We start from the raw sequence: 122901 nt of genomic DNA, 5'->3' as shown, positions 1-122901 counted from the left end.
AAGTGGCTGGGCATGGACGGGGCGGAAGTGGGCTGGGTGGAGGGCAGCCTGCGGTCACGTGAGGGGGGCGGGCAAGTGACGCGCTGCCTGCCGGGGGCGCGGTGGAGAGGCGGGAGAGCGTGTGGCGCGAGGGTGGTGAGTAACGCGGCCGCTGCCTCAGGTGAGGCGAGGCACGACACGGCACGGCACGGCACGGCACGGCACGGCACGCTGCTCCCCGCCTCGCCGGGCGGCTCTGGGGCGGAGAGTGCAGGGCAGAGGGGGAGGCGCCCTTCTTTTTCCGTCCTCGAGCTCTGGCAATGTCGCCGGTCCTGGGGGGGTTTGGCTTGCGAGGGCGGCAGCTGCTGCTGCTGCTGCTGCTGCTGCTGCTGCTGCTGCTGCTGCTGCTGCTGCTGCTGCTGCTGCTGCTGCTGCTGCTGCTGCTGCTGCTGCTGCTGCTGCTGCTGCTGCTGCTGCTGCTCCACTGCCGTAGGCCAACGTTGCTGGGCCGCCCCACCAGGAACTCTGCGGAGGCCGCGGAGGCGGGAGCGCGCGTCTCTCGGGTGTGGGTGCTAGGCGGGAGCGGCGCCGCCCGCTGGGCATGCACGAGCAGCTCGGCCCGGGCGCGGGGAGGTTTCGGTGGGATGCGGCGGCTCGGTATCTGGGTAAAAGACGGAAAGGAGTATGCTCCTCGACCGGTAGCCTTGTTTCTGTTGCAGTCCGATTCATCTAAGTGGTTCAGTTCAGTCTCTGCTTTGTGATTTCGTGCCCTGCGCTCCTTCGTGTCTGATTCCGCAGTAAGGACTTCATTTGTGTGGGTTTTTTAGCAGCTGGTCTTGTCCTTTTGAGGCATAGCTTCCGCGCTAGGGGCGGAACGGTGCTGGCTTTACAACAGAAGGAGCAAAACTGAGAGAAGCGGCTGTGCTAAAATAAGCATAAATTGTTGTGGAGAAAGTCTTGGAAGCTTTCTCTTAGCACGGAGAAGGACGATTGGCTTCTGCTTATCTTTTTTAGGGAGATACTAGTTATTATAAGCTGCACCAGTTTAAGCATGGGTAGCCGATTGGTAATGTCAAAACTTAAATGTTGTGACCTAACACGTTACCATGTGCCTGTGGCTTGTTCCAGCTACAGAAGCATACAGTTTTGAACTACCTGAAACACATTTAAAACATATGAATTACGTTTGGTGGTTGGTCGGATGATGTACAAATGTACTAGGAGAGTAATCGATGTGGCGGTTCACAGTGATGTGCCTAAAGCGTAAATGCTGCAAATGCCACTCCCGCTTCTGTGATAGATCAGTTTGCGTGTGCCACCGTAGTGAACCTTGGCATGCCTGCTGAGAATAATCATCGCCATTAGGAACTTGATGGCAGACCTTGACTTCTGGCCTGTCAGTTACCTTAGGCACTGTTTGTGTTGCACTGAAAAGCATCCTAAAGCAGATGCTTTCAGAAGTTGCACGAAAACATGGATTTAGTATAAGCAGAAGTGAATTAAAAAACCTTTAAATGTTTTGGGTCTTTTTCACTGGTAAGGTGAATTTACCACATCTTTATCAGTTAAGAAAACATGTTTATTGCAACATTAAGTTCTTTGAAACTAGGAACTAACTAGGTTTTGTTGGTTATACTAAATTTGGTTTACTAACATTGAAATACAACTTCTGATTAACATTATTTAGAAAGACGTATTCTTTAGTATAACCTTTATGTTCTTTTTCTTATTTAAAGATCAGGCCTTCTGCAATGAGTAAGCGTAAGGCAAAGGAGAGTGGTGGAGCAAATGGAGAATGCATTTCACAGGTTAGTAACATCTTATTGGTTGACTTTAAGTTCTGAAACTTTTCCATCCTCTGCCATCCATGTCATTCTGTAACTTTTTACTAGAGCAGTTAAAGAGACATATACAGATGCACAATATAATTTCTAGGGCTCTAAATGTTTTTTTGTATTTACGTTCTGTATTTCAGCTTCTCACCTGATGTTTGCTTCAAGTGCTACATAAATGATTTAACAGTAAAGGATGGTCTTGAGCTTTTGCTGTGATTTGTAGCAGCAGATTTGCATAAATCTATTTTTACCTAATCAGATTCTGTATCTCCCAGTTTGCAGGGTGAATCAGGATCTAGGTGGCTTGTTTTTAACAGCTTATGTGAGGCAGGACAGCAGCTGCCAAATTAGTTTTCAGTTCATTTGTTGTTTTTTTTTTTTAACCTTTATTCTTCTGTTTCCTCAAAGTGACTGCTTAAAAACCGTGATGAATTTTGTAGTGAATTACTTCTGGTTTAGTGATTTCTGATATTTTAATCTTTTCTTCATTTACTTATAAAATCCCTTTACAGGTGGAAAACTTTTTCACTTGTGAACGGGCAATGCTGACTGCTTGTATTATTCACTAAACAGAATAAATTTGGAAATTAAATCAGTAAAGCTTTAGTAGAAGAAGAAGTAACTGAAAAATCAGACAAGTACAGCTCATACTAAAAATTCATTCCATAAAGTGGAATTATTAGTGAAACAGATTTCCATCTTCTGTCCATTATTTAGACTTGCTGAGGAGTACTTCACGGAGGTGCATCGACGTGTATTTATTTTTAAACCAAAACTGCTGAAAGCTGATGGTAATAGTTCCATTGTAAATTACAAATTAGCCAAGTGTTAGAAGGTAGCTGAACTGAATCTTCAAAGTAACTGTAAATTTGATACCAATATTTTACTCTGATAGGCTGCGGTGGTGTTGTGAGCGATGCAAAAAACGTATTCATTGAGGATTTTGGGGAATAATGAAGTGGGTTATGTGTTCTTTCAGTCAGCTGGTAAATGTTTGTTTGCCCATATTACACAGGAAGTTAGAACTACAAATTAGACGAACTACTGGCATCATTCCGGTGGCAAGTGTAACATCCCTTTGGGTGGTGAAGGAAAGGAACTGTAGCAGAAGAGACAAAGGCACACACTGCTATCATTTAGCTGAATTTTCTGTGCTATAGGAGTCCGTAAAATATTGCTGCCTGCTGCAGTGTTATTCTTGCTTTCAAGACCCCTGTGTCAGTGATGACAATTAAAATTTCCATGCTCTTCCTATGGGTTTATTGCTGTAGTTACATTATTGGTACATCCCAAGCACTCTTTCTTGTGTTGTATCTGTAGGCGCAGAAAATCTTACGTGAAAGATTCTGTCACCATTGTGCTGCTGGAAAACTGTTCGGGATTGAACATCAGTACCGGTGAGTGAGCAGACTAAGTAATTTTGACTTTAACAACAGTAGAAAAATAATGAGATGAAGTTAGAATTTTCTGCTGCCTCTGTTTTTCTAAATTACATAGGCTTAAATGGCTTACAGCACAGTGCTTCTAAAAATTGCCTCGGATTTTGAGTTAATACAACTATTGCTCTGATTTTTGTATTTCTTGTCCTTGTTTCAAATCTGTAATTCCTGAAATGTTATTTTTGAGCCTGGAAAATACTTCTAGTGCATATTCTAAGGCTATATTTAATGACCTGAACAAGCAAAAATTTTAATTCTCGTTGTGAATCTTTATTTTTACTTTAGATTTCTGCCTGTTTATTGGTAAGCTGTGTTAAAAGTTAATCTTAAACATTAGAGGCAAACATCGTGTTTCTTGAAGTAGGGATCCATGTTCAAAACTTCTTGGGGTCATCCAGATGTGGAGGTTAAAGTTAGGAAAAAGGGACCTATTGTGACATTAATGCTATCTTAATACTAAACCTTTTACAGGTGCAGGTCAAATTTTGAAAAAATGTATTTCTAAAGAACTTGCATCAATTTTTCCAAGAGTAACTTTATGCAAGTTGAATCACCTGATGGGAGCATTAGTTTCCTTTCTGTTAGAAAAAGGAAAATAACATTTCTGCTGTTAGTGTATTAAGTGTGGTGTCATATGTAGGCAGAGCTCACGTAGGCATGTTGTGAGAAAATGTATTTCTGTGATGTTAGTATTCTACACAGTGAGCCTCCCCTCTTCATATTGGAATTCGGAACAACAGTTTAGAGACTGTCCTCTGCTTAATACACCACCGTTGGTGAATTGAACTGGAGAAAAACCATAATGAACTTCCCAACTCTTATTTTCTTTCTCAAGATGTATCTGGGCTCTTTGCTATAGGTAGCTCCCAAACAGTGAGCAAACCCACACACATTTTCTACAACTGTTACATGATGGCTTTATCACTCCTTTAGAAGCAATTGCATAATGTCAATATTGTAAGTAAAAAAACTAACCAAACAAACAAAAAAACACCAAAAAACCCCCCCACAAAAAGCCCCAGCATTTGTAAGCATTTGGCAATTGGGAGTGTCAGTAGTTTTTATAAGTACTTTAAATGTGGTACTGTGCAATAAGTCTATCTGAAGATAACTTAGAGTTGTTTTTTGTTCTTTTAGATGGGAATAGAATATGAATTTGAAGCTCAGTATTGCTGTTACCATTCACAAGCTTTGAATACCTGAATTTAGCGTATAATCAGTTTTGTGAAGATTGTCAAAATGAATATATTCCACTAGAATATTAATTTTTGCTGGTGTCAAGGCTTTCCTTCAATCTGTCTGCCAATCTTGTTTTTTTTTTTTTTGTGAACTGTAGTAGTATCACAGAAAGCAATCTTCCATTTTTAATTTTTTTTTTAAGGAAGAAATAGTTATTGAAATCTGCCCTTTCATGGGGAAGAATGACAGAATTTTAGTGATGCTCCCGACTTCTGCATGTTTTAATATTTTAAACTGTTTTAAGAGATGTGGTCGCTCAGCCTTTTGTACTTTATTGTCTTCCGTTTTGCATGCCCTGAGTGTTAGCTCTGAGAGCAAGTTGAAAAGCATCAAGTTTTCTCATGTTCTAAGGAGTCTTTGAATTTTCCATAGTTTCAGTAAATGTTGTTTGCTTTGAAGTTTTTAACCTATTGCTGTTGTCAACACAGACATCTGCTGGATCTGCTGAAACGGACTACAGTTCATGGAGAAAGTAATTCTGCCCTCATTATTGGACCCCGAGGATCAGGAAAGACTGCGGTATAAACATGTATTAAAAGTTTACATGAGGTCAAATTAAGCACAAGTTAGATGGCCCCAATGAAGTCTTGGGAGGTTTTGGAGCTAGATTTTCATCTCTACCTGTTTGTAAAGAGAGAATTGCTAATTTTTTACATGCAATTTCAGATTAATCTAGGACTTCTTGTGAGCTAATTCTGTTGAATAACAAATGGAGAAATTGGTTTCTTAACAATCTTCTGAAATTTTTCAAATGCTGAGTTTCTACTGATTCTGTAAAATAGAACAGCTTCATGTGCTGCTGACAAAAACACGTACTGGTCCATCCTCGCAGTGACTTGCAGAAGTATGCCTGGGTTTGGAATTCTTTTTGTGTCTTCACCAGCTTTTGTGACACACCACAGGTACCCAAAACATGTAAAATGGGAATAATTTTATCAGAACAAGTTGCATTTGTCTTTCTGTGATCTGACAACATCATGGATTCTGCCTCCTTTCAGCATTTCTCCTATTGCAATCTCTGTAGTTCTTGGCACGAAGGAGTTGCCTTCATCTTTGCAATTAAAGCCATGTTTTGCATACTCTTTACAAGTTAAACTGCTATTGCTGTTGGGCCTCTGCTGTAAAAATGACTGAAAAGGCATCCAAAAACCGAAAGGAGTAGATTGAGGACGGGTACAACTATAGCTGTTTGTATCTAGAGAATGGTGAAGTATCTTAATCCTGGTTTAAACATGTTGAAGAACATTGTTACCTTAATTGCTTGGAGGTAGAATAATGTATAGCAGTTCTAGTTTACAAGTGTAGGTTTTGTATTTTAAAGAAACTCTTTTTAGTTGAGGTGTGTGAAGGGTTGACATCTAAGGGTTATATACTTTAATATTGTGCAAACAGTAAAGTCTTTTATGAGCATATAATTTGATGAATAGGTTGGCTGTTACTGCAAAAAGTATTGAAGATTGAAAAATTACAAAAATTACTTCAGAGATCTCCCCAGGTGCGAAAGCAAGTGGCCTTCAATCTTTTAAATATAGTTGAGTAGTAATGAATTAATAGGTGGTAAACATATCCATGCAGAGCTGACCCCAGTCATTCTGCCAATTTATTGGTAGCTTTTTTATTTTACATTTTGGAAGGATTCAGTATTGTTACCTTCTGTTACACATGGCACTTCAGAAGTATAATTGCCAAAATACTATGGTGTGGTGGTGTGGAAGGAGTTGATAAACTCATGGCAAATAAGGATTCCTCCACCTATGTACTTCCTGCTCTTGAACTGGGGTTTAGTTTTTCTTTATTAGACTTACAGATTTGTAAGTAAGCAACACATCCTTTTACAGTGCAGAAAATAGTTTTTAGATTGTTATTATTTACAGTGTAGACATTCAAGGTACTATTGAGATTGTTGCCCAAGGGGCTAACCTGAATGAATGGCATCCTCTTATTGGGCATAAACTTGAGAAATCAAGTGCATATGCTTTTTTGTTTAACATTTCCGTATAGTAAATATTGGCATCTGTAGTAGGAGTCTAACTATATCTGCTTTTAAATACAGTATCAGTAGAAAAGTAGGGATGAGCTCTATACTGCAAGCAAATTGGAGTACATGATAAAGATTTTTAAAAACCCACAACAGAATGATCCATCTAACACCACATGCCCCCTGATCACTAGAACTATTACTTAAAATAATACTTTAATGATTTTTATTATTTAAACTATTTTTGTTACTTAAAGTGTTTTTTTTTTCCCCCAAACCTTTTACATAAGACTGGTGAAGATCAAAATTTGTGATCCTTCCTTCCTGAATATAAATAAACAAATCACACATGCAAAATGAATTATTTTCTTATTTTATATCAAGTGAAAATCTTAGTTTTCAAAAAAGACTGCTAGAGACAAGCAAATTGTATGTGTGTATATAACTAAATATGTATGTATGTATACATACATGTACATGGGAGCTGTAAATTCTTAGCTGAGGAAGCAAAAGCAAAGCGTAGCAAGTGCATAAGAAGTTAACATTTCATCTCTCTATATGTATTTTAATACAAGTTTCTGAAAAGTTTTGCCAAGAACAAGTTCTTGATAGACTGTATATTTGGGACCCCTAACTTTTATAAGCAATAGTTGATGTAATTATGTGCTGTTTCGTGCTTCCTTACTTAAAGAGGAAAGGCAAAAGCATAGTGTCTTTAAAGATTTAAACAAAGGTTTTTGTTCTGCAGCATCTAATGGAGCAGTGAAACTGAATACTATACTAACTCGAGACAAATTCTCTCACATCTCAAACTCATAAAGATTCTTTGGATTAAGGCAAAAGCCCTAGATACTAGTCCCCAGAATGAGTGACTAAAATACTGTAGTAATTTTTACATTTCTTTCTTTACTAATTCAGCAGAATGAATAAATGTAATTGCTACAGTCATGACAGTGAATGTGAAATTTTCATTTTAGTATTTTAGTCTTGAAAGTACTCAAAAACATTATTACTTAATGAAACTGCATGTACTGTTTCTTATCTGCTAATAATCAATTTGTACACTTGTTACAACATAAATCTCCTTCTAAAGAAATAATGGTGGCGTTTTTTTGTTTTGTTTCTTTTTTGTTTCCCTAGTTATTAAATCGTGTCTTAAAAGAGCTTAAGGAAATGAAACAAGTTAGAGGGAACCTCTTGGAAGTTCGTCTGAATGGTCAGTAATACAACATTATTCAGATGTCACGTTGCATTCGGTTGCTTCTATTGTATGTACTAAACAAAAATTATTACTGTTTAGTCTTAATTTATAAAAAGACATAGCTTTGTAAGGCTGGAAATTGAGAGAAACATCTGGATAAGGTTCCAGTGGCAGTAGATGTGGTCTCTTGGAGTGAAGAACTGCCAGTTCTTCATGAAAAAATGTATTCTTTCAGGGCTTCTGCAGACTAATGATAAAGTGGCCCTGAAGGAAATCACCAGACAGTTGAACCTGGAAAATGTAGTTGGGGATAAAGTTTTTGTAAGTATCAACTTTATTATACTCTTTGCTTATATATCTCAAAAATCTTTGCCTAGAAAACTGGCTTTATAGTCTGCAGCTGTTGAGACTGAATGGGCCTTGACTCATTTACGTCAGTACTGAAGTCAGTAGTAAAGAGAATAGCGGAAGTGCTTCAGATTGTATTTAATGAGTATTTTTGAGAGGCCATCTTCTGATGTGACAGAAGGTCCTTTTAAGCTCCTTGATAGGGCCTGTGAGGTTGACGGAGTTTATGTATTTGAGAGTCGTGTATAATACCAATCCAGGTGGCTAAAGCAGAATTAGGAGGGGAGTGAAAGGTGAAATTGCAATAGATTAGGTTTATTTTCATCACTTGTGTTTGGAAAGCTACAGAGAGATGTTACTGCTTCAGTTAATAAAAACCAGAGAACTAGGTTGGAAGCAGTGCAGAATACAAGATTGTAGTTACTAGGCTTTATTATCTTTTGGAAATACTTGTTTCTTGGGCTGTGCTTTGGTTTCTTACTTATCCCAAATGATTTTAGATACAGAGAATGGAGAACCCTTTCTAATCATAAGCTAAAATTTTCCCAAATACAGCAGCAGTAGTAAAAGGAGACGGCAAGTATTTAATTTCAGCATAGTCATTTGAATGGGTTGTCCTTTCAACAGAGAACTAGAGCAACCTTTCAAAGTCCACAGTTCCACCTCCAAAAATGCTGGATGCAAAACTGGACTTAAATATGCTTAATTCTCCTGTAATTTTCTCCATTGCGTTACTGTGGAGTACTCCTTTAAACTCTTAACTTTTGGTTGCACATGGGCAGAGAAACATACTGATTTGTAGGAATGTCTGTCCCCTCGTCAACTTCCTATCTTAGCTTATGCAATTTACAATTGGACAGTTAATTGGCTTTTCTACCTTCTTTGATTGGGCTTGTGGTCTTCAGATGTAGTTACTTCCCATCTTGCACCCTGTGTACTTCAGAGGGTGTAAATGTGTGTAACTGAAGCAGGGTGGTCATAGCAATCCATTGTCGTCTGTCATGAATGTTTGATGCTTTGACCTGTCTAACAAGGTTGCAGATTAAAAAGCTGCATACTGATGTTTCTCAGTGGAACACTCAGTTTTTGTGTGCGTGTAGAGGGAAAATGCATGTGCATTAGCTATTTAAGGAAAAATAATGGTACTTACAAATTTAGCTTATTGTAGACATTCTTCTGCTTGCTAATTTTGGCCTGTCTGAGGCAATTAGTTTGGGGTTTTCAGACTGGAAAGAGGTGGATCAGTGTAGGGTTAACTCCCCGTTTTCTTGTCCTGTAGAGGTGGTGATTATACAACATGAAGTAACATTTTAAGTTTTTGAGAGCAGGGGTTTAGAAGGAGATGGCCTTTGTTATATGCCTGAACTGGGCATTGCTAGACAGTTCTGAGAATGACATTGAAAATCTCTTGTGAAACATTTTTCTTCTCTGTATAGGGCAGTTTTGCTGAAAATCTTGCGTTCCTTCTTGAAGCTTTAAGGAAGGGTAGGTACTAGTAGCCCCTGTTCTGAAATAGTGTGTATGCATGTTTGTCATTTAAATGAAAAGTTAGCATATATGTGTGTGTTCATCTACGTGTATAAGTGTTATGAAGAAACCTAGCCCAAGAACGTGTTATGGTTACAAAATAATGTAAAACATACAGAACCCCAAGCAAACACATATTTAACATAACTGAGGCTGTAAAGGCTTGCATGTGATGATCACAGATTCTTTTATCCAGATTGAAGCTATTGAAAATAGTGCTTTAAAAAAAAAAAAGAACATAGAAGTCTGCCTTCCCTTGCAACCAGAAATAATGCTTGGCAGAATAATACAAAACCTTATCAATTTTTCCATGTGTTTTTGTTTCTACTGCCGTAGCAGTACTTAAATGAAAGGAGGGCTTAATGACAAGCTGAAAGAAAATAATGTAAGTTGTTAAACTGGGAGTTTGTGAGAGCTGCAGAGATGGAAGCCCAACGATGAAGTTACCAGACTAACTTTTCAAATTGCTGTCTCAGGAGATCGAGCTAGCAGTTGTCCAGTCTTGTTTATACTGGATGAATTTGACTTGTTTGTTCATCACAAGAATCAGACGCTGCTCTATAACCTCTTTGATATATCACAGTCAGCCCAGACTCCAGTAACAGTTATTGGACTTACATGTAGGCAGGTAAGAAACAGCACTTTATCATTCATTGTTTTCAGCTGTTTTAAAGAGACTGTTGCCTTAGTTGGGATGTTTTCTGCTCTCCTGGAGCCTTGCTTAGTTTACTAAGAGACTGTTATTATGCATTTTTCTGACTTTAGAATTGGGGAGTAAGGGTGATTAAAAAAAAAAATACAGTAATTAGTGCTGAGAGCAAACTTGGATAACCAAAACACTGCAAAGCCTTCCTTTGCACTGCTAGGTGGGCAGGTTTACACGTCTAAGGAGACACAAGGCTGTGGTCCGGTATTACCACAGGAGAGCTGTATTTTTATCCATGTGGCTTGTTCATATTAGCAGGGACTGTTGTTCCCTCTTTGGAGAGGCTCCTGGGCATTGCAGTTTCTTGGTCAGCAGTTGGTAAGAAGAGAATGATATTAATCTACCGTGTTTAAAACATTGTTCTGGGGACAAGGAATTTTTTTAAGCAAACACTTCACTAGGGCACTATTGCTATAAAATGACCATGTTCAAAATGGGTTTAGGATCCATCTTAAACTTGCTATGATATTTACAGTAACATTGCAGGGAGCTGTGGACAGATTTTGCATATACTGTGAAATGACATTTTTGACACTATGAAAGTTGATGTTTTATAAAAAAAATATACTGTTTTTCTCAGTAAACTGGATTAGTGATAAAGATAGCTAGGTTATGACAAGAAGAATGATTAGAATCTTCCATTGCAGCCTAAATCTTGGGTTGGTTGGGCTTCGGTGATGTTTAGCTGGGCACATTGCTGAAAGTTAATAGAGTAGTTAATAATTGATTTAGTAAATTCCGATTTTTCTTTTGTGATAGGGCTTTGAGCAACTTCGTCTATTAGGTGCCCTTGCCTGTGGCAGAGGGCTTGGAACTATATGAGCTTTAAGGTCCCTTCCAACCCAAATGCTTCTGTGATTCTGTGATTACTGTCCTGAGCCTGGTATCCTCATCACGCATTGTTTAGATCCCTGTATTGCTCTGCTTTGGAATGTAGTCAGGGTGGTGTCTTCAGAGGCCATACCATGGTGATAGCTGTTGCTTCTCGTCTCTGTTGCTTGTGATTTCTAAATCCAAAGGTGTCTTTGTATTTTGCATTGTTGGTTGTCTATTTACACTTACTGCTCTGTATTGGTGAGGAGCTTCAGTATTCTTAAAGATTTTTTTTTTTTTTTTAGTGGAAATAAAACCACTGAAACCAATGCACATTAAACCCTTAAAAAACAAAAGGGACCACCCAAAATTCCTAGTAACTAGGAGTGCAATCCTTCTGTGCCAATATCAGGTAGGGTAATAGTACTGGGTTTCTCAGAATGAACCCCACAGCTTGTTTTTGATGCCATCTATTACCATATGTTCTGAGAAAAGTAAGCTGTTCTCCCTTACACTGACAACCTGATGGCAGACCTGCTTAGTTCTGTGTGGCAATCCTGGAAGATAAATACTAGCTCTTAAGTGTTTTGGGGTACTTTTAAGCTGGATTCTTTTGGTCTGATAAAAGGCATGTGAACTGACAGCTGCCAACCTCCCTATCTACTAACTAGACAACTGATCTAGAGCCACAGTGGCTAAAATATCTTCAATGCAGACTTAAGTAACTGAAATATTTACATAATCAATGGAGAAATTTTGCTGGGTATCCTAGCAACTAATTAGCCCGTGTGATGTAGTGCAACACGTGATTCGGGTGAATGGCCAATCATTGGGCATTTTGGGGCACATGGATTATAATAATTAGCAAAGGTCTTGCTGGAACATTTCAAGCCTGAGAATTTAATAATTCCTTTTTTTTTTCAACAGGATTTACTTTGGTGTTTTGTAGTTTTCATTCTAGCAAAGAATGCATTAAATGCAGCTACTCTTTTTAATTATTATTTGTACTTTTTTTTTTTACCAAGGATATTCTGGAGCTCTTGGAGAAGAGAGTAAAGTCAAGGTTCTCTCACCGACAGATATATTTGATGAATTCTTTTGATTTTAAACAATACATTAAGATATTCAAGGAACAGCTTGCTCTTCCTGCTGAATTTCCTGATGAGTCTTTTGCACAGAAATGGAATACTAATGTTCAGGTATTTAAAGCTCTTTATACTTGGTTTTAGTAAAACTTCTAAAGTAAAGCCAGTTAATAAGTGCAAAGCCTTTACCTCAGATTAGTATTGCCTTTCACTATTTGAGTTTGATACAGAGTGGTAAATTGTGATAGGGAATCTTTGCTTATTCAAGTCCAGAGGTAAAATTAGAAGACCAGAAAGTTAAGGTTAGACACAAAGAACTGCGTTGTCGCATGTAATCTGAGCTCTTCCTGAAAGTCAGCTGACTGTATTTTTTTCAGGTGAATAGGAAGTATTTGCTGAGACAATTAAAGTAGTGCTTTTTTTTTACTTTTTTTTTTTTAATTATTAATTAGCATCTCTCAGAGGATAAAACTGTGCAGGACGTGCTGCAGAACCTTTTTCGCTACAGTAAAGACCTGCGCTCACTTCACTTGCTCTTGGTATGTATTTTGATGTGTGTATAGTATTGTCCTGCTTTTCAGTAACTCGCAAACAGCACTTGTGTCTTTCAAGCCAGTCTACTGGCATTGAAAATAATTTTTTCCAGGCCTTTCCATGTATAAAACAAAATTGTGGGTGAAATACTTTCAAATTATTTTTTCCTTTCTGAGATTCTTTTTGGTTGCTGGTGAATCCTGAGAACTGCTTGTACTGAAACCTGCTTTTGCTATGTTGAAGTCTGTTGTTGCACCTAAATATTCCTCCTTTCCCTAAATCTGTCCCTGTACTGAACCTGCTGCTGTTCATCAATGTGTTCTCTTCAAAGATCAATAAATTTTGGTGCTTTTTTTTTTATTACTGTGGCTTAACTGTGTTTTTGCATCACCTTCTGCTCTCCGCTTTGTCATCCTGCTGGCGCTGTTAGGGTGTGTCGGTGTTCCTTGCCTGTTCCTTGAGCTGCTCTAGCATAATTCTGTGTGGGTATCTGCACTTCCAACATAAAAGCACACAGTGCTTTTATGGAACTGCTTTTAGTTGAATAACTCTCACTTAAAGCCAAAATACTTGTTGTTGTCATCCCTTTTTTTCACTCCTCCTTCTTCCTAAGCCATCGCCCCTGCTGCGATACCAGGTTCCTTGCCTTTATGGACTGGTTGCTCCTGGGTACCTCTTCAGTAAGAGTGTTCTCATATGCCTAAAGTCTTGTTCTTCACACATCAGAAATGCTTTTGTTTTCTTTTATCACTTCCAATTTCTTCTTGTGCAGAGTATCAGATAAAATCACTTTGTGAACTGTTTGATTAGGTGCCACTTTGTTTTCCAGAGCTGGTTTGATACGTGGAGCAATTTAGGTAGCCTAGATGCTGTCCTGAATTTGTCCGTTACCGTGACGCTACTCTGGGAAATGTGATCTTAATCTTTTAAATCTTGAGATGCTGGAAGCTTGAGGCTACTAATCCCTAGAAAATACTGAGACAGAAGTTAATGCTTGTCTTCCAAGTGATCACATTATCTGGCATCAAGGGCCTGAGGAAGCTTTCAAAACTGCACTTGGTAGCTCCAACCTTTCCCAGTTATGTTAGGGGTAGAAGGAAAGCCACCTCCACTGTGTGGGGAAAAATTAGACTGCTCCTCCCCTATTAGAGAGAATAATTCTGTGTTCAGTAAGTAGGAGGCAATTCTGATGGTCAACTTCGTGATGTCAGGACAAATGAGCTGAAGCTTAACACATGGTCAGGCTCTCTCAGATGGTTATTTCTCTCAAAACTTGCCTTCCCTCACTTACGTTTTTTAGTACAATTAATATAAATGCACTAACATTGATTACCAAAGAGATTTTTTTTCTTTTTTAACCATCTTAAAATCTGTGTTTTTGTCAGGTGTGAAAACCCCACTGAATGTACCTGTGTATCCTATGTGGTGCAAGGATTCAGATTTTAACCTTCTGCTCGGCGGTGGGCTCTTCTTGGAGTCTTCAGTGCTGACAGCTTTACCCAGTGCTGGGCTTACAGTCACTCCAAAAACTAGATCATAGACTTTCTGCTTTAGTTTTGAAACAGAGAGCATGATCCAAGCCCTCTTTTTGATAGTCTTCTCTTTACTGGAGTTTGTTACAAGATTGCAGATTATTCTGAAGTTAAGGGCACCCAGTTCTGTCTCTTTGGCTTGAGTGAATGCCAGAAAAAAGCCAATGGCTGCCTGTCTGAACAGCCTCTTCTTGAGCCCTGTGTGTAAGGAGAGAAAGAGGATGGAGAAGGACTGGTGGTAGATAGCATTGGATGTTCATGGTAAAAGACCTCAGTGAAAATAAGCTTTTCATCACACAGACCTGCAAAAGTAGGAAATAGTCACTAAAAACATCTGTTTTTCATTTTGTCCACAAAGTATTTACAAGGCAGATAGTTAAGGTCCTGAAGAGCAAGTGAAGGTCACTGCAGTGTGCCTGCTGCTGCAGAAAGCCTTGGGGCTAATCCAGAGCTTTGGAGGGTGGTGGTAGAAGAGGTCAGTTACCTATCTATTAACTTACACTTGTTCAAAACTCACTTCCTGTGGCAGGTAACTGAATGTTGTTAAGGATTCATATTGCAAGAAGGTGAGACTTTAGCAAATGCTCTGAAGGGGTCACTCCCATTCTGTAAACTGAGTGGTGCCTTCAGGCACTTCCTTGGCTCCCTGTCACAAAGGTGTGTTTAAACCAGTTGTGAGTCAGCAATCACTAAAGTATGCTAATGCACTGAAATTAATATAAACAAGGTAATGAGTGTTTATGTCCTCCAGTGAGAAGGCTTTAAAGTTCTAAGCCTGGAAAACCTTCCTGGCAAAATGTAGTTGTAGCTACCAGCTATTTACAAGGTTTTCAGTATGAGCTTACTGTGTATGGGGGTTTATTCATTAATGTTTCCAGTAGGTGACTCCAGGGGAAATGTATTCTTTTGCATCTCACCCCCAAGCAGAAAGTATGTCCGGTAATTAGTAATTAAGTGAAGTGAAAAATGTCTGCTGCTTTATTTTTAGATGCTCGCTGTAAGTAATGTTACTGTGCATCACCCACTTGTCACTGCATCAGATCTCCATGAAGCAAGCAAGCAGTATCGAACGGACTCAAGAGCAAATATTGTACATGGTAAAGCTCAGCTTCCCCTCTCTCCCCCCCCCCCCCCCCCCCCAAATGTTTCTTGGGAGTATGAAACTCAAGTCCCTCCCTGAACTTCTGATGTAAGAGATACTGTCTAGGGCAGTGTGCCTGTTGGTATGAGCTGCACAGGGAATACTGCTCCCACAGAATGCTCCTGGGCATTCGTATGCGTGTGTGGGTGTAACGGTGCTGAATAAACTAGAGATGGAGTTACAGATTAGTAAAGAGCTTGGCCAGTGCACCACTATGATGTGGGCTTACAGCTGGCAGTGCCAGATGGCTAGTTTGCTGCTTCAGTGCTAGCCAGAAAAAGCACTGGTAGCCTGGGCAAAGGAACTAGCCTTGACTGTGTGTCAGTCCTGCTGACATGGTGGAGGAAGGGAAGATGCTGACCCCTTCCTGCATCACCAGCAGGTTCAGGAAGGTGATTCTGCTCTGCTCTCACGAGGCTCTACCTGGAGTGCTGCATTCAGCTCTGGGGTCTTCTGAGACCAGGGCTTGTTCAGCCTGCAGAAAAGAAGGCTCCAGGGAGACCTTAGAGCAGCTCCTAGTGCCTAAAGGAGCTGACATGAAAGCTGTAGAGAGGCTTTTTACAATGGCAGTAATGACAGGACACGGGGGAATGGCTTTAAACTGACAGAGGGAAGATTTAGATTATATATCGGGAAGAAGCTCTTCCCTGTGAGGGTGGTGAGGCCCTGGCACAGGTTGCCCAGAGAAGCTGTGGTTGCCCCATTCCTGGCAGTGTTCAAGGGCAGGTTGGCCGGGGCTTGGAGCAATCTGGGCTAGTGGAAGGTGTCCCGCCTGTGGCGGCAGGCTTGGAACTAGGTGAGTTTTAAGGTCCCTTCCAACCCAAACCAGTCTGTGATTCTTGCGGTGCTGGTAGCTGGGGGTACAGGAGGTACTTTAGCTGTTGCAGTAAACCCTCTTGTGGCTTGCAACAGTCTGTGCTTGGGTAGATACAGAACTGAAGCTTGAACTTGAATTCTGTACTCTGGGAGCTCAGCTGTATGCGCTTACCTGCCATTAGTTGAGCTGCTGTACAGGCCCTTCTGGCATGTTTCTGTGAGCTGCTGCCACCTTCGCACCACCTGGGGGTTCTCCCTTTCTAAACCATGTCAGAGGGGATGTACCGAGCACTACACTAGAAAACTAAGCTTTTCTCTGAAAAGCATTCTGGAACCTGCACAAACGTGAGAGAGATACAGATCTCCTGATGATGTGATACTAAGTCTAAGTAAAGAGGGAATTGCTTCCCTGATCAGGAAAGGTTAACTCAGCCCATGGCTTCCTCATGGCTCCCAGGTTTTACAGGGTTTGATTTGTCTTGGTCCTGTGCTTCCCAGAGTCTCCTCAGGACCATGGAGCTGATTTGCTGTGTCACTTCTTCAGCTTCAGGTAACAAATAACCTTTTCAGAGTCTCACTTCATGACATGCTGTCCAGTACCAGTGAGATCGTCTTGGTGTTCCTGAACATCTGTGTCACTGAACAGTTGCAATATTGGCTTTTCTTTGTATTTATATTTACATTACTTGCTTTTTGACAGAAACAGCCCATTTCTTTGAATACCTGGGGAAAAAAGTGTTCTTTTACCTAGCCTCTCAGATTTTGGATTTTTAATTTTTTTTTACATTAAGAACATGTATTACACAAATAGGTGAGGCCTACAGCATATAAAAATAGTATGAGAACTGCTTGCATTTCTGAGATGAAGTATTTAGAGCTCTTGTCTTTCCCTCTAGGTTTGTCTGTCCTGGAAATCTGCCTAATTATAGCTATGAAACACTTGAATGATGTTTATGAAGGAGAACCCTTTAACTTCCAGATGGTTTACAATGGTGAGAGAAATGCCTGAACCTTACCAACCCTACATCAGTTACTTCCCCTAAGTAACTCACTTTTTTTTTCCTGTTACTGCTACAGAATTCCAGAAGTTCATACAGAGGAAGGCACACTGTATGTACAACTTTGAAAAGCCTGTTGTCATGAAGGTAAGCCTGAAATGTCTTTTTTATTTTTTTGAATTGTAAAGTATTGAGATGCCTTTTATTTCTTAGGGCAGAGAGGCTGAGTAGTCAAATGGAGCTCTTGATGCAAGACAGGGCCCTTCAAGGGGGTAGAGCTTAAACCAAGCACCTCAGGTGGGAACTCAAGGTGGTGCCCAGCTGGGAAATAGCCACTTGGAAGAGTTTAGTACCAGTGTGAAGCCTTTCTTAAGGAAGCTTAACTTACTTGGGATAAGGGTTCAGTGAGACTATCAGAGATGGCTTCCTAAGGAGAGCTTTGTGTATGTGCATAGGTGTCTTCAGTGAGCAAGTTCACTTCTGCTCTCCAAAACTTCAGTTAACTTTACCCCATCAAAAATGGGCTTTTCTTAATCCAGTAGGTCTGACTGGTGTATGGAATCAGTCTGCAGTCTGATATGGCTGGCTTGCTCAGACAACTACAGTCTGAGGTGCAAGTTGGGAACTGTGTTTTAGTCACAAACCATCAGGTGCTGCCTTTTCTGTTGATGAATTAATCCAGTTGTGTGGTCAAAGCTGCCTTCCCCTCTTCCAACTGAGCACACTTGGTTTCCAATAGTGTCATTCAGCTGGAAATTATGTAATGCTGTGTGTGTGCTTGGCACAGACCTTCCCATTGGTTTCCCTAAATAACAGCATCATTCCCAGTTACCTGTACACTGGATTTCAAATATGGTTTCTCTAAGAGGGAAAGTGAATTCTACATCAGCCAGCATAGCTGACATGCTTTGCTATATGTGCAAAGGATATGAAGCAGACCGGAGCTGTTGTCAAACAGCTGATTGGCTAGCACATCACAGGCTTCCAGCAGGAGTGTCTCTGGTCATCCAAAATGAGCAATGTCATCTTCCCTCTGTTATTTTTTGTTTTTAGGCATTTGAACACTTATTACAGCTGGAATTAGTAAGGCCAATAGAAAGACCAAATATACGTGCTCAGCGCGAGTACCTCCTGATGAAGCTGCTGTTGGACAGTACTCAGATCATGGATGCCCTGCAGGCGTACCCCAACTGCCCTGTGGATGTGAAGCAGTGGGCAGCCTCATCACTCAGCTGGCTCTGAACTTTCTGGAACTTGCAGCATCACTTTCTGCATCCAAGCTTTTTGAGTTGAGTATGAGCTGCAGCAGAGGGCACATCTTTCCACAGGAGGTAACTTTTTGGAAGAAGCTTTACTGATTGATGGGGGAGAACTGCTCCAATGTTATGTTCTGATGGCCGTAACAGTGATGAAGGGGAATGCTCTGGCTGTTTACCTCAGCTCGGTGCCAGCTTTTCCTCTGGTGCAGAGTTTCCACTTCATATAAATCTTGACTTCCTTGGTCTGGGATTGACTGTGTCAGGTGCTGCCTTGGGGCGCACCACCCCGAATGCCTGTGGGTCTGGCTTAAACCCCAAGGCACAGTTATCTCTCAAATGCTGTTTGAAGCTCATACTTGGTGTACTTTTTCTTCTCAAATTTGACTTGATGCAGAAAACTTATTAATTATCCTTTAATGACAACAAATGGTGTTCTGGGGTGAAGTACAACCTGCCTTATCCAGGTTACTCAGCTGTTTCTGCAGGGTACAGCCTGCAGGGCCTGTGTCCCCCTGTGGTGGGGCAGCTCTGAAACACCAGCAGATCCCCCCAGAGAGCTCCTGCAGGCTCTGTGGCTCATTGCTGGGGAGAGAAATCTGTCTGGCAGCAGGGGGAGGGAAGGCTTTGCCTGGAAGGTACGTGCTACTGCATATGTACTTGAGTGATACCTGTCAGAAGTACACTTCCTCCCCGGTAAGAGCTACCATTGGTTTGGTACCACAACATGTCATGAAAAGCCTTGCTGCAAGGATAGCACAAACTGTAAATAAAAAAGTTGCCACAAGATGTTGTTCAGAAGTACTTACCCAGGCAGGAAAGTGGGTGTTGAGCCAACATGTACCTCCTCACAGCGTGGTTTGGCTCATGCATTTCAAGGTGCACCTCTGAAATGGGGATGAAGGGGGAATATGGCTGCTTGTAGAGTAGAGAGCAGAGGTGGGAAAAGGTGATGCCAGTGTTAAAGAGTTATTTTTATGGAAACACTTGGCTGTGGGGCTGGAGACAAACCAACAGGTGCCTTACGTACAACTGCAGAGGGGGCAGAGCTGCTGACATTGGTTGGCCCTGCCTCTGCTCACACCCGGGGTCCTGCTGCTGTGTTTGTTTACGGATGGGACACTGCTGAGGGTTTTCCCCACCCTGTGGTGCGAAACAGACACCTGCAGGTGTGGTATGGGAATATCACATCCCCTGGCAGAGCAACTCACTCAACAGCCTGAGTCCCTTGTACCCACAGGTACATTGATTGGTGAAATTGAACATGCTCAGAAGGGATAATGGGGACTGGCTTTAATTCAGGATAAAGGCTTGGGAGGAAGCCCCACCCTTTTAGGGGCAGGAGGCTACAGGGGCAGTTCTGCAGCAGGTGGCTGCCCTGCTGTCCAGGGAGAAGGGAAGGGTGGTGGCAAGGCCTTGGGACAGGAATGGTAGAAGGGACCGTGGAATTACAGGAGCATCGCTGGAGCCTTCCCATGGCTGCCTCCTGCAGGAGGGAGCCCACCCTGGAGCTCATCTCAGAGACTGTGTCCTGCCCTGTGTGCTGCACTGCTGGTTAAAACTCCTGAGCTGGAAAGTGCCCCTCCTGAGAGGGCAGGGTGGGTTCTCCCATCTCCAAGGCCAGGCATGATGTGGATTGTGCCTTCACTTCCCTGCCAACATTTTAACTGCAGGATTTTTCCATTCTCTTTGGGTGTTACTTTTGGCCAAGTATGCTCTGTCCTCCCTGTGTCACAATATGAGAAAAGGCATATGCAAGTCATAGTAGTCACATTTTTTATTTTAACTTTTTGGGGGAGTGGGGGAGAAAGAGTATACATTTCTATTTGTACAATATTTAACAATCACTTTATTGAGGGGCAAGGGGGGGTTGGTTTGTTTTTAGTACTTGCAGAAAAACAGCAAGTACCTTTTGACAGTAGTACAACAACCTGTGCCCAAAACACTGACAAATACAAAGAGTAAAGTTAAAATAATTGCTTACCAAAATCTCGAGAGGTAACGAATAGTATATGGACTGAAACGGCATTAAAAAAATAAAAACAAACAAAAACCCCAAAAAGAAGTACTGCTGGTTGAGTATCTGAGGTAAATGATGTTCCATCAAGGATGCTACGTCAATCATTTTGCCCAGGAACATATATTGCAGCTTTCTGCACTTTGTACCAAATGTTCCTAATGAAAGGAAATCCATTAAGAAAAGATTAAAGAGAAGCTGGAGAAAGAGCAAACTAGCAACCCTGGCTGTCCTGTTAAACGCCAGTCAGACCAGGAGAAGGCTGGTGACTGGCCACAATTTAGTGTTAGCGCACCCAACATTGGCGTTTAAAAACCACACTAACCTTCTAAAATCTCAACTGGCAGGAGCACAGTGGTGGATTCCAGTCCTCAAGGTGTAGTTTGGAATATCGTCACCAACAACAGCTCTACTTCAACAGCAACTGGGGCATGGGCTCTGCTCTGAAACGCTATAGTACAAATTCATGCAGGGTGCAGTACAGAAGCATCTTGCCCTGTAATGTTACGCGTGGAGTTGTGTACGGTTGAAGCTTCTGGGTAGGCCCGGATGGCAGCAGGTCTGGGTCGGGGTTTCAGGAGATGTGGCTTAATGCTATGCACAAGGCACAAGCTGCTCCTCACCAGCCACAGGACCTGGTGACCCTCAGGAGCTCATGGCCACAGGACCTCAAGGGACAATGGCCACCACCTGCTGGTATATCACAGCAGACACTCCACTGGCACCAGCCTTACCAAACCCTGCCCTCTACCCCTGCACAGTGCCATGAGCTCCTGTGCAAGCAGCTGCACACAGCAGCTCTGAGGACATGGATTATTTTTAGCAATCATGTTAAAAGCACTTACTTACACTATGAACACCCTTTTCATATTGACACTTACTTAAAACCCAGGAACCTGGGAGCAGCACAGCATTTAACTAGGGAGAACCAAAGGCAGCTTTAAAATGCAAAGACAAGTTGTCTCAGTTCTCCTGCTGCCTTGTTTGCCACGTGAGGGAGCACAGACCAGTCCCCACCATGTCTGCTGCAGGCACCTGCAGCTGCTGAAGTTTGAAGGGTGACATCACAATGATGTGTATTCTATACCCAACCAATTTTTCCATTGCATCTTGAGTAACACATTATTAAACAATCTGCATTGACTCCAGTTTTGCTACTGAAGGGTTACAACTCATTAGGAGCACCAGCAATGTATGAATGGGTTCTTACTTGTTCAGAACTCAGCAGCTACGTTCACCTCCTACTGTGTGCATAAAGTAACACCCCTGAATTAAAAATGGAAGCTAAAGGAAAGCATCAATCTAAGAACTGGCCACAAACTAAGTTTCTTTCTTTTTATAGCCAAGCCGAGCACCACCAAGTTGCACCAGAGCATGTTTCCCCTGCTGCAGGACAGCACAGGCCAGGCAGGCAGCACTGCACACACAGGCAGGTGTCACTGCTGCACCCTTCTCCCCTCCCTGCCACCAGCCAACAGTACCTTAGGTCCTTTTCACCCATAAGGTTTCTTACTGTTCCTAGAAGGTCAGTTTGTGTACTTGTAAAACAAAGAACCTGTGGCTGCATGGATCAGTTTTCACACAGCATTCCCAGTGAGCTCCTCACTGCAGCATTAGCAGCTTCTTTCAAAAGACGCTGAACACACGATGTAAAAACAAAGAAAACACTGAGGGAGCACACAGCACGCTATCAGCTCTTGTAGGTTCTGCGCTCTAGAGGTTTATAAAGCTTCTTTTACTTGGAAGTTTGTGTAAGGGATCAAATAGGTGTAAGTCAAACAGAACTTCTGAGAAGCGCTTTGGCACCTACCAACCTACCAGTCGCTTTGCAATTTAAATAAGGCCCAACTTCCTAAACTCAAAAAGAAAGTTAGAGTTGTAAAAGCAATTTCACTGGGTTTTCCTCAGTTTTTGAGAGTCTATGCTATGGACACTGGTATTCGTTACCTCTAAACAGTCACTGTATATTTTAAGTTATAGCTAAATTTTCCCTGAAATTTGTAAGCATTCATAATCTGAAACCTGTGGCTAGCATTTTTCACGTGACTCCAGGACAAACCTGCACCTGCAAATGACATCAAGTCTCACTGATAAGATGGCACCAAGTGTTAAGTAGATCTCAAAGCAGAGGGGTAAAGAATTTGGGGTAACTGAGCTTCCTGAGGTGATCCTGAAACAGCGATACAGAACCCACTGCATACTGTTTAGTGAAACAGAAAACATGCTATGCAGACCTTGTCACAAACATAAATAGGAAAAAGACTTTAAAAAAAAAAGAACAAGAATTCAGAGCTTTCCAGTGTCACAGCTCACAGAAAATTAAAAAAGTCATGCTTAAGTTTTCAAATATTCCTCAGACACAGCAAACCTAAATAGTATTCAGTTAAATAAATGCATGAGATACTCTGGGAAGCGGAGGTAAGAGAAAAGCTTTAAACTAAAAGAGGAAGGAAAATTTTGTTTCAATAAACAGCACTTTTTTTTTTTTTTATACACAACAAGCTAGTACAAGGAAAGGCTAAAACACTGCTTTAGGAATGGCCATTTACTATCGGCACAAAGCATAGCTTACCCTTTTTAAATAACACAGTGAATTTGCAATACATCATTTACAAAACACGGATCGATTTATTCAAATTTTGTTAGTGTTGTCAATCTCATAATTTAGCAGAGGTGGAACTGAGGTATACCTTGTTGAGGGAGGTTAAGTAATACTTGGAAGCCTCTTTGCTATAACCCACTTGATTACTTTTGTTTATGTACACAGAACAGCAGCACACTAAACATTCACAAGCTGTGTCATAGTCGCATTACAATAGTCATTTTTATAAACAACGGCAAATGCAATAAAAACAAGTTACCCTTTTTTTTTTAAATCTGAAATGAAATGTTTGATTTAAAAAAAATAACAGTAGTTCATTTAAGGAATTAGTCTCTTCTGACAGGTATTAAGAAATTGGGCGTCAGTTTTTAAAATGCTTGATTAGCCAGAACAGGTCTGTATTCTTCATGTAAGTTCCTTAACTGCATGTCACCGTTTCTCAGTCACGTGTCCTTCAGGTGTACACAGGGAATGCAGAAAGTCTCAGGGATCCGTGTTTGGGAGGAGGAAGGGAAAAATAAAGGAAAAACACCTCTTAATGCTGTTCCAGAGAGACTTACCATTCTTCTCACGCAGCAAACAGTAATGACGTGAGCAGTCCCCTTAGCTTTAGCAGCTCCAGTGAAGAGTCCGGTGGTCAGTTCCGTGACCAGTGCAACTATCTATCATAGACTGGATTCTTTGGGAGGAAAGTCAACATTTGTCACCATTGTGACCACAGTCACAATATCCTCTGTTGTTATAATGTTAGTTAATTTTTGCATCTGAATAATACGTTCTTCTACGCAGCCTGCTGACAACCTGGCTTCCGCATCATGATCCCAGCATTCCTCTATGGTTTCACAAAGCATTGCCATTCCCTGTGGGCAAACAAAGCGAAGTAAAAAAAGAATGGTATACACAGCTAGCAGCAAGTTTTAAGAAGTGATCAGAATCTAGCAATTTAATAGAAAATTGCATTTCCACAGAACAGTTTCAGTTGGAAGTGACCTTAAATCTCATCTAGTTCCAAACCCTGTCCCATGGGCAGGGACACCTTCCACTGGGCCAGGTTGCTCAGAGCCCCGTTCAGCCTGGCTTTGAACACTGCCAGGGATGGGGCAGCCACAGCTTCGCTGGGCAACCTGTGCCAGGGCCTCACCACCCTCACAGGGAAGAACTTCCTCATACTGAGTTTAAACCACTCCTCTCCAGCTTTCTTGTCGCCCCCTTCAGGCACTGGAAGCTGCTCTAAGGTCTCACTGGAGCCTTCTCTTCTCCAGGCTGAACCAGCCCAGCTCTCTCAGCCTGCCTCCATAGGAGAGGTGCTCCAGCCCTCAGAACATCTTCGTGGCTTCCTCTGGACTTGCTCCAACAGGTCCGCATTCCTCCTGCTCCCCTTGAAGAGTGCTAGGAATCAGCAGTGGTGTTACTGCAAGTCTCCAGCCATGAAGCAGACCTGGGAATCATAGAATTCCTCCCTAACTAATCCCAGATATTTCTCATACAACACTGCTTATCCTATATAGCAGTGTTCAGTTTATAGCATTCCTGTAGTAATCAAGGCTATTAGCTCTTAAATATACTAACTTGTGCATTCAAAAGTAAACCTCAAAAATCTTTCATCAAAATAGTGAAAGATAAGTAAAATTACAAAAAAAAAAAAAAAAAAAATCACTCTTTAATCACTCAGAATATTTTAAGATTAAGAACATCCCAGTTTACAGTCCATTTAATTCTTTTACTGGAATTACTAAACTTACATTCTTCCTTAAAGGCAGCAGTATGAACAGAACACCGGATTAACAAAATCTGAAATTCAAATCCTGACAGAACACTGCAGAATGTGGTTGTGTAACGACTTACAGCATGTTTTTGCCAGCATTCTCTTAAAACAGGTCTCTTCTTTTTATGAACTACAACTTCCTGCATGTCTTCGAGGGAGGGATGCTGGCCAATTTCTTCCTCAAATGGCAACATGTACTCATCTACTGGGCCTAAAGACAAAAAAAAAAGAATTTAACCCACAAATTTTGCTTGAAAAAAGAACAACAACAAAAAACCAAAAACCTGATATCCGAGCAGTGCAGTCCGCAGTGAGACTCTTCGGGAGCAGTTTGCTTCCCACTGCCATTCAAGGCTCGTCCTGTGGCAGATTAGCAGCAAGCAGTGACTAGGATTCTAAGTAAGCACATTTTCAGGAGCCACCAGCCTCTGCTCCCCGGCGTGTGGCAGCCGAGTGCAGCTCCCGGCCCGGCTCCCCTGCAGCTGAAACCTTGGGAGCACACGGGCGGAGGGGGGCGCTCGGATCCGCGGCTTCTCCCCCACCTCCGCCAACAAACCCCAGCCGGGAGAAGAGACATCTTCGTCCCTCATTCAAGCGCGGGCTCCCGCGGTGTCTCATTACCAAGCAGGCGCCCGATCGCCGCTTTTGAGTGTCACCAATACCACAGATGCTACAAAAGACAAGTTTGCAACAGCAACTGCTGCATCCCTCTGCAAAAGAAGCATGCTGCCGCCTCCTTCAATCCACACAGGCCAGGACGTAACTGCTATTGTTGCAAGCTAAGCCTAACGGTCATCATTAACTGGATGAGAGGGACAAGGTTTACAGGCTTTACAGATTTTACGCACTCAGATAAATGTCTGAAAAAAACCTAAAGTGAAGAGAGAAGAAATGAATGTACACTATGGATGAGGCCAGTGAAACAAACCAGGCACCTTCTGAAAAAGACAACAAACCCCAAACACATTTGAAGAGTGAAAACAGCAGCTGCGACTGCAGAGCTACACCAGGCTGTGTTTCAGGAAGGCTGCTCTCCTTAACTGCAGTCTCCTTTACCTTCTGGAGTAATAACTACAATGCCAGAAACCTCTGACACATCTCTAATAGGAGGTATGTACGTATGTTTTACAGTACAGGAAAAAAATCAATACAGAATGTGGGCAGCCTGAGAGATGTGTGCAAGATTGTGTCAATCCTGTTAGTAAACAGGTTAACATTTTAAAAAGGGTAAAATCTCCCCAGTGGCATTTCCTCTCCACGAGGAAATGTCTGAAGCAGAAAAGCACTGCTTGGAGCAGAAAAACACAGTATGGCCATGTACTGATCTGCTGAGGTCTCCAACCCATCTTGGATTTTCACACAGACAGCTGTCAGCTTCACTGGGCTCCATCAAGGGAGCTTATGACAACCATCATAAGCTTGTCTCACTAGCCCAACTGAGTCAGTCACCTTTACTCGGTTGAATTTAGCTGCTTCAGACTGTACTGAAAATGCAACTTTCTCCCAAACAAAAAATGGTTTTGAGCCCTGTCTTTTACCTTGTTCTTGATTAACCCCAACTTATTCTGGGCACCCAAAAAAGATCTCCATTCACAAAATTTAAAGACTATGCATACTTGAAAAGGGTTTCTTTTCTTGGTAGTGCAAAAACTGGATCCAGCAGTCTGCTTTATGAGAAAAACACCTGTGATGGATCCATAGCTAACAAGTATCAGCTGTGGATTTGTCAGACCTTGCTGAATTTTCAATCTTTAAGCTATTGACAATTATCGAGAAGTTCTGACATCATATGAGCTGAACCAATGTTACATCAGTGACAATGAAGACAAAGGGAGGGCAGGGAAGCTCTGAACCTACATGAAACAGGCTCACTCAGGCACCTACGGTTAAACCAGACACAGCAACTTTTCTATGTCCTGCTGCTGACAGCTGACCTCCTGATGCACTGAGGAGCAGTTTCCTAAGATGAAGGGCCAAGGAGGAATCTTGCATATGCTGATGAACAGCTAGAAAATGGTTAACCTCATCAATGCTCTCTGCAATAAAATATATGCCAACCTATGAAAAATGCTTCATGTCTTTCAGCCTTGTAATTCCCTCACTGACAATCTTTGACATTAGGAAGTGTTTATGCCTGTCTTCCACAGGCAGCACTACGAGGTTGTTCTCCAGACGCTAAGGTATACAGCAGGAGACATCAGTTTTTCAGCAGGTGCTGGTGGGATATCTCAGTTACTAAGGTTAATCTCATCTGAGCTTTCGTTTATGAAAAGAAGCAATAATAAACTAACTGGCACTAAAACTGTCAGGCTGAACTTGTAAGAAATCAAACATACTAGGTGGGGCACTCCACAGTAAATCTCCCTCTCCCTTACCATGACCAGCTGGAGAAATGCAACAGGTATCCATGTATCAAGGGACACCAAGTACAGAAGAGACTAAATTATGAAGTGACTACATGATGTCAGTGTTGCCTTAATTTCCCCACAAAACTACCACCCTTATGAAATTTTATTACATACATCTAATCCATCTGCCAGTTTCCTGCTTTAAATACACCTCTCACAAGTTACACAAAATATTTACACAAATTGAATATGTTCCTTACCATCTGAGGCGGTACAGCGTGATGCCAATTCCCAGAGGACTAATCCCATGGCATACATATCTATTCTCAAAAACGCATCCCTTTGGAAGTTTATAGCCCCTTCGAGTACCTCAGGAGCCATATACCTTCGTGTACCAACCTTGAAAGACAATAAAGCACAAAAACTTGTACACCAAGAAATCAAACAAGACCACTACCGCCACACTACCTAGTACTGTTGTAATAATGCTGGTGACCAGCACCATTTTTTGGTCCAAGATTAGAAAACAGCCATGGTTATCCTCACTTAGGACTAAATCTTGGCAGTTCCTTGTATTCTTATATCCAAGTGTAAGTAAAAGGAATTAGAAAAAATCGTACAGAATGGGCCCTATAAAGGATACAAAGCAGGAAAATCTGAACAGATTTAAAAATAAGACATCTGTGTAACAATTCAACGTATTTGCCACTGCCATTCTACAGTTGATCTACTTGAAGATGTGCTTTCTTACTGAAGGCGGGCTGGGCTACACAATCTTTAACGGTCCCTTCTAACCCAAACCATTCTATGGTTCTGTGATTTTTTCATGTCATAAGGACATGAAATGTGCTTATGTTCCTCCTTGTGACAGGAGCAGTAATAAAAGGAAAAGGAAAACTAGCTACTAGAGTGCAATTTATACTGAGAAAGTTACATGAAGTCACTTGCACAAAACTGGCTATTATATTAAAACTTCAGGGATATCCATTCTCTGTGGCTACAGTCAATGATGAAATTATGTCCTCCAAATAAATCAGAACTTGTCTGGTGCCAAAACAGGATTTTCTTCACTATTTAAACCTTTGCAGTAATAGCTATGTTTCTCTTCAGCAGTTTTACTGAGGTTTTATAATCTTACTGTATGGCTTTTTTGTCACTCAACAATGAATTGTGGCCTTCTCCCTAAAATTAAACATACTTTGTTTTCCAGAAACTATAATGCTCTAAGCTCAAGTCTGTTATTTTAAAGGTACATGGTACAAAACCAGCTTCCTTGCATGACCAGTGCTTGATTAGTAGTACTGTTGTCATTTTAGCGAAGTGACTGTTGCTACGTCAGAAAGTTAGAAACTGGCTGCCAGTGTCATTCCTCAGTTTCTGCACAGTGTTTCAGAACAATGAATAAAACATGGCAAATAGACCAAATCCTCTACTAAGAGCCAAAACAAGGGGAAAGACAGAGGCCATGTAATAAGATGGGGGGAAGGCTCTGATCTGTAATTATCTAAACTGTTTCATTTGTAGCTTGTGAGAAGAAAACATAAATTACCAGATTCCTTAAAGGTCAACAAAGACAAGGTTGATGATACAGTATCCTGTGCATGAAGAACACCTGAACTACTGATTTCCATTCACATGCAGTTAACGGTTGTAACATTTATGTAAATAAATCAGTGTTTACCTGTCCATGTGTATCCCCTGCAGATTTTCCAGCCTCAAACTTTAAAGCTAGACCGAAATCAGCAATACAAGCTGTAAGATTATTTTTCAGCAGCACATTCTTGCTTTTGATGTCCCTTTCAAGTTAAGGAAAAAAAAATATAAATATTGAGCTCTAGAGCATAAAATACATAAAGTTCTAAGAAAAAAGTAAAACAATAAACCCCAAAAATGTTATAATGCAAAAGGCAATAAAGTTATAGATAAGCATTCCATTTAAACAACAAAATAATAATAACAGAATAATAATAAAACCTAGGAGTACATTTGCACAACTTTATTCTTACGGAAATATATGAGACAGCAACTATCACTTAATGCTTAAAATACACACAGATTTGTAAGCATGTTATAGAACAGAAACAGAATAAAGAGTTACTGCAGGCTTCTATTACAACTACATTTTGTTTGTTTAAATAACACAAGACAAAACACTTTGGAAAAAAAAAAGAATTGTCATTGTTTCTAGCAAGGAGATACATCATCTCCTGAAGAAAGAAAAGGCAATGGACAGATTGCCATCTGTCCTGTGTGTACCGCTGCCTTCCCTTTTACACCTCCCCCCCCCCCCCCATTCCTTTACCATCAGTACCATCAGTCAAGCAGTTTTGCCATGACATTACAAATTCTGCAAAATCTGTATTTCTCTTACTCTGTATCTCCATCTTTTCATTTGGTTACCACTATCATTTCAGCTCTAGTGTTCTATATTTACCTCATTTAAAAAAAAACAACTAGCAATTACAATCAACAATAGGCATAACATGCTTACAGTAACAGTTTCTGTTTGAAGCATTCAGTATCATCTAAAGTTATGTATGTTAAGTGTTTCAGTTGTTTCAGATAGCTATAATGCTAATTATTTCATATACCACATAGGGTACTTAATTAACTGTATAGAAAATGAAATTGTGGCATTATCACAATCACCACATCAAGGTCTATAAACCATCAGCTAGATTTCTGTTTAGGCTGAGCAGGCTTTTCTTACGAGGCTCTCAACAATTCCGGAAGGAAGGTATCAGGGAGTAATCATGTAAATACTTCCTCTCTATCCATCTTTCACATCCTTTAGCTCAAAGTTGAATACTAACAATCACCTGAAAACATTTTACATATACTATACCTATGTGAGATGGCAGGCTTATGTCCATCTTTTAGCCCTGGTATATCCTCATGAAGATAAGCCAAGCCTCTAGCCATAGTCTGAGCTATGTGACAGAGCTCATTCCAAGAAACCACATTAGCCTTGAGAAAGTCTGTTAATGAACCCTGCATGGAAAAAAAACAGCAAAACCAGAATATCAACAATTACAGGACCAATTTCATTCTCATCTACTCATAAACAAAAATTCTAGTTGGCCTCCATCACTGAGGAACACAATGCACCTGGCTGCCTTTCTCTGTTTTCTGATAAATCATGTAATTATACACATACATACACAAACAACTGCTAGTTTAAACAACAAAAAAATAACATTTGCATTGTCTCTAGTCCATGAATGGAATCAAGGTGGCTCTACACATCACCTCTACAAGCAAAAAGTGCAGTGAGCTCAAGTACAGTGGCACACTTGACAATGAACTGCACTCAGCTGTGTCAGAAATGGGAGCTAGACTTTAGACATTTTAACTCTTTATAAAGAGAACCCTTTTTACAAGCATGATTTATCATCTTCCAGGAACAGGAAATTACAGGTTAGATTCACCTTCAAGAATCTTACTGGACTGTGTACAACCATTCTTTAGGAGCTTTAATAGCCTGTCTTTTCTTGTGGATCAACAACAGAAACTCCAGTTTCACAACATAGTTTCAGAGTGAAACATACACTCTGAATAAAGTGATAATATAAAGTAAAATATATTCAATGTAAAGCTCTTCTCTTCAGAGTCACTTCTATAGCGCACTCTATACACACGTTTTCACAGATTTACATATTATCCAGATTGTGAGATGTCACTGTGTCACATGTTGCTGTGTGAAAAGCCAAAAGGGAAAAATTAACAAAGAGCTGTCAAAGTGTAGAGGCTATACTTCAAAAATAAAACTAAAAATCCTATTTTCCATCAGTTATCTCAGATGCCATCTTTCCAACAGAAACAGCATTTTCTTTTAAACTCTTACAGACCTTTCAGAAAGGCAAATTAGTTTATTATCTACTTATCATGGAGATCTGTCAAAAAACGTAAATGGTTGCATAGTTCTAGTCTTCTAAATTATTAGAGCAGAGGCATAAGTGGGACAAAAATGAGAGGATGAAGAATTTAACATTCAGTACTAAAAATATGATCTATGACCTAACCGTAATGCACTAAAATGTCCCTATTTTCTCCAATCTGCTACAGGTAACATCGTCCTAAAGCGTCCCTGCTGTGCCACTGCTAAGTTTAAGTTAGGGTGTCTTGGCTTCCCACCTCTTTTTGTACTTAAAACTCTGTGACAGTTATATGCATTTAAAAAAAAAATCTAGGTGGCTAATATATATTAAATATATTAAGAATATGTTCACTGTTTTATATTTATTAATGTTTCTTACCATGATTATAACGATAGAATGGATACATATTACTTCACTCTTACAGACTCAAATCAACTAACACAAGTAAAATAAAAATAAAAAAACAAAGTCTCTGCAAGATGCAGTTTATTGAATTTATATATAATTAGACGGGAAATATTAAAAAATACATGTTCTAAAAAGCAAAAAGGTAGAATGATTTGTTTCAATAACATTGCCTCTTAAATCCAGCATCTCCTCATAGCCAATGAAAAGAGACAAGCTAAGAGTAAGCAAAAACTCTTTTAAATTTTATTTCTTAACTGTCTCAAGTTCACATTCGTAAGAAATTTCTAAGGCCATAATCACAAAATAAAAGAGCTATTATGCTGAGAATTAAACATACCTTCTCATGAAATGCTGTAATTAACCAGAGATCAACATCAATGCTAGTGCCTCGCTTCTCTGCGCCAATGAACTGCAAAATATTGTCATGTTTCATCCCAGGTAAACTGTAAATTTCATATTCGTTCTGCCATGACTGTTTGTCCTTTAAACAAAGAACACAAACCACATTAATACCACAATAATGAGTACAAGAGGTACTTGAGGTACTTTCCCTGACAGACATTACCATCCACAATTTACCATGCATTTGTAAGTGACCTGTCAAAATAACTAAAACCTTTTTTTTGGGGGGGGGGGGGGGGGGGGGGGGGGGGGGGGCAAAGACAGGCTTTACAGGGCAAAGAAAGCAAGCATGCTGTATGGTATTAACAATTACAAATGTTTAGACTAATAACTATGCTACAAACTACTGATCTAACATATAAAGAAATGATAAAAAACTGTCTTAACATGTATTACATATTCACATTTAGTGGAAAACTGTCTGAAAAAAACTTAACTCGTTGTAAACAAATCATCAGCTGCTGAAAACAACCTTAGCTATCACAGGTATGAACCATGGCAACACAGAAATCTGTAGATCAAGACTGGAGTCTACATAAGGCAAATCATTACAGTATCTTTCATCTTAAGAGCATAGTTCAATTTTTGTATTTTATAAATCTGTAACAACCCCATAAAGAATTAGAAACAGGTTTTCCTTAGTCTTCAATATAGCTTATATTGTTCTGATGGCCAAAACCAGCATAAATACATGCCTTTTCTCCTAGAAGGATAAGAAACTGCAGATGTATTTATTCAGCAAGTCACACTTGGTTAATCATCAGAAAACACAAGCACATTTTTTTCACCTCAAACAGCAGTGAGTATTTTAAGTTGATTTAAAATCTATCCTAATGTAATTGCATATGATCACTTTGTGTTCTTTAACTAGACTGGACCTGAAAATTATGAGCAAAATCTATTCTAAACATAGCTTTTAGAGGGTACTTGCTGGGAAGCAAGTATTTCAATTATATTTAATTTGAGCAATCACCTTATAGGCTTGCATTTCAGGGCAATCCTTCTAAGTACAATTTAATTTGAAAAATATTGTCTAGTTTTTCTCATCTGATGAAAAGATGTGTGAGACTTACTTAAAACTCTTCACACCAAGTAAGTATTTTTATGACTAGAAGTATGAAAGTTCCACTGAGCTTACTTCAGTAATATGCTTGTTGCATTAAAATACTTATTTTAATTCAATAAAGCTCTACCTGCCCATTTTTCAGCTCAACATTTCCATCTAGATTTACATTATATATTGAAAAATGTCTAAAAAGCCTCTTATTGTGACTAAAAAAGCTGTTTAACATTATGATATTACAAGCAACACAGGACATTAAGAACTTCTGCTTACCTGAATAGGGAATATTTTGACTGCAACATACTCGTTTAGTAGTTGAGCTTTCCATACGCAACCAAATCTTCCCCTAGCTTTGATCTCTAGTAACTGCAATGGCTTCAAACCCATCAATGGTGAAGGTGGTGGTGGTCCAGGATCCTGAAATCAGGTTAAACTCATTAATGAATTTAGTTATTATATGTGCTATCTATGATGACAGCCCTAAAAATAAATGCTTGTAAACTGCAAGAGATTTGTATTAGGTACTCAACCCCCTTACATCAAATTATCTCAAAACAAACCAGAAACAACCCAGCAGCCCTTCTCCGCAGGAAAGTAAAATGAAATTGTAAAACATGCTCAGAATTAATGTGTGACAGCATACCAACAGTTACAGTATGAATCTAACCATGTGAAAAAGCAGAGCAGAAATGAAGGAAAAAAGATAATCAAGCTTTACTTGTTACTTTTTTCAAGACAATCAAAATAAGCACCTTTGATACATTTAAGGCTTGGGTTTTTGGTTTGTTTATTGGACATACACATGATCCTTTCAAACCTTCAGTTCAATGATCTGGTGACTTAACTCTACAAAGCCATTAACTCCATTTCTGAGTGACTGACTCTGCAACCCTCAGATATCATCTGGGAAGCAGATGAGGTCTACATCAGCAGATTGGATGGGGGCAGCAGTGCAGAGCTGGAGTGTATCCCCTCACTGTCTGCAGTGACCACATACTGGTTGAGTTCTCACAAGCCATCTGAGCTGACACCAGCACAGCTCTCTAATTCAGTAATTCTACTGTTTATGGGAGACATGAGGTTGCAAACCAAGATGAGGGCAGGCCATGCTACTAACAAGGTCCTCCAGTACATCGCAATTTTTTTTCATTCAGGCCCCACTGAACCACATGCATAGAGCAGGTATTTGGCACAGGAAACCAAGTATCATCACCTCCAGTCAGCCCTCCAAGCTACACTAATGGTGGTGTGAAGAACGACAGCATCAATGCTGCAACCTACCAATCCATTTTAACTGCTCCCAACTTTTGCTAATGTAGATAGCTAATAACTTACTGAAATACAAGTACTTGGCTGTACCCCAGAAACAGAACTAGAATTAAATTTAAGAGATCCCCTTGTCATATCTCACAGTGTTTGTACTCTATTGAGGGGCCAGCCCACCAGTTGCTTTTCAAATATGACAGCACAGGCTAGGAAGCACAACTGCAAGTGAGGCAGAGCTTCCACACAGCTATCCATATAACCACCAATATTTCTTCAGATCTAAACAATTTCCCTTTCTGGGAAAGAAAACGTGAAGGCTTAAGGAATACCCTGTATTTTGTATTTTATACATCTCTTACATATCCTGTACCATGCACATCATCTGACTGTAAGAAGTAGATTTTTTAACTTTCTTGCCAAAGGCATGCTTCTATCTGGGCTGTCCTCTTTTCTCCAGCCTTTCATGGTGGATTAGCTGTACTTACGTAAGCTTCTTCCCTACCATGAACAAATGCATCAGACCCATATACAAATGCTTTTGCATGGAAGAATGTCACTCTATGCACAGAACATGATTGTCTTCTGTACGATCCCTGTTTTTTGCAGGAAGGTAAGTCAAGTTCTAGTGTATAGTGGTCACCAAGCAGAATTACCAACACTGTCAACACAAGACACGGCTCCACTTTCCTTTTGCAGTCCCCCAGATACGTTTAAACCACAATTTGTTCTTCAGTCCCAATTTCTACAGAGAACTGTCGATGTCAGTGGCAGGGGTGATAGCTTGGGAGTACACTGCCAGATCACACAGATGGGAAGAGGGTGAATGACTGCTTTTACTGGCAGTGCACGACTATGGAGACCAGAAAACTGCACCACAACTCTCAGTATCACGCATGAAAGAAACAAACATACAAATGAAAGTTAGGTGTTGCTTTTAAATGATATTCCCCCCTGCAAAATACAATTAAAAAAAAAACCAAAAGTCTACTGTTCAAAAAAGTCTCTATAATATATGTTTGGCTTCTCAACTTTTTCCCAAAGCAGTCCCAGCTGTAATACTGGTTTAAAGAGAGAGAATGAAAAAACACTGGAGGAGCTGCTTCCACAAAACAAATGAGAGTACTCTAAAGTTAAGTATTAGAGCACTTCAGTGAACAACAAAAAATCTTGTGCATGTTAAAGACACATCTTCTGAAGAACGTGGTTTTAAGTATACTTTACTATTCTGAGAATGGAGACAAGTACTTCTGTATTGAACATAGAATTTTGAGTAGTTTAAGTGCAGGAATAAAATAACCATTCACTTGTTTCTTATTAAGCAACAAATATATCCTTAAAGAATAACAAGCTTTGAGGACAGAGTTATAGCAATTTAAAGAAGCTGTAACCTAATTCCACAAATTAGTAACTGTAAAAGAAACTATAATGTTTTAAATTCAAATTAATAGACACATTACAATACTGCCTTCAAACAAATATGAAATCCTTTTGCAAATTTGACAGCAACAGATGCTTAAATCTGTTACATCAAAATTGCTGAGTTTAAAGTGGGCAAGTGAAAATATAGAAAATGAAGTTTCAGAGTTAAGTTTTCCCTCCAATGCTGACTTTCATTCAGTACCAAAGCCCTTTATATGAATATTCCACACACCAGGGAAATCACTGTCCTTAATTTGTAATAGTTACAGTTCCAAGGGAAACTGGAAACAAGATGCCCAAATCTACTCACAAAAGCCAACTAACTCTTAACTGTTATTTTAAAGAATCCTGAGCACTGTGCAGCATCTGGGGATTTAACATCCGTTAATTAAACAAGCTTTTAAAGTTCTGAACCTAGCAACTTGCCTAAATTGAGAGAACGATTTATGGGAAGTAACACCTTTGCTTTAGTAGCTAGAACCTCCATTCCTTTCTATATCCTCCACCAAAACATCTGCTGACATTCTGAAGCACACTAGATGATTCTTTATTTCTTGACAATCCAGCAAATGATCACTTAATAGTTCTCAAATATTTGGTGGAAAAAATTGCACTATCATGAGAGAAGGCACTAACTCCTCAATAAGAAGAGGCCAGCAATAACTGGTGCTTTTTACTTTCACATTAGACCATGATACTTTTCATATACCTGAATTTCTTATTTCCTAAAAAATGCTGGCATTTCAAAGTATTTTTCCACTACCTTATACAGCAACCTCCTGTGGTTCCCTGCACATTTCCCTTTTGTGTTGAAACACTTCTATGAAGTCAGAACTTTTGGTGTGCTTATGAAGCAGCAACACACACCCACACACATAAATCAAAACAAACCCAGACTTAAAATGTAAAGTGTAATTGCCTTCTGTTAACATAACTAAAAAGAATAGTTTTCCAGTTTATTATTTTAACAACTTTGTTAAAATCAACAGGCATTTACTCTAAATCTATAGGTACTATTTTTGTATAGCAACATTCTTTCACAATATTTTAAACTTGCTCTACTTCTAAGCAAAAATGTTTAATATGCCATAGGCATAATTATTTTTGTATGGCTTTTTAAAATCATCTCTGTGTTGCCAAGGATGATGATATAATGTGAGTATAGCTATAATGTGCACATATTAGTCTAACAGCCCGCCACAGCTGTCAAAAAATCAGCACCCAATTTTCCATTCCTGAACCTTCCCTGCCCCTTTCCTTGGACCGATTCTGGCATTGGTTTGACGATACCACAAATCAAGGCGATACACTATACTGCCAGAAAGCTTTTCTTTTGGGGGGTTTGTTTGTTTGTGTGTGTGTGTGTGTTTTCTGTTTGGGGTTTTGTTGTTTGGTTGGTTTTTTTTGTTTGTTTGTTTTGGTTTTGTTTTTAAAATCAGGTAGTTTGGCAAATTGAATCAGTTTGCAGCAACATCCAGGTTAAGGCAAAAAGCACTGCAAGGCAGAGGGAAGAGGGGCTCCCTCTTTTGGTAGCAGTGAGTCACTGGCCCATCTCACTTCGTCCACACTATACCTTCTCAAAGCCACTCTGTCCTAACCCCAGGGCAGTTCACAAAGGCAACAGGAGCAGAAACACTCCTGCCACACAATCATCTACTGCTAGGGGGAAAATGAGAAGCAGCTATGTCTGCAAAAAGTACTTCAACTAACAAAGTCATATGATGCATTCTACTTGGACAACTTTGGACAACTCTTCCTATAGGTCAATGCCGTCAATCCTTAACACCATAAGTTCATGTTGCATGTTCATCTCAAAATCATGGACATCTAGTTATGTTGTACACTCCAAGCTTTTCAAATCTCAAACAAGACTTTTTTGGTTCTGATTTTTATAGCTGGGAATTCCAGTCAGCTGCCAGGTAGTGCATACTAGTCATACCAGAAAAAGAACAGAGGGAAAATATATTCATGGAAGAATGGTAACTTACAGAAATAGGTTTCCTTAAGTGCCTTCAAGAATAGATCTTAAGATCAAAGAGAAGCTTAACAAACATAAAACTACAAATCCCTTCCAAATATGACCAACTAAACAGATTGTTTAAGGACCTGCCCCAACACAGTCTGTCAGCACTTGGGTTTATCTCCAGTTATGTCTTTCATATGGCAACTGAATCAGGTGACTCACCATGTACAACAAAGAGAAAAAAAAAAAAAGACCAATTAGCCAAACAGGGTTGTACACAGACACATTTCCCTTTCCTGGCTCCAAAATATAAACAAGTTCTCAAAATTCCTGACCACACACAATTTTTGTTAAATGGTGCAGTATTTTCCCTTGGTTATATTTATTTTACAGCTTATATTGTGAATAACTTACTGGTTTAAAGCCATGCCCCCCTGTCCTATCCCTACAGGCCCTTGTAAAAAGTCTCCAGCTTTCTTCCCAGCCCACTTAGGTACTAGAAGGGAATAGGGTCAAAAAGTTCTCACTGAAAAACTCTGATGACTGTCTTGGCTGCTTTCTCCCTTTCTCATTTGGGTCTGGTTCATTTTCACCAGCTGATCTGTGAAGTTAAGATCCAAATACTGTAAAAGCAGTCAGAATTCTTAAATTTGTAGTTATTCTAAAATTTACTACAATTTGTATCAAACTACATTTCTTTTAAATAGCATCAATTTTTCTCCTTTCACTCCAAAAAATCCTCTCTTTTATCACAGATTGCAAACATATTCCTTACAGTAATATAAACAAGGTAGTTATTTGTAGTGAAGATACTTCAGCTTCACCCCTAACAAAAATTATGCCAACTGAAGAAAAACAGTAACACAAACAGAAGGAACTCAGCTAACTCTTTACAGATGCAAGATACTCGGGAAAATATCATTTCCATTATATTTTCTTCTAAGTTACAAGACATTACAGCTTTTAGAGAACTAAAGAGACAATGGAAACTGAGCACTCGCATTACAACTCAAATCTCGACTTTTTCAATATCCAATTTAGAAGTCTAGCAATAACGACCAGATTTCTGAATTAACAGTTTTCAGTTACTTGCATTTTCATATAAAGTGTCAGTAGTTTAACACAAGTAAAAATAACTTCTGGGCACTGAGAAAGACGAAGCAGAGACTTAATAGTGAAAGAGTATTTTTCTTCAGGTAATCTATTCCTTCAAGCTCCTGAATCAAAAAAAAAAAACATCACTCAAATCACAACACAAAGACCACACACCTCAAACAGCTGTTGGCATTTCACAGGTGGGAGATGACAACAGACACCCAAAGACAGGACAGGAGTGGGCAGGATGTGCCATGTACTTTCAGGGCAGCCTACCACAACACAATGTGCAGTCTGTACTGGCTGAACTGCTCCCACAGCCCAAGACTGAGGTTATCAGCACATGCTGGCCCAGTGGAGCCCTCACCGCCACTCATACGAAGTGGCACCAGGGTGGAAGTGACACAAAGGCAAGTGGGTAGCTGAAGAACACAAACTGACTACGCTTCGTGTGTTTCATTATCAGTTCCTGAAGGTGTTTAACTTGATAGCCTGAGACACTACAGTAAATTTTAAGAAAGCTATGAACAGCAGACTAAATCTGTTTTTAAACCATGCATGCTTACAAATTTCTTCTCCAAAACACTGACTGGTGAAAAAAGTAATTAATACCAAAACAACTTCTTACATGTCCACAGAAAGTTCCATAACCATGAACAAATATCAATGCATCTTACCTCAATCATTATATGAAAGGCGTGCTTGTAGAGGGGAAAAAACACAGGCAAAAGAAATTACTATATATACCAATAATGGAATGAAAAACAGCTCATAAGAGACAAAATCAATTGTTTGTGAATTAACAACAAAAATATCCCTGGGGATAGCAATACTTCCTTGCACTAATAATGGACAATTTATATATATATATATATATATATACACACACACATAAAAATCCATCATTGATATGTTAGCAAAGTGGGCAGTTAAAGTTATTATTCAAACCCTTTGCTGAATTGATCTTGTAATTAAAACTACAGTTGTCCATTTTAGGTTTATAAACGTTCATGTTTCTACCAAACAGTATATAAAGACATGCAGAAAGTTCATACAAACACAAGTTACACAAGCTTATTTCTTGTTTCCTCACAAGTGTACAGTAGAGGGCAGGGTTGTACTTTTTAAATTCACTGTAATTAGTCACTAGCTGTGGAAAATGAAAACTTTTTAATGTCTGTGTTATAACTAAACCTTTGAAATAAAGAGGTCATCATATACTAGGTCTGTATTACTAAACTTAATCAACAAATCTGGCATGCTAGAGCTGTAACTAGAACAAGTGAACTTGAAAAAACTATATCCAACATCTATAAAGGGAGATTACAGTATTAAAGATTCTTTCAAACAAGTCACACGAGTTCACAGACTGTGGAATGAAATCCATTATAAAAACCTAAGTCCCAGAGCACTGTTGCTGAGACTTAAAACCACATTTTAATGACACACGCTTGTTTGTGTTACTTTCATCTCTTTTTTATTGAACAATTTCATTGCCACTCAAGCAGAGAAGCGCTGAAACACCTTTTTTCCTCCTCCTGTACATCTGCCTCAGCCATTTTCTTTGTCCTTTATAATTTGATCAGATAGATGTTGCAAGAGCATGAAATTCAACACTTGAAGTATTCACCTGCTACGTAACAGCTTTTTCTTCACCCTTTGTCTTTACATTCTTAAGATGCTACAGAGTGGAGGGCCAACAAAAAACTTTTCTCTGCACTTTGAAAACTGTCTAGCACACATTTAAGAATTATCTAAATAATTAATAATAGAAGGGCTGAAGTATTTCTTGAAGGCTAGTTTAGTTGTGAGTCAGATTTATAAATACTATCATAGAGCTTGCAGTCACTGACAGAGAGAGCACTGAAGAACACCAGAGCTAAACAGGACCACTCCATCATTCAGCAGACCACTGGAGATGAGGGTAACACCCACACCAAGAGGATGAAGCAGATTCTTGCAGGACCTGTACAGCCTCTGTAAATACTTTGGGGCATTTCATAAGTGAAAAAAAACCCATACTAAACAAAACCACCCAAATTTTTTTCAGAGAACCTGATGATCTTCACCTTCAAATCTCTCAGAGCTGGTGGTTCCAGTAGAATGACAGCTATTCCACACTTGTTTAGGAGAACTACAAGTAAGATTCTGCAACACTAAGTCCACAAACCACAAGCACAAGTTCCTCCTCCAAGCCCCCCCATATTTCTTTGCCAGAAGCAGCAGCCAAGCAAAATAAAAGTATTAATCTGTGAATGGGATAGGGAATAGCTACTGTATCAGAGTAATAGATCTCTGTGTACTCCTATTTCTCCTAACTCAAGTAAGTCAAAGGACAGACAACTGTTAAAAAAAATGTAAAAAGCATTGCTTGTATGAAATAGTTATTCAATAAATGTCTGGTTTGTGGCTGTAAAAAAAAAAAAAAAAAAAAATTATTTTCCAGGCTTATTTACTATTAAAGTTCTCCAGCTTCTGAGAATTTTTAATTCCTCAGAAATAAGGAAAAGATACACAAAGCCCACCTTTTTGCTCTTACCATAAGGAGGAACTGCAAATATGAAATTGAGAAATGAGTTCTTTTACTGCTCTCTTAAGGGGCTCAACGGCCCCCAAACACTAATAAATTAGACACACATGGAAATTTTGAAAAACGCACATCATAAGCCTCCTGGTTTGAAAATCATTGTCCTTCCCTTTAGACTACAGACCACTGCCTCAGGCTTTTCATCAGAAACGCAAGCATCACCAGTTTAAGCAGTACCAGGTTATTACAGAAACGCAAATAGGTGCAACAACTCTTATAAATTGGCGGTAATCTCCCTCTCCCATTTGTGTAGCTACTATCTATACAAATGTATATAAACACACTAACTTCCTATTTATACCGACTGAAAAATACTTCTAAAGGTTTTATCATGGATTAGGGAAAGTATTATGATATTTATAACCAACTAGAAAAAAAAAACACAAAAAAACAACCCAGCCAAACAAAATGCCCCAAAACCATAAATACCCCAAGCAAAAACACCATCCCAAATAAAAACAAACTCCACAAAAAAATCCAAGCAACGTGGTCTTCTCCAAAGTCTGGGCTACCCACAAATATATCGTGAACTTCAAAAATGTTACAAAAATATTTATAAACATGTGGAATTCTAAAGAAACGCAACTTACTGTATTATAAATTTATTACACTGATTACTTCAGGTGTTCTTAACTACTACCCTAAATATGACATCTGCATCCTCATCCCTCAATCTCTTTGGAGAATACAAGGGTAAAATTAATTATTTTTTTTAGAACTTCTGAAATGTGTAGTTCTCATCCATTTAGTGATATAAAACATTACCTGAAAGACATCAATCTGAAATATTCAGGAAAACGGACTTTATTATGGAAAATTATTAAAAACCTTCTGAAGATAAGAGTACCTGACTGCAGACTTCATCGAGACCAGTACTTTAGCCTTCCTATGATTGTTCCAAAGCACTGTTTTAAGACTATAATCTACATGTGGTCTAATGTAGATTTTGAATATTACTGTTTACAATGAATGAACAGAAGAGAAATCTTCAAGGTAAATTGTATGTAGCACTGTAAAAGCTTCCAGTGTCTTGTCAGTTGTTAAATGCGCATATGCTAAGTCAACATTTACGAGACTAAAACACAAAGTACATAGAGCCTTACCAGATGGATACACATCTTCATGCACCAGTCTCTCAGACCCACTCCATACAGGCCTAATTCTAAAGCTAAACCACCTTTATAATAAGCCAAGAATAAGATACAGTGTAGAAAGCTAAGGTATAGTATTGCAAGTATAGCATACAGGTTAGAATTATTTAGAATTCTGCTTAAATTAATGCAGAAGTAACTTGAAGCTCACACTATAGAAAGACATTTTAAAGCCTCTTTTTTTAACTGTACTTTAGAGTTCCCTTTAGGTTGCTATTCAGGATAAGTCACCTTACACCTGGATTTGTATTTTCTTACCTCTTGAGAAAATAAGAATTTATGGTTTACTTAAATGGAGACAGCTCATTCTGAAGGTGAATGGAAAACACAGGGAAGTAGTTGGGTGGGGTTTTTGGGGGGTTGGGTTTCTGGTTTTTTTTTAACGGATTTTAAAGCTATCAAAGCTTAGAATCAAAGGTCTGGATCTGGTCATACACAGAACATTTAAAAAGCAACACTATAAACTTGGTTTTCAATTGTTTGTCATACAAATTATTCCCCCTGTTAAAAGATTTTAAGGAGCTGCCTGTATTGTAAGAGCCCATAAATTAAACAAAGAAAAAGGGAAAAAGACACAGTTACAAGCTATTTACCTACTACACATTAAGGTCTCTTCATCTATAACAACTTTACTTCTGTATTCTTACGGTGTCCCTATATTTATGGTTTTTTTTTTGGTTTTGGGGTTTCTTTTTTTTTTCCTTTCCTTTATACAACCATATCATGGTTATGCCTCTTGGACCAAAACCAAAGGATAATGCCAGACCTTCCTCCTGTGTCAGTCCAGCTGTTGTTAGCAACTATAAAAGAAATTCTTATTAGCCCTCAAGATACGAAATGCAAAATTAGAGAACGTGAAATCATTCGCAGATCTAACAGTTCAAATCCAGAGGTCATTCAGCTATTCCTTTTAATACTAACACTTTATATGTTAATCATTCATTAACCACCGATATGTACCCAAAAAACAAATCCCTCCTAGCTAGCCACAAGCTCTCAGTCTTTTTTTTTAATTTTTACTCTAAGCTCCAGCTTTTCTTTGTTGATCAATCTTTTTCCCATTTCATGTAAGCATTTGGCTTCTCCTTCATGCATTTTTCAAGTAGCTATTAATCTTCCCAGGTTTGGAATAAGTCCTAAAAACACCTCTCCCTTTCTTATTCTTCATTTTTCAAGTATTATTTTATTAAAATATCTGTAACAACAAGAAAAATAGTATGGCTGGAAAACAAAATCCGGAAAAAATCCCTAACAATTTAATTTCTTCATCCTTTTTCAGCAGCCAACTGTGTGACAAAGGGATAAAGGTTATCTCGGAAATTTTAAGCATACCAGGTATTTGATGTGCTGAAAGTCAATTTAGAGAATGGAAACAACAAATGAAAACCTTTTTCCTATACCAACTACAAAAAATTTACTGTTACTAATTACTTTTTTTTTGAAAACAAACCTCAAGTTACACACACTCACCAAACTTGACACAGGTCTGGTGCCCTAGACCAGATGTATGAGGTTACAAACTACAGCTAAGAGCAGTGCTTGTTCTGTTATTTTGTTCTCATCCTTTTCATTTCCAACACAGAATTTAGTTTTCCACTCCTACATATGCTGTCGGACCTGCAGTCAGTTCAGAATCTGTCTTGCTTCTATTGCTACTAGAGATTTTTCTTCATCATTACTCCCCTTGCACTATGTGATGCCGTTTTCAATTCTAATTTCTTACAGCTTAAACCGAAATACCAAAACCATGACATAGCTACAGAAACCTACTCATACTTGGGTGTCTTCAGAAAGAGATACACTAAAGAAAGACTATCATGGTATAGTAGTGAAGGGAGCCATACCAAAATGGCATCAACTAAAATTAGAAGGGGTTTTTATGTTCAAATAACCCCTCTTCCCCCACAGAAAAAAAATGAGACCTCTTTATATATCTTTTATATATATCTCTTTATACAGATCTCTTTACATTTCACACATGTGCTTCTATACTATTCTTAATTCTTGGTTCATATAGCACGACATTGAAGACCAGGGACATTTTCCATCTATATAGGACCAGTGAGGTTCATCCTCATGGAGGAAGGGAGAAGCAACACATAAAAGATCATTGTACTTAATATTGGGAATGATAGGTGAAAAGCTTAAATGAAGTGATACATAGGGGTTAAAAGCAGAAGACATAGTTGTATTTAACTATGCAATCCTCCACTCTGAGGAGAGAAAGAAATGGTAATTCCTAGCAACTAACCCTGCTTTTATAGGCATGCTAATAGACAGGATCTGTCCATTCTGAGTTTTTAAATTTCTGGTAACACCAAACAGGCCTAGACCAGGGCTTTTTTGTGATTAGTGATTAAAAACATGAAGTATCTTTAACCCAAGTAATTTCAAATGTTCCAGAAGAAAGCACAAAAATAGGTTATGAAGACATTATGTGAATCTGTAAAGCTTTTTTCAACCCTCTCAACATATGACTCTTACTTTAAAAACAACACAAAACAAAAAAAGCAACTCTGTGATCCAGTAAGATATTCATAACTTGAGCACTCAACAGAAAGTACAAGAGGTTAATCTCTCTTTGTACAGTAGGGATGTAAAATGTTGGAAGCCACAGCTCTGTGAACTGATAAAACCCAGAAGTGTTAACTTGTGTCAGTTACACTATAAAATAGGTTAAGGCCCTATCTATCAGTTGACAAAGTGGTAACACCACAGTTGTAATTAGCATTGACTGACAACTCTGGCCCAAGCTCAAGAGATGTAAAAAAATAAATGAGCATAACATATCAACTCCTTGCCATCCACATTTGTATTTCTACCAGGAATATTAGTAGGATGCTGTGGAGATATCCAAACTAATTTAAGAGTGAAAGCCTTTGTCTGCAAAGACAATACTGCTTCATTTTCAGTGTATCTGGAATTCATGAGTGAAAATTAACTGGGTGAGAGTCTTTTTATATGAAAAAACACAAATTCAAATATTTAAAATACTCATCTATTTTTGGTAAGTTTATCAGACATATGAATAGATGTTTGCAGCACGATTAAATCAAATATAAATAAGAAAATGAAATGGTTCTTTCAAACCACTTGACGTATGTATTTAGCAAATTTACACTTGTTAATAACTCATTTAAGGACTGAGAGTGACAGATTTTCTACATTTTGACAGATTTAACTGGATAGCACCCCACACGATAAAGTGAAGCATACAGTTAACAGCACAAACAAGAGAGAGAGTAGTATGGAAGCAAAGACTAATGGGAGCAACAGGAGCAAGGACAGGTCCCTGCACCAACACCTCGAAGCAGTTCTGCTGTGGCTGCTCCTGAAACATGCCTCCGGACCCGGCGAGCGCTCCAGGCTCAGGCACCGGCAAGGAGCATCTCAGCAGTTACCTGCTCTCATAGCCCCCTTGGACTCTCTACCCAAATAACTGAAGGAAAGCAGGACTGAAACATGTAAGGAGCAAACAAAAATATCTGCTGCTTTCCAGTCTGAAACCGAACATATAAACTAACTCTTCCGTATGAAATTTTAAAGTAAGTATGTAGATTCAAAGGGAATATAAAGTTAACGTAAACCACGAGGCTGTGAACTCAGCTCAGTTTGTGTAGGTAATGCCTGTCTGATACATGCATCTACCATGAATTACATTCAAAGGAAAATGAATGTTGTTTGCCTTTACTCAGATGTTTGTCCTTTATATTTCACTACAGGTTCAAAAATAAAATTTCTCCTAGCATTTTTTTTTAACCATTCCAAACCATTTCTTTCCCTTTTGCACACTGATTATTTTCATTTACTTACACCTTGTCTTAATTCTTCAAAAATGTCTTTCTTCAATGCTTCCTCATTTTTATCTTTCACTTACTCATCTATCCTTTAATTTTTACTGAAAGAAAGATTAGTACCAGGGCTTGCTGTACCTAAGTACTCCCACCACCCCACCTTCTGGGAAGAGCGTAGAAGATAACCTTTATCTGCATCTCATACAGAGAAATCCCCATTTTCTAGCAAGTATCTGTTACACATGTGATCTAGCCATTTGCTACAGAAAGATTTAAAAAATAAATCATTTGCCTACAAACTCTAATCATGTCCTAATTATTGATATAATATTATTTTTAATATATTAATCACAAAAATATTTAAATGTTTGTTTCATAGTTATAAAATTACTAACACTTTTCCCTCTCTTCCTGCTTCCTCTGCCTCCTGTTCAAATCAGCTCTAATCAAATTTAAAGTGGGAAATACTGCTCTGCTGCATATAGAAGAATATTTATATAATCTATTTGCATAATAATTTAGTTTTTCAGGCAGAAGCAGCTTTTCCTGACGTTCCACATCAAACCTTAATGCCTATTTACCACAAGATAAGAAAAATGTTATTATACCATAACTAGCTCAAGCACCAACATATACTTATCCCAACAGATACAATCTGAGTATTTTGTTAACAAAACAGGTTATTACCCTATTTATTAAAAATCTATGATGTGTCCACTCCTGTACCAAACAAACCATGCAAGAAAAGAATTGCTGCTGAAAGAAGGAAGATGAAAAAAAATCCAGTTCTTGATCTCTCACACATATTAACATTTGTTTGCTTTTCTATCACTTTATCCTTTACTTATTGAAGTCTAGAAAGGAAACCACCTGCTGAATTTTTCACAGAACTAGCAGTTATGAAGTTATGAATTTGTTCTTACAGTGAAGTTTACCAGGTTGTTATCAAGTCCTGAATACATAAAAACTGAGATGGATGAAGTGATTATGCTAACAGATTGCATGAAGTTTGAGGATTTGCAATACTTTCGCAAGGACAGGAAACATACTTTTTTCCTCTAAATTATGTTCTTTTCATTTGGCAAGAACATATGCGCACTGCTTCCCCCCAAATTTTCCTTATCACTACTAAACTGAAATCAAACCAATTTTATGTATCAACGACATGCAACACTTCTTCCCAAACAACCTGAAATCAAGCAGTTAACACTGAAAATATCACAGAAACCGGGGGTACAGAGCAGATACATATTAATCCTTTTTAAATGCAATCCTACAAAAAAACAGCAAATGTTTTGATTTTATTTATCCCAAATAGCATCACTGTATGAGAGACAATGTATTATAAGTGGTCACTGCCCTGAGCTAGGAAGCTCAAGTTCAAGTCCTGCTGCAAAAACCCAAGTCGTGTGGGATCCTGGGTAAGTTGTTTACCTGTTTCCACTACCACATTTTGTTCATCTTTCCTACTTCGGTCTGAACAATTTACTGCCTTAATTCTTTTCATAAAAGTCTTCTAATCTCAACTGAATCTCTAGACATAACTGAAGGGAGAGGAATTCTGGCATTAATACTAATTACACCTCCAGAATAAGCTGGAGCCATACAACAGCAGGAACTATGCACACACAGCCATAAAGTGTTTGTTTTGATGCTTCAAATTTGGAGACCAGAATCGTAATATTTTCTAAGTAGAACACAAACACTGCTAAAGCTAAAAAATTTAGGACAAAACAGAAAATACATAAACAAGAGGAAAAAGACTATATGAATCACAGTGAGGCCATGAGCTGAGCTAAGCCCTAGAACTATGCTTCAACTGAAGTTTTCCTTTTAGCTGATACCTGTATCCCAGTCATTTGATTTTTAAAAAAATTGCTAAGCTTTTACTAGTTGCTATTTTCTGTTCACTGCAACTTGCCATTATGAATTACCATCTCTCCTTCACTTTTGTTTTAAGCTAGACATTAAATAAAGCTCAACCCTAAGTACCTGAGTGCAGCTGTACACAACTTTAAGACAAGGAGTCCTTTTAACTATGTGGGCGCACAAACTTCCTACATCTCCTGGATCTTTGCCATCTGAAGTTTTGTGTTTAGTTTTTATCCTCCCAAATACACAGATGTGTAAAAACATTTAGTTTCTCAGACATTCAAAGACCAATTAATTAAAGAGATAGGGCTATTTAAGTAAAGCTTAATTTTCTGCTTTTGTGGATAGCAAGCATTAGCACCTTTAAACCAGGAAAGTAACAGAAGACTTCAGCCACGTGGCAGATGCACACCCCTTTCTCCCCTTTTCAGAAAATGGTTTTACTGTTCAAAAAACCAAAATAATGCAGTGACTTACTTGGGTTGGAACGAGTACTGGAGGATATGCCAGCTTGTGATGTCTATACATCCAAAATGAAAAGAGCACAATCACTGCAATTCCCATTATAGGCACCAATGAATAAAGCAAGGTATTGAACAGAGGTGGCTTAGGTGTAACAGGATTGGAAGTTGCTGAAGAAAAAAAACAACACAAAAGGACACAGCTTTTAAGGAACAAAAATCATCCACTGTTTGAGATGTCCAGCGTCCTGATCTTATAAAAATTTTTGCAATCAGCACAACAGGATAACAATACTTGATTAAATACTCTAATAGAAACAGACTCATATTTATTAAAAAGTAGCATCTTGGAAAGAAATAATTTAGGTCCCCAGTACACATCAGCCCATCTAACTCTTCTTGTGCTTTTAAGCTCTGCGTATCTACAGTGTGTAAGAGATGTCTGTATTTTTAAAAGACTGCAAGAATGCCATTGCCTAATGAATAAAAAAAGAACCAATACAGAGGTTTAATCTTTGGAATGTATACAATAATATGGCATTAATAAGAAGAGGCCAGAAGTAATCTGCCAACATCCCTACATGCTACTGACTTGCTGACAGTAAAAGTTCTCTAGCTGAAGACACTTCCATGCAGCCCTGAGAAAGGCTCCAGAGAAACCCTGCCTCAGAGGCAGCTGGGGCAGGGGCAGCCACAGGCAGACCCCTGGGGCAAAAGAGCTTTCATGACAGTGAAGAAGAATGTCAATTATTGCCTTTGCAGTATTACTGACAAAAATGACAAAAATATCTCTTGGGTCAACAAAGGCCATTTTAATCTCACAGACATTTAATTTCAGAAACAACTTCCTCTATTTGGTACACAAGACATCTGCTGTTTTCAGTTCACTTATTAACATTATTCAGTTTTCCAGTAAAGATTAGATTATTGAGTGAGATATGCAAGAATAATCAAATAATTTTTATTTTTTTTTTTAAACAATTATTTTTTAAGTCTGGATATCTGATTTTCTTCATAACCTGGGAGGAAATCCTTTCTCCCTTTCTAAAGGTTATTGTGTCAATTCACAGAGGAACTCAAAGGTCCAATTAGTTCAAAGAAATAGAGCACTGTTTCAAGAAGAAGAGCATTCATAGGCTGGTACATGCATTTAAGGAAGATACAGCTTTTAGCCCAATGATTTATGGGCACTTACAGAAGCTTAACTATACAATTAAAGTAAGATTTGACAGTAACTTCTGTATCATAAAACAGCCAGTAATTTCAGATTATCCTTCCTTCTCACCCTCAGAAAAGAGCTAAAGTATCTTTTATCAATATAAATTACTTCTAGTACAGAGACCATTAAAAATAGAAGACACAAACTGGCAATTTTCTAGGTTCTTTATGTGAATGCACATGGTACTATCATGCAGGAATCGGAAACCTTCTGGCAGGAAAAGAAACATCACAACGGAAAATTCTTATCTCCTCAACATACATGCTATTAAATATTTCTGAACTCAGAAAAGCCGTTCCTTCAAAAATGCATCAAACTAACTTACGTTGTGTGACCTCCATTTCTGGAAAATAGAAAAAGCGTTCATTACACATGTTGCCTTCACAACAACAGAAAAACACTTCAGGGCTGTCTTTCTTCTCTATGCAATCATTCCTATAAAAGATAATAATAAAAATCTTACTAATTTTAATTTGGGAGGGAGGGTAGTGTTTAAGAGAAAACATACACTCGTATTTAAAATTTAAAGAGAACTTCATTAAATAATCCTGGACAACATACTACCCAATTAAGAGTAAAACCTGAAGAAACAGATTAAAATTTTGTTATTTTGTATTGCAGTGAAATATCATTGAAACTGAAATAGCACATTTTTGTAATTCTTAAGATAAAAGTAAAGAAAACCACCAACAGGATACTGAAGAACAGTCTGCAGTCTAGATTTAAATAGGACAAATGATCAAACGGCTAATGCTTAAACATAATCTCACAGTACTGGGTTGTAAGGGCTGGAGATGAGTGAGGAGGAGAATTTTTTAATTTTAGGGGAAAAAAAAAAGATAACAAAATTTCTAAATTTCTACAATTTCCCCTGCCTACATTATGCACAGGGATAGGGCTTATTCCATCCCATCAGTTAAATGCAGGAAAGGAGTTCTATTAACAAATAAGCTGAAACTATTCAAGTCAGGAAAGAAAAACAGGCATCATGCAGGAGACAACTTGACAGCAGAAAGAAAAGAATCTGAAAATCCTGCAGAAATAATTGAGGATTGTAAATGCAGCTGAAGACTGTCAAAAAAGTTTTCGGTTCAGCTTCAAAAATTAGGGTTATTTTATAGAACCAGCTATTACAATTACACTCTACTGTAACTTCTATGAAACATTTATTCTTTGATGTTCTTAATCTGCAGTTGTTTGGAGTTCATCACACTGTAACTCGCTGTTCACTAAACCACTCTTCACTCCCAGAGATAAGATCTTGTTTATTAATGGATATTTTAGATGAACACTGCAGTATGCATTCCTACAAGATACAGCTAATGATGTCTTAAAGCCAAACAAATTTTTACTCAATTTTTAACTATTTCCTTCCCATCCTTCCTGCATTTTATTTCTTTTTCCATTGTTTTTTAGTTTGCTCAAGGAAGAATTTAATATAATGTGAAACTAATTGGATAACAATAGTACAGAACCAAATTCTTTTTCCAAATAAAAAAATTCTATTTCCATCCTGAAAGTTTTACATTTAGCAGAAATTAACTTAGTTCAGAAACTGTAACATCCCCACTTCTTCTGCAAAGCCACAACTAAGAATGGAATTTTTTATTTTTTTTTAAAAAGAAGGACCCCCAGAAAAAAAAAAGGAACACAAAACCCATGCAAACCAAGAACAAACCAATACTTTCCCATTCTCAGTGTCTTACAGTTACTAGATATTAGTAGCAATGAATAAGGTTTCTTTAAAATTGTCCTTCGCCTTCCAGCATAGCTGAATTTCAATTATGCTGTGCAAGCAAGCTTGCAGATGCTTTACTACTTCTCTGAGAAACGTATAAATCAGTACCACTGTTCAATTTAGCTTTAAACTGTCATTAAAGGACAAAACATCCTAGTGCGTGGTGAAATTTTATTTGGTTGAAATTACTATAATGATTTCTTCTACTCATTCAACATTAAAGAAACACAAGAAGAGAATTTTCTAAAATATTGCTAAAAAACAAATTCTAGGTACATTTTAATGAAGATGCTTTATGCATTTATTTTCTTCTCTCCCTTTCCAAGCAACTATTTTTTGGTCAAATAAAACTTACTACAGTACTTCAGAGAACTATAATACCACTTCTTAAGAGAGTCACGACCTTTTTTCAGCCCCTATCTAACAAACCTCAAGTCCTGCTGTTACTGCTCACGGGTACTTGCTACACCATCTGCTATTAAAAAAAAAAGAAAAGACAAAAAAGACCGGAATTCTAGAATATTCAGTGTCTCCCAGTTGCCACTGAGGTGAGCTTTTTAATAAAATCAGCAAAATACTTTATGTAAAGAGCAGACACAAAGCACTGACTTTCCTACGCCAAAGATGTTGGAAAAGTGAACTACAGAATTCTGCATTCTGGTTCAGGAACTACATTTGCACTGTTGGCAATAACAGGCAATAACAAGTCATTAGAAAATCTATTATTAATGGCCAAAAAAAATAAATTAAATACGTGGATTTTAATATTTATTAAGTCAATAAGAAAAGGTAAAGCATGCTATTATGCAAACAAGACAAAGCACTTCAATAAGGTTGGGCCCCTAAACACAGGTATGCAAGGAGAGAAAAAAAAAAAATGTGCATGCATGTATCTAAAAAGGAAACTATTCAAAATCTACTGTATTATGTCTCAAGTACTGATGGCAGAGAGGAGGATTTAAAAATTACAGACAGGTATAATAGTTTAAAATGAAAAATAAATTTAAAATTTATAGGAAAACTTACTTACCTATCATAACAATTGATGTCATCTAGCCAGCAACCCTGCTTCACAATTTCAATTGATCCAGAAATATTCTTCCATGTAGCAAAACAGTGTCGTCTTTTATCTTTATCACCATAACAAGGTTCAATACCACTGCGATTTGTCTTATCTTTTTCCCAATTAGCATTGTAGTAGATACACTCTTGTGTTTCTGATCTGCCAAGTATGGCACCTTTTAGGAATGAAAAGTAAATCACAATTAAACGGCATTCTGAAGGATAAGCCATATGAACAGTCAAAACCAGGATGTACTAAAATATACAATATGCTTTCTCCCCTCCTTTTTTTTTTTTAATAAAGAAAGAAAATATTTAGCTTTGACAAGCATTCCAAGTAAGTGTTGAAACATAAAACAAAGATCTTCTGTTAAGTCAAACAGTGACTTGGATAACTTAACAAAATTTGAAGAAATAAAGAACAAGTTATGGCAAGATTTTTCCCTGAATAGCAACAGCAGAGAAAATTTAAAATACTCAATTTAGTTATATTAGCTGAACAAGAAATTTTAGCAAGTAGACTTTACCAAAAGGCATTTTTATCTCTTATTACAAGCGCAAAAAAAGCAGGTTGTACATCTTAGAAACCTAAACCTAACCAATGAATTCAGTTTTAAACCATCAACATCTTTTCCCCTAGCTTTCATCTGTGATGTGGTTTCTTAACACAAAGCACTGAAGAATAAGACACACTATGCTAAAACAGTATTTTTTATGCCTTTCTGATTTGCCAAGTGAGCAACTGGATTGAGACTGATAGGTGTGAGGCAACAGCCCCACACTGCCAAGGACAGTGCTGGGTTTCTGTTCCCACCCAGTGAATCAGCTACAACATAAAGACATTAGATCTTGGTCATAACTCAATAACCAAACAAGTGCTGCTGCTCTCAGAAAGCTCAGGCCGTGTCTCCTCTTCCATAGTGTACACCAAACATACATGTAGTGGGATCATGCATGATGGCCAATGTGCATGATTCAGGTAGCAGAAGCACAGTGGTGTTTGGAGACCAAAGCGCTGATGCAGTCTCTATTCAACATGCTGGTGAACCACAATGGAATAGCAGACTAAGCTAACCTATCCTGCTATATCCTGATATAAAAATCACATGATTTTTATTTTTTGTCATCCCAGAATTCTTAAAAGTTTCTGAATTTCTGAAATTAATTTTGTCTTTTAAATTACAAACATAATTGAGTAATTGATGCCTATTGACAACCTACAGCAAAACCCAGCGAACAGTAACATACTGTGGCTCCCCCAGGTAGAGCCAAGTTCATAGTTCTAGCGTAGTATGAAGCACCAGTCTGTTTTTTGCAAAGGTAAACGGTTGTTAGGATGCAAAACTGTTAACAAAATACTGGGTGTAATAACTGGCTTTTATTTCTATTTACTGACAAGAGTATGTCATTAATCTTCATGCAAGCTTCATCATTTAACATGTACTAAATCTATGAAAAAACAGAGAGGGAGATCAAACTCCGAGGACTTATGTCAAAATTGGGGGTCAGGAGGACAACAATGCGCATTTACTTTGTGTACCCTTCTAATATTTTCAAGACAGTTCCATTACACATCTATACTGAAGACTAAACAAGAGGTCTTCCATAGCAGTCAATTCATACATACTTATTCTTATCACTCATTACCTCCTTTATTCACATACTTCCACAGTAATTTTGATACATCAATATTGTCTTCTTGCCATACCTGTACTTCCCTTTCTACACAAGGTTGTAACAAGCAGAGTGACTGTAACCCTGGCTTCCTTTGGGGGATGAAATCATTGTCCACCTCCATGTGGTAGAAGGTGGGGGCTGGGGTGACTGGCACAGTGGTAGAGGCTTCCATCATGTAACACCTCCTCAAACACACACAGCTGACAATAAGGTAATTTTTTCCTCAGTAAAGAGACCTATACTCTACATGGACCAAAAAAGCTGCACCTCTCCGGGTGATGAGAATCGTTTCAAACTGACAAGTGCTGCACCCCTCCTGAAGTGCAGCACACGGCACTGGAGTCGACTGCAGTGCTGACCATACTGGGCATCCCACATAACCACCTTCTGTAACTTTTGACTTTCACACATTCCCAAAATAGGCTGAGGATGCTGCTTACGCTTTTTGGGAAAGAGCCTGGATGTTCAATGGGTGAAATGCACTAGCCAGCTGGTAACACTGCAAGATGCAGCATGTTAACTATTATATTCTTTGTGCTGTGATGGCCTGACCTTTACAACTCCCAGCTATGGCAAGAAACAGATGAGACAACAGATTGAACAATTTGGTTCTGTCAGTGCAATAAAGCAGAAGTCCTGGATTTATCTCATGCGTGCCATTCCTTTCCTCCTGCTGCCAAGCCTAGCTTTGAAGGACCATAGGCAAGCTGAATCTGATAAAATTCAGAAACCACAGTAAAATTAACTTTGCACAAATATACATATCTTCTCTGTAGTCAGGTCTTCTTAACCACAAATGCTCTGAATCAGTTCAGCCTATCAGCTCGCCAGCAATCACACTGTTGGTTTAGTGACTTTGGATCTGACTGGAGCATCTACCTTAAGACCTTCTCTAGGGGTTGAGCAGACACTTGCAATAGGTCTTGCCAGACTAAAGAGATGTATGAACATACTGGGGCAATGCTGGATCAGTCTTCTCAAGCAATAAAACGGGAACCTAGTGGATGCAAGGGAAGAACAGAAGGAACCACACAAAGAAGCAGCCCTTAACCCACTGCACAAAGGCAGCATCTTCTAACCAGCTCTGCCACCCCCTCCACAGGAATCAAACTTTTAGAGAAGGGCAAGCTAGCATTTTCAGTGAAAGCAAATATTACTGGGTGCCAGTTTAGGCATAGTATGTCTATAATGAAACTCCTGTACCAATCTGGAGTGCTGACAAATTGCTTTCATATGCAATTGTCACGTCCTTGGGATACCTATCACTGAATCTCAAAAGACAAAACGCTATTGAAAGAAGCCATGAGCAAAGCACCAGCAGTATCCTATGGATGGAACTTAAAGTCTGAAAGATTCAAGAGGAAAACACGTTAAGAAAGCAAAGAATATTCCAGCACAGAGTTGAGTTTCAGCATGTTAAGACAGATCACATTTAGTATGTGCTGTTATCATATTGCAGTGAGCATGCTGCTGTATCACTATACACTTGTGTTCATCCGCAACAGCTGCAGTAAGAAAACCAACATCTGCTAGTGAACTTCTGCACTGCTGTTAATACGCTGTAATTGTCAGCAGTTACAGAAAGCAACTTACAAGCGTACATGTGCAGTCTGGAAAACCTCACCTTAGTAGGTATTTGAAGAACTGGCTACCATTTTTTTCAAGCAGAAAGACTGTATGAATTCCTGGAAATAAAATCTAGCCTTTATTATTATTAAAAATAAATGTGTCAAACAAGGAAATCGCTGCATAGCTAATAAGAAGGGCAATACCAACATAGCTCTAATTTAGAAAGGGACTACTGGAAAAAAGAAAGACAAATTTTCTATTACAGACACCACCACATTACACTCAGATGCGAAAAAAGAGAACTATAAATTCCTGGGAGTTTATTATCTGGCTTGATTTAGTAGACCTGAAACTGAGGAACACAACCCCGCTGGTTTCTACTGCAGGAATGTTTTTCTGACATTTTAAATAAAATGTCTGAAACATGATCATCTCCCTCATTTGTTGTAAGACCTTAAAACCGACACATCCTCCCCCAATCCCATGCCCTATTCCCATCCCCAAATGCCGCTTTTGCAGCATCCTTGGTTGGGGACACCACATAAAGGCAGACACAAAGGCTTTCAGTCAAAGGGAAGAGGAATCTGTCATTCTTTGCTGGGTTATGAAATCTATGAAAATTTTTAAGCTGAAGTCATAAAACCTTGTCAAAATGCTGCAGAGGTTAGTCTGATGGCACAGAGACCTAAAACTGGAGAAAACAAAACAAAACAAAACAAATCAAAAAAACCCCTCAGGCCTCCTGAAAGCCAGCCTATATATAGGTAGACTGCTCTGTAGGGCACTCCCAACATGCACCCAACACATTCTTAACCGGAAGGGAACCAAAAATAAAATACCAATCTTATTTCTGCATGTCTTCCAGCATTAGACAGAACTACAGACTTTATTTCCATGTGATATGTTTCTGAGATGCAAACAGCAACACTGAAGTCTGGAAATAGTAATCACATCTGTACTTCTTGGCTGCACAACCTACCCAAACAAGTTCACTATGCTACACTTGAACCTCATTGTATTATAAGCACTGACAACAGTATTGGTAAGAATTTATATGCAGAGATACCCATGTGATAGAAAAGGACATTTTATTTTTTTTTTTTTGCTGTTTCCTAGAAAACAGTATATAAAGACTGAAAGGGTTAAGTTCAGTGTGGCAGCTACATCTGTAAGAGTAGAAAGCTTACTTAAATTCTGTTACCTCTGGGATTAACATGAACTCATTCAGAGCACCAAGATTCACCAACACAAGGGATGGAGTAGTTTATTAGAATAAACTTGCTGAGCAGGACAGCCCAAAGCACCACAGGCACTAGACATAGTGACAGAACGGCCTGTTCACTAGAGATCTCAATTGTAACACACTGTCCTAGAGGAACAAAAAGAAAAAAAAAAAGGCAACCCAAACCAACAAAAAAAACAAAAAAAAAAAACCAAACCAACCAACCATTAAAAAAAAAACCAAACACCAAAAAACCAGAAAATCTGGCAAAAACAGAAGCAGCATCTTGCCCATAAACATACATTTGTTTCTGCAGTGGTCTCATACATACTTTTTAGACTCAAATATATCTAAAACCAGACTACAAATATGTACTCTAAAGGCCTAGGTTTGAAGTTCCAACAAGCAGGAAGCAGGTTGTTATAATTTATATACTTTTCCTAACACCCAGGAGAATGTTAGTCAAAGGAAAAATAAAGAGGCTATTTTCAACCTAATACAGAAAACTGAGTTACAACAGAACACCTATTCTGTCCTCTTTATACACACCAGTATGTCCCAGAACGTATTCTTTTGATCTTTAGACAAGTATTAATCCCATTATCACTGTCCCCTATGATGGCAGGCTGAACAAGGACTGCATAAAACAAGCAACAGTGCACTCATTAAATCCAAACACTACCGCAATTAACTTAAGCAATGCAAGAATCAAGAAAAAGATAAAATAGGAAAGTAACAGATCACCTGAACTGCAGTCACACTGCCTTATACAAAAGACGCATATCTTTTCAGACTAGCTTCTCATTATCATTCTCCGTTTCAGCGTGGTCTACCAAGTCTGTATTGCACTTAATCAAAAGTCACTGGGGAAGAACAGCAAAATGCCACCAAAGTGCTGCACCTCTGCACAGAGATCTGTGAGACTCAATATTTTTAATAGGGTAAAAGATTAAATATTTAAAGACCGACTTGATGTTTCAAAAGGTTCTTTTCCTAAAATAATATTTATAAATAAATGAGTTTGCAACTCAACAGGGGTCTTACAGTAAACCTGGAAGCTCTAGTGTAGCTTTTTGTATAACAATGGCTATATTAAACTTTAGTTCTCCGGGATTATAGTATGAAGGGGAGGCAGATATCAGGAAACCTGTATTTGCTTAGATATCTCATCATATACTTAAAAAAGATTTCAGTTTTTTTGCAGTTCACGCCTTGCCGAGATGAAAAACTTGTATGGATGCGCCTGCCATGGAAGTATGAAATTCTCTAGCTAAAATGACACTTCTGAGAAAGAGCTTTCCACAGGAAGAATCCAGTGCTGAAAAACTGAAGAACAATCTACTACACTAAGTCTTAAGAGCATAAGTTCCTAAATATGGTGGAAACTACAGAGGATCATGTCATCTACATGAGAAAGAAATACAATGCCCGGGAGAGGAGGGGGAGGGAGGGAAGAATAATATCACCCCACTACTATACTGTTAAAAGCTCCTTGCAACCACCGTTTGTTTGCTACGCAGACAGCAACAAGAAAACAAACACTTTTCTACCAGGAATGTCTCCTCTGGATTTACAGAATGGAAAGTTATCTAAAAATAGTAATCTGCTATAATTACTTGATGCTACTCTTTTATATAGATCTGTATATATTTGGTTTTCATTAAAAAAATTATAGTGAGTGTGAATACAGATTCTGCTCAGCACAGGCAATATAACAACCTATTCATCTGCTTCTGAAGTTAGGCTACTCAAGAACTGTTAGGTATTGCTCCTGGATCCAAGAGAGCTTCTAGAACAGTGTCAGATAAATACATTTTACTTTTGAAACAAATCATCAGATAGCACACATGGTATTTGATTTCTCTTTCTGTCACAGATCCAAAAGCTGGTGCTCTGGCAATGGATGGTGGAGCTGGACCATTCATTAGCTTTTTTCTGACATTAAACAGCCAACTCACAATGCATCAGTCTCTGAGGTGAGCCACAGCATTAATACATACTTGAAGAACTCTGGATACCACTTGAGTAGATCACTTTTTCTCTTCAGGGTGCAAGCAATGGGCCACTCTGACATTCTTAATCTCATCAACGTCTAGTATTTCCAGTAAGAGAGATTTAGCAGATTTAGGCATCATGCAACTTGTACAATTTTGTGAACAAAACATCACTTTACAGTACAAAATGCTACCTATACCTGACCTGCAACAGGACATTAGATACAATCAAGTGAAAGAACCAGAATTTTGGAATCTGTAGAAAAGGTGTTCTTAAAACTTTAACATCCAAGATAGAAGAAACTCTCTACCTGTGAATCCATATGCAAATTGGCCACTTGACCTTTCAAAGTTCAAGCTTCAGTAATCAGCCATGTTGAAGAAACCTGTGCATCTATAAAACTGTAAACTCATTCTGACAAGTTCTCCAGAAGAATATTTGATCGTAGAATTTAAGAGAGACTATTAAACTTTTTATTAATTTAAACAAAGAGCTACAGTACTCAGAAATGTGAGATTTTAGAAAGGGTGGTGGCAGAACTAATGAAAAGCATCTTTAAAGGCTAAGGCCACAATTCAAAGAAAAGGATGGAAGTAAAGATAAGTCTGATTGTTAGGTTGAAACTATGGTACCACCTAAAGTAACGTCTCTGAGTGTTTAAAGCAGATGGAATCAAGGGGGACAACTGTAAGTCATGGAGTACTCAGAAAGAGGCCACTGCAGGAGGCATAACAGTGGCATCTAAATCTCACTGAATTCTTGCTCAAGGAAAAAAAGATGCTGAAATTGCTTTTGCAACACATGTTCCTCTCTGTATTTTTTCCAAGCAGTTTGTCTTCTTGTTAGAAGAAATCAATAATGTCATAATAAGATTTTGCAGACAACTACCATTTTCTGCCTTGTACTTCCAGATATCTTATTTAAGACTGGATTTAAGGAAGTCGGAAAAAAATATTCCAGGCCTCTGGTCCAAATTTTCCAAAATAATTTCAGAGCAAAGCAAGTGGCAGAAAATGGACAAAAAGGGGCATACAGCAGCTACATTCTCTGGGTAGAAATTAAGATACCATTAATGGCACAACTGGCATCTACAGCATCAGCTACCTACCTCTGAAATAAAAATTGTCATCCTCTGGGAATCTCTAGAAATATAAAGTTAAGTGCTATTTTTCACACATCTTGACTTCAAGGGAACACACAAAAACACAGGCTGATGTTTTCAAGTTCAAACATGCCATTCCTGTCACCGCAAGGTGTGAACAGCACAAAACGGAAATTTTTTCATCTACCATCTAATAATTTCGTAGGGGAAAAGAAGCTTGAAAGATTCTGTCAGTTGTTTGGGATTTTTGAAGCATAGCCTTGGGACTATACTCACCTCATACAGGCTGGTAGCTTTTATAGACATTACTGGTGAAATGTTCTGGCCGCAACAAAACAGAGAATATTATGAGATGGTAAAAATCTACCACAAGGAACACAGGGCTAAATACTCACCGGGAAAGTTTAAATTCTACAGGATTTAAAGGCTGAAAAAATAGACCAAAGCAAAACAGGCACTAATGCTAGAAACAGTTTCCAATCTGGATTACCCTCCTCTCCCCAGCACAAAACCCCAAACACCAACAAAAGGGGGAATAAAAAATTAAAGAAAATAATTCACTATAGAGAACAACCACAGTAGCTGACCTCAAAGGTATAGCCGGTTCAAGTCAGCTAAAATTTAAAAAGGTAAGAGAAAAAAGGGACACACCACAGATGAAAGTGACAACTGCTCACCTTTACATATCCCTTCCCATCACTTCCCCCAGGAATACTGGCCCTCAATACCATATGCAGGTTTAAATGTATAAATAAAAAATAACCAAAACACAAACCTCAAATGAAAACTTAATTCAGTTTCTGAAATGAAAAACTTGGTAACTGGAGTTCTACTGTACCCTGACTAGGTGGTATCCCACTGCACATATGCAAATAATACCAGTTCCACGCAGTCTCAGAATGCTGTTATTAAACTGAAGTAGTAATATACCAGTAGGCATATTCCCAGACTAAAGCCTAAATAAACTACCTAAGGGTATAAAAACTAGATAAGGAAGATATGAACCCTTTTGAAGGATGACTATCATGCTGGTGGTAGCAACTAGGATTTCTATTTTGAGGCCTGACAGTGAATTTTCCAGCAATGATCTCAGATACCCATCATAGCTGCTCATCTGATTTGAAAGATCAGTGGTAAGTGGAATCCTGCAGTGCTTCACTGCCAGCGCATGTGCTGCAAGCACACCAGATACAAGATACCTTTCATTGTAGGGGCCTGCATATCCAGTCAAAGCCTCTGTACAAGCACTCGCCTAATGTAGAGGGCAGCTCTACATTAGATGAGGCTCTTCTTCATACCCTTCTCTATCATGCTAGATTTTCCAAAGATAAGTTGGTGTCAAGGCTGGTATTTGCACAAGTTCTTCTCAGAGCTATGAAACCTTGTAAGAACTTTTGAACCATGAACTATGAAATATTTTTTACAACCTTCTAAAATCAAAGTTTGAAATGCCTGCAACCTCATGAAGATGGGAACAGCTAACATACTGTTCACTTAAACAAAAAAACACACAAAAAACCACACCATCCACAAAACCAAAAGAAACCCCCTAAAAAATAAAACAAAAAACCACCCACCAAAAAAACCCTACCACAAAACAAACAAACAAGTCATCGAAATTCTATTCATCTTTAAATTTCCTCATCTGATTAGACTACATGCCAGACAAGAACAGTCAATGAAATGTTCTCCAACTCTTTTCCTGTACTGTTTCATATATCTTCCCAAATCCTGTTGGGATACAATCAGCATCAACATTTCCCTAGTATATATAATGAGAAATAAGGAGTCTCTCCTCTTCTCTGCAAGGAAAATCCCTTCACATAAGAGTTGAGTAAAGGTAATCACCAAAAAAAAAAAAAAAAATATACCTTTTGCCTAGTGAACTTAGTGAAGTTCAGTGTGCATTTTTTAACAGTCTGACTGCAGAAAAACAGAACCACACAGCCAAGCAAAAACATAGTCAAGGCATATATGAGGCAAACATCCAACTTCACATTTCATGTTTCCTCCATGTGATGCATCCTACCCCCACTTCTTTTTCTATCTTTCAGGACCTTATATAACTAAAAGACAACAGGACCAGCGTGATTCTGCCTTAAACTCAGAATCTTAAGCAAGTCTCTCTGTGGGTGTTGTGTCCCACTCTGTGCTATTGCAAGCAAAAACACTACAGTTATCCTTCACATGCTGATCAAGCTTCTTATTTAAAGTAAAATTATCTTGCCTTCACTATGCTTCACTTTTTTCTGTGGTTTACAACCACAGAATCTTTAAGTTACCAGCCTAAAGATTCTCACAATCACTTTTAACTTAAAAAAAAAAACACCCACCCAAAGAAAAAACTCACCTCTGCAAAAAAAACACCAAAAAAAACCCCAACCCAACCACATCAGCTATATTCTTTTGCTTAAAAGTGGCCCAGAAAACTTCTAAACTGCTAAGCTATTTGCCTGGCCTGGCTCAGCCAGCAGCTGACTGGCAGTAGTAGCTGTCTGGCTGTGAGCAGACATACACTGACCAGCAAATCCAGACAAGATACAGCTGCTCTTGTCCAGATGGCAGCTAAACAGTATGAAAGACAGGTTCCAGATTTGTGTAAGCAGGGAGAGGGATTACTTTGGACAAACAGAATAACATGATGAGGAAAAAGCAGGATCAAGTACTGGCCTTTACAGGTTCCCCTATTCAACTGGGCTGAAAACCCTTCTTTACCCCTCCCTTATTTTAACTCTCCAACATGCTCACAGAGAACTATCAAGTTTCGCTTCAATCTTGACTCCACACAGTCAGCGATCCAGGGGCATTTTCATATTTTCATTTTCATTCCCCTTTTCATTTCACTACCTCTTCACAACAGTAGGCCTTTCCAGGTTCAGCCAGAACTATGTTCAGTACTTAAGATATGTCCAAAGATTTGTCTGGTATCAACACTGGGTTTGTTCACCAACCATATTCTCGGCTGCATCAAAAGAAGCGTGACCAGCAGGTCAAAGGAGGTGTTTCTATCCCTCTGCTCTCATGAAACACCATTTGGGGAACCATGTACAGTGCTGGTGTCCCCAACATAAGGAGGATACAGAACTGTTGGAGCAAGTCCAGAGGACGGCCATGAAGATGATAAAGGGGCTGGAGCACCTCCCATACAAAGACAGGCTGAGAAAATGGGGGCTGCGTGGCAACCTCAGCAGCTTTCCAGTATCTGAATGGGGCCTACAAGAATGCTGGAAAGGGACTTTTCATTAGGGACTGTAGTGACAGGACAAGCGGTAATTAGTTCAAACTTAAAACAGGTGGGGAGACTTAGGTTAAACATAAGGAAGAAATTCTTCACTGTGAGAGTGGTGAGGCACTGGAACAGGTATCCCAATGAAGCTGTGAATGCTCCATCCCTGGCAGTATTCAAGCTCAGGTTTGACAGGGCCTTGAACAACCTGGTCTAGTGGGAAGCGTTCCTTGCCCATGGCAGGGAGATTGGAACTAGGTCACCTTTAAGATCCCTTCCAACCCAAACCATTCTATGATTCTACGAAAATACTCCTTCAGAAGCATTTTAGGATTAGATGCATCACAGCCAAATCACATTAGTAGCTCATGGTATCTGTCACAACGCAAGACCACATTTTGAAATACATTTTTAAGTTCTAGTGCAATCAAAAAAGCAGACTCTGCTATACAGCCTCACAAACAGCTGAACTGGCACAAATGGGTGGAAGTAATTCCTTCCTTCAGCCACTAAACTTAAATAAATGTCAGACTGCAGCATTACACATCCGAGTAAATACATATCATCATAAAAATGCTAATATGTTTCACTGCTGAACCCTCTTCCTAATGCAAAAACCAAAAACACAACACAAAAACAAAAACCTGAAACTTTACTGTATTATTTAAGTCCATTTCTACTGCCCAGTCCTATTTATATAAAATTCCAAACATTTTCTACATTGGAAAAAATTTAAAACTTGTGTCTTTATGCTTTGAAATCAGTACTGATTGTATTAAAAAAAAAAAAAAATCCTGCAAAAACTGCTTCTCTACCTCTAGCTACTTGAAATGATTTTCTGTTTGTCCCTTCTCAGGCTGCTTTATTTTGCCCACTGCATCAGACTGAAATCTGAAGATGAGGATAAAAATCCCATTTACACAGCTTGAAACAACCCACACTTTTAAGGACAAGAACACCATTGGTACTGCAAACACATATTCTATTCCTGCTTTCCAGCTCCTAAGTCAACTTGCTAAGTTTCAAGCTCCAACTCAGTAACAGAGGCAGCTCCAGCCACACTACACCACAGCTCAATTCTCTGTCAGCCCCAAGACTCATCTTCAACGGTGATGATCTGGGAACTGACCAAAGGATGGAAGAGTACAAGAATTTTTTTAAGTACGTAGTTCTGGACTTACTTTCTAGAGAAGATCAGGGAAATCCAGAGTCCAGCTCTTATGGAATCAACATTAAACAAATGTTTTCACCATATATAGAATCACAGAAAGGTTGGAAAGGAACTTAAGATCATCTAGTTCCAATCCCCTGCCATAGCAGGTATGTCATGCTTGTGATTTCAATACTTACTTACTTACTTTCAACCCCCATCATCACCTTTTCATGCTCTAAAGATACTACATCAAAGTAAGCTTTCCCTCAGGAAGTGAGAGCTGACAGAATTTCATCAGAAATCATTAATATGCCAGTTTTCATGCAGAATAAATTCTGATATAAATGACTAGCAAACTGTCAGAAACTTCAGTTATTTTGATTCACAAGATAAAAAAATGGAACAAAGCAATCTCCTAACACAGCTCAATATTAGATTATTCCGCCCTTTTGGGGGGGGGGGGGGGGCGGTTTGGGATTGAGGTGTGGTGTGGTTTTGTTTTTTTTTTTTGTCTTTCTGGATTCTCATGAAACAGATTTTGCTATTCACTGGTCACTTTATTGATATTATTACTGATTCACCCAGAAGAGCAAGAACAACCACCAGAAGAACAAATCCAAAAAGAAAGTATCTCAAAACCAAAATGAGATCATTAAAGTCAAGATACTACCTTCTCAAACTTAATTCTATATTTGTGGTCAGAGCTTTAAGAATAACTGAATGGAAAAAGAAGCAATTTCATAGTAAGTGCATAACGCTCTTAACAGTGCTCTACAGCTTAATTCTATTGTAGTGACTTTATGAAAATGCTACATACTGGACAACTTAAACAACAGTTAAATGCAACAACTGCTGCAACAGCTGCCTTAAATAAATAAGCACTGATCTAATGTGAGAATCAAATCAATACAAAAGCAACCCAAGATAGTGGCTTTTATTTCTTTTACCTGCCTACAAGCACTTGCAAATAGTTTATGTTTTCACGTTGGGTGCTTTTCTTAAGAGGAAAAAAAAATAGCCTTTTCTAAGGATGTTTCATGTTCAGTTTGAAGCAAGGCAAACACGTATTTGAAATATCACCAGAGCTCAGCGATACATGAGCCAACTCCCAATAAATACAACAGCACTTCATGTACAACAAGGTAACTGTGCACAGGCTTCTGAAGTTCGCCCCTGATAAAATGGCAAAAGAAACAGTAATATCTCCAGAAAGTTTTCTCAAAAGAAATTTCAAAGTGGATGAAAATTACTGATATTATTCCACTAAAAAAATACTTCTGAGTTGCTGTGTCTTAACCTATACACTGGGAGTAACAGTATGGAAACACCCTTCTCCTTTACTAGAGTAAATAGCAGATCTGTTCTAGTAATATGTAAATCATCTCCCTATTTCCCAAAATGCATAAATAAAATATTTGGAAGATTATGTATATAACCTACCAACATCAAGGTTTTGTGGGGTTTTTTTTGGGGGGGAGGGAGGGAGGGGAATACAGAAGTATTCTTATTTGTGATTGTGTATGAATATCTAAAATCTGATGTAAATCTACAATGTCTGACTTAAAAAAAAAAGTACCAATTATCCTTTAGAAACTCAAGATCATTGCTAGACTTACCTCTAAACACAAAGATACTGAAGGCATGTTTTAAAGGCTTCAAACACCTAAACATTTAACACTTAATATATCTAATTAGATTCTCATTTAAGAACAAAGCACATATGCTTCGTAAAACTCAATTCAACAGGATCACACTCCCTGCGTGTTTGTTATTAAAAGTATTCAAAACCACACTAAAAACTTACTGCTACTGGATTTCTTTCGTTTTAGTAACTCACATTTGGTAACACGTGATAAAGCTATTGCGGTACTGCATACCCTGACTGCATAGCCCGTATCTGAAATAGCTATCCTGAACTATTTAAAGTTTATAGCATGCAAATCAATGGAAAAAAAAATGCCTTAAGGTGATCAATTAAGCCAGTTTTGCTTCATTTAACTTTGCAAGGAAGCCTTAAAAATCCATTTGTTACAAGATGTATAGAATTTTTAGGGTTAAGTTTTCAATATGCAACTTCAAAGTATTATGATAATTTACCAGAATTTTATTAATAAATTACTCTCAGGAAGCCCAGATCTATATAAGAGAACCCTACACAGTTCTCAACTTCGGAGATAGCTACATTTAGAAAGGCAACTCCGGTTCAGCCAGTACATGAATTAGGTTCTCGGTAATGCTTTTAAAACAGGGAGAATTGCAAATTTGCTGTGTGAGACTTATATTAAAATATTTCAATTAATTTCCTCTGATCACTATGTATATATTCAGACCAGATTACAGATCTCCATAATGAGAACAAAATTACTTATTTTTATATAATACTATGGTTATGGAATTATGGAATTAAAAAAAAAAAACAAACCACCACCCCACACGTCATTGAAAGACAAAACAAAACCAAAAGTTTCAGCACTGTAGTGTTAAAGATCAGAAAAAAGAATAATTAGGTAATAGCAAAGTACAGAGCACACACAAATTGCTGTTTCCTACAATAAATTTACAAGTGTTTTATGACATTCAAATACTATTTTAACTTTTTATCTAGTTATTTCTCCACCTGTTTTGCATACTTGACAAGTACATGGAACCATGTTCCCAAACTTTAAGACAGTACTGCAGTCTGAAAACTATGAATGTTTCATAAACAACTCTAACAGACTTGCACAAAGCACTCAGTTGCAGGAACAACAAAAGTCACAACAGAAAATAAACCCTATCTGCTTTAATACTTAATGCAGCTTCCCAAAATATTTTACTGACTGACCATCAAATCATTTATTAATATTAAAAGGATTACCTTGACTTAAAACTTTCCCATAAAATATATCAAATTCTCAAATCACTCATATACAACTTTCAAGTGATAAATAAGCAAATAAACAGAAAATCTGACTATTTCAAATCTTGAGAAGTTGTACTTAGCGCACACAACTGAGGAACTGATCAACTCCCAAAGTAATGAAAGATTTAATCCAAAGCCAAAGACTTGAGAAACACTATGCTTTTAGATCTCTTCCTCTGCCATACAGTGGGCACATACCAGTTCCTGATAGATTTTATTCAGTTCAGGTATTCTGTGTGTCACTGCTGTGCTTGACCCTTTTTCACAGCTTAAAGCAGTATGGCTCAATCACCCTGAGCTGCGACAGTGGTGGTCCGGAAGAACAAAACCTTTGTTTAGTAGAAGGAAACAAATATGAACAGATCATTAATATCAGACCTGACAGAAATACAGATGACTGCATCAATAAGATCAAAGAAGCCACCACCTATCTTCAGATGTATATTCAAGGGGGGGGGGGGGGAACCAAAACCTAGCCAACCCTTAATGTTAACCTGATGCACTCCCTATGAATTTAACTCGCATTTTGAATAACATTTGCTGTATCTGAAATAAGCCAAATGATAGGCTTCCAACACAGAAAATACCAATTTTTGCTACCTGTAGAACATACAAAAATGTGTAATTTTTGCAGTACTTGAAGAAGACACTTAGTATCTTAGTATATACACATTCAAAATACTAGTTAAGATAATTTTTGGCATTCAAGAAAGGAAGATAAATGTAATACAACCAGTTTTAATCAAGATCAAAGCCGTAGGAGAATGCAGACAGACAGTCTAGACTGCTTTACTTCTGAAAGCCTAAGCATATAAAGCAACATCTGCAAAGAACATTAATCATAGTCTACAATCTTATCACCTCCTAAGCAAGCAAAAAAAACTTTTACTTAAAAATTATATGCATATATATGACAAGCATTTTTAATTACCTTTAACTTAGATATTTATCATTGATTACAAAGCTATTATATTGACTTCAAAATAAGCTAATATAATTTTAAATACACTTGCATAGTTCCCTGGATAAAGGATTTGGGGACACTCAGGACAGAAGAAATTACTCATATGGAAACCTACTGAACAACAATAGAATTACTTCTGAACTGCTGGTATAAAATGCAAAGTCTCTAAATAGTGAATTAAATTCTGATCTGCTCTTCTGCATTTAAGACTAACTCAGCAAGCAGCAATAAAATGTAAGATATTTTCTACACACAGCTTTCTTATACTAACTTTGGAAATTACTTGGGTATATATACACTTATATTCCTTTAGATGTTCTTCCTATAAAATAATTATCTTGCTCCTGCTTTGTTAAGGGGAATTAAAAATTGAAAAGGTGGTGCATATATACAAATAGAGTATTTATGTGATTTAATGTACCTCCTTCAATATAAAAATAATCTATTCCTGTGTACATTTGTCTATTCTCCTGGTCCATTCTCACTTATGATTTTGTCTACCTACTAGCAATCACAATTTCTTTCATTAAAAGTGTCTTGCATTAAAGTTAGCCCTTCTGCAAAAGTTTTCATATGATCTAATCTTCAACAAGACCCTGAGAGAGACATAACCACAAAAAAAACCATCACCTCATAAACCTTAGACAACGACTGTGAAAAATTACATTTTAAACCCATAGGAGCGAAGAACTCCAACCAGTAACTTCTGCACCAAGCTCAAACCTTTTTACACAACCCCACAGCCCCCAGGAAATATTTAATATTCTAACACATTTAAAGTCAGAAATCCCTTTTCACTGTAGATAATTGCCAGCCATTATGCTTTTTCTTAAACTGAACTGGCTGAGATTTCTCAGTCCCTCAGTAACACAGGATTTGCAGACAAAAAGATTCTTGAAAGTTTTTCTGAATCCTTTCCCATTTGTCAACTTCACTTTTAGAAGTCAAAGCTTCAAACCAGACATTTTCAGCAATAATCTCACCTAGCAATATTATCTCTAACTAAAGCTTTCAACACTTCATTGATATATGGCAAGCACCTATGTTTTATTCTTCTTGCACATGCAGCAGTAGCATCTTAAAGCCCTGCAGCATTCCTGTAGTTCATTTGCCTATGAACTATTTAAGGAATTAACCCATCTTTAAACCTACCGACAACAGCTTTTAATTCTTTTTAGGCTAACTTTAACCTCCTAAACCACAGTTTAACAAAGGGATATTCTGCACACTTTTTGAGACCTGTGGGGTGCTCTAAGAAATATCCTAACATACTATGGTTTAAGTTTGTTGCTTCGCAGGAAGACAGAAGTTCACATGCATGTTCTGCAAAGCTGCCAAGGCAGTAGGCTGGCAGCAGAAAGCATCAAACAAAAGCACACTGGACTGGCACATGCAATGAGTGTACGATAACAAAAAGCACGGTGCTGTTATTTAACTGGGCCACCTCATAGTGCCACACCAAGACAATCTGTTTTTTGGCCAACTGTTCAATTTGCTTATCTGATGCATTCCACTACAATATCATAAGTTAAAAAAAAAAAAAAAAAAATCAAACAAACAAAACCCAAACCAAAAACCACCAAAAACTCCCCTTCAAAACCATGGGATTGGTTTTGGCTGCAGAAGTTTTTACTGCGCTTGATTTTAATTAGGTAAATTTGACAGGATAATTAAAACTAGAAAGGCTACTTTAGATTTGTAAAGAAAATTCAATTTCTATCATATTGCAGCTACAGAGATGTAAATTCTTACTATCTGGCCTTTTTTTTTCTTCATGTCAGAATGAATATATGGCTATACTATCCCCAGAAATCTCAAGAACATTCTAACCTTTGAAAGTTTCTGAAAAGAAAGAAAAGCTCACACTTTAAGAGGGCAACTGCATGGCTATTTACTGAAGAATTTATCAACTCAAGTGTATTTGGTAGTAATTCTACCCAACAGCCCACTACCACTACCAACCAGCCTGCCTCTGTAAAACTCATAGATATCCCTCTCTCAGTCATGCCATATTCCAGGCTGTCATTCTGGCTTCTTCCCAGAGACCTACATGACCCCTCTGCTACAGGAACTGCTGCTGCCTTCAGAAGACAAGCTTTGCTGTTTGGAAACTCTAAAGAGTCTACAGACATCTAACACAGAGTACCTGCCCATTTCATCTAAGGAGCCTGACATGAAAAGAACTACCGTTCAGTAGAAGAATCTCATGAGTGCACATTCTGTATCACAAATTTACCTAGCAAAGCTACCCTTGCGAATAAAGGATCAGCCACATAGCCTAGAAGAAATAATACTGCGGCTATATAAAGACAACTCAGGTTCTGACAGTTCACATCAAGTTGTGAGTGGAAAACAGAAATCTGGAAGTCTATGGATGAATCAAGGATGTATGCAATAGAAGAAACACCACCACAAACAAAAGCTTTCACATAAAAGTACTGCACTTGCTACTAGAAGTTAATTTGTCTTCTAAATTTACACGACAATTAAGGAAATCTATTGACCTGAAATCCTGAAGGTGCTTTCAGATTTTGACCTCCTCCTCCTCATTCAAGAACACAGTGAAAGCCAGAACATGCATGCTGTTACTACATTGAACAGTCTCTCCACACTTTAACAGAATAACAGTCTGAAATTTGATTATTAGAACTTGGTAAGCTCCATGCAATAAAACACATTTTCCATTAGCACTCCCCCTGCCCAGAGGCAACAGTACCCATCCCTCCTTACTATCAAAGGTAAGAGGACAAAGACCACTAAACTGACACTCCACTAGTTTCTTCCTGAGGGTACATGCCAGACAGGTTCTCTGCTGTCTTCAACAACACCCACAAGAAATTACAAGAATACAACACATTTTCAGTAGGAGAGGAAAAAGACAATTTTTCAGTTATACTGCACAAAAGATTACAAAAAGAAGTTATAATTCTGCCTATTAATGTCATTCTCTAAGAAGCACAAACTCACCAGAACTTCCCAATCTTAAACCATGTTAGAGGTTACATGGCTGTTTATAATAATGCCAATTTCTTACAGGATTCCTTAGAAATAGTATTCCACCTACTGTACATGAAGGCAGGTAAGTAAGAGGCAAAGAAACCTCTCTTCATAGACTGTACCACGGGCTAATACTAAGTAATTATCCTGAGTTTCTGGTTTCACAGCATTTTGGAAAATCAGACTGGCCTAGACTACTCTGTGTTGACTAAGACTCTGGGAAGGCTCAAAAGAGAACTCCTTGAATATCCACCTCAACAGCTGCACACAGTACAAAGAATAAGGAAACTTTTTAGACCATCAGCAACCCAGGTGGGGTAACTAGAAATCCAGAATTTTTAACCAAAAGTTATAAATGCCTGATTCTTCAGACCATGGAAAAGAAATCTATACTTGGGTACAGGAGCACAAGTCACAGGCTGTGCTACTACACATAAACTAGCTTTGATTATTTCACTCAAGCAACATCAGGTTGCTTGATGCAGAGGATTCAAAACATCAAAGCAACTTGAAAAGAACCCAGGATACTTATTTTGGATTAGCCTGTACCATTTGCAGTGTCTTTATTGCCAGCATGACTAAAGCCATCCAGAATAAGCAAGTTTAAAGCAAGCAGGATGTTATACTGAATATGCTTCAAACATGCAGAATGTGAAGAGAATTCAGACATTGACTAGAAACAGTAAGACAAACTCACAGAAAGAGATTAACTATCCAGTGCTTCCCATGAACCTATTACCACAGACTTAACTGTTCCCAACCTGCCTTATTTGCAATCTCTGATTCCCCTCCATGCCCTAAATACTCTTTTCAAGACTATGGAAACAAACACAGACTCACAACTACATGAGCTACAATTTAACTTTTCAAAAGCATATGGTAAGTGGAAGCAAAGTGAACTTTGCACAAGATTATAACTGCTGATTCAACACCCTCCCTCCTGCCACACAACTGCTGGGGCCAGCAGAAGGCAGGCTGTGCAAACCTGTCCTAGGGAGGGGAAGGACAGCTCCCTTTTCAGAAGGAGTCAGTAGTTACACAACAGACGCCTTAAGTGAAAGGGAATCTCAAGTGCAAGGAATAATCCTTTAATGTTGCCCTCTCAAAGACAGGTCTACACATATAAAAACTCTTAAATACAAACACAGAGGCTAGAACTTCACTCCTGTTTGCAAGAGATAAGAAAACAAATTTTTTCAAACTAGTTATCGTTCATGAACGGTCATAAAGCATTCTGCTATTAAGGTGCCAGCTCAATCTAAGTACACATGCAGGAAAACACAGATTTGCCTAATTTTCATAGAATAGTTACGGTTGGAAAGGACCTTAAGATCAACTAGTTCCAACTGCCCTGACATGGGCAGGGACACCGCACACCAAGGCTCTGTCCAGCCTGGCCTTGAACACCGCCAGGGATGGAGCATTCACAGCTTGCTTGAGCAACCCATTCCAATGCCTCACCACCCTTACAGGAAAGAACTTCTTCCTTATATCCAATCTAAACTTCCCCTGTTTAAGTTTTAACCCGTTACCCCTTGTCCTGTCACTATAGTCCCTAACAAAGAGTCCCTCCCCAGCATCCTTATAGGCTCTCTTCAGATACTGGAAGGCTGCTATGAGGTCTCCATGCAGCCTTCTCTTCTCCAGGCTGAACAGCCCCAACTTCCTCAGCCTGTCTTCATATGGGAGGTGCTCCAGTCCCCTGATCATCCTCGTGGCCCTTCTCTGGACTTGTTCCAACAGTTCCATGTCCTTTTTATGTTGAAGACACCAGAACTGCACACAATACTCCAAGTGAGGTCTCACGAGAGCAGAGGAGAGGGGCAGGATCACCTCCTTCAACCTGCTGGTCACACTCCTTTTGATGCAGCCCAGGATACGGTTGGCTTTCTGGGCTGCGAGTGCACACTGAAGCCAGCTCATGTTCATTTTCTCATCAACCAACATACCCAAGTCCTTCTCCACAGGGCTGCTCTGAATCTCTTCTCTGCCCAACCTGTAGCTGTGCCTGGGATTGCTCAGGCCCAGGTGTAGGACCTTGCACTTGGCATGGTTAAACTTCATGAGGTTGGCATCAGCCCAGGTCACAAGCATATCAAGGTCCCTCTGGATGGCATCCCTTCCCTCCAGCGTATCAACCAAATCACACAGCTTGGTGTCATCAGCAAACCTGCTGAGGGCGCACTCAATCCCACTGTCCATGTCACCAACAAACATGCTGAACAAGACCGGTCCCAACACCAATCCCTGAGGGACACCACTCGTTACTGGTCTCCAGCTGGATATTGAGCCATTGACCACAACTCTTTTGTGCGGCCATCCAGCCAGTTCTTTATTCACCGAGTGGTCCATCTATCAAATTGATGTCTCTCCAATTTAGAGACAAGGATGTCGTGTGGGACGTGGAGCACTTTACACAAGTCCAGGTAGATGACATCAACTGCTCTACCCCTGTCCATCAGTTCTGTAGCCCCATCACAGAAGGCCACCCAATTGGTCAGGCAGGATTTCCCCTTTGTGAAGCCATGCTGGCTGTCACCAAGCACCTTGTTGTTTTTCATGTGCCTTAGCATGCCTTTCAGGAGAATCTGCTCCAAGATTTTGCCAGGCACAGAAGTGAGACTGACTGGTCTGTAGTTCCCTCGATCATCCATTTTCCCCTCCTTGAAAATGGGGGTTGTATTTCCCTTTTTCCAGTCATCGGGAACTTCCCCTGACTGCCATGATTTTTCAAATATGAAGGACAGCGGCTTCACAACTTCATTTGCCAGCTCCTTCAGGACCCGTGGATGGATTTCATCAGGTTCCATGGACTTGTGCACATTCAGGTTCTTAAGATGGTCTCAAACCAGATCCTCTCCTACACTGGGCCTAAAGTCTTCTTTCTCACAGTCCCTGCATCTGCCTTCCAACACCTGGGTGGTGCGGTGAAAGCATTTGCCAGTGAAGACTGAGGCAAAGAAGCCATTAAGAACCTCAGCCTTCTCCAAATCCAGGGTAGACAGTTCTCCTGATAGCTTCTGGAGAGGGCCCATGTTGTCCCTAGCCCGTCTTTTATTTGCAGTGTAATTATAGAATCCCTTCCTGTGATCTTTCACATCCTTAGCCAAGTTTAATTCTAACTGGGCCTTAGTTTTCCTAACCTGGTCCCTAGCTCCCTGGACAACATCCCTGTATTCTTCCCAGGCCGCCTGTCCTTGCTTCCCCCTTTTATAAGGTTTTTTTTCCTCTGAATTTTCCTCAGATGCTCTTTATCCATCCAAGGTGGTCTCCTGGCCCTCCTGCTGCACTTCTTTCTAGTTGGGATGCAAGACTCCTGAGCTTGTAGCAGGTAATCCTTGAATATCAAACAACAGTCTTGCCCCCCCCTGCCCTCCAGGGCTTTATCATATGGAACCTTACTAAGTAGGCTCCTGAAGAAGCCAAAGTCTGCTCTCTTGAAGTCCAGGGCAGTGAGCGTGCTGCATGCTCTTCTCACTATCTTGAGGATCTCAAACTCGACTTTTTTCATCAGAAATATCTTTTGAGGATAATGTTGTCTGATGCTTTTGAAACATTAACTCAAGATTTAACTAAAAGCTTTTGGCAGGAGTATTGGCAGAAGTATTCAGCAATCAGGAATTACTTACCTAGAAGTTCTACCCAGACCAAATTTAAACCCCTTTGAAGAAGTTATCCTCCCCGATTTTGTCCATCAGGGAGACCATGTTTTATTTTTGCATGTTCCAAAACTGTAAGTTATACATTTACTCATGATGGATCACTGAATTGTACTTTTACTATTTAAAATACCTCATCAATCACTTCACTCAATTCCATGTGAAACAGCTGGCTGATCAAGAGCAAAGACAAATTAGAGGTGCTCAGCCCCAAAACCATGCCTGAAATGCATTTCTGTAGATATCAAGATGAAGGTAGTATGCCTGTGTGGATTGGGATGGAAAAATCATTGGTAAGTACTTGTATCTGGGGTATATCATTGAATTCCCAACCCGATTTAAAAGAGAATGATGCTTAAAAGCCAAATCTTCCAAAGTGATTTTTAGACTTCTCAGGACACTTACAAGAGAAAGAAAACAACTAAACAGATTTCAAGCTGTTTTCATTTAGTTTAGATTGAGTTATATACGTGACCGTATGTAACTTTCTACTCCTAGTTATTGAGAAAAAAAAATAAAAATCTACTACATCCAAGAGAATGCATTTCTTTAATAGTAAAATTAAAGGAAAACCTCTTTAGGTGTTTAGGTTATGAACAGAATGCTGATGTATTTCTAGTGCTGTATGTTCTTTCAGATAGCCAGCAATCCCCACTACACTGATGCTTAGTTTCTCAGGAGAACTTTCAAAGTTGTTTTTGGAGTATCTTACACAGAAAGGGACATCTACTCATAAACAGACATTTAAGGGCTTCTACTGCCAGATGTTGTATTTGATGGAGGAGTGCTTCTGGCTCAGGCAGAAACAGGTATTTCTCTTGTCACAAGTGAGGAATTTTTTCAGCAATACATTCTCTCAGCAGTACAGAAGAGCACCAAAGCTTCACAATTACAAATTTAAAAAAGAGAGAGAGAAAGAAGCTGTGGGAGAAATTTCATGTCTTGCCTGTTCCAAGTGTTTCTTCTGCAGCAGTCAATGAGCATTTAAATGATTACATAAAAAGCTGTATCACTAAAATCAACAGAACAGCCCTTTCAAATAAGAAAAATCGTTTGCTTTTTTGTTTTTGTTTTTTTTTTTGTTTTTCCTTTCAGGACAATGATTACCTATAGGTAGTCAACACAGCCAACACATTTGGTAATCAGTGGCCAAACAGCAACAGTGATTCAACTTTCCTGTGTAGCACTCTTAGGAGTGCTTTTTTTTTTTTTTGCTGTCCTATCAGGAGTGGCAAGACTGGTGTTTAAGAAACAATACAGGTAATCCCAGGCTAGTCTGAGCTACCTTTCCTACAACAAAAGCTTTCCTAAAAAACAAATGGAACCACAGACTGACACTTACCTTCATCCCAAATATACTTTAATGTTCTACAGTTAAAGTGGATGTAACATTCCAACTGCCTTTGTTTCTTCTCTTACGCTGTTTATTTGACTATAGCATTACTTATGCAGATAGACCAAGACAGGTAATGGCATGAACTTAAGTACCCAAGTTCCCTGTACAGCCAGTAAGAAAATACAGGACTCCTAACCACTGAGCAGAGAATTTCCCTAAACAAATCAGCACAGAACCCAGAACATGAACCAAAGTTAAAATTTGTAGACTTAATGCCTCCATCCAGTCATCCTTTCCAGGCTTAAGGCCATCCACTTAGATAACCAGCATATTTTTTTTGAAGGAAAACATGTACCAGAGGAGAGCTCACTCTTCAGAAGGCGGCAGTTACTGGAAATCCCATGTAAGAGCGTTTTGTGTAAAAGCTCATCAGTTCGGAAGAGAGGGCCCAGGCTTCAATTACCTTGTCAACCTCAGAGCAGTCAGACTCCACATGGGCTGAAGATCATCTGACCAGAGAATTTTAGTCATTTACTGCTATTTGCCTCAGCCTCTGTGGTTGCAGTTCAGTGGTAGCACACATCAATCCCACTGGGGTTCTTCTTTCTCGTACAAATAAGATGTTCCATAGTGCCAAGTAGGATGAAGACTAGTCTAACAAAAAGAGGTAATATGCTTTCCGCATGTAATGTTCTCAATCTGTTTGGAAAAGGATACGAAGAGTGTGAGAGCCGGAAGTCTCACTAGTGCTCTGTCTCTCTGCTTCCACTGCCACTTATCCTGTCCTTCCTCCAGACCTTACTAGATAGACTTCTCCGTAAGACGCTTTAGTTCCTAAAATTGTTTGCTGAAAGGTGTGTTAGCAAAGGCAAATACAAAAGGAACATTATGCTCCCTGAAGAAGGATGAATGGCCATACTAGAGGGAACACAGACAGAAAAGGAAACCAATGTATATTTAGACCTCTACTTTCTGGTGGCAGTAAGTCATTGTGCTAACCTAGATGACCTCAGCAGATGCCATCACCTCAGGGAACAAAGGGTTTAAAAATTCTGCTTTGTTTAAGCAGAAAGAAACTTAAATGTCATAGTTCATTGGAAGCAGCCTAAGGAACAGGAAACAGCAGCCTAGGCCTTGGAACATTAGCTTCTTTCTTCCTAAAGGGAAGGCAGGTTTTGGGCTGAGCTGGAAAAAAACATGGCTAGGAAGAAATAATGTAACACCTAAGATGAGAATCCTCTATGCTTCAAAACTAATCTGGATTTTTAGTCATGTATTTTTTGTGGATTCATCCCCTGCCCCAGAATTTCAAAATACTGCTACTAGAGACTAATATATCTCACTTTGGCTGCCCATGCTTGGACTTTAATACAGAAGTTCGCATGTAGAGTTCCAGGGAAGGTTAAAAGCAACATGATGTCTGATGAAAGCCTGAAGCTTACTTCACCCTACGGCATAACAAAAGGCTGAAGAGTTTAGGCAGTTGCCACAAAGACTTGGTTAGCAGCTGAACTGCAAGTGCCACAATCTCCTCACTTGTCAGAGCCACATCTCTCCTTTCGGGAAGTATGCTCTGCTGTTTATAAGGTTTCCCTGGTTTATGGCATTTGTAATTTCAATGAGTCTTTATAACTGCTCTGCATTCCCAACTGCACTGGTTCCACTGGCTTGTTCACCTGGCTTTTTAAATGTGATGACTGATGCTGTGTTGAGTGTTTTGAATTCACTACATTCAGGAATTACTAAGTGACATTCATTATCTTAAGTACCTCACCTACATTTCTTCTAGATCCTTGAGTGCTCTTTATTCTATGGATCTGAATTTTTCCAGAGTTTTTGCATAAAGTTTTATGCCTACCTGCTCAGAGTAAGCTTCTAGGGCAATTTAAGGTTAAAATCCAAGTACCACAAATCAGACACTACTAAAATTATGTTGCAAGTAGTCTTCCCAAGTTGCTTTCTTAAACGTGGGATGTAACTGGATTTTATAGCCCATCGTAGCAGTCTGAACCTCCTATTTAGTTCCTACCTCACTGTTACCAGCAAAGAGATAAAAATTAATTTTACCACCTATTCCTTTGCATCAGGTTCCACAGACGTAGGTTCAAGCCTCTGCCAGTTTGTGTCATCTCTCCATAAATATGGGAACTTCGTCACCTTCTACCTCTGAAATACCCTCAAGTGCAACAGAAGTTCCTCTTTAGTTAATGAGGACAATGAAAACTTTTCACTGCTAGATTCCTGCTCTCTCTCCTATGCGAGCCTCATACATCCATGCATAACAACAGCAGTTCTGTACCAGTGAAATGGAGGATGAGCAAAGGTACACCTCAAGCAATGTTGCTAGAGACAGTGGACTGCCCTTCTGCCTGCAAATGTTTAATCTAGGGCCCTTAGAGATGAATGTGATGTGAAAATATTTAGAAAGCAATGGAAGGGAAGAAATCCTGTGATACAGACATGCACTGAGGTCCTCTGAACAACTCTGAAAAGAGAAGTTATTTTTTAAGATTAAGGTTATTTAAAATGGTAATTAATTTTGTCATTTCCCCTTTCTTATCCAATATGTACACAGAACACCTCTATTCATCAACCTTGATGTGTCATTTTCCCTTGACAATTCGTTCCTAGCTCAATTCACGCAGACTCACTGCCAGCCTCTATTCCACCCATCTCTTTCCTTGCTCCTACCACCTTTTAATCCAACTCCTGTTGAGTTTGGTACTGCTCTCATCCTGTTTTTTCAAGTCACTTTTGCCGGTTCAGGCCAGCACAATGTCAGACAGCCACAAGGGCTGGTGTATGAGGACTGAATCAACAGTGAAGTGTAACTCCACGATACATAAACCTACAGGACACCAACAATGAAATAATGATTAATATTATATCATAGAATCATGTATAAATAGTAGGTTTTTTTTATACTACATCAAAGAAAGAAGCTCACTTAAAGTTAGAAATGCAATCTCAAATTGACATACAATAGAAATTTTAAGTAACGACACTTCAAAAATGCCTGGGAAAAGACTTAACTTCTTACCATTCGTACCTTTCTATCACACTGAGAAGCAACAAATTCTCAACAGAAGGAAACCCCTTTGGTTTTGATACCAGAAGGACATCACTGATTACATAAACCCAAGAAATATTCTTTGCTCACATATCATTAGAGTAATAGCAATACCATCATTTTTGGTACATTTTCTCATCACTGTTAAACTCAAGATTTAAAAACAACAACCACCACCAAACACAAAAACCAACCAACTAACAAATGAAAAACCCCCACAAAAACAACACCCCAAACAACAAGAACTGAATTTGTTTTATGGCTGAATCCTCATGACAGTTCCTTAAAAGATGGTCCTCCTTAGGATATGCCATAGATGAGACTACTTACAATCATACTTCTGCCTAATTTTAAGAGCTGGATTACCAGTTTATTTTGCAAATCATCTACTATATAGCCTGTGTAGGTGTTCTCAAAAGCACACGTGTGTATCAGTATATTAAAGGGATGCTAGAAAAGAACAAAAGCTTCTGCCCTCACAAAGCCTCGTGGGACACAACGGGGTAAGGGATTTCTTTTAAAAAGCAATAGTTTATAGAAATATTTGCACATCATATGAGAGAAACAAAAGGGGAATTTAAGTTCAATTTGTTAAAAGTACAGTTCCCGGATTCAGAAGGGTCAAAAGCCAACCGAAAGACATTCTGATGGATGGCAAATAAAGCAAAATTTTAAGCCCCTGGAAAAGTACAGCTGAATACAGGAGCAACAAGAATTTTTGTGAGAAATCCACTCCGTTTCCACTCGAGTAAAAAGTGGGACCTGAGCACCTCTGGCTTCTTTGAAGATCTCTGACATTTTTTTCAAGTGAACAGAAACAGAAGATTTCCACGAAACCACCAAGTTGTTTTTTTTTTCATGGGTGGTTTTCCAGTGTTGGTAAGCCACTTCTCACTGAGTCTGGGGCTGTTTTATTTAGGGAGGAGGGAATTTACTTGGCAGCAGGCATGGAGCAAAACAATCCCATTGTTTTAAATAACCTTCTCACAAATTACTCATTGTTCCACATCTTGCCCTTAGAACATACATGGCACATATGAGTTAGGATAAGATCTCATTACTGATTCATTTTACTCCAAATGGTTAGTCGAGGCCTAATTTGTTGCGGTCTGTCCCCTCCAAGTATGTGCCACAACGTGAAGTTAAACAAAATGCAATCAAATTGTAACATTTTAGAAGCCATTTAAGACAACTGTTTTGACAGTCTTTGTGTTAAATTTAACAAAATACAATTATCTCTAGGGGCAACTTGCAAAACAGACCCTTTCCAAAATTAAAGATCAGAGAATTAAAATGAATGTATTTAACCAGTGATCTTTCCTATGCTACTTTTAAAGTAGCTTTATAAAGATGATGATGAAAAATAGATCATATAATTTATTATTAGAAGTACAGTACGTCAAACAATTGTGTACAATTTACAATTTTTGCGACTTTAACGGCGTAAATATTTTTCAACCCTGAAACATGTAAATATTTTTTAAAAACTCCTCAGTTCTGTAATTACTATGAGCTGAAGAGAACTATATGTACCCTCCACTGACAAACATTATCAAAAATTCCTAAAATTAAGTTACTTACTGCAAAGTTTAATTTTGACTCATGCATTTAACACTGTAACTGAACAACAAAATTAAACCATTTTGTTCTTTATGTGGCTCCTCCCCAAAATTCCTAAAAGTAAACAGTTTTTCAGGTTAGAAGGCCTGATAAAATGATTACTCATATTTAAAAATAACTTTTAAAAGCAGATTAAATTTAAACTTACATATTGATATTGGAAATTCAAGTATTCAAAATATATCTGAGAGAATAAATATCACTGTGATCATTTAGGCAGTATTTAAAGACTAGAGATTAGCATTATCTAGATAAGAACTCTGAACCTGAAAAAAATAAAGGCCATGCTATTACAGATTCAGTTATGAAAAAAAATAAAAATTAGAATCACAAGTTTGTAAGCCACCAAAAGTAAGGAAGCTACTAAAATTAAGTTAAATCACTTATGTGAGCTAGCAAATAAAGCTTGAGATACAGCCAGCACATAATTGGAACAGACCTGCTCACACACAGAACACATCTACAGCAGGATGCAGAGTACCACCAGCAGAGTCTCCCAAGGGCCCACCCTAAGCCCCCTCTTGTTTTCTACGTCTTATCCATGGTTGGAGGAGGTGGTGTAACATACACAAGTGTGTGTGCAGACAAGGCCAGAGGCTGGGGTACTCAAGAGCAGAAGTGTCACTCAAAAGGACCTATACAGTCTAGAGGGGTGGGCCAAGAGGAATCTCACAAAACTCAACAAGGACAAACGTGATGCCCTGAAGCCTGGGAAGGTGCACCCTATGCATCAGTACAACCAGCAACTGTCAGACCTGGCCTGCTGAAAAGAACCTGGGGATTTAGTGGACAATACTCTGCTTTGAGCACAAAGCTGGAGAAGATCGTCTGATGACAAAATGAATTTCTGCTGCTATGATTTAAAAAATTTCAAATAGAAAAGCTACAATTTCTGTTGGGCCATTATTATGAAGTGACATTAGAAAAAGGGTAGAGTGCAAGATTACAGTAACCACCAACTGCAACATTCCTGCCTCAAAACTTTCAATATTAATCTAAAATATAAACAATCTTTAAACACAAAGCAGGCTTTCTTTTTTTTCTTCAAATCATGTAACTATACTGCAGATCACAACAGGTCCAAGAATACTGGAGAGGGACTCCTCATTAGGGACTGTAGTGATAGGACAAGGGGTAACGGGTGCAAACTTAAACCAGGGTAAGTTTAGAAGATAAGGAGGAAGTTCTTTACTGTGAGGATGGCAAGGCACTATAACAGATTGCCCAAGGAAGCTGTGGATGCTCCACCCCTGGCAGTGTTCAAGGCCAGGTTGGAAGGAGTCTTGGGTGAGATGGCTTAGTGTGAAGCGTCCCTGCCCATGGCAGGGGTGTTGGAACTAGATGATCTTAAGGTCCACTGCAACCCATACTGTTCTATGATTCTATGACTGTTCAACCCATACTGTTCTATGATTCTATGACTGTTCACTGGGCCATAGGCTACATCTCACAGACAGAGAACATCCATTCCATATAGCACCTGACTATGGACTTCCTCCTCATTGCTCCGTGTGATGTTGTTCTGGCCCCAAAGAGGTGAGCTGGTTGGTTTCGTTGTTTGGGGGTTTTTGGTTTGGTGTGTTTTGAAGGTTGTTTCTGTTGTTGTTTTGTTTGGGTGGGGGGGTGCCCCTCAACCCTCCCCTTTTTTCCTCTGCATTTTTTTCTATAAGTGCAACTTTTTTTTGTTTGAACATCCAAAGTACCATAAAAGCTATGCTGTAACCCAGTATAAACCATTATAATGTTTCCACAGTATACTGATGGGTATATACTCCATGCTCTCAAACATGAGATGAGGACATACTGACATGCTGAAGCTGCAGGAATTCTGGTAGTCTTGACTGTGCTGACTCTTGGCACTGACCCCCTTGCCTGCACTATCCCTGAAACCGTGCTTGCATGTCATCTCACTAGACACCAGTTGGCAAAAAACAGTATCAGGACTGCACTAATAGCAAAGCAGTATGTGCATTCACTCTGCAGATTAATTTCACTAAGAAAAAGAGACAAGCCACAGATCAAACATTCTTCAGGCCTACAGTCAATCCTATATATTATTAAAAAAAAAAAAGCCAACCAAAAAAACAACCACAACCAACAACAAGACACATAGAAATCACCAAGTTACCTTCCCCCTTTCCATTTTTTTACCCCAGAAAAAAACCTGCATATTGATTAACCCATAAAAAGTTTGGTATCTTCCAGAAAATACAGAAACAATATCCTCCATTTCTAGAAAGGATGGATATACCATCCAACTTCAGAAATTGATCTGTTACAAGAAACTTCTCAACTTCAGTTATAAAAACTCACTCTTTTCTGGTGAAATGACAATACATTGAATGCATCCCATTTAAGAATGGAAGCTGCAAGGAGTTAAAGCTACTGAAAAGCAACAAAACTGTAAGCAATATATTCTTATTCCCAGTTTCCAAGATAATTATACAATTTCTGAAAACAAAACCTTTGGATGAAATCAGATGTCTTATGTTCAGATATTAGCTTTAAATTGTGTAAAAGTTAATTAAGACAGTATAACACAACAGCACTAATTATAAAACAATACCTACGATTTGTAGATGCAAAATAGGCTGATTTTCTGAGTTTCAGCTTAGCTGATGACTATCGCAAGTTCAGAAAACAAACGAATCTGAGAAATAGTCTTGGTTTTCATTTTAGCCAAGATCCAGCATTTATAAAACGTTGATTCTTCTCTAGCATCTTGCCTTTCAGTCAGTTCAATTCTCCAACTACAGGCAATGTTTCCCTCGTGTAATTACAGAGTTATAAAGGCAAAAAAAGCATTTTGGCATTTCTTACATACCCATTGCATTTAAGACCATATAGGGGTTTGCTTTTAATTACATTCTGCTTTCAGCATTTTGAACTGAATTACCACCTAATTACAGCTTCATGTAAATCCTTAAAACCAGAAATTATACCTTAACAAAATGAAGAATCTCAAAAGGCAGTATCTCACTATTTAAATTACTTCAACACCACATAGCCATCTTGCCAATGAAAGGTACTCAACATCATACAAAGGCCAAGTCCATGGAGTTTAATAATTACTAACAAGACTTTTCGGTGGATAACAAGAATAACACTGAAATTATTATCATTCTGGATTGATTCTGCATCCTGATTGAAACAGATTATCTTGAACCAATTGATACCAGTAGAATACATGAATACCTGTACTTATACAAGGCAAGTTTTCAGAGTTCAGCAATACTTACTTTACCTTCCAAAAAAATCTCAGTGGAACAGAGATGGCAATATATACAAGTGTTCCTGTTCTTCCACTGCTACACTGTAAAGCCAGCAAGATTTTAGGCTATACAGCTGTCATCCAGACCTTCACTGGCATCTATACAATTCTAAATATGTCACTTGCTCATTTTCTCCATAACAAAGCTCCTGCCTGAAAGCAACAGCAGCACAGTTCATTAAGAGGACCATCAAAGAGAAAGTTCCAGAGACAGAAAGATGAAGACTGCCATCCTGCTCACCCGTCCTTGTCTGTAAGTTTGAAAAAGGGATTCATTTGGGAGAACTGTGGAACAGAAGGGAGGGGGGAAGATAAAAAGAGGTGTATTCTTTCACTGAACTACCTAAAAGGAATTCAGTTCTTTGTGACAGCAGCTAAATGAAGGTGGGTACAAGGAAGTATTTCACAACTCCAATACCCATCCTCCATAGATCCCAGCCTAACAATCCAGCTGCTTCTGACTGCAGGAACAGGTAGTCCTCCCACAAATGCTTCCCTCATTTCCAAGAGTTTTTCCAATACCTCTAACCACATAACCAAAGATTTATTCCTCCAGTTAGAACATGAATTGTCTATTTTTTTTTCCTAGCCAGACTGCTTGCTTCCAGTTACAGCTTTAATTAGGAAATTCAGAAGAAACCCATGAATGTTGACCTTATTCACAGAGGCTTACTTTACTGTGAAACTATTACAATAATTACAGCAGTAGATAAAACCTTCTCTGCTCTTTCCACCAGCAACTGAAGTATTTGATCTATCCAATGTATGTCTGGGTTCCTTAGCCACACAGATATGCAATGTAAACAATACGGCAGTAAATACTCATTTTCTGAGGGATTAATCCTAAATACACTCTGCTGCTTGGCACTGTAGTCAAAAACTGTTTCTAAGAAAACCTCCACCACACAGACATTGCAGAGGAGAGAAGATAAGAGATGCCACATAAAGTCACTGGCATCCAGTAGCACTTCAATTTCCATATGGAAATAACAGGAAATAAGATGTGCTGAATTTTAAGCACCAAGGCAACAAAAGCACATTAAGATTTCATCACACAAGAGCCTGGCTATAAAATTCGTAATTTTCTTGATCTTTTTTAATAGTTCTCATTTTCAGGAACATCAGATAGCTAACAGACCATGTATTCTTCCAACCAGCTAAGGCAGATATTTGCATTAATCTGCTTTCTGTTAATTAAGTGGTGGAAATGCATCTCTCCTTCACCAAGAAAGCTCTTCCACAACCAGATGCCTTGTCAACCTTTATTTTTTACAACCATATTATAATGATTATTCTCCAGATGATTTCCTAAGGATAAGCAGCCAGGAGTTGCAGTATCTTGGCTCAGAATCATGTGAATGATTCTGAACAGCTGAGGGAACTGGGGTTGTTTAGTCTGGAGAAGGCTGGGGGGGGACAGGACCTTATCACTTTCTTTAATTACCTGAAAGTTGTAGTGAGGTGGAGGTTGGTCTCTTCTCCCAGGTAACAAGCAATAGGACAAGAGGAAACAGCCTTAAGATGTGCCAGGGGAGGTTTAGATTTGGTACTAGGAAAAATTTCTTCACAGAAAGAGTGATCAGGTATTGGAACAGGCTTCCCAGGGAAGTAGTGGAATCACCATCCCTGGAAGTGTTCAAGAACTGTGTAGATGAAGCCGTTAGTAACATGGTTTAGTGATAGTCTTGGCAGTCCTGGGGTAATGGCTGGACTTGATGACCTTAAAGGTCTTTTCCAACCTAGCTGATTCTACGGTATCCCGAAACGACGACTTTTGCAGATTGTGTCCACCACATTTGTCTGTGAACAAAGACGACTACTTATCTCTCAAGAGATCCAGACAGCATACCTCTACAGTTAAACGGGGGGGGGGGAGGAGTTTATCCTCATTTGCAAATCTCCTGAAGCTATCACCTAAGGAATTTCATCCCCAAATTCAGGGGAGCAGGAGAGTTGAAGTGGGGGAGAAAAGAAGAAAGAAGGGGAAGAAATGGTAGTCAAATACTCTCCATTAAAACTAGCTGAAAACTTTTCATTCTTGATAGCAGTAATTACCTTCTTGCACCCCCATATAACAGAAAGCAGTTTTCCCCTCACAGAGGACACCTCCCCCTGCCAATTTACATAACATCCAGCATTTGAAGACAAATTTAAGCTTTTTCTCTAAGAAAAGAATTGTGACTGAAAATATGCAAATAAACCCATGACAGCAGCATCTCTCCAGAAGCATTTGTCAAGCAGAGTTATACTAGAAGTATGATTACCTGCTCTAGTACTACATTAGCACAAGTACAGCTGTTTTTCATTACCCAGATTTAGGGTTTTCAACTGCTGTTAATATTTAACAGATAACATAGTAGTAACAGAATTCTGATATGTAATCAAAGTTATAACATCAACCTTGAGCCATGATACTTTTGAACTATGTAACATTTACATCTATGTAAACTATCTATGCTTGAGAAAAGCATTAAGTAGGTTTACAAGTCCTGCTCTCAACAGCAACATCAAGAGTGCTGGGGCACTGCCTAATGGTAATACACATAAAAATTGTAGTCTTATAAAAAAGAAATCTTGAGCAGGGGTTTATTTTAACAGCAGTACCAAGTCTGAATAGCTTTACTGCTCTGCCTATGCAATAAAGTGATTAGAGTTCAACCACAATCACGGACAGCTACCAACAATTTCACAAACAATACTCCTAAACCTTTGGTAGGATTTTCAGGTGTTACCAAATTAATAATGAAATTACAGTCAAAAACACATTGCAGTAGTAGAATTAAATACTAACCCCTCACAATTCCTTTAGAACACCTACCTATTCAGCTTCTGAAACCATGGCAGTATCTTGGGCTTTACAGTTGAATCTAGAATTTTTTGTTTTGGGGGGTGGGGGAGGGAGAATTTTCAGTGAAAAAAAAATTAAAAAAAAAAAAAATCACATACTTCCTACTAATAATTGGAGATAGAAGGTTTAAAAAAAATTCAATCAAAGAAAATGTTCTCCATGTAGAGAAAGCTTCAACTACAAAGGTCTTTCTGATGTGCCATTTCCTTTAGCAAAACTACTTAAGACCTTCTGACTGGCTTGAGAATGATCCATCATTAGGAAAGAAAGAGGATTAACACTTTTCTGACGTGCAATCTTTCGCATAGATGATTTTTAGCATGAATTCAGCTTAAGTGAGTTTTAACAGATATAGGTCTCTCCACTGTAAGAGACTTTGAGCTGCAGAACTACTTTGACGATGGACCACCAGGTACCAAAGGCAAAGCAGGTAGCTCAGAAGAAATTATGGTTTGGAAAACATGGAGATTTAAGAGTAACAAAAGGAACCATGAGATGTTAAAAACTATACAGAATCCACAACGTAAGATTTTGGCTGAAAACAATCCACTCTTTCAAACATCTCCCCAATCAGCTGCATGAGGTATATATTCTGAAACATCACAGAAAAGTATGAAAGTATACATTCCCTGTTCCCAAAATTTCCAAGGTGTAACTCAGCAATCACAAAAGCAGAGGACAGAGAAGCACACTTCCTTGAGGAGAACGTAGATAATAGCTAAAGAGAAGTGTTCTTTGATGAACAAGCTATTTTATTTATGATTTTTATTTTTAAGCACCTACAATCTTACCTACAGAAGAGGCACAGGAAGCATATTCAATTGCTCCTAAGCATTCTATTACTGCTTCTGGATCTTCTGTTCTTTATTAAAGAAAGAATACCATGGGTTTACATAAAAAGTATATTAGAGGGCACAGGGAGAACACTGGCCTGGGTACAAGGTTTTAATGTTCAGTTAATACACATTCATCTCATTCTCTTGAATCAGTGCGAATGGGTGCAAACCTACACCCACTCTTATCCAAGCATCTACAAATATTTTAAAGCCTAATAACATAACACAGATGCTGTTTTTCAAATCTCTTAGTTAGAAAAGGGAAATAGCTTTCAATCTCTTAGCAAAAATTACCAGATTCACTGGAAATTCCTATCCATCTGAAGTACATTTACAGAATTTCATACAGCATTTACAGACAGTAAAATAAAATGTCTTCAACCTGAAGACCACTTCCACAACCACCAGGTATGAAAAAACCACAACATTTTCACCTCTTTAAGGAACACCAGTACTAATTGATTATGTAAACAACCGCAGAAAATAGTTCCCTATATAAATAAATTAATAAAGACAGAAAAACAAAACCCCCACTCCCCAACACACACACAGAGTAGTTGGAGACTGCATACTGGAGAAGGACGAACCAGATACTTTTACGCCTGAATTCTAGGATTTATTGAACCATTGGCAATACTTTTAAGTATACAGCCTGGGCAGACATTTTTCAGACTGAAGAGGGGAAAAGAAACTTCTCTTCCAACAACGATATTAGAATCAATTGATCAGATATGATTTTAAACCAAAACAAGTCACAGTTAAAAAAAGAAACACTGCTGTACTGCAAGCTAAAAGCTTACATCATCTTGCCATTATGAACATAAAACAAAAACTTACTGTTAAATTTATTTATTTTTAGACCTATACCAGGACTACAGATACTCTAAAATTTTAGGCAAGTAGAAAATAGTTTAGTAATTGTTAAATACCAGAACAATTCATGTGTACTACTGGAATAACCACCAAAACAATGTCATTAACATGAAAAGCAGTCCGAATTGCAGACAGTTTCCTGCTCGTTTAACAAAGATTAATTCCACCTTCCAAGCAAGAGAAACATTCGTTTTACCTCACCGAGAACAACCCGAGCAAGAAATAAAAAGACGGCCTTTGCTGCTTAACCGTTCTGTTTAATAAGTAGGCTAGGTAATGTCAACAAGATCACTACTCTGTGCTCTAGGCAAAAGGATCTTAATAGGAGGACGTGGAAGAGAGAGACAGACATGAAGAGCAGATGCCACCAAGTCTTTCAGAAACTGTCACTGGGGGGGGGGGGGAAATTTCCCTACAAAACATATTCCTGAATAAGAGGAATGTTGCTGGAATAACTCAAAAATAAGGCATGAGGAAAAGATGAAAGATGCATTTTCTACTGCAAGAAAAAACTGTTAGAAGAAAACATGTTATGTTTCAAGAGGAATAAATGGTATACCCTGATTAAAAAATAAAATAAAATTAAAAACCCCAACCACCAACCTTCTGCCTGTCCTTAACCTGCTCTGTTGTTTCTCTGGTTAAAACATAAAAGATTTTTTTCTGGTTTATTTCTGGTAGCGCTCGCCATTTCACAGCACATTTAGCATACACGGAATTGATCAATACAGCTACAGACATAAGACTAGACTATCCATTTACTAACCACAAGAAAACGTCCTGTTCAGCAAAATCCCGTACCTTATAACACTGAAATCTTAAAAGGCATTGTTATACGGATCTCAAGATTCCCTCACACCAGCTACACTGAAAAGCTGAGCGCTTGTCTGCTAAACAAGTGTACATTTGCACACGCTGCAAGAACATCAAAAAGTGTAGCTCAAGCTACACAGAGGACTGTACACACATTCCAAATAGAAAGTGCCTGGCTTGCCATGTAGCTACTACTACAGCCGTTAGATAACTCACAATACGGGTGTTTGGGGGGTTTGGTTTTTTTTTGTGAAACTGATGGGAGCTTCAAACAGAAACATACCAACAGTTCTCCCCAACCACTGGTTGCTGCCATAACAATTTTCCTCTTAAAGAAGCATGAGGAAGTCCTCACACACCCTAGTTCCTCAGGACGCTGCTGTTTGAAAAGTAGTAATGGGTTTTTCGCACTACAAGGCAGTGACCTCCTGAGTAGCAAAATACAAAGCGTTACAAATGATTGCTCAGAACCTGAAAGTCTTCCTTTTCAGCCCAATTTTTCGCATGCATCTACACATGCTCACAGCCCTCAACATCATTAAAAGACGAGCTAACACTGAGTATTCTAAACTAATAAGCATTAATTAAGGTTGCCATTTACCAATGAATGGTCCGGAATAAGAGATCTAATTGAAGTTAAGAGTACTTCAGTTGGGTTATTCTTATTTAAAGAAACACCACGAAACGCTAATAATTGCATTGCCGGATTACTGTGTGTGACACCAGGTGGTTATGTCTCCACATTTGTTCAACACAATTGATCTGAAATCCAAACGCTGCACGCGTTTGAAGTGCTCACATTATAAATTCTTAAGAGTAACAATGAAAATAGCTTCTGCCTTTACAGCCACTGACAAAAAAAGAAAAACAAAAAACAACAAACTTCTTCTCGTTTGTACTAATCGATGAGGTTACCTCAAGCTTTCAAGTGCTGACCCAAAACCTTACATATAAAGAGGTAAGACCGGGAACATTCACTTACCTGAAGAACAAGAGATAAGAAAAACAGCGAACGCCAACTTAGTAGCAGCTCCCATTTTCCAAAGCTGTTAAAACATTTAAGTGACACTAAGTATCCAGCTTCCTGGGTCCTGCAAGGTGGGGAGATCACCCTTCTTGCTGAACCGTTATAAAGCAATCTGTAGCAACATAATATTGCTATAACAGCAGATAATGTTCATAAAACGGTAAAATCAGATTTGTTTAGACACTGATGATTTCCCTCCGTTTCTTTCTGGCTAGAATCCGGCTTGAGGGATGGATATATTTGGAACTGTGTTTCAAAACACACGTGTCGTTTGGCTTCTGTACGAACAGTGGCAAAAAAATTCATAAAAGTATTTTACGAAACAACTTAAAAAAAAAGAAAAAATATCAACAGTTAAGCTCCGTGAAGCATCCCTCGTGGGTGCCAAGTGTCGGGAAGTCGTATCGAAGTCAGTAAACACGACGTTTTCGTCCTGGCTCCCCTTATACAACGCGTAGTGTTTGGGAGAAGAGTAGCTTCATCTCAGTTTCAAACCTCAAAAGCCTCCGGGTGAAGGGAAGAGTTTTTGTCAGTTTCTTGATGAAAACTACCTTTAAAACCAGAGAGCCACCAGCTACACCTGGGCAACACTTTGGTTTTCCTTAATAATGCTGAGGGATTTAGCGTAAACAAAAAGAGAAGAAAAGGAAAACCAGCAGTCTCATAACGAACCAACCTTCGGGCTTCCCGAGAAGAGGCAGATCTCCAGTCCTTCGCTAGTCAGTCAGAGCCGCACATCTCTTCTCTCCCCCGTCACCGCGGTCCTATCTCCTGGGCCGTGCAACAGCAGCACTCCCGAATCCCAGCAAGATTTCAGATTCTTCTAAGAGATTTCCATCCCCTCCCCCCACCCCCAACCCCCCCACCCCCCCCCACGAGGCTATATTTGGTATTTAAACACAGAAGAGCGACTGGAGAAGAAAAAAAAAAAAAAAAAAACAATTAAAATGCAGTATCCAGCCGCTGGGGAGAAGGATGGTATATTCTTTGTGGCAAATCCTTCCTTCCTTCCTTGCCGTGTTTCCAGGAGAATTCAGCTTCTTTGGAAGCGAGAAGGCGGCGAGTAAGACTGCGGGCACCAGAAGGAAGGATGCAGCGGGCAGCTCTGTGCTGGCCTGGCGGGCGGCGGGTTTCCTCCTCCCGGGAAGCAGGGCTGGGACTCGCCTCCTCTCTGAACTCCTCACGGACACATCGGTTCCTCGCCGCACGCCCGCCCGCACGGAGACCAGCGACGGTCCCGGCCGTCCTTGCAACTCAATCCAGTCCTTGCTTTTTCCTTTTTTTCCTTTTAGGAGAAAGGAATAAGAAATAGCAGGGGTGGGAAGGAAACGCCTGCGGGGCGCCTGCTGCCTCCTCCTCGTGCCTCCCACACGGCGAGCCCGGGCCAGAGGGCGGCGGGGGAAGGAGTCCCCTCGTCACTCTGTCCCCTAACTCTGACCCCGGCTCACTCCCAATTCCGAGGAAGCCACAGCCGAACGCAACTCTCTCGTCTCCCGGACGGCGGAGGCAGCGCGGCTGAGACCAACTTTGTCCCTCCAGGAGTGCAGTTTAGGGGTTGGCGAGGAGAAAAGGCCGAGCCCGGGGATTTTCTCTGGGTGACGGCGGCGGCAAGAGCCGTTTCTAGAGTCTCCCGAGTCCAGCTGGCAGCTCGGCACAGCCTTCCGTACCCTGCTGCTGTTGCTGCTCCCCTGTGGTAATTTCATATCTACCCATTCACTTGCGTGGCGTGGAGAACGGACCCAAGATGGCGGCACCCGGACGATTGTTCGGCGCGCGCTCCCTGCGCCCCTACCTGCCCGCGAGCGCGCCGCCGCGCAACGCACGCAACAAGCGCGCCCGTTCGTGCGCGCCTGCTCCCGCCTACCCTCCCGCCTCTGGGCGCGGCCCCTCTCGCGTCCTCGCTGGACACCGTCCGCTTGTGTCCTGCCCGCCGTGCGGAGCGAAGGGCGCTGTGGGCCGGTTTCTGTCGCCTCTCGCCTCGGTGACGCCCCGAGGCCACCGTCGTGCAGTGCCGTGAGGGCAGGTGTGAGGGACGGACACAGCCGCACAGTGCGCCGGCACCTGCTCGCTGCGCCTGGCCCTGTCGGCGCCGGAGGGGGAGAGCTGGCGCCTCCCGGTCCCACCCTCCCTGTATTATTAATCCACCTTTGCGGGGCTTGCTTTTGGTGTTCGGGAGCTTTTTTCCCTGAGCGCGGCCGGTCTCAGGTGTCAGATCACTGTGCAGGAAAAATCAAACCACTGTGAGAGCCGGTGTAAAGCTGTGAGTTGTTACCAGTGGTGCGACAGCTGCTTTCCCGGCCCTCCGTCTCCCACCCTCAGCCTGGAGCGGCTCTGGGGAGTCCTGGCGGGAGATGGGCATGTGGTGATCGTACCCGTGGCAGACGTGTTCCTCAGAGTAATGGCCACAACGTCCAGGGTGTGTTTTACAGCCTTGCCTTCAGATGCTGTCATGCCAAGGTTCAACGTTAATAGGTGGTTGTACCAAAGCGCCTCACGTGCAATTAACTATGTTCGCGCTGGTCACTAAGAAGCGCTGGGTGCTCAGCTCGCATGGTGGCCACGCCTCCGGCCTCTGGCACCTTGCCTCAGCCACCGGCCCGATCACAACAAACTTGTGTTTCCTATCATTGTCCTTTGGCTGCTGCGGACCAGTGGCTTGCAGTATTTATTTGCAGCGAGATAGCTTTTAGAAGTTACCCGGGCGGGCACAACACCGCATTGTTTTACGTGCTGTGCAAGAGCAGAGCAAACGGTTTGTACTCCAGAAAGGCAGCTATAAAGCAGCACATGTGCTGAGTTTGAAATAGAGGACTGAAGAGAGCAGGATGAATCATTTCCCAGTGTTTTCACCTTTTGGGTAAGATGTGTGTACTTGTGGTACCTCTAGCTAAAACTCTTCTGTACTAAATTACCTCCATTAAGGACAGAGATTCTGCTCCTGTCTGAGTTTGGTGGCACTCCCTACGCTTCTGTGTGTTTTTTTTTAAATGGATGCCATAAAATATTTAATTTGTTTCTGATCAAAAAGGAAGACATGCCTCTTAGAGCACGAGATCCATGCAGGAAAGCATAAGGCCATTAATGCTGGCCTTTAATTTCTGTATTTTATAAAGGCTTGTGTTGTACAAGCAAGAAGTACCAAGTTCTCTGAAAACTCGTTATGTTGTTCACTAGCACCAGATAGGTCTCAAGTGTTTCCAGGTACCTTCCTTTTCAGTCTACTTAATAGCAATGTCTTAGGGTTTTTTTTTGTGATGTGAATACTAGGTGGTACTAGATTGGAAGGAATAGTATGTATAAGATATTTCACATATGTGAATAAACAGCAGTCTGAGCTGTGCTAATTCATCAATTAATAGAGGCATTCAATTTCTAGACCTGAAGAACTAGCACTTGGATTCAGACATGAAGAAATGTAGGTATTTAAGTATATTTATATTGAGGTGGCTGCTCGAGTTCTTAATCAGGATTCGAGCATCCTTGGTGTTTCTCTGCTGTGTTCAAACACCAACACTTAATTCATCCAATGAGGATATTTTTGATGATTTGAACCATCCAGAAAAGCGAAATAAGATGGAAGGGATTGGACGCACCTTGAAGCATCAAGATGTGGCAACACTTTTTATGCCATCTTTTATCCAAGTATTTCAGAATGATTTATAAGCGTTAATTAATGTAAGTATTACAACACTCCTACTTAATCTGCAGGTTTTAATATTCTTCAATAGCAGAATATTTAAACATGACCTGTTCTGCAGGTTGTATTTCACTTGGCTCAGCTTCTTCAAAATGCTCGTCATGTTGCCACATGAGTAGGAAATTGTAGCTAAAAATATTGCTATTGTACATGTGTGTGATTATATATATATATACTTCCCATTGTAGGTATCTGGCTTTTTTTTTTAACTGACGGAATATAAGTTATGGTCCATACTCATGTTTTACCAATTATTTTTAATGAAAAATAGATTAAATATGTCACCTATGTAACATAATTTGCCTGAATGTCATAGTAAGGTGTCTCTTATTCAAATAGCTTATTATTCTTAAGCATGGGTGGTTTTTGGCTTGCAGGATTCTTTTAACAGAGTAAAGACTTGTGGCCATCCGGGAAATACTAGAAAGCCAGTAATAGTCTAAGGTTAGTCTTATCAATCACATGTTTATCAAGGCCACAAGAATCACAAATGAACCTATCCTTCTCTTTTTTTCCTTCCCAATTCTGAGGCTGAGTGGGAGCATAGCAAGTGGTATATGAATTAAGATGACTACTGGAAACTAGGATCAGGGACCCTGCTCAGACTTCCGTGCTGCTCCAAAAGCATCAGCCTCCTTTCAACCCCACTGGTGCTGCATATAAGCCTTGCATCCTTCGTAGACCTACATAATGTAGCATGTGAAAAGAAATAAGGAGAGGTACAAATATACTCAATTTTTATACGCAAATAATAGGAAACAGTTCTGGTGCATGGATGTAGCACCTTAATATTGTTTCAGTTATGTCATTATAGGTGCAATATCAATAGAGCTATCTATATCTGCATTAGGGATTTGCTCCTATTTAATTACATTAAAGTAAAACTAGGTAATTCAGTGCTAATGTTGTACAGGCCTCAGCAGAAATTGCCTACCATCTTTTTGTGAGGTACTTGATGCAAAATGCTTAAGGCTTTGGTCTTTCTCCAGGCTTTTGCTTTTATTGCTAGTAAAAGGATAAGTTTTATCCCAAGTAGGCATATTAAATGTCAACAGGGTTGTTGTCTCCTCTTTCTTTTAGCTATCTTTTTGCATGCCTTTCTCATGTGGCTTTTGGGGGTGTTTCCATTTTCTACCTTTTGGCTTCTCATTTCTATTTTCCTTTCGCCTTAAACTCCAGATCTTTTTTCCCTCTTCTCAGATCAATCTGTCTATGCATTTTTAATGAATCATTTACTGTGACATATGAGCACTGCAGCTACAGTGTCAGGGACTTAAGCATCTGCGGAGAGCTTCTGTGCTGGGGTAGCAGCAGCGAGATGAAATGGATGTGATCTTAGTTTCATCCTTTTTTGTTCACGTGGGATGGTACTTTGCCTAGAGGCAGCACAAATATAACTTTCCTTCTAGGGAAGAATAAGAAGAATCAAAACCCAGAGATGTCTCATTTTTCTCTTCAGAGCACTGCTATGAATAGAGGATTTAAACTGTGTCTCTGCTATTCCACACTTAACCACTGAGTCAATGCTCTTCTTGTAGAAACACCATTGTAGGTAAGAGGCTATTGTGCAGCACTCATTCATATTATCTATACGAGCATTTTTAAAATGTAGAATGGGAAACATGGGGTTTGTAATATCAGGAGTAACATTAACAGATATAATCCTTGTCATTATCTCATTTATCTTCCCTTATGGTCCAAGTAATTCTCGCTTTGAAGTTGTGAAGGAAAGAGGACGACCTTTAGACGCTATCTTTACATAACCAAAACAAAAATGACCAAAGAGGCAAGAAATGGATCTCTTTCAGGGATCTCTTCCTTACCAGTCAGCTGGTAGAAAGTGCAAATACTGGAGGGCAACCTAATTAAAAAAAAAAAAAAAAATAAGTAAATAAGTGAGTTAAAGTTATTTTTAATTTGACAAGAGTATGCATAATTTATGTGAAACTCATGATGTTTTAAAAGATTTTTAATATAAATTTTCAGTTTTATTGCTGTGGACAGATAATAAAATCACTTGCCTCTTTTATGCTTTTGGATTGGGTCAGTATATACGTCAGTCAAAGTTTTCTCCTTTTAAGTTTGTAATTAAACATAAATTTTGCTTGCAGCTGTTGGGTCTAGCTGATATCCACAAAGGCAAAGTAAAGTACATGCTGAAATCATAGCCTGATTTTGGATTTGGGTATTTTAGTGTTTGGCTAAAGTGCGCTCATTTTATTAATATATATTATGTATGTATATTATGTGAGCAGTACTAATAACTACAAATGAATAGGATTTGGCATGTATCATATTATGCAAAGCTATTTCTATAGCGAGTCTGTGTGTGTGACAAATTCCTTTTTAATATAATCACATGGACCTTGTAGACCCACACTAAGTTGAATATTTCCCTGCTTCAAGTTTAAAAACAAACACATAGATATAAAATTTTACAGAAGCTAACACTCAAATATAATCTCCATCAAGTAATTTCCTTTAAAGGCTACATTTATACCAATGATTATTTTTCTTTTTCTGACCTGCTATCCATTTTTTCTTAAAATACTTGTGCAGAGAAGCGAAAATATCTACCCTATTTTCTTGGAGGACAAAGTGATGTTTCTTTCTAGGATTTGCACTGTCTTGTCAGAAATGATCATCTAGCTAGAGCTTCCAGTTGCTTTCAGACACTACATTGTCTCTTAGAGGCAGTTTGTTGTGTCACAGTTTTTTATTACTATGGCATTTATCATGTATGATTTCATACATATTTCACAGTAAAATTAATTTTTCTAGATATTGAGCTATAGTCCTCATTCATACTGTACAATACTTTTTGTGAAGTGCCATGACAAGTCCAAGATGAATTCTTGAATCCCTAGTCTGTATTATCAAAACAAGGTCCATGTAGAGATTTTCCTTCTCAGAATATAGTGTGATAATTTATATACCCCTTTATAAATGTACTCTGTGTTCACAGAAAGCAAATGCTAAAACATTGTCATGTTTCCACCATTATTTTTGATGAATTCTTAAAATGTGGCATTTTCTTTTGCTATAGTGTCCTATCAACAATACTAGAATTTAAAGAATATATCTTTCCCACTTACTTAGAAAGTCTTTATACATGCATTTATTTGTTGATAAAGAATTACATACTTTAGACTGTCAATTTGTACTTAAATAGTCGTAAGAAATGGGCAAAGTGGTCAAGTGAGGAGAGATTTTCAGATATTTAAATTGTGCTCTCTTTAGAATTATGTTGTTAACATGACTTTTGATTCTTTTGAAACAAGGAAAATACATAGATGAAATTACTTACAATGCCATCCCAAGTATACTAGAAGCTTTCTATAGTGACTGAAGAGGGGGACCAAGAGAATTGGCTCATTTTCCAAGCTGTGATGTGTGGTTTAGCTTCAGAATTTAATTACAAATTGTGTGTTTATATATATAAAATATATATAATTATTTTTTGTTCTCTGTTTAGAGAAGCACAAGAAAGTCAAACACACTGTCACAGGTAATGCATATATGTTTTTCATAAGCCAAAAACATTTTATCAAAACTACCTGAAGTGTTCTGTTTCTTACTAGCAGAAACTTTTTATGGGAGCTGATGAAAAGCACAGTACTAGTGTCAGGTAGCCAACCTAGGTTCTAGAGAAAATTAGATCTGTTTTGCTCATTGAATCAAAATGAAACACATTGAAACGTGCCCTGGGGGGTGGGTGGAGAACTTTAAGAGAGTGGGCTAGTTACAGAGCTGTGATGTGCAGTTTGGGTTCAGGGTTTGGCAGAAAATTGCATACATGCATAGGAATTTTTAAAAGAACTGACAACAGATCTTGTCCTCTGACTTTTCAGTCCTGAATCTTAAAATGTTGAGTTCTTCTGTAGCAGTAAAATTCATAGGATGTTAATAGTCGACCAACTGAAATTAAAAAGAAGAAACAAAAGCTGAGGGAAAAGAAACTCTCAGACACTTGACCAGCTATTTGGAAGTCAGAAGGTGGGTGCCAGTGTGTCTGGTGTTTCAGTATCAAGGTGGATTAAGAGAATTAGGGAAGCTTAAACGCGCTCAGGAGAGAGATTCCCATGGTTTTGAAGGCTTATTCTACTGGAACAGTTGCTTGGCTGCAATTTGGGTTGAAAGAGCAGGGTTTTTTTCTCATGGAATTGTGCATAGCACTACCTAGTTTTACAATTTTTTTAAGCATACTCAGAGTTTGAATATTCAGATTACACTGTGTGCTTTGCATTTGAGAAAGCTCAGACAGCACTTCTTGCCAAGTTTCATGGACATTGCCAAGGAAGTCTTCAGGTACTGGCTAAGGCAAGTGAAAGGAAAGAGGCGGGGTTTGTTTTGGGTTTTTTATGCTTGTTTGGTTCATGTGTTTCTTTTCACAATGTTACAGCTAATAGTACCAATCTACTTTGGTTTACAAGCTTTACTGTCATTAAAATATCAGGCAATTCACTGAGTCGTGTAGCTCTTGGAGGGAAGGACTATGATGTGGTTGGATGTTTTCAGCTGTATTAGCTAGCATGGAAGAATTTTATCGAACCATGTTGTCTCTTGCAGTAGTGATGAGAGAAGCCAAATTAGAATGTAAGAACAGACTCTCTCCCTCTCATTTTCCAACTAAATAATATGGAAGCATTCAACTAATCACAGTTTCCGAAGCAGGTTTTATGTAGTTAATATAACTGAGCTGCAGTAACTTTGTGCAACTGCTGAGCATTTTTCCGCTCAGTGTGCAGTATGTAGTATGCTGTCAATTGATCAATTGCTGTGGTTTTTCATAATTACATAATGGAAATTATCCAGATATATGTAGGAGCTGGATAAATAACTGCTTTATTTGTAGAGCTTAGGATCATCAGCATTACACTGCATTATCATGCTGCTTAATATCAGTTATGTGTTTCAGTCTCAGGTGCAAGATTTGCTTTCTAGCATACTGACCATAGTGAACTTGTCAAATATTTAGCAAACAAGCTCCAACCATTTGAAAGAACCTTTTTTCAACTATTATTTTAAAATGATAGCGTGCTGTTATCTTTTTTAGCTGATTCCCACCTGAGAAAAACTTAGTGGAATATGCACACTATATAATATATGCCTGTTTACGTATGTTAGCAGGTGATTATTACTCATCTACATTATTGTTTTGCTTAAACTCTGCTTAAGATTTGTATCAGATAAAGATGTGCTTTTTTTTTGGTGAAGGTTTTTTTACTTATTTAAGTAGCATCTAATTACAACCATTTAATCAAAAGATTCTTAAAAACAGGTAGGTAAAAGAAAAATATGTAAAGCAGGTGACAAATGAGTCAGCATGAAATGTTTTTTTTTTTATGCCAGTTCTAATAGATAGCTCCTAATACCTGGAATAGCTGATACTTTTGGTAGAATTTCTATGTCCATATAGCAATGAAGATGAACTGTTCAGACTAGAATATACAGATGCAGTAAGCTTGTGGCTCCAGAAAAAGACAGCACTTACTGATATATATGCACATGTCCAGTCCGGTGTTCGTAAATCATACAAGAGCATCCAGTTTGTCTGTGGCTAGTGTTACAGTGAAGCAGTAATGGTAAAAGCGGAATGTCATTTCCATCTTGATTCTTTTGATGCGCGTGCTGTTACTTCAGTTTGATTCTCTGTAACCTGTGGAGCTTACTGGAAATTTTTAGCAGAGGCTGAAAGGCTTAAAAGTGGCTTTGTTACTGGGTTGGAAACTTGCAGACTCCAGGCAGTTTCAAAGAGGATCAAATGATGGCAGGACAGGTAAGGGTTAGGGATGTGGGAAGAATGCACTGTTTCATCAGCTTTCTCACAGAAACTGCGTTGTGAGAGGTCTGGTAAGTACATTTATCTTGTTCTCATCAATCACACTGTGATGCAAGTGACTTGGGAATCAGATTTTTGTCCTTGCTGTTGGAACATACAGTTACCTCAAAACTCACATATTTTTTCAAGTTGTTACAGCAATTTTTTAAGGTCTCCTCTGTTAGGTCTCTATGCGGAGCACATGGCAAGGCCATTTATGTGCTTTAACTATTCTTGTGTTCTGGAATGGCATTTGTGGATTATTAGCAGTGTTAGACTATAGCAGATCTATAGTTACACTCATGCTGCACTTCCACAAACACTTTAAGCCAGTATAAGCCAAGAGATGCTGCCCTGCCCTGCCCAAATGTTCATGCAGCTGCAGACTTCATTGCTGGGGAACTGATTTTTGTTAAAACTAGCCCAGTGAACAAACCAAACCAAACCAAACAAAAAAATTAGCTGTAAACTGGTTTCTGAACTCATTCATTCCTATTCTCTTATGTTGGCTGGAAGGTCTTCACTTTCCTGGTGTTAAGACCACAAGTCTTTTAGTGTGAGGTGTCCCTGCCCATGGCAGGGGGGTTGGAACTAGATGATCTTAAGGTCCCTTCCAACTCTATTCTATGATTCTAAGTGTGTGAAGAAATTCAGAAGCCACTCTTTGGATACAAAGGCTGGTTTAAAGGGCTCATGGAATTCTGGCTTAAATTGTGGCTCCTTGCTAACCAGCCAGACATTCCAAAGGAGTTTTGATGGTCATCTTCTTGCACCCTTACTCCCCAGATGCACTTTGGATACAACTCAGGGTGTGGCCTTGGACTTATTTTGTCTATATCACCTGCCTGCTTTAACCATTTTTCTCTAAAGAACTTCAAGTTATATCTACTGGGATCCAAACTGTGTCTATCCAAAACATGTTTCACACCCATTACAATATTTTTCTATCCTCTAACAACCTCTCGCAACAGATACTTTCTGTTAGGCAGTTATGTTTAGTATATATACAACAATTGGAGAAAAATGCGAGACTTGCATGAATTGTGCTTGTCAGTATTGCAATCTGTTTCTAAGTAGCTCATTCCTTTTCTCCAAAACTATGCTAAGATAATTTATATGTTTCATAAGTGTTTTATGAGTTCAGATTACAAAGAATTACAGAGTTTTATCCCAAATTACATACTTGAAAATGCATTTGTATCCCATTTATTACATTGTTGCACATCAGAATAAAATTATGGATGATGGTTGGTTGCAATGATTCCTTTCATTAGTTTTACAGGTCTCAGTAGTACTTTTGCATACACCACTATTGCTTGGAATTCCTGAGATAATTACAGCTAGTTCAATAAAAATTAAATGCCCTTTTTGGGGAGATAAATTCTCCTTAATTTAAATAACCTTTTAGTACAATGCAAATACTAGTTGTGTTATTTTCCCCCTCCATCTTTCCAGTATAAGCCTGCCAAATCTAATGAATTATGTGTAAGAGTTATTCATGTAAGTCCCAGTTTGTATTTGTCTCCTTGGAACTTTTATCTAGTGCATTGCGAGGCTGCACCACACCTGCTGTTTCTTTCTGACCTCAGATACTTGAAGTGATGGAAAGAGGCTGTGATGCTGCCTGAAGTCTGCTGCAGCTACAAAAGGCATCCCTTTGCTCAGTGGAGCTCCACTGGAAGAGTTTCTCTTCCCAGATGCATTTTCTCTTTGGAGGTCCCTTAAGGTGACCTCAGCAGCACAGATCTGTCTTTACAGGAGTTAGGCAGCAGTTCTGTCATAGGCAGCGCGTGGGCATGCTCACGGAAAAGTTTTACTGTGCCACTGATTGGAGGGTTGGTTTGTGGGGGCTTTTTTAACCGTTAACGTAAACATCTGGCCAAAGATTGAGACATTATTCTGAGTTGCATTGAGTAAAGCGTATCACCTCTGGAACTGCAAGGCCACTACAAAATCATTAATTTCTTCATCTAACATTGGAAGAATTAACTCCTACCATCTGCAAAGCAAAATTCAAGAATGTAGCTTGCCGTGTGATATCTAGAAGGTATGGAAAAGATAAGGATCTACTTATAAAGGTCGACTGCCAATTCTGTTTAAACTGTAAGTTTCCTCCTCTTCTGAAAAGTAGCTAGGACACTGTGTTATAAAAATAGGCTTACAAAATTCCATGGTGGAATGGATGTTAGTAAGCTCTTAACATGTTTCCTAGGTTATTGCTGTTTGTGTCAGTCACTGATTTATTTCTAATATCATTTTATATTTGAACAACCAAGTTATTTTTTAAATCTCCTTAAATGTTTTTTATTACAATGTAGTAGAAGATGAATAATAGTGAAAAGATTTTAATCTTGAAAATATTTGAAAGAAAAAAATGTTTTGAACTGTGTGAATTTCCAACTTATCCTGATTATTCAAGAGTTCTGGATTTTCTTTCACAAAGAGGTTACAACCCAATAGTCGTTTTCAGGTACGAAAGCCCCCCAAAATAACTGACTGGCTTACAGGTTTAATTCCTTAAAAAAAAAAAAACTAACTAAAAATATCCAGAAGGGTGCTGCTGAAAAAACAGTTCAGCAGACTTTGAGACAATACAGATTAATATTCTAACTTTTATTTCTTAGCCCTCTTCTCTGTAATTTTCTCTAGTCTGTTATAATATCTATGTTATTTTATCTTAAAGTTTAACAGGGATATTTAAATAAGAGATTAAAAAACAACTGACCTTTCCAGGTAAATACTGAAATCACTGTTTAACTGAAGCTCCTTAATCTAAATCAATTAAGAAAAATCCTCTTAAAATACAGAATAGAGTATTTCATGTTGAAATAGTGGAATTAACATACCTGAGAGGTCAGCAGTTTTCAGAAGGGAGGACTGTGTGCCATTGCTGTTGATATGTGGGACAGAACCTGTTAGTCTGGACCTGCCAGCCAAGATACTGTGAGCCTGGAAGCCTGGTCTCCTCTATAACAGTAGTCCTTTGACTAAGGGAAGGAAAAAAAAAGCCTTCTTACATTGAGTTATCTAATGGTATTTCATTTTCAAGGTGTGAAAAACTAGAGGAGCAGATAGGTTGCTAACAGAGTACTGGGCTGAGTCAAAATTATTGGAAAGAGTTAAGATTTACTTCTCCGTGCAACATCATATATGAAAACGGAAGTTGCAAACACACCATTCTGCACCATAAACATTATAGGCAATTCAAATAAGGTACAGGAGGCAGAAGGAGCCAGAGATACAAAAACTGTTTCTTTAGATAAGCTAGGAAAGTTCAAATGAAAATTTTATATCTGATATATGAAAAATTTCAGTGCAGACTAATTTCAGTTCGTTTCTAATGTAAAAATGTTCAGTACTGTGGACACACTGCATTCTGCACTTAAACAAACTTAAAGTCAAACATTATAGGGTATTTTGTGATGTAGTTCTTAATTATCAGAACCTACAGTTTCATTCAAAACTAGTATTCAAGTGATGTTTGGAAGCAGTACGTGGAGTTAAATGCTGATATTGGGTTTTAGTAACTTAGATACTACTTTGATGTAAGAGGCAGTCTATCACAGAAATTACTTTCTCTCCCGTGTTGCAATCTGTAGCTGTAGGTCTTTTTAAACTACTTGCTTTACCAGGATCTTGTATTATGGTTTTCTCAGAGTTGGCATTTTATCTTTGTAGATGCCCAAGAATTAATATCTCATAATGATCTGAAGTTTGCTACTTTGAGGTCAGAATTTTTAAACAGGAGACTTGGAAATAGATGTGATGTAGCTGCTCTTAACAGTTTAATTAATGCTGTGTTATTTATGCACTTTTTTTAACATATATTATTTTGAAACAGTACTTGATATATAGAATGAAAAAAGTGTGCATACTCCCTAAGTGATGCATGTTGTTGTGTCTGTGAACTCTGTACATGTGTAATGTTAAATTTGCCAAAGTTAATGTGTTGAAAAGTAACAAGTTACTTAAGTTAGTTAAATGTCTCTTTCTAGAGGAAAATTACCATAATGGTTACTTTTACTAAAATGCAATTACTGTCATTGTAACAATCAATCATATTTTCTTGTGGAAAGAACTTTACCTAGTTCTGAATGCATTAAAATGTGAGATTGCTCTTCTCAGTGTTAAAATTTGCTGCAGAGACAATATACTTTTGGGAGAATCTAGTGGAAGTTCCAGCCATATGGTTGTCTTTAAGAGTATTTAAAAATAGAAATTAACTTCTTAAATGAAATTGAGCCTGGTGTCTTGTAAAACACCAACTGAAGCATTATAAATTCTGAAAGGCTTTCAAAATAATTGAAAAAAGTTTTTTTACAGCTGAGCTTGATTAAGCCTTAAGCAACAAGTTCCCATATCTATTTACTGCTTGGCTGTCAAGAGCCTATGAGGTTCTCCCCAGCAATCTGTAGAACAGGGTTGGTTTGCCTACTATGGCATCCTCTTGCTTTCTTTGTGGCCTCTTCTCTTGGTCTTATTAAACCTGCAACTTGCACTTTTCATTTTCCTAGAATGTCTTTTCTCTAATCTTCTTCCCTTCCTGATTGTGTATTTCCACTATCTCTGCTCTCCTAACTCCCATGAAAAATTCCTGAGGAAATAAAATCTTCTGCCGAAAGTAGAAGCAAGATAAAGAAACTATGAATTTTCTACTAGATTGATTCCCAAACAGGTCTTTGAGAGGTTTGGGTGTACCAGAGGTGGTTGAGCTTCTTGACCTCTTATGGTGTGTATAGATGTAAGAGACAGGCCTTTAGCAAGAACTGACAAAATTGCCAGGAGGCCCATTGGAAATGGCTTGCTTTGATTTTCTGGTAGTACTGCAAGCAGCTGCTCCATATTCTCGTGACTTCTTATTTCTCACTGAAGTGTATGAGGACCAGTGCTAAGAGGGAAGGATTTCAATGCTTCTTTCTGCTTATTTATTACAGTACACCCCTTGTCTTGCGGTATTCATTTCCAAAACAACAAAGTAACTTTTTAAAGTATAGCACTATACTGTTGAATATGAAGTAGGAGAACCTCTACCAATCATTAAATAGAGAGGTGACACTGTAATGATACTTGATAATAATGTCTTTTGTAGTATTAGAATAAAGGAACCATATTACTGTCTTATGTTGCTAACTACAAATTTCTATTTTGGCTTTTTTTTTTCTGTTTGGGTTTTGTGGTTTTTTTTATTTTTAATTTTTTAATTTTTTATATTTTTTTAAGTAAAAATGTGTCAGGTATCCTTATGTTTTGTATAAACAATTGCATAGAAGAGTTGTTATTGTTATATAAATGAGTTTATGTTATAAAAGAAATTATATGGAAGACAAATGAGTTCATATAATACTCAAAGATATTTACATGACTTTTTTATAGGAAGTGTCATTCCAAAATACTGTAACTATTCTTTCTGCAAAGAATATACGTACTTAAATTCTCATAGGTGATAAATAATTTTGGTGCTCAGCTTGAGATGTTGCATGAAGAGTTTTTTATTTTTTCCAGACTATATTGATCACTACAAAATATGATTCAAACTGTACACTCGTAAGTTCAGGCACAATTAGTAATTTCTTGAAAGTTTCAACCTGTCATTTTAGCCATTTAGCTGATTTGTTGTGAGGTGATGGACCTAAAAGTTTTTTTATAATTTGTTGTGGTTTTTTTTGTCTGCCTTTATATAGATGCAAAAATAGCATATTAATTGAAAAACAACTGTTTTCACACTTCAAGATTCAAGTCAATATGATTCTGATGTGGTAAATGTATTACAAATACATTATGAATCCCATACATCCCTAGTTTTTGTTAGGTTTGTGTTAGGTTTATTTTACACGCAGAGTGACATAGGTATACATACCCATTGATAATACACATATTTAGGTAATTTTCTGTTTAAAATGTTATTTTAACTTCACTGGTTGTAGTTCAGTAAATCATAGAATCATAGAATAGTTAGGGTTGGAAAGGACCTTAAGATCATCTAGTTCCAACCCACCTGCCGTGGGCAGGGACATCTTTCAGTAGATGTGATAAATCGTATCAGTAGATGTGATAAATCACCCAAGGCCTCGTCCAACCTGGCCTTGAACACTGCCAGGGATGGAGCATTCACAGCTTGCCTGGGCAACCTATTCCAGTGCCTCACCACCCTAACAGGAAAGAATTTCCTCCTTACATCCAATCTAAACTTCCCCTGTTTAAGTTTTAACCCATTACCCCTTGTCCTATCACTACAGTCCCTAATGAAGAGTCCCTCCCCAGCATCCTTATACACCACTTCAGATACTGGAAGGCTGCTATGAGGTCTCCCCACAGACTTCTCTTCTCCAGGCTGAACAGCCCCAACTTTCTCAGCCTGTCTTCATATGGGAGGTGCTCCAGTCCCCTGATCATTCTCTGGACTTGTTTCAACAGTTCCATGTCCTTTTTATGTTGAGGACACCAGAACTACACACAATACTCCAAGTGAGGTCTCACGAGAGCAGAGTAGAGGGGCAGGATCACCTCCTTCAACCTGCTGGTCACACTCCTTTTGATGCAGCCCAGGATACGGTTGGCTTTCTGGGCTGCAAGCGCACACTGAAGCCAGCTCATGTTCAGTTTCTCATCGACCAACACCCCCAAGTCCTTCTCCACAGGGCTGCTCTGAATCTCTTCTCTGCCCAACCTGTAGCTGTGCCTGGGATTGCTCCGACCCAGGTGTAAGACCTTGCACTTGTCATGGTTAAACTTCATGAGGCTGGCATCATCATTGCTATAAGTGTATTTTTAATATTAATTTAAATGCATGTGTTTCAAGCTTTCTTCAGTCCAATAGTGTGATAATAGTATCAGTGATTTAAGTCACAGAATTTTGTCATTCCATAAAGGTATTGCATTTTTGCATTAAAATCCTGCTTGGTTTTGGTTTAAACATTTATTCTTTTATACGAATAGTGTTCTGGCTGGTATTCTGTAGGACTTTTTTTGATTTTGAAGAGATCACTCACCAAATAACATCCTTCTGCAAAATTTACCATTTACTAGAAATACTTAATGTCTCAGTGTTACGGTTCACAAGGTAATACAAAATATCCTTAGGTTCGACCAAATGCCAGAGTGGTCCCTTCCAAGACAAATTAATCGCAAACATATTGGGTAAGCAGTCTTAAAACAGCTTATAAGGCTAACACAGAAAGTACAATAGTGAAAACACAGGAGTGTGGAGAGGTGCATGTCAGGTATGAAGGAATCTGAATTGTGCAGAATAGTTGAGGTTGCAGGGGCCTCTGGAGACCTTCCCAGTAAAGGGGAAACAGAGGTTAGAGGAGGCGTCTTGACACCTAGGCTGATCCTGAAATGTTAGAAAAAGAGTACTTCATAGAATAACATGCAAAGTGACAGGAGAGAGTAGCATTGCCAGCCTTAGAACAGAGATTGTGTACTTGAGCTAATGAAAGGAAAGCACTTTTAAGCATTAAATGCATTTAGTTGGTAGCTAAACAGATTTTTGGGTTTTAGAGGATTTAGATACAACATATATCTAACAGACTTTCCATTTCTAGACTGTGTTTCTAATCTATGTATGTGTGGTTTTAATGAAAATGTTTTAAATTTTATTTTGTTAATGAAAGATGTTTAATGTCTTATTAAAACAAAATAAGACAAAATGTAAATTAAGTAACCTGATTCATACTAAAAATTGAATAATAATAATTAAAAAAAAATAATGATTGTCATTGTTAATTCAGAGCCTAAACCAAAATATTTTTCAAAGCTGGCTAAAAAAGCTACCTTCTCTTTAAAGTTAGTTATGCTACAGATGGTTAAGCTACTCAGAAAAGGTGAAAACAGCAATTCGTTGCCCAGCTAGGGAGATTTTTCACTAGATTAGGACAGTAATATTCTTGTATGTACTGTTATTTATCATAGTCTTTTTGACTATGAATGGTTGCCTTCGTATTGCATTTCTATTAAACATTTTTAGATTAATATATATTTTTCTGGAATAATTGCCTATTAATAACTTCCTACAGGTTGTTCTATTAGTATTACATTTAATTGTTTCTATTTTGTAATATATTCCTGGAATAGATAATTACTTCATTGACAGAATCATAGAAATAATACTATTGTCCTGAAGTTCGAAAATAGAGGTTAATACAAATTATGTTCTAATTAGAATTCAGGCGCCTGGTTGGCACAGTTGATTTTGTTGGCTCTCAGCCTAATCTTGTTACCTTGTTTTTAACTATGAAGAGAGTGGGTTTAAAGATCTCCAGGAGTGCAAATGAGATGAGGGAGTTATAAAATGCCTAAAGAATCACAAAAATATAACTCCCTAAAAAAAAAAAAAATCATGTATTAAATACAGTGCTTAAAAACTTGGCCTAAACATCCTTTCATTAATATGGACACTTGTGAAAATTCAAATTGCTGGTATCATTAAATGGAAAGAATCAAAGTCTCAAACTACTCAACTACTTACAGTACTACTCTCTAAATGTATAACTTTCTGTTTAGGTGTTTCTGTTTACAGGTGTAAAATGTTAGTAGTATGCTACGTTTTATTTTTAAGTATAATTGTACTTTAAGAACTAAAGAATCACTTTATTTTGATAAATACATGTAAAATTCATGTTACATGAACTTTCTAGCTCTTCTTCTTGGGACTGTTTATAGCATTAGTTTCCGTGAGTTCCAAGACATTTATGTCAAATTTTATTGATATGGTTGACTACTGACACACGTGATTCAGACCTTCTAGGTTGGGTTTTGTATTTCTTGGTTGGTGTAGTGTTTTTATTGTGTTGTTGGTGGTTTCTTGGTTTTTTTTTTGTTTGGGTTATTTGTTGTCTTGGGTTATTTTTTTGCATCTAATGTAAAATTTACTTTCAGATAAAACTAGACACAGATGAGCCTGTGAAGTTCCATTAACTTCAATGGAGGAAACCTGTACTGGGGTACTTGTAGGGCGAACCTATTGCAGTAGAATAGGACTTTGACACCCACCTCATGTATTCTATCAATACATAATGACACATACTTTATATAAAAAAAGATGCTTTTAGATAGGTCCTTTCTGTGAGCTGGCTCATCAAAGACCTTTTTAACTAGATTGCTACTGGCACATCTGAGACTTCTGACCCTCAGCTATGTTCTTTACCCACTGGCTTTGTGGCCATGTGTGGCCATGAGCCTTTACTTCAAAGATCTTTCAATTTTCTCTCACCCTGATGTTAAGAATAATGTTTTCTGATCTTATAGTAGATCTACTATTCCTTTAATTACAAGTTTTATTCAATATCTGTAGCTATGTTAAGAAGTAAGGAAGTTTTATAAAATAAGATCCCTCTGTGAAAATTCAGAAGGTAAACTGTGACCTACCCAGTGCACACATCTTTTATTCAGGTATTTCCCAGAAAGACCCCAGTAGACCTGCTTATCAAAATAAATAAGAGGGTTAATGATTCCCTATGTAGTTCTCCACTGTTATACCTATTAACTCATAAGATTTCAAGTCAGGTCAAATTAGCATAGGAAAATCAAAAACTGTAAAATGCTTCATCATCACTCTGTTTCTCCCTTTTTGTCTATTGGTGTGTATGAAACACATAGATATATATTTAGAACAGATATGTATTTAATATTTTCAGTAATGTTTTATTTAGAGATGTGATATAGTAAAGTTTCAACCACTTTACAATTGTTATGTGGTGGGTGGAGAATGGTGACTTTGTACACTCATTTTGTACTATTTGATGTAAAGAGGGAAAATCAATCCACTTGATGCAGATATCAACAAATGCTTTCTTTGTTTGAGGGTATCTTACAGTATTTTATATTCATGAGAAGTTGCAAGTGAGACAAAGATGAATGGCAGTGGTACAAACATAAGTGGGAGTTTGCAATGGTAACAATCCAGGTGCTTTAAAATGAATGCCCTATGAATATTGGTATATTAAGTTTAGGCCTAAGAAGCAGTGTTCTGTTCAGAAGTATTATGGCTCTTTTGACCATTAAAGATAAAAACTAGCCCAGCTAGCAGTGAGACCCAGTACTTTTTAGATGTATGTGCACTACAGGCAGTCTTGCGGAGAAGTAGCAGCATGGAAGGTGGGGTGTATTTTCTTAGCTTTAAGAAAAGCTGAAGGGCTGGACAGTTCACTTTTCAAGGTTTCATTTTGTTGAAATATGTAACTCTGAAGTATGAAGCTTCACTTCAGCCTGTATGCATATATATGCACTTTATCATTGTACCTCAAAGGATATACTGCCCCTCATATACAATAAAATGGTATATATAAAATAAAACATAGGGAAACAAATGGTAGTGAGGACTTTTCCCAGCTTTATGAAATCTAGTTCACATCTCTTTTGAATAACAGAAATTTTGCTTTTGTGAGTTACTAATTTCTGCATAGTAGGCTTTTTATGTATGTATGTGTGTGTGTGTTGAGGTGTATAAAATGTGAAAGTCATCAGCATTTTAAAATATTTTTTCCTCTGATTATATTGTATTTTTTGTCTTTAGGTTAGGTATGATTCATTACTAGATACAAAACTATATTTTTTATTTGATCCTTTTTGTTTTAAGACATATTCATATTAATGGTTTTATTTCAGTTCCAATCATTTATCTTGATTAAAAATGAAGGATAGAGCTCTGCTGCAGTTCTGCTTTTTTCCAATATAGTAAACCAGTTTTAATGCTGGAAAGCATGTTATTTCTATAGGCAGAATTCTGTTCTGTGTGGGGAAGGAAAAAAAAAAAAAGAAGAAAATGTTGCAATCAGTTCTGTTGCTATCTGCAGGAGTTTTGGTGATACTTTTTGTTCAACTCCTTGACTTTACATCTTAGAGTGTCTTTACTTTAAGTGGGAAGTAATGTTCAAGATAGATATTCTTTACTAGGTGTGATTATTTCACTCATAAACCCGAGCATCTAGATGGGGTCAGTTCTCTAGTCATATGATTGCCTTGGTGCTGGCTGTGTGACTTCCTGCCTGTAAGCTCTTTTGCCTTTTATTAAAGTGTTTTTATTTTGTAAGATTTTAGGCATTCCCACACATTGGTAAAACATCCTATTCTCCTTTTTTTTTTTTTTTTAATTCTCTTGAAGTTATTCCACCTTTCAGCAGTCACTCATTTGAATTACTTTGGTTCTTCTGATACAATTTTCACTTAATGCTGATTCTATGGTTATGTGCAATACTGTTGCCAATTCACTGAGCTAATTAAATTTGCCTTGCAACCAAACAAAACCATCTTATCATTACAAATTTTTCAGATTGCCATACACTATTTCTTTATATCTCTCTGGAAAGATCAACATTTCCTGGTACATATATTTAGAGAGGACTAAGTAAATCTATGTCCTTGAGTGGGCATGTATCTTTCTGGGAATTCCCTGCAGAATTACATCAAATACATCAGAGTAAGATACCATGAAACATGAGTTTCAAGAAGGAGGAAAACTAGGTCAATTGAAATGATCACTGAGACTGTTCAAGGAGGACTGTGAAGGAGTATTCTGATTTCATACCTGAGCACTTCAGAGTGGATAACCTTGGAAAATAAGCCAGGCAGGGTAAAAATACTTTTACTTGTGTGTTGCAGTTCAGGAGGCTGTGGTACTATTCCCATGAGCTAAGCAAAATGGGCTGAGCTCCTAAAATTTTAAACTTTGAAACAGTAGAATAAACCTATTTCCTCTTCATTGTTTAGTACAGATACTAATTCAGCATAGTGCAGATTATTTTCCATGTCACTACCTTTGGCAATTAGGAACTATTTTCTGCTGAATATACTTCTTTTTTTCACATGAGCAGTGTCTTGCAGTGCTGATGCTTTTGTTATCTAAGGAGACTGCCAAGAACGTGAGATCTGTTTGTTCATGCTGATGCTACTAGTATGTACAGGATGCACATACCCATTTCTCTATCAAAATACAGATCTTTTTCTCTGCCTGCTTTTTTACCTTTTCCTTCTGTCACTCCTACAGTTTATTTTAAACTTTAATTTATACTGAGCTTCTGCTTTCTCTATCAATATCACATCATTATTCTTATCTGATTCTCTTGATAATTTGTTTGCACTGGAATTCTTGGCAGTGAACTAAGAATTTCATTGTCTACCTACTCTCTTTTCTCTTGGAGGGTATAATAGAGTGGGAGGGAGAAGCCTCATGGTAATATTTTTGTATTTGAAATGTAGCCACATATATGCTCCTACACATTGTGCTACTTATAGATAGTGAAACAAGTCTCATCTTGTGGTCTACTGCTTTTCTATTTTGGACTATTGTGTGCTAATTCTACTTATTGAATTTCAAAAAATCTTATTAATGCCGCTTCTCTTTTCTTAACCTTCCTCTGGTATTATTTAGGAAGGGGGTATTATCACTAACTGGGAAAGCAGAGCCACAGTCCTTACCCCAAGAAATGAGAAAACGTCTCATGAAATTAATAGGATGGTGCCACAGATGTAGTCATCTCGGTCTCCCATTGAGTTAGAAACACAAATTACTTCTTCCATGCCCAAGTGTTTCAGGTATAAGGTGACACAGAACATCACTTTTTCCTCCTCTCCCATCATTTTGAAGGGCTCTTGTGACCTCACAGATCCCACGGTCTTTCCTGTAACAAATAAATAAAGTAATATAGCTGTATCTTGTTGAAGGTCAATGGTAAATTGAGGAAAAGAAAATGCAGTGCATCTACTGAACAAATACTGATTTAGTACTACAATGCTGTTTTTCTTGTTATGCATCTTTATAAGCTACTTCAAGTAAACGATAGAACTGTAGGAAGTAAATAGAATTTAGTTTAAAAATAGGTTATCATTGGCAGGACAGATAATTTTTAATCCCAGTTTCTTTTAAACCAGAAAAAAGTATTCCTACATATTTTTAACAGATACAGAATTTATTATAAGAAAGAGCTTTTCTAATGGCAGAACATCCTTTTTCGCATCCATAATCTCATGCATAAGAGGCTATTTGTTCTGCTAGATAGTTCCTATTTTGAAATAAGTTTATTATGCCCTTTTCTCTTGCAGGAATTCTTTTGGGTTATTTTTAGGTTGCTTAGATTTCAAATTGAACTGGGAGTGCTTTGATAACGTTTAAGGATTCAGCCTCACCTCAATTCAGAAGACACAGCAGCAAGAGACCCTGCTGTGCTGCTAATCTTTCTCAGTCATTTTTGATAGTTAACACCTGATATAAAAGATAATGTCATGTGATTCACGTAAATATTGAAAAATCAACTTGAAATTCAGAAGTCTAATTACACGGTACTTTATTATGAACATTTAGTTAAGCATTTAAAAACACTCATTACAGACCAAATAAAATATATGTGGAGGATCATTTCTTGTAGTTGATTTAGTTAATTTCAACTATGTTCTCTGCTCAGAATGAGTTAAAAGGAGAAGATAATTTCAGTTCTGAAATGTCATGCTGGTACACAAAAATTCTTAGTTTGATTTCCCCCCCCCCCCCCCCCCCATGTGTTAATACTTAACAGCCTTTTAGATGCATTAAAATATTTTTTAATGGCTGAACTAGAGAAGATTTTGAAATTTATTTAAGCTGATTCATTTGAATCCCTTTCCAAATTATAACTGCAAGTGAGTAAACTGTTTTTAAACATTTTATGTTCAATTTTAATGTTTATGTGACTCTACATGCTGTCTCAGAGACTCATTGAATACTTGATATTGCTTTGGAGAAATGTGGAAATCAATACTATTTTTGTGTTTAAATGTAGTTATGCTCATCATCAGATCAGTTCCAGTGCAACTGATTGAAACTTAATGGCCTTTTTAGATTATGTTAAATAGATGAAATAATGGCTATTTTTGCCTTAAATATTAGGATAATGTTTAATAAGGGAGGAGCATGTCTAGATGTGGATTAACAAAATAGGTGTCAGTTTATACTTTCGAGGGTGAAACTAAGCACTTTTTTTCTAAAACCACATGAACATTAATGCCATCCATGTTACTGTCTGTTGTTGTTCTTTCCTGGTGGTTCCACGGCATGCTTGTTCATGTTGATGATCAAACTTTGAGCACATCCCAAGCCTTACCAAGCATAGATGATGGGTTGAATATCAACTACTTTACTGTGTAGCTATGCTTTCTAGCAGGAAACATCTTTAAAACAGAAAAAATACATAAAGTAGTGAATGTGTGTCTCTCTTGAATTGTAGAGGTGAGACAATTGTAATAGTCAGCACAGTTCAGTTTCTGCCTCCTTTTGGGGACTGGTCCTAAGCCAGTTGTGTTACCAGTTTTTGTTAAGACACCTGCTTGTTCTTTCACACAGGCTGTAACACACCTAATTGACATGTAATGGCTCTTAAAGACTGTAGATCTCATTTGGGTTTGACTTGTCATGGACCAATCCAAGGATTTGTGTAGCATTAATTCTGCTAATGAAGAGGAGAATGATGGTGTTCAGCAGTACTTAGAATTTTTTGAGAATGATATCCAATACTAGTTAGATATTTTTCAGGGGAGTATTTTTGGTGGATTGTTTCCTACTGCAGATGGTGGCAGAGAAGACAGCATTCCTTTCTAACTTGAGTTTCTTTGTTTGTTGTTAATAAACAATTCTGGGAGCATAATGCCTGGGAGAGGCAATATTCTTCTTACGTGCCACAGAACTCTCATGTTTTAGTAAACATAGTCCTTAGTACTAAATTATTTTTCCCCCCCTTCTCTAGCTAATTTTTTCAGGACAAATGCTTGTCATATCGATTTCATTATTATGAATAAATCTTCATTTCCTGTAATGTATGCGCCAATCTGGATTAAATCCTCATGTACATTTTTGGAATTTAGATCGGTTTGTTAATTTGAACTGTTTGTTCAGGGTCTTTTGAGCCATGTCATGTCATGATTTAAAAACACCATTTTATATTTTTCTAACTTTTATATTTTCCCAAGCTTTCCAAGAAAGCTTTTGTTTCTTGGTAGATTTTCAGGAAAAATCTTCCTTGAAATAAAAAGTAATTCTAACTTAGCAAAAAATAATGACAGTTTGGGCCTTGTATGTGTATATGTAGGCGCACAGTAACCCTGTGTCATTAACAACTGAAAATTGCACAGTTAATTACAGTTTTTGAAATATACTATGTAGTATCTTGGCCATTTTTGTAGTAAGATCACAGAGGCTGTGATCTTTTAACCCAGTCATCTGGATCCAAAATATATCTTCTTATAGGCTGTGGATTTATACAGTTGGTCTGAATTAAGACTCCAGTTCTGCTTATTGCACAGTTCCAGACTGAATTTGCCAAGTGTTATGGGATGTGCACTGGCTGTGTTCAGCTAGTCACTCTGGTGGAAATGCCAGAATGTTCTGCTTCAGCATCTCTCACCTTTAAATTACCTGAAAAAGGACCGTTTTATCTATTTTATAGTACAGAAATTATTAAGAGGAAAGAATGTGTCATGGTGTGCTCATATTGTGCAATGCAGTGCCAAGCTGAGCTACCCAGATGGATGTTAAACTCCTCTCCAGTACTCAGAGCAGTGTAGCTGCATTAGGATTATCGTGTTTCTCATGAACTAGCTTGAGTTACACTGAGGCAGCTGTGCTACATTGAAGACCTGCTGGTGTCTGCACACAGCAATGCTCTTTGCCACATAAAAATACGACCTCATTCAGAGCTTGTCTTGTCTCTCAGAGTTGCACTGCACTGTTTAGTGTAAACAGAGCTACAGAAAGGCAGCTACTTTTGTCTTTGCTTTGACTGGTTAGTGCTGTGTAACGTAAGCTCGTGTGAAGCATCGCACCCAATTTTCTGTGTCTGATATCAGAGTTATCCTGTTAATGTTAGCCATCTGTATCTTCTGTTCTGAGCAAAATACAATGTTAAATACTAAAATAAAGTAGCGTTTTGCATATTTATGATTTGTTTATCAAATAAGTTGACTTACAGTTTCCAGTTTCCTTTATTTGCCCTGCTGTTCTTTACAGAGGTCTCAGGATCCCTGTAGTCAGGAGGTAGTAAATACATTCGTTCTGCTGTTTCCAGGAGCACAGCTGTTTCAGCTTGCTGTGTTTTTTTGCCTGTCTGAGATCTTCTTAGGGCCACTGGCTGATTTACTGCCCCATATGTTCTTTTTGGTATTTCTCCACAGTGTATCTCTACCCAGAGTGACAGTCTTATATTGCCAAGGGTTTACCTGTATATAACTGCTGCTTTTCTCTACAGATACGGTTAGCATCATTCTTATACAGTCTCTGTGTGATAGATAGAATATGTCTTTTTATAACTGTTAAATTATCTGTTCCTCTGTGGTGGTGGTAGTAAAAGTTTTCATTATGCTCCTCTTGGGTACTGCGAGAGGACCAGAGAAGAGATTTATGTGGCAGCCAGAACAGTATTTTTACTTTCTCTCTGTCATGCAGCAGGAAATCATCAGCTTCCAGTTCCAATGCTCCAATGCTGACTTTGGGCTAATGGGGTATTTTCATGGCGAGGTTGACTGCCACAAATTTGAAGTTGAAATCTTTGTATGTGCTATGAAACATTAATTATGATTTTTCATGTTAAGGCAATGCCCCAAGGTCTAAAACTTTTATATGAAAGATCTTTGGACTAATGTATAAGTGATATAGTGCTGTTAGTCACCTGTGAGTGCTCGTTTCCCCCCGTAATTATGAATGAGAGAACTTTTAGCTGTGTTTTTTTTAAACTGATTATGATTTGATTTTTAACTGTGACTGTGATTTTTTTAACTGTGACTAGCAAAACAAGGATTCATTTAAAATAGCACCATTGTCTTACAAAGACTAGACAGTAACTTGAGAAGGTACAGTAAGGAGATGTAGTGATCAAAATTATGAAACAACTGCTCTGTGAAGAGAGATTGAGTTGCTTAGGGTTTTATCACTTTGCAAAGAGAACACTAAATGGAGAGTAATAGAGGAGCCTATGAATTTCTGTATAGTGTGGGAAAGGTGCAAAGAATGTAATTTTTCAACATTTTTCATAATACAAGAAATAGGCAGTATAGAAATGTGTTCAGTATAGAAATGTGTTCTTAAATAGCACCAAATTAAATCTGGGAATGTGCTACTACAGAAGATTGTGGAGGCCAAAAGCATGAATAGATTTTTAAGTTGTCATCAGCAGCTATTGAAGTGAAACAAAAAGCTTAAAACCACACTCAAAAAACTGCTCAGGGTACAAACTTCTGTTCAGGAAGATCCTAAATAGCTGATTGCAGAAGGCAGAGGTGCTACAGGCCTTGGTGACACCCAGAGCCAGGAGAATGTATTAGATGAAAGTTATTCAGACCCAAGTAGTTGTTCCTCAGGGACATGATTTTATGGTTTATCTTTGCTGGCATCACTAGTACCATTAAAAAAAATATACTTTTTTTTTTTTTGATATAAGTCCATATTGTAAAAATCTACCCAAAGTCCTTGGTCTTCAGCTCAGTGTTTTTATTCTCCATTTAAGCTGTTCTTTGCCTACCAATAGCAAAAGGGAAATGACTACAGAGTAGCAGCAGAACTGGGAGAAATGAGAGAATACAAATAGTATGGGCGCACTGCAGAATTCACCCCACTGTTTACTTACTTTAGTGTTATACATCATCCTGAGAGGGAGTGTCATACCTGAGGCTTACGGCTTCAATTTTCCTGTGTTTTTTGTTTGTTTGTTTGTTTGTTTTTTATTGCACTTCACTTCGCTCTGACACCAGCATGGAGAACCCTGCTTGATTGAGTTTGCCAACAGGTTGAGCACTGTACTGTAGCTGTAGTGAAATCTACACTTAAACTGGACTCCTCCACCACTGTTGCCAGAAATAACAAAGATAACAGCTGTAAGTAGATATAGGATGTATAGCCAAACACTTGACAGTCATGCTTTGTTTTTTAAGTGAGTGGGAGTGGTTTTGTGCATGTAACCAATTTCAGTATTTGAACAATAGTGATAATATGAATGACTTGTACAGTACTTTTCATCCCAAGAGTTTTTCCGGTTGTGCAAACTGTGATTCACTCTCTCGCTGCTGAAATGCAGCCACCTTTGGCATTGAGTGCAGCAATTGTGTAATAGCCCATGACAGTTCAAATGGATGGTTTGCTGTATTTGAATTATTGGGTACTTTCTCAATATATGTGTTAATGCTGAAGTCTGCTGTTGCTTAGCTGGTGAGAATTTATTAACTCATAAACTCTCTAGAACCCCCAGTTACTATTTAGAAGTTACTATGCCTAAATATTATACAAAATTTATCAGTGTTTGTTTTAAACTTTTGTGGAAAACTTCATCTTTTTATGTCGGGTTTAATAGTGCTTCTGTTGTTGAGATTGACATCCTTCAGGCTAACGATAGATTGGCAGAAACGTTTGCATAGTGTCTGCATATGATCTGATTTCTTTCTTGTGTCTGAGTGTGACAGCAAACATATCAGTTGATGTAACATGTATTCTGTTCCTTGCAAATTCTGTCTAGCTTTGTTTTTTTAATGAGGAACCTAGAGTCCCTAAAATTGATACTTAGTAGATACAGGATACAAATAGTTAAATAAGAAAATGTCTTTGAATCATGGAGAATTAGCATAATTAATATGAATTATTATTTAATATAATTATTCGGAATTATTAAATAAGGGTTAAAAGTAGAATATGAAGTCAGCACTGTCTTATAGGAAGAAAACTTAAGTCCACAACATCTTTTTTTTTTTTTCTTTTATTAGATGTAAAGAAGAGTACTGTGGAAATCTACATTGTCAGTAAGCTTTAGAAGGCGGCAGATAAATTCTGTGATAACTATGTAACAAAGCTTTTCTCTTTGTCATAGCTTTTCCTGTTTTGATAGAGTTAACCTTCTGTGAGAACATTTTTCATGAGTCCACTATGCAGTGTTGTAGTTAGTGTAGAAATTAATCAGTATTCCACCTTTGCTGGGAAAGAAAGATCTGCCAAGGGAAAAGTGAAGTACTTGTACAGATGCTGCTGCCTGCTGAGTGTTTTACAAAAGTGTCACTTGATCTTGCATTTCATTTTCTGTTAGATATTGCAGATTTTTAAAAGACTATGTCTATAGGAAGGGTTCACTTTAAAAAAGGGTTGGGGGGAAAAGAGATTACATCAGGGTCACACAGCAGAGGAAGCTACCCTGTACCTTTTCCACTAGCAGACATTGTCAGTGTTGGCACAGGAAACAGTAGTGGAGAGGAGCAGCACTCGTGAGGTGTAGTGCATGCCAATCATCTGCTGTGCATTGAGTATGCCTGAAAGAAATGCACCTTGTGTTAATGACCAAGTGTTTTTATCTTATTGTTGTGACATTCCTTATGCGCTATTGAGTTAGTGAAGTATGACAGGTACTCACATTACGTTTCCAAAATGTATAGTTTGGAAAACCCATTATAGTCAACAAAAACTCTAGTTGTGGTCATGCAGCTATGAATATTTTCTGAGGTGTCAATTACAAAATAGGGGAAACTTTAGCTATGTGGACCCTGTTATGTAATTGATAGTATCTATAATCTGTTGGCAATATGGTAAACAAACAAACAAAAAGCAACAGGTTGCCAGAAGTAGGATTCTCTGAGATGCTTTGGGATAGTTCATTTTTCAAACATTCCTCTTATAAAACTAGATCATGATACAGGCAGTTTTCCCTTGTGTAGTGCAAAAGTTGCATTAACTCAGTAAGTACAAAAGGCCCCGTCCTCTGAGCTGTCTTAAGCATCATCAGCTGGCAGTTTCTTGTGTGCATCACAGCCAGAAGTGGGTTTTGAGGGGGAATTTTTGAATTAATAAAAGCTTTCAGGTTACAAATAAGGTGTTTTATCTGTGACAATGGGGGTATGGAACAAAGTGAGAAAACATTTATATGAATAATTGAGGAGCGGACACTATTGCCCTACAGAAATCTAGCAGAGAAGGAAGAATATGAAAAAATGAAAATGCAGGTGTTTGTCCCTTGTCTTCTTAAGTATGACTTAAATGTGAGAAACCAACTGAGCAGGTTTGCTATAACTCTGAAGTCTAGGCTTTGCATCAAACATTTAATTTTTTTTTATTTCATTTTAGAATTGTTCAGTCCTGTCTGAGGGTACAGCTGTAACTTGGGAACAGATATTATGACAATAAAAATAATACTTTACTGATGCTGTGCTGTTCGAGTTGTCTTTGAGGGATGATTTGTCAAAGTGTGAAAGGAGTTCCTGAGTGAGGGACACAGACCCAATTTCTATATCCTCATCCATCCTGTATGTAGGTGAAATGAAAGTAGGATAGAGGGTCTGTATCCCAAGGATCCCTGCAGGTGCATATAATAAATATTTTGTGTAACTTATGTATATTACAGTATACCTGAGTCAGTATTATGGTGGCATTTGCCTTGACCAGAGCAAGGGAGGTGTAAATTCCCTTACCTAGCTCCATACTGCTGAACTACAGCAAGCCCAGCTTAAGATACAGTTCACAATACATGTACAAATAAAATACTTGACAGTTTTTGTAATAAAAAATATTATTGTGAAGGCACTGCCTTGGTGAAAAATTTTAGCTAATGATACTTTAAAATGACAGATAGTGTGTTTGTATAGGAGGGACTGAGAACTATGAACATAGCTGCTCTTCAAAATATTTTGAAATCTTTCTGTGGTTTCATTGTAATGAGTTCCAGGTAAGAATGTTGTCAGTTGGCATGATCATCTGTCTGAAACTGGACTCCTGAATGAGTGCTTTTATTTGCTTGCCATGATACAGTTTCACTTCAAAAACTGTGTAGCCATTTTTAAAGAACAGTATTTCTCTTTAGACAGCTAACTGATCATCTGCGCATAGCTGAAGCCAAAATAGTCCTAATATTCCCTTTACTGCTACTACAGTATCTCTTAAAATGAGGGATGAGATCATAGTAGCATTTTGGTTATTGGTTCAGTTTCCTATTTCTTTCTAGATCTTTTTTAAGCTCACACTGTCCTTACAGAATGACCTCTTGAGCTGCTGTGTGTAGCCATGTGACCAGCTGTTTACTGTGCTTCCCTGTGCTAGTTTGAGTCATTCTGATAACCTAGGACAACATTTTTAGCTTTATAGTGAATCAGAAGGTTCAAGAGTGATTTGTTCACATCCTTGGGAGGAATCCAGTACTGCGATAAGAATGAAGTGTGGCAGAAAGCACTTCCATGAGGGTTGATTATCAACTAATAAACTAAAACCAGTACTGTTTGTTTTCCTTCTAGTGCTGTAAGTTTGCTCTAACGAAATACCATGGGTGAGTTCTTTTGTACTGCACCAGGAGCAAAATTTTATTTTATTTTGCACTGAGGAGCTAAACAATATCCTGCAATTAAGAGAGCTTGAAGTAGTTCACTGGCAGGTCTCAATAAAGAGCTAATGGAACAGTTTATTTACGCTGATGAATGCCTCATAGTGGTAAACAGTACACTTCATACTATGTTAATTGTCTGATAGTATGTTTTTATTTGCTACTATAAATCAACTTGTTGCAGTATGTTTAATATTTATAATCCCACATCATTGTAATGTGCTTCTTTGCTTACCAAGAATTTTGAGGAATATAAGGTGCATTTTGTTATGTTCAGTGGTGTGAGATTTCCAGCTGATTTTTCATGTCCTTGAGTTGCAAATGCCTGGGCGTCATGAGATCTTTTATTTAAAAAAGTGTAACACACTGTTCTTATGCCAGATATTCTTCTGGAAAGCTATTTTTGCTCCCACCCCCAATAGTAACAAGAAAATACTGCACTATGAGTTATTTTTAAGTGGATGGAAATAGCATCCATATTATTTCAAGCCATGATATATAAAATCTTTGTAAGAAAAGAAGTGACACTTGTTTATTGCATGGGGTTTTTTCCTCACACTTGTTTATTCTTAAATTTTAGAAAAGTGTCACATGAACAAAAATTACTATTCAAGATAATTTGTAAGCATCTAATTTGTAAGCATCATGCATTCTCATGTACCAAAAAGTTCTGATTGTGTACGTAGATGAGAATGACTACTATTCTTCCCTTCTATATTGTGATGAAACTAAACAACAAAGCTCTGCATCCTTGACTCTTGTGAGTTGTGAGTTGCCTGCTAGAACAGGGGAGTTCTCAAAACCCTGCAGAATTAATCCCGCAGAATAATGTGTTTAATAACAGAAAGAAACAAGGATGGTAGAACTCAGTGGAAGCAATGGAAATGTATGCACATTATTTTCTGTCCATTAAGATTTACAGGTGCATAAAATATTACATCAGAAAAGGTTTTGTTGATTGTGGAAAGTCAGAATGTGTAGATTGCATCACAGATAGCTCTTAAATAAAATGGGTCTGAATTTTCAACTACATCATAAGGGATCTAACATAATTTTTCCTAATATACAATTGTGATAGTTGTGTAGGAATTGAATCTGGTGTTTACAGAAGTAGTAGTTGAGAATTTTATTCCAGTGACACAATTAATTACTTATTTGCTGTTCAAACACATTAAATAGGTACGAATAAATAACTAAAGTCTAAGTAACCAGTATTTTCTAGTATTTTATGTAGACAGAACTAAAATTGAACTGAATTCTCTGTACACTTCCACTGTTATAGTCAGCTTATGACTTCAAAGACAGCATAATTTGTACCATATGTGTCAGTAGTAGCTTGAAAACTTGTCAGATAACATCTTGAATGCAGTCACTATGTGTATTTCAC

General features: G+C 38.4%; 2 protein-coding genes across 7 annotated transcripts; one reads left to right on the top strand and one right to left on the bottom strand.

Annotated features, from left to right (window-relative positions):
* Positions 1-1641: 1641 nt before the first annotated feature.
* On the top strand, positions 1642-19214 carry ORC4 (origin recognition complex subunit 4). 5 transcript variants are annotated; one of them, XR_008971082.1, is made up of 14 exons: positions 1648-1787; positions 3135-3211; positions 4921-5011; positions 7611-7686; positions 7907-7992; positions 9456-9504; positions 10023-10174; positions 12091-12264; positions 12603-12689; positions 15205-15313; positions 17070-17165; positions 17251-17318; positions 18225-18693; positions 18750-19214. XR_008971082.1 is itself a non-coding variant. In XM_057400277.1 (13 exons), the coding sequence occupies exons 1-13, from the start codon at positions 1731-1733 to the stop codon at positions 18411-18413; spliced, it is 1311 nt and encodes a 436-aa protein (XP_057256260.1). In that variant the 5' UTR covers positions 1648-1730; the 3' UTR covers positions 18414-19214. The 5 variants fall into 5 exon arrangements, 4 of the variants coding, with proteins under 4 accessions (XP_057256262.1, XP_057256260.1, XP_057256261.1 ...); XM_057400277.1 differs by having other exon boundaries at positions 18225-19214; XM_057400279.1 differs by lacking the exons at positions 9456-9504; positions 10023-10174 and having other exon boundaries at positions 1642-1787; positions 18225-19214.
* Positions 19215-23049: 3835 nt separating this feature from the next.
* On the bottom strand, positions 23050-91558 carry ACVR2A (activin A receptor type 2A). Of its 2 annotated transcripts, XM_057400275.1 has the most exons (12): positions 90653-91558; positions 52506-52713; positions 50063-50172; positions 48535-48689; positions 39331-39354; positions 33184-33327; positions 31783-31926; positions 30005-30150; positions 28841-28955; positions 27420-27558; positions 24892-25022; positions 23050-23906 (listed from the first exon to the last, which is right to left on the bottom strand). In XM_057400275.1, the coding sequence occupies exons 1-12, from the start codon at positions 90705-90707 to the stop codon at positions 23712-23714; spliced, it is 1566 nt and encodes a 521-aa protein (XP_057256258.1). In that variant the 5' UTR covers positions 90708-91558; the 3' UTR covers positions 23050-23711. The 2 variants fall into 2 exon arrangements, with proteins under 2 accessions (XP_057256258.1, XP_057256259.1); XM_057400276.1 differs by lacking the exon at positions 39331-39354 and having other exon boundaries at positions 90653-91557.
* Positions 91559-122901: the final 31343 nt, after the last annotated feature.

The sequence above is a fragment of the Pezoporus wallicus genome, unplaced genomic scaffold (assembly GCF_028554395.1).
Source record: "Pezoporus wallicus isolate ANWC-B61680 ecotype Strahan unplaced genomic scaffold, APGP_CSIRO_Pwel_v1 contig_6807, whole genome shotgun sequence".
In the NCBI taxonomy this organism is placed as follows: domain Eukaryota; kingdom Metazoa; phylum Chordata; class Aves; order Psittaciformes; family Psittacidae; genus Pezoporus; species Pezoporus wallicus.
This window is presented reverse-complemented; position numbering and strand designations above follow the sequence as displayed.

Coding starts and splice junctions, on each gene's coding strand:
- ORC4 (XM_057400277.1), top strand. CDS start 1,731: ATGAGTAAGCGTAAGGCAAAGGAGAGTGGTGGAGCAAATGGAGAATGC. Junction 10,175..12,090: donor TTGGACTTACATGTAGGCAG/GTAAGAAACAGC, acceptor TTTTTTACCAAG/GATATTCTGGAGCTCTTGGA. Junction 17,319..18,224: donor AAAAGCCTGTTGTCATGAAG/GTAAGCCTGAAA, acceptor TTTTGTTTTTAG/GCATTTGAACACTTATTACA.
- ACVR2A (XM_057400275.1), bottom strand. CDS start 90,707: ATGGGAGCTGCTACTAAGTTGGCGTTCGCTGTTTTTCTTATCTCTTGT. Junction 50,173..52,505: donor GACATCAATTGTTATGATAG/GTAAGTAAGTTT, acceptor TATCTTTTATAG/GAATGATTGCATAGAGAAGA. Junction 25,023..27,419: donor ACGCTGTACCGCCTCAGATG/GTAAGGAACATA, acceptor TTTTGTCTTTAG/GCCCAGTAGATGAGTACATG.